This window comes from Taudactylus pleione, unplaced genomic scaffold, assembly GCF_031769625.1.
Source record: "Taudactylus pleione unplaced genomic scaffold, aTauple2 ptg000292l, whole genome shotgun sequence".
NCBI lineage: Eukaryota > Metazoa > Chordata > Amphibia > Anura > Myobatrachidae > Taudactylus > Taudactylus pleione.
The window spans coordinates 3,320,557-3,456,151 of NW_028284694.1; the positions used below are offsets into that span (position 1 = coordinate 3,320,557).

Here is a 135,595-nt window from a genome sequence, read left to right on the forward strand (position 1 = left end):
AGGTGACGTAATTTCGCCAGGCGGAAACTTATCTCCTTATTCAATTCCAAAGACTTTTCACGTAGGCGGGAAGTCAGTGCAATGTAATAGGTGGACAAGTTTCGCTTATGAATAGCAAGTGGAAAAAGTGCATATTTGGGGTTTTGGGGTGCAACTTCGGAAAACCACTCTGCAGCCTTGGGACAGTCCCCAAAAGGATAACTGCATTAAAAAAAAAACCTAAAAAAAATATGAGGGACACCCCAAAATCTGAAAATGGAGGCCAAAAAGTTAAATGTTGGGGTACAAACATAAAAGTAGCAAAATAGACTTCTGGGAGGTCCCCAAGTTTGGGACAGGTATTTTTGGGATTGCAGGACCTTGCAGCAGGTGCGCTTTTCACGTTGTTTAAAACATTACTTTAGGGACTTCAAAATATGCTTGTACCCATTTTCAGGTGCCCCAAATTTGACAGGACTACTTATTTTTACCAAAAAATATTGCTTAATGCTATTCTTCACCACTTGTGCAAAGACGCTGTAACATGAACCTATTGACACAACTTAAGTACCCCAAATATCTTCAGTAGGGCTATTCAAGGGTATCTATATTGATCCCCAATGTTAGTGCATCTTTTGGGGGGTGTCAGGCTGGTTTCCCCGTTTTTGACAGCACTTTCCGCCTGTTAGAGAGTTTCGCTGGGCTCCATTTTCGCGTCCTTTAAAATTGAATAGGGAGAAAAGCGGGGGCGCGCACGAAAAGTGAAAGTCGGACAGGCTAAACTTTTTCCAACTTTTCGCGTGTAATTGAATACGGGCCATAGATTGATTTCAAATAGATAAAACAAAATAATATCAACCCTTAGTAAATACACCCCATCTATAAATATAAGTGCTGATAAGATGAGAACATATGGCAATGGACAGCATTATACACCTATATATTACCAGTGGGTGTTACACAATTCTCTCTCCCATCTGGAAATAAATTATTCCCTGTAAAATAATATGAACAATTATGAGAATGTAACAATTGCTGTTAGAGCAAAACCATTTGTTTTTGTGATATGACCTCGTATTTTTGACAATTTTATTGCCTGTAATATGGAAAAGTCCTATGTGGAGCAAAATCTAATATTTTTATTATATCCACATACACGTTTATTATAGTGCTGTATATCATGTTACATTTCATGGGCTATGATCTCCTCTTGTACACAGCTGTCAAATGAGCGCTAGGGACTAACATGAGTAGAATGTGTGCAAAGATGAATGAACAGGAAAAGAAACAATAAATATTTGCAAATAATGAGTTTATATTCTAGTTTAACAAAATATAAAAACAACATCTTATTTCCAGATACGGTGTTTGGAACATTATCCGACTTTCATTAGGTATAATACCATATTTAGTGTTAGATCAGTTCTCTGCTCAGTGCTGGGCAGGGGGGTTGGAAGGGCAGCTACTGTACATCTTAACTCTTTGTGCAGAATGGGCCTGCTTCCGGGAGTTACGCAATGCCGATATTTACACAGATCCAGTGATTGTAAGCTATTGCGCATGCAGGAATGCCACACAGCGCACGTGCAGCGATTGTATTGCGGTCACGCTCGCACAGATGATTCACTTGCAGGGAGTAACAGGTAGTCAGCGTTTGGCGGAGGTAACGGGGAGTGGCTACGCAAACGCAGGCGTTTTTGGTCTGTTGTAACTCCGTTTCATGGGCGTGCATAAATTAGCCGTTGCGATTTCCTTCGCAGCGTGAGAGATCTCAGCGTGTCAGGAGAGACGCAGTGTTTGAGGCTGGCCAGACTTGACTTACATGCTGTGTGACTGTCTGATCTGCGCTGATGTTACCGATGTTTATGCTGTTGTACGCCGTCGTACGTATAAGAGAAAGCAGCAGTGGGCGTCCCTATGCTCGGCTAAGCTTTGGAAGGAATTAGCATATTTTAGCAACTGCGATCCATAAGCGACTGCAGTTGCGATTGCATTAGTGTAAGTCTTGGAATCAGGCCCAGTGTTTGTAACCATAAACTACACCTCCCATCATTCACTGCAACTTTGCAGGAGTTATAGCAACCCTGAATAGTATCTGCCTCTGCGGAGGTTGTTGGATCAGCTAGAGCTTACACTACGGGCCTGGATCAGAGGTGTATGCAGTCACCTCCACGGCTGCGCCCCTTTTGAAAAAGAAAACTTATCTCCGTATTCAATTGTGGCGACTTTTCGTCGGGCGGAAACTCAACGCAATGAACCCGGCGAAAAAGTTTCGCCTATGAATAGCAGTCGAAAAAAAGTGAATTGCGGTTTTGGGGTGCAAAGGTGGGGAAACCACCCTGCACCCTTAGGACAGGTCCCCAAAGGTAAACTGCATAAAAAAAATCCTAAAAATAATTTAAAGAACACCCCAAAAATTACTTTGAAAAAAGGGGCAAAAAAGTTCAAAGTTGGCGTACAAACTGAAAAACTAGCGAAATAGACTTTGGGGGTGTCTACAAGTATGGGGGAGGTGTTTTTTTATTGCAGGTGCTTGCCGAAGGTGCGTTTTTCACATTTATTAAAACCTCACTTTTGCGATTTTTAATCATGCTTGCACCCATTTTCATGTACCCCAAATTTACTGGGACTAGTTATTGTCTCAAAAAAAAAACCTCCTAAATGCTTCAGCAGGGCTATTCGGGGGCATCTACAATAAACCCCAATGTTAGTGCATCTTTTGGGGGGTGTCAGGCTGATTTCCCCAAATCTGACAGCACTTTTCGCCTGTTTGCGTTTCGCCGGGTGCCGTTTTCTCGTGATTTGTAATTGAATTTGGGGATAAGCGGGGATGCGCGCGATGCTTTTCCACATGAAAAACTAGCGATGACGGCGAAAACCTCTCGACTTTTCGCACCTAATTGAATATGTCCCCTAATGGGGTTAGAAGTGGGATGAGGCAGGGCAGAGAGCACCAATGTTACACTGCAGTGTCTATCAGCAATAGCAGTGAAACTAGACAATTTGGCCATGTTATAAAATTAGAAAATGTATACATTTGGCCTGAACATGTTTAACGGAAGCCATTTGTTTCATCCTTTAAGGTCTTGCAGAGCTACCAAAGCTGCGTTCCGTCCTGGTGCTCCCATGACACCTCCTCCTGAAACAGAGAAAGTCAATGTAATTGTATTATGAGTCACCAATAAACATGCACAGGTTATTATTCCATGAGTCACCAGAGCATTAACTATACAGTATCCTATTTATTATGTACTTCTATTTGTCTGTGCCCTGGTACTTAGGGCCTGATTCTGACCCGCTCGCGAGTGCTGTACACTCGCAAGAGGGTCGATGGTGCCTAAGTACGCATGCGCACGATGGAGGGAGCTCCGTCGTGCGCATGCGCGAGACCCGGCGAGCGACGGGGAATCCATCGCTCGGGGTCTCGCACCAAAGGGGGCGTGCTGTCGCTGGTGAGTGACAGCACGCCCCTTTTGGTGGGCGTGCCGGGGACGTGGCTGCCAGACGGAGGCGTTCCAATGGGAACGCCTACCGTCTGAGTCCGGCCCCACTGACATCAGTAGTGATGTCAGTGGGAGTGATTTTGGCTCTGATAGAGCCAAAATCACTCCAGGGCTTGCGGAGCGAGACCCTACCGCAGGGTCTCGTCGCAAGCCTGATGGTAGCGATGGTCTTGACCATTGCGACCATCATCATGGACGCTCGCTATAGCTGTGGGTGGTAACCCACAGCTATGCGAGCGTCCATGAGGCCGCTCCAATGTTAGGTAGGAGGGCCCTGATTCAGAGTGAGCGAGCGCTCTGGTCAGAGCGTCCGGCTCTGAATCAGGCCCTTAGTGTGTCTGCCTGTCTAAAGGATTCCTGCACATGTGCTGTAAGTGTAGTGTAAGGGGCGCATTTTTTTTTTTTTTTTTGGGGGGGTGGGGGGGGCAGGGACCACAGATATTAAAAATCCCGAGAACAGGACAAGGCAGCAGATGATTGAAGTATCTACTGCAGACCCCATTTCCCATCACAGAAGCAGCCACCGTAGGTTTCTAGGGGGACTATTTAATTGCGGAATTTACCAGGCGGAAGTTGGAGGGGCCAGTCCAGGGCACAAAGCACTGGTTTTATATAACCCGTACATATGCTGCAGCGCTTTACAGATACTATTTATCATCCACATCAGTCTCAGCTCCTATACAAGGGTTAATTTCATCAATAGCCAATTAACTAGTCGGTGTGTCCTTGGAATGTGGAAGAAACCTGGAGTACCCGGAGGAAACCCACGCAGACGCAGGGAGAACATACAAACTCCATGCACAATTTTTATGTTATTTGCACAATACGGGGGTTGATGCAAAAGCGTACGCAGCAGCGTCTACTGACGATCACCCATCCGCGACTTTATGCAAATGCCACTACAAACTCTATGTTGGCCAATTGTGCAAGGACTGAGATGTCACTTAGCGCCCGTGCACACTATAATACCGAATGGTGCGTCCGTAGACACCACCATCCATCGCACAAACGAAACTTGCACCAAGCCTATGGCAGGTGCAGTTTCTCTGTCTGACCACGGCCTCCTGTGCTCGCGGCTGTGCTTGCGGGAACGCTGCTGCTTGTATCGACAGTCACGTCCGCAAAACACTCCCATAACGCGCCCGCTGGACGGACCATTTTTTGCATCCATCTCTGATTCAGTCCCAAAGTGCTATTGCATGGGTCACGTAAAGCGTGTTGTTTCATAATGCTGAAGATTGACACTTCTATAAGTCATTCCTTAAGGACAGATTTTCGTGTGCTCAATATGAAACATAATAATAAGTCTTTAAATACTGCTACAACTCCTTTTGTTGTCTGTGTGAGCTGAAGATTAGCATCAGAGAAACGCACATACATCAAAGCGTAATGCACAAAGATCTTATACAGCTCTGAAGGGAGGTCGTCAATGGCTACAATCTATGCATCAGTTATCATGACAACTCTGTAATTTTTTCCATGGTCACTTTACAGCTATATATAGTATAGAGTTTACTCTGTTCCCAACAGGCTCTAATTTTAGTAAGGGGTTGTTAGGTTGGTGCATTAGACTGATTATTAGAGCTATGCACTTAGTGTAGTCTAAGTTATATTCCATTGTTAGGGCTGCCCACAAGTGTGACAGTATTTACAATGTGGCCATATTGTGACTTTGCAATAAATATACTTTTCCAGTTCTATTGGTATGTGTTGTAACCAAGTACAACTGATTGAGCAATCAATCTTCTCTAGGTAGTGGCATAACTATAGAGGGTGCAGGGGGTGCTATGGGGCCCAGTGGCTTAGGGGGCCCGTCAAACGTCCCCCTGCACCCTCTGTAGCACGGCTGGCCAAGTTGCTGGTGTAACTGGGAACGCTGGTCTCTGAAGCGATCAGAGACTAAGGGGTCTATGTACTAAGCAGTGATGAGTGACAGAGTGAAAAGTGATAAGTCTGTGATAAGTTCCAGCCAATCAGCTCCCAACTGTCATTTTTCAAACACAGCCTGTGAGATGACAGTTGGAAGCTGATTGGCTGGCACTTATCACAGACTTATCACTGCTTAGTACATAGACCCCTAAAGAAGGAAGTGAGGGACCCAGGAGGAAGATGGGCCGGCACGCAGGAGGATGAGGTGAGTGGGGGTCGGTGCTGGGCGACTGCGGGACGGCGAGGTGTCGGGAGCAGTATGTAGTAAGAAGCCCATAGGCTTCTATAGGGTAAGCCAGAAAAACTGGGCAGCCGGGGCTTTTACCGCATTTATTCCTTTAGTACATCCCGGCCTAATACAGTATGTAGTGCAAAATAGAAATACAATTTGCATACTGATTGTGTGGTACTTTATCCCAGTTCACTTTATCTCTATCCAAGGCTTAGTAAATAGACCCCTTAGAACAGTATAGTACTGGTATATAGGAACGCAGAACTCAAATCAGTAATCAGAGTATTATGTAGTCCGAGTACAACTTGCGGCAGCTACAAGTCTGGTACTGCTCTGACGCAAGACCTGGGGGTCTATTCATAAAGCAGTGAAAAGCAGCGATTCATAGAGGGGGTTACCAAAGAGAAGGGTATTCCTTCTCCAGCAGCACCCCCGCTCCATGTATGAATTGCGACACCATACTTTTGTATGGTGAGTACGATTCATGAAGTAACGGAAAGCTCATGAAGGTACAGATCCGCCGTCTGAGGATGGTGTAATCAGTACCACAAGCTGAACAGAGCAGGGAAGTTGCCTTCTTCCCTGCTGTCTGCCCGGCACCCGGCGCTGGCTCTGCCCCCTCTTCCCAGCGTCCTTTGCAGCAAGTCTGACCTGCTGCTCTCAGACGCTGTCGCATGCGCAGTGAGGAGCAGGCATGTCAGTCTCCCGATATGTCTGTCTCCTCACTGTTTTACAGGATTGCGGAGGGGCCGGACACCTCCCGGAGACGCCGTAGAGGTAAGTGTACATGAATGGCTACTAAACATCACTATATTTCGCATTGATGTGATGCGATATATAGTGATATTTTTCAGCAGCCACTTCATGTTCTACATGAATAGACGCCCTGGAACTGAAACCAGAGAGGAACTGGGAAACTGAGAGTCAGGATAGGTAATACAGCTACTGGATACCTCAGTGTACAGACTGTATAGTGCACACTGAACCCTAGCCTGGGAACCAGCACAAGACAATAACACACAGTGCAGGGAAACTAATACAGGGTCAGCACAATAGTATAACCGGATAACCTGGACACCACTAAGCACAGAGTAACACAGCATACTGTAAGTAACTTGCATGCGCTGTCCTAGCGGTATGGTGGAATGAAGACCGCGGCTGTACTCGCCAGCTCTGCACTGAGAAGTGAAGTTGGTATGCAGCGTGGAAGCTGCTGCGATGTTAGGTGACGATACACAGCGGCAGATGGGAGGCAGTATACTTGCTGACAAAGGCGAAGTGGTTGGAGCAGGTCTGTATGTAGCGTGGGAGCTGCGGCACTGGCAGATCACAGAACACAGTGGCAGATGGGAGGCAGTATAATTGCTGAGGCAGAGTGGTTGGAGCAGGTCTGTATGTAGCGTGGGAGCTGCAGCGCTGGCAGATGATGATACTCAGCGTCAGATGATAAATACTGAGAATCCACGTAGTAGCAGATAGAGTCACAGAGGACAACATCACAGGATACAGGAGTAAACATGGAGCATAGAACTATCCTGGGAAGGAACACCTTGTTCAGGCAATGGGTTGCTCACAGGAACTGGTTTAAATAGGAGGCGGTGAATAGCCATTGGTCAGACTGACCAGGTGACAACACAGGTGCATTAATCACAGGGAGGCGTCTCTGGGGTGTCTTGGAAACAGAAATAAATGAATGTTTGATTCTGAAAGAAATGCTAGGACCCGATTTGTGACAGGTAAATTCTTCCACTACAATAGGTGCCAGTCACTACCCTTTCTGTCTTACTATGAGCTGATGCCATTCGGGATCTTGTCAACTACCAGGCCCATTATTGCAACTGTTTAGCTTTTAGCAATCAAAAATCAGAAATCGCAGTAGATATCAGCTTCAGCACCCCGTACGTACATACATTACAATACATTACATACATTACAATACATACTTACTAATAGCAGGTATTCCCCCAAAACAGTTGTTTTCATGATATTACTTGCTAAGCTATTGTGATAAACATGCCCCAAAGCATGCCATGAATGTATGTATTTATGTATGGGGGACCCCAGCATCTGCTGCACATGCCATGAATGTATGTATGGGGGACCCCAGCATCTGCTGCGCTCCCCAATGTTCCATCGCAAAGCAGCCCCCGTCACTTTTAGAGTAAAGTTTATGGTATTATCCTGTATAAACTTATTTGAAATACAATTTTCTCTCGCACACATAAAACAACCTACAGTACTGTTTGGGGCATTATCCGGGTATTTTTCATTTGCAAAGCAGATTGAATACTCACCCTATTTATTTTAAGGAAACTGGGGGTATATTTACTAAAGTGCGGGTTATTATAAGTGGAGATGTTGCCCATAGCAACCAGATTCTAGCTATTATCTTCTATAAAATGCTAGATAAATGATAAGTAGGATCTGATTGGTTGCTATGGGCAACATCTCCGCTTCTAAAAAACCCTCACGTTAGTAAATATACTGAGAAGTGAGAAAACTCTTTAGGTGTCTTGCCTGTCTAATGGTGATTACGCTCCTGATTCAGAGATTGAGGCAGCGGCCTCCGTGTCTGAGTATTGTGCAGCAGTCACGCTAATACTGCTACAAAGACCGCCGCCGTGTATGAGCGTGCGAATGAGTGAGCAAGGACTGAGGCACCCACTATGTGCGTCTATGCACACTGCATTGCGTCAGTAGTGTAAAGATGCAAACATCGGCCTCACCGTACTCTCCGTCTGAGTATGGCGTCCTATGTCAGTGACTGAGCATCGCTGTACGCAAATTATTTCAGTGACACGCCCATGACACATCCATAATACATAATCTGTGTGTGCGCCTTTATTTGCCACCCTCCCAGTTACTGCTCAGTACTACACCCTACATTGCCCTAGCAGTTCTCCGTGCGTGAATTGCTATTGCGCATTTTTAGGCACACCATCGAGACGCATGCGCATTGGTCATTTTATAAGGGGTCTCATGCCTGAAAAATCGGTCAACTACAAGAACAGCAGCATTGAGCGCATCCCTGGATGCCTATATTTACAAAGCAGTGGCTTTTGCAAGCCGACACTTCTCGGCGGTTTGGAGCTGGAACTTTAAAGCGACACTAACATTCAGTGTAAAAGCACACTGGGCACATGTTTGTGCCTCTTTAAATTTTCATGTCCAACCCGCCGAGAAATGGAGGCTGCCAAAAGCCGCCTCTTTGTAAATATAGTCCTACTGTATATGTTTTATTAAAGTATAATGTTATAAAATATACACATTTCTATTTATAATTTCATGGATTTTATGTGACGCACGGTTATATTTAGGTATAAAGAAAATAGACCTCTTCTTATAGGGCTCAATACATCGCTTCATTTTATCACACAACAATGTCTACAGATTCATTTTACTAACTCGTTCAGCTGCATTATTTAATAGATTGATTGACTTCAGTCAACAGTTTCTACTGATCCTTTGTAATTGGCTCATTGGTAAGTTTTTATTCACGGTCTGTGATGCTGACTGGTAGAATGGAAGCGGTTAGTTATATCTACAGGTATTTAGGTAAGGTTTGCATACAAATCCCCTTATTTCATGCAGCTAAATAGCCAATAACAATTATGTAAAGAAACAATAATGGTTACAAATTTTTTAATATGGTGTTATTGTTAACCTGAGTAATAAATAAAGTCTGTGATCAAATTTGTATTCACATCCCAAATGAAAATGAAATAATCTTTATACCAGCCACAGAAGAACACATTCGCTATAACAAATAGAATTTCCTCCAAGTCGACTATATGCAGATTGGCAAAACTGGGGACTAAACTGGACCCAATGGCTGTGCCAAGAATTTGTAAATAATATTCTTTAAGAAAAATCAAAAAGGGTTACAAAGTAAATCAAATTAATTGAACAATAAATTCTAGTTCTCTCTCTGAGGTCCCTCTCTAATTAAATAATTTGTTGCATCAATCCTCAAATCTTGATATACAAAGCCTCAACATCACACATCAGCCAATCAAAGGTGTCCTTCCAAATATATATCAGACCTCAATGTTATAACAAACAGCGGTGGTACACTTAATGTGGGACCTCACTGTATTATTTACAAAAAGAAAGGGCTTAACAGATTTTGGAATCCCACCCTATTTGCCATCTTATTGAATATATTTTCTAACTATATTCAACATTTTAAGGTGGCTTCATCAGTAATATAAATATTGGTGTTGCCCAATAAGCGAACAGCATCTGATTAAATAATCTTTAACATTATGTAAAATACTATACCCTCTCTTATCTGAAGCTTTAACAATTATTGATTGGTCAACTCTTAATTTGTTCCTGGCTTATTGTCAGCGTTGAGTCAAATGAGATTTGTACTGTTTCCTGGAGGAAGGATTAAAACATTAAGCTTCTGAAATCTTCCATGGCAGCCTTATAAAAACTCCCAGTGAAAGTGCTCCTGCGCCATAGGGGATAAAAACCTATTTACTTTTGAATCTATTCAAAGAAGCTTCATGAGTTTTATGTTCTATCCTCTTTTATTCTCTACATCGGTCTCAATATAACAAGAGCACTTCCTGAGCATGAAACGGTTCTCCATGTACTGTATGGTACTGCTCTTCTCCCACAGGGCTCTATTTATCATCATCCTCTGCAGCCAGTAGTAACTTTAGTTTCATATCGATGCTTCTCTACGATCACTGGGGTATATGTGTAGTCATTGTATCCAGTTTCTTGGATCACATCACTGATGGTCACCATCTCATAAGGTCTAGAAGTTGTAATGGGACACATAGAAGCACCATTTCCTTAGCAATGTTCATGTGTTCTGACTTAATTAAAACTTTGGGGTTTATGTATCAAGCAGTGAAAAGCATGGAGACGTGGATCAGTGGACTAGTTGCCCATAGCAACCAATCAGCTCCTAACTATGGGGGGAATTCAATTCAGTGCGATGTTGAATAGCGAGGGAGGGAGCTCCTGAAGCTATTCAATACACCGTGCTGTTTGGGAGGGCTAAGGATTTCTTCTCGCACCCCCCTGTGGATGTGAGGAGAAATCCGATCAAAGTGCCGGGCGCGCTGTTTTTCTGCATAGCACGGCGCTAACAGCCGCATGCCCGGCACTTTGGTCAGAGAATGCCAGTTACCGCGCCTTTACAGTCTTGTTAAGGCACGAGAACCGGCATTCTCCAACCACACAGCGCACTGAATTGAATAGCTCCGGGAGCTCGCTCCCGACACTATTCAATTTGAATTGAATTGAATCGTCCCCTATTATTTTATAGACTGTACTTGATAAATGCCACTTCTAAGCTGTTTGGTTGCTATGTGCAACTTCTCCAGTAGCCAACTTTTCCATGCTTTTCACAGCTTGATACATAAACCCCTTTGTCCCTTGTCTGGACCATTTCCTTTGTTATGAATCCCTGGGTAGATTCACTGTGTAAGAATGGTTTAAGTCAGTGGTTCCCAAACTTTTTCGAATCACGGCACCCTAGAGTAAGTATCAGCATTTTTTCCACAGCACCCCTAGGCCAAAAGTATTTTATTGAGAAATTCTGCTAAATCTAAATGAAGTAAATTGTGGTTGACAGGGCTGTGCTTCTTTTTGTCCACGTATCTATTGATAGGCAAAACCAGTGCTAATGGCTGCCAATCATACTGACTAAAAATTATTTTATTTGGTACTGGACCACCATCGTGAGGCACCCCTGCAAGTGTCCTGAGGCAACCGAAGGGTGCCATGGCACCCAGTTTGGGAACCACTGGTTTAAGTAATCAGAAAAGAGGAACACAAAGGAGCTGAAGAAGACTGGGTAGGAAAGTTGCCTAAAGGCCTGCAGTAGTCAGAAAGGTCTGGTAATGACAAAGTAGGAGATGCGGACCTAAGACTAATTTGTAGCCTTGAGGGCTGAAATGTACTTGGCTGGGATATAGCCTTATGGCCAAGTAGCAGGCTTGAGGGTTGATCTGTACTTGGCTGGGATGTGACCTTGTGGCCAAGTTGCAGCCTTGAGGGCTGATGTGTACTTGGCTGAGGTGGGGCCTTGTGGCTGAGGCAGTCATGAGAGTCTTTTGCTGAGCTGTGGCCTAACGGCTGCGATGTGGCTGAGACAGCTGGGATGAAGTAACAAAGGTCCACTCAGACGCAGCAGTGCGGCTGAGACTGCTGTTAGGTTGATAACTAAAAGTCCACTCAGACGCAGCAGTGTGGCTGAGACTGCTGTGAGGTAAATAACACAAAGTCCACTCATATGCCACAGTATGGCTGATGCTGTAAAGAAACACGCTGAACAGAAGGTACTGGAACACATCATGAGAAAGATCTCCACACACGGAACTGGAAGACACGTGCTGAACGCTATAGCCGGCATCCAAGCAGAGAATCAGCGGAGGTGAAAAAGGAGAGGGATCCAATCAGGACAGGGCAGAGATGACGGAGCAGCCAGGTAGGAGGACCTCACGGAGTAGCAGCCCAGCGTCCTGGTCTCTTAGCAACAGGCCTGAGAGGGCCACCCGGAGCACTGTTGTCAAACAAGATGCAGCGGCGGCTTGTGACACCTTTCCCATCTGTTCACTGTCACGGTCAGGTACTATGACTTTACTAAGGCTTGAGAAATTGAGGGGATCTCCAGGTTCTCTTCCACCTTTCACCCTCCAGAGAGTTTAATGAGACTTCCTTTTAATTGTCTTATGTCTTGTTTTATTTCTTCCCAATCTTCCTTTAGTGCATTTTCTCTGGATCTTGCACCTTCAGCTCCATTTGGTGAATGGTAGTGAAAATTTCCATCTGTTCTCACTTTGAAAAAATCTAAAACTACTCTATAGACGAAACATGTCAACACACAATCACAAGTACCATCTTGTTGTTACATCTATTGAAGACGGATTCAGAGGTAATTCTAATCTATTGAAACAGAGCTTTACGATTTGTCCCGGATGGACATCTGGGTCATGTGCACCTATCATTTAGCGGCGGGCGTTGCCATCAGTACCTGAGAGTTGTTTGATTGCTGAGCCAGATGGACTAAGTAAGCGGATTTGGATCTGAAAGTTTCGAAGTTGCTCACTAAATTCCTAATCCTTGCCTGCAATACTAAGGGTGCGTAACACACGGGACGATCGTCAGCGATAACGATATAGCTGAATGATCCCCCTTTAAAAATTCTGTTGTGCTGGATGAACAATATTTTTCATCCACACACCAAAAACCACCAACGACCCAAGATCAATGATCGCGGACCCCTATGGATAGATAACGATATCATCAAGGTTGGCCTACATGTATGGCCGATGGACGATATCGATATCGACCATGCGGAAACGCGCATTGTTGGTCGTGGGTAAGTTGGGTAACGATTTGAACGATAAAATGATGAACGATATCCTTATCGTTCATATCATTCATTTTTATTGTACCGTGTGTACGCACCATAACAGCCACCTTTGCTTGCTTCTGCATAATAATCTGCTATATGCCCCATGTGAGACTTTCTGCCACAATGTATTGGGGCAGGTCCCCTAAGGACTAGAAGTTCTAGATAATAATGATCCAAATTCCAAAAAAGAATCTCTTCTGGACATTAGGACCACTTGGATTTTGAGAATTGGGAGTTCTGATATTTAATAAGTATGCTGCTACAAATTTATTAATAGTGATCTCTTAATTCTACACGCATATTGCTGCTGCTGCTCATTTGGTTTCTCCCGTGTTCCATACAGTATGCTGTTACATATTAAATGTTTTATAAAGTTTGCTTAGGTCTGTGCAGACTTCCCTAGTTAGTCCCCTCTATAGCACATAACGGCAAGAGAAATACCTTGTGGCTCTTGTGCTGTCAGTAATCCACCTTTCCAAAATAGTAAAAAGCAGGATTATACAGTATGTATAATTTACATTTTCACTATCTCGATACACAGACACACACACAATTGACACCACCTGCCTAATATTGTGTAGGTCCCCCTTGTGCCGCCAAAACAGTTCTGCCTCATTGAGGCATGGACTCCACAAAACCTCTGAAAGTGTCCTGCAGTATCTGGCACTAAGACATTAGCAGCAGATCCTAGATGTCCTGTAAGTTGTGAGTTGGGGCCTCCATGCTCAAGTCTTGTTTCTCCAGCACATCCCACATATGCTCGATCAGATTGCGATCTGTGAAAATTGGAGGCCAAGTCAACACCTTGAATTCTTTGTCGTGTTCCTCAAATCATTCTTGAACAATTTTTGCAGTGTGACGGGGCGCATTATCCTGCTGAAAGAGTCCACTACCGTCAGGGAATACCGTTGCCATGAAGGGGTGTACTTTCTCCACAACAATTTTTAGGTAGGTGGTACGTGTCAAAGTAACATCCACATGAATGTCAGGACCCAATGTTCTCTAGCAGTACATTGCACAGAGCATCACCCTGCCTCTGCCAGCTTGTCTTCTTCCAATAGTGCATCCTGGTGTCATCTCTTCCCCAGATAAACGCCACACACGCACCCAGCCGTCCCCATGATGTAAAAGAAAATGCAATTCATCAGACCAGGCCACCTTCTTCCAATGCTCTATGGTCCAGTTCACGTGCCCATTGTAGGGGCATTTGGTGGTGGACAGGGATCAGAATAGGCACTTTGACCGGCCTGTCGCTATGCAGCCCCATACGTTACTATGTACTGTGTGTTCTGACACCTTTCTATCAAAGCCAGAATTACGTTTTTCGGCACTTTGTGCTACAGTGGAAATTCTGTGGGATAGGACTAGACAGGTTAGCCTTCCCTCCTCATGTGCATCAATGAGCCTTGGATGCCCATGACCCTGTAGCTGATTCACCAGTTGTCCTTCCTTGGACCACTTTTTGTAGGTACTATCCACTGCATACCAGGAACACCCCACAAGACCTGCCGTTTTGGATTGCTCGGACACGTCCAGCCACCACAATTTGGCCCTTGTCAAAGTTGCTCAGATCATTACGCTTGCCCATTTTACCTGTTTCCAAAACACCAACTACAAGAAGTGACTGTTCACTTGCTGCCTAATATATCCCACCATTGGCAGATACCATTGTAACAAGATAATCAATGTTAATCACTTCATATGTCAGTGGATTTAATGTGGTGTGTATTTATACAGTACACACACACATACACCACACAAGGGAAGGGGGCCCCAATGGGTCTTATGCTTACTCTGGTGTCTTCTGATGATGATGACAATGATCACACTAAGGGTCTGTTTCAGACCCGCTCGCAAGCGAGTCGATGGTTGTTCATTGCGCACGCGAGGCGTGCGCATGCCCCGTAGCGAGAGAGAAATTCTCTCACTCCGTGGCTCGCTACAAACTGGGCGGCTGTCGATGTTGATCGACAGCTCGCCCCGTTTTATAGGCAGGGTGGGGGGGTGGCTGGACAAACGGAGGCGTTCCTGAAGGAACACCTGCCGACTGTGGGCGGCCCTACTGACATCACCAGTGATGTCAGTAATGAGCTTCCGGCTCTATACTGGGGTTTGCGGCAGATGAGACCCTACCACAAGGGTCTCGTCGCAAGCCCTATGGTCATGACCATCGCGACCATCATCTGGCCTCCCGCTAAAGCTGTGGGTGGTCACCCACAGCTTAGCGAGTGGCCAGGAGGCCGGGCAAAAAAAACAAACAGCCGCCCTTATTCAGAGCGAGCGCTCGCTTTTTGCGAGCTCCTCTGAATCAGGCCCTAAGTGTACAGATAAGAGGCATTGAGTACAACCCTACATGTGGGTAAATATACACAGTTATTTCAGCGCATGCAATGCAGGATCACATATGGACAATTTCCAACCAACTCTGCATCAGGCCTTAATCTGTAATCACTTTATATTATCCATCGTTAAACCAGCTACATTTCTTTTCTTTTCTTGTACCTCAAAAAATAATTCACCAACGCGTTTCATAGTGATTTATAGGCTTAGCTAATAACTACAAGTTTATGTACTTTGAAGTATCCAGTAACAGTCTATTCATCTGCTCTCTAATTGACTACCAGCAATTTGCTCTCTGACAAACTAACCATTATCTAGCTACAATGGCAATGGCCGTATTTCACTTACTGACACATCGCTTTACTACTGATTTACTGACTAAAATGAAAGACAATATTTCCCTTACTGATAGATTTACACATAAGTGCTTAATAATCTGTTATACATCTCCCTTTCCCCTGTACCTTTGTTTGCTCTGTCATTTATTTTTGTCTTACTGTAATCTTCCTTTACTCTATACTGTATTACTGTACATCTATTCTCCTGGTTCAAATGAGTTTTGTGTTACACAGCTCTCTATACTCTCCCTGTATATTCCCTAGTCACCTCTTATCTACCACACTTTCCATTCAGTGTGTCCAGTCTCTCTTGTGTCCTGGCAGCCATTTCTCTTGCCAGCTTTACCTCTTTCACCATTGTCAGCTGCTCTCTCTGACCCATATGCTCCTCCTCACCTGTCTCCTCAGCCCATTGGCTGCTCTCTTTACCCATATACCCCCTCCTCACCATTCTCCTCAGCCCATTGGCTGCTCTCTCTGACCCATACACCCCCTCCTCACCACTCTCCTCAGCCCATTGGCTGCTCTCTCTGACCCATATGCCTCCTCCTCACCTCTCTCCTCAGCCCAATGGCTGCTCTCTCTGACCCATATGCCCCCTCCTCACCTCTCTCCTCAGCCCAATGGCTGCTCTCTGACCCATATGCTCCTCCTCACCTCTCTCCTCAGCCCATTGGCTGCTCTCTGACCCATATGCTCCTCCTCACCACTCTCGTCAGCCCATTGGCTGCTCTCTCTGACCCATATGCCCCTCCTCACCACTCTCCTCAGCCCATTGCCTGCTCTCTCTGACCCATATGCCCCCTCCTCACCTCTCTCCTCAGCCCATCGGCTGCTTTCTCTCTGACCCATATGCCCCTCCTCACCTCTCTCCTCAGCCCATCGGCTGCTTTCTCTCTGACCCATATGCCCCCTCCTCACCTCTCTCCTCAGGACATTGGCTGTTCTCTCTGACCCATATGCCTCCTCCTCACCTCTCTCCTCAGGAAATTGGTTGCTCTCTCTGACCCATATGCCTCCTCCTCACCTCTCTCCTCAGCCCATTGGTTGCTCTCTCTGACCCATATTCCTTCTCCTCACCTCTCTATTCAGCCCATTGGCTGCTCTCTCTGACCCATATGCCTCCTCCTCTCCTCGGCTGCAACATCACATATCTCATGCCATGAGGTGTAAGCGGAGTACAGTTATATTAGTCAACCTCCCGATCATACATCGGGGAGAAGCGGTATCAGCGCACATAGCGTGCGCTGATACCGCTTCAGGGCTTCTTACATCTCCCCCAAAGTGTGGTGAATGCAGCTAACTTCACTGCAGGTAGAACTATATTTTATAGTGTATAAAATACTTACAAAATTTGGGACTCTACCGTGCAAATAAAAAACGAACTACAAAAAAAGTGCCTGTTTTACGCTCACTGCGGCAGTTTTTCTTTGCTGTGTTTTCTAATTCAAGCATTCGGAAACCCCCCCTCCCTGTACAAATCCTGAGTTTGCTGCTGGTGTCTGTCATAAGATCATAAAAGTGCAACTCTGACATTACTGTAATTCATCTGTTCTTTAATGATAAGTGGAAGTTATAGGACAAATATACAGACAGTACCTCCCAACATGACCCATTCCAGGAGGGACAAAATGCGCTGCTCCTGTACTGCCCTCTTAATATATGATTGCCGTCACCTGTTGTGAACTAATTAACTGATAAAAAAGGTGTTTCACCACAGGTGGCTGCAATACATTACAATGCATTAGGAGGGAAGTCCAGGAGCAGAGTATTGTGTCCCTCCTGGAATAGGTCATGTTGGGAGGACTAAATGGGAAACAGTCGGGAAGCTGGCGGACGCAATGCCAACCACCGGCTTCCCGACTGCTAAATCCCAGCATTGGTTAAATGACAGGCGTCGAAATCTCGACGCCCGTCATTTTACCTACACCGGGAGACCGGCGCCTGACAACGCGATTGAAAGGATGCCACGCACGGATAGCAACGGGGGGGGTTAGGTTTAGTGCTTCCGGGGGGGACTTAGGCTTAGGCACCCCCCCGGGAGGTTCGGGTCAGGCTAGGGGAAGGGGGGGCTAGGGTTAGGCACCCCCCCGGGGGACTTAGGTTTAGGCGGCGGGGGAGGGAGGGTTAGGTTTAGGCACCCCTAAGGGAGGGTTAGGGGGTAGAATAGGTTAGTTTATACTTACCTTCCGATGTTCGGGATTTCCACTTTGTCGGGCTGCTGCGGTAAATCATACCGAACCCGTCTAAATATGTATAGCAAAACATTGATAGAGGTCAAACAGTACATCCCAGGCCACAAACGCTTGGCAGAGGTTATAAAAACTAACATCTCATCTCATCTGATCACCCTGTGGATCTTTTCAAATGTGTCAGTGAGTAATGAATACACCTGTGCACATGTTGTGTGACCTGGAAAATGTGACCAGTTTCTGGTCCTGAGGACCGAGTTTGAGAACCACTGATCTACTGGAATCCTCATACTCCCAAGTACTCGCCATAAACAGCAAACATCTCCATAGGTTTAATGGAATATACAGTACTGTAAACTCTCACTCACAAGCCCAGTTTGTCCTTTTTGCTTTTACTACACGACGATGGAAATTTTATCTGGATCATCAATTATGTATCAGCAGTTTCATTATCTGCCAAAGTGGCCACATCGGGGAAGATCAACCCAAGAGTCAAGTGGCGGAAACATGGATCGATTTGGTCAGATGGTTAGGTGCTTACAATCAGTGTTGAACTGGGGCATAAAGGGCCCACCGGGGGAATGCAGTGGTAGGGGCCCATGCTTAAGGGGTGTGGTCAGACCCCAGAGATGCTTGACTAACCAATAGGGAAATGTGGTTGTAGTTTCTATAGAAAGGAGCCAAGCACCCGTGTTGATCAGTGGTTCTACTCCACCAGGTAACTGACCATATAATTGAGTAACAATGTATGATTTGAGGTCTGGAACCTGACACCTAGAGTAGGGGAGTTGGCCCTCAGGCAGTGGGGCCCACTGGGGATTTCCCCTGTACCCCTGTGGGCCAGTCCATCCCTGCCTACAATGGACCAGACCATGCAGGTTAAGCATCCGGAACACTTCCAGGTCCTCTGCAGCCTGTGGTGGGGTAGGAGTGGTAGTTTATCATCCCAGTAATAATCCTATTGATTTGGCTTTAATCTTCATCAGACATGACAGTCGTTTTGTATCACACGTGCTGCGTTAGTGTGTCGGCATCTCATGGGACATTGCAGTGGTTGTCCCGCTCAATATATTGGGGGCGATTCAATTCAGCGCGATGCTGAATAGCCCCGGGAAGGAGTTCCCAGGGCTATTAAATTCAGCGCACTGTTAAGTCCGACTACAACCACTTAAGTTGCAGAATGCCGGTTACCGCTCCTTAAGCTGGGTGTTTAGTCGCAGTAACCAGCATTCTCCGACTATAGGGCGGGCCGCGAGGCTGTTAGCTCTGCGCTAAGCCAGAAAACAGCATTGCGGATGGCACTTAAGTCGGAGAACTCTGGAGGGTGCGCGCACAAATCCTGTAGTTGGGCTTGACAGTGCGCTGAATTGAATAGCTCCGGAAATGACTTACCGGGGCTGTTCAGCATTGCGCTGAATTGAATCGCCCACATTATGCACTACACGCTCACTACTAAAGCCTAACCCCTGTTTCTGCAGTTATTTTGTACATTGGTATGTGTCTCCTATTCCTCATACAGGCAGCTCTATGTAGTGCTTAATAAATACATTCCTAAGTAATATTGTACCTGGATGTGCTCCACTGCCACACAAATAAAGACCACTTATGGGGGTCCTATAATTGGAGAATTTCGGTATCGGGCGTGCAAAATATAACTGATCCAGAGACATACTTCCATGGAAAATGTTCTGTGAACAAAACAACAGGTAGAAGTTGTAAAAATATAAATTTTGAGGTATTCTACACAACAGTCATATACATGTGAATGTACACATTAAAATGCACCTAACTTTAAAGGTAATTCATAACTTAGGCCCTCATTCAGAGCCGCTCGTTAGCGGCAGTACGCTCGTTCCGAGCGATGTTTGCACATCTGCGCATGCGTACGGTTTTTAGTACGCATGCGCGAACCAGTCAGTGCGGCCGAAAATCGTTGGTACGCAATATAGCGAGTGCCTGCTATTTTGAGTGACAGAATGAGGCGTATGTGGGTGGTAACAGGGGAAGGTGCTTGAAAATGGGGAGTGGAGATCCGAACGCAGGCGTGCTTAAAGGTCAAAACGGGCGTTTTATGGGTGTGCATATTTAAAACAGCAGCGTCAGTGACCACGTCACTGGGTTATTTTATAGCCAGAACTGCTCGCAAATTTGTGGTAGCAAACACCAACCACAAGAATAGCGGGCAGTTCATACGCTGGTCGATGTACTCGATTAATCTAATAAATAGCGGACATGACGTAGAATGCGAGCGGCCAGGGGGCGTTTTTAACAAATAAACGAGCGTATGTTTTGCTCGCTCGTTCAGACTTAGAGGTGTGAACAGACTGCAATGTGCGTACGGATCATTTGAATAGCCACCCCTTGTTTTTAAACGAGCGACCACAAATAGCGAACGGCTCTGAATGAGGGCCTTAGTTTTATTTTGTTTACATTAGAATTTGAATGTGTTCTACCATGATATATACATAAACCAAGCTCAATAGTATCTTATCTTCTATTGTTAATAAATGACACTGGAATTGCACAAATCTGGCCTCACAGTCAGTCACCAGGAAACCCTAAAATGACCACTGAATAAAAGTATCTGACCATCAAATAATATTCTATCCTTTAGTAGGTAAGTCATAAAATAATTGGTACAGTAGAAGCGGATTGGTTACTATGCTCAACTTCTCCACTATTTAGAAAGCTTGGTACATCTCCCCCTAAGCTCATAACTCACAGGTCTGTTTTCTAAAGTCATTGAGGGCTGCACAATAATATTTAGGGGCCACATAAGCAAGTAACAGAACAGACAGCAAGTTACTTTTGTCAAGAATCGTCAGAACATATTGGGGCAGAACTGTACAAGTCTGCCGTAATTGCTCCAGCGTTCAGTGCGCAAAACGAAATGTATGCAGAGCTGTATCGCCGCTATGTGTTTGGTTTCATCACTATCAGCGCGCACCTAAACTAGCCCTATTCCTGGTGCAAAAGATCAGTCTGAAAATAGGTGCAGTTACAGATGCGCACCACACTGCATAAGCTCCCTATTCTGTTGATGCACCCTCTGTACTGCATGCCCCCTCTCTGTACTGCATACAACCCCTCTCTGTACTGCATGCCCCCTCTCTGTACTGCATGCCCCCTCTCTGTACTAAATACACCCTCTCTGTACTGCATGCCCCCTCTCTGTACTGCATGCCCCCTCTCTGTACTGCATGCCCCCTCTGTGTACTGCACGCCCCCTCTGTGTACTGCACGCCCCCTCTCTGTACTGCACGCCCCCTCTCTGTACTGCACGCACCCTCTCTGTACTGCACGCACCCTCTCTGTACTGCAAGCACCCTCTCTGTACTGCATGCACACTACTCTGCATCATCCCCACTAGCCACCGGATTGGTTGAGCGAATGTAGGCCACGACCAATATTTTATTTCACTTCCCTTGCATCCCATAGAGAAAATTGTGAAGATGGTTTACCCAATTAAACAGTAATGTGCGCAATCAGACATTATGGTGATTTCTGGTGAAACATCGTTCAAGCTTGAATATGCCCCTAAGAGCAGGGCCGCAAATAGGGGGGGGCTGGAGGTGCACGTGCACCGGGTGAGCCGCTGTACCCGGTGCCAGTGACCTCCAGCCAGATGCTGCAGAGAGGCTCCAAGCCGGACGTCCGCTGGAAAAATTTATTACCAGCGGGTGCGCGGCTCCTTCTCTGCAGCGACGCGGTGTAGCCGGAGGCTGGAGTTCTCTCCCGAACTCCAGCTTCCGGCTCTCCCCACGGGCACTATGGGGGAGACGTCATGACGTCTCCCCCATAGTTCCAAGGAGCAGCCGGCGGACCGGACGCGACGCTGGATGTAGGAGCAGTGTTCAAGGTAAGTATTTTTTTTTTAATAAGTTGCACTACAGGGGCATGGGCATTATCACAGGGGCATTATTATGGGGGCATTGGCATTACCACACGGGCATTATAATGGGGGCATGGGCATTACCACAAGGGCATTAATATGGGAGCATGGGCTCTACCGGGGCATTACTATGGGGTATTAACATATGGGCATTACTATGAGGGCATTACAATATGGGCACTACTACAGGGGCATTGCTATGGGGCATTACTATGGGGCATTATCATATGGGCACTACTACAGGGGCATTACTATATGGGCACTACTACAAGGGCATTACCTCAGGGGACATTACTATAGGGGCACTGCTGCAGGGGGAATTACCAGGGGGGGCGCCAAATTACTGTCTTGCCCCTGGTGACAAAAATCCTAGTTTCGGCCCTGCTAAGAGTCACTACACTGTGGGTCTGATTCAGAGATGGACGCTGCTGTGATAAGCTTTCCCCTGGTGCAGTAGCCTGCTCCTGAATGAGCAAGCACTGAAGCGCCCACTTCCAGCGTCTTTGCATACTGTAGCACCGCCAGTAACTCTAAACACACCACCATCAGCTCACCGTCACGTGCACCACGACACTTGCAGCAGCCCCGTGGCAGGTGCAGTATTTCCGTCTGAACGAACGTGACCTCTGTGGCTGTGTCTGTACGTCTGAGAACGCAGCCGCAATCACTGACAAGCCTGTGACAGTCCATTAACCCGCCCATGGAACGTATTTCTCTTGCACTCACTTCAGGCTGCCTCCTAGTCACCGACCCCAGGAACGCCCATCATTCTGCCGCCCCCTCTCTGATACTGGGCAGGATGGTTGACGAATCGCATTTTTAATGTGATGGATCCCGCCACTCATCGCAAGCATAACGACCAGGGCCGTATCTAGAGAGGAGGGAGCCCGTGTGCAGTCTCTGACACAGGCCCCCTCCTCTCCGCCCGGTAGCGCACTGAGCTGTGCGCGGCCAGCGCCCGAGTTATAGACTCTGGGCACTAGAGTGTGCCCAGAGTCTATAGTGTATGCACAGGTCACCGGGAAAATGGCTGCGGCAGCCATTTTCCCTGTACTGCCCATGCGCAAACGACAGGAAAATGGCCGCCGCGGCCATTTTCCAGTCGTTTTACAGCGTCGGACCTCCGCGCCGATGTGGGACTCCGGAGAGGTAAGTAATATTATGGGTGCAGGGTGTGCGGTGCGGGGCACCCCTGGACCCAGGGGCCCGTGTTCCCCGCACACCCTGCACCCATTATAGATACGGCCCTGATAACGACGTTTATTAACGCTATATGCTTGAAAATAATCAGAAAGGACAGTTCTCCCGGTAAGAGTAAGGTTATGACCCAGAAGCCTTTCGGCGCATGTGTCGAATGACGCACACGCCGCGGGTGGTACTGGGAGGAATCTGATTTTATTCCTTCAGGGAGAATTGCGAATAGAAGCCCAAAGGCTTCTATTGGTCAACCCCATCTAAAGATGGCGTTGCCCACCGCATCCAAGCCCCGGAATGTATCGCATGTGCGGGTAAACCTCCGAAAACATAATTTTCTGAGGTTTGACCGCAAAACCAGTATTGATGCATCCCGCCCACTGTATCTCCCGAGCGCAATAGAATCTTTGCGAGTACACTCTGTGTAACGCATGCGCCGTGGGGGGTTCAGAAGTTTTTGTTCTTGCGCAGTTGCAAATAATCCCGCACATCGGCATTGTGCTGGAATTCCGTCACCTCTGTATCAGGCCCTGTATGTGGTCTCCGTCTATACTGAAATGCTGTAGAGCCTACAGTACAATAGTTACTCTTCCAAGGCGATAAAATCTTTATACTTGAGTTACAGAGCTAAAGCTGTGCTATACTGTAGTTCGGTCGTCAAAAACACAAATCAGTGTAATAATGACTTTAATTTATTTTAAATTTGAAACAATAAAAAGTAATATGCAACTTGCCATTAAATAATTATGCTGAAGTCTGCACTTTAACGACTATAACAAGTATTTTGCTAATGACTCCTAATTACTTTACAACTCATAACACTGGCAATATATTGTAGTCATGTTCACATAATTGAGAACTGAAGAATTCAGCTTTAATAGAATATCACAGCTCAAGTGTTGCTCAAAAATAAACAGAGGCTACGTTACCCCTCCTGGGAGGCCGAATATCTTTTCCAGATCTGGTGGCGTGAGGACGTCCCTGCCTATCACGGACGCCTTGAAGCCAGGAGCGTATTTTTCTATCCAGTCAAACACTTTAAAAAAAAAAAAAAAGAAGAAAATAATTTTGACACAAGTTGTTTTCTTAGCAGGTTTCATTTGTGAGGGAGAAAAACATACAGATTGGAAAATTGCACGCTGCTCTATGATACTGCACACTGGTCCAAAGCAGCAATTTTACACAATAAAGTGTTATTCATCCAGTCTGAAATTACACATATAGATCAAATGTATTGCTATGCAGCAAGGGAGCGTCGTGCATCTCTCCTCTCACTTCCTTATCACTGCACGGCTAAACATTTGCTCCTTGGATAATATTTCCACTTAGAAGAAAATTGTCCAAATTCAGAATCATTCGCATTTAAATGAACCAAAAGCTTCCGAGCATCACTTTATCGGTCACATGTAAGAGAGGGATATTTACTAAATTAGCATCATACTTATGCACTCTTTCAGTACCTTGCACAGATATTGTAATCCAAGAGGTATCCTTACTGACTAGAATGATCACATTTCAGATATTTCATTACTCACATTGGGGGAGATGTACTAAGCCTTGGAGAGGGATAAAGTACCAACCAATCAGCTCCTAACTGTCACTGTACAGGCTGTGTTTGAAAAATGGCAGTTAGGAGCTGATTGGTTGGTACTCTGGGCCTGATTCAGACCCGTTCGCTAGGCTGCGTTCGCACGTAGCCTGCCGATGTTTGCAATGTGCGCACGTCGTATTATATGTCAAATAACTATAATACGACACTTATATAAAAATTCCTCATTGACAGCTGATCAATAAAATGCAAATAATACAGTAAGACACACATCATTTTGTTGGGGTACTTGGCGAATGCATGTTACTCTGTGCAAGACTTGAACTTGGCGCTTACTTTTTACAAATAAAAAAAATGCAGCAGCGTGCGCAGTAATAAGAGAGAAAGGCGCCAGTTACCATTGTCTGCAAATTTATTCTTTTCCTCTTCGCTCCACAGCTGGCCCTCAGCCAGAGTGTACGGCGTGTACTGGGAGAAGATTGAAATGACATGACAATCAGGCGGTGCGAGAGTGGGGTCCAGCGATGAGGGGATGCACACCTCAATCATGGGCCTGTGAGGAGTACACGCAGCTGTTACATTGTTACACTCTCGTGGAAGCTATCACGCTGCCACCACGTCTTTACAATCACTCTCACTATAAACCAGTTTCCATACCCGCCAGTAATTCATTACCATGCAAGATTCCATCCCAGTGTAATTCAGCAACACATGTACTCAGCTAGCATGTGGAAATGCTGGTGCTCACCTGTATCTGAGGATTGATCAGATTTGGGGGGAGATGTATTAACGACAAAATGCGGTAAAACCCCCGAAAATGCAGTTTTCGGGGGTTTTAGCGCATTCCCCGTATGTATTAAGCAGCAGAATGCAGCTTCGCGTCGCCCTTCAGGTGGCGTTACCCAATAGAAGCCTATGGGCTTCTTTGCGCGACGCTCGGGACTGGGAGGGATCCGATCGGATCCCTCCCATGAGCCCCCGCGGCCCGCGGCCTTCTGCGCATGCGCAGAAGGACTTCTGGGTGTTCAACCCGGAAGTCCCTCTGCCCGGCAGCATCGCAAAGGACAGCTCTCATCGAGAGAGCTGTCCTTTGCAAAATCCTTGGTACATACCGCGGTAATGAACCGCGGTATGTATGCGAAGTCGGGGGGGATGTACCGCAACGGCGATGTCGCCGCTAATACATCTCCCCCATAAAATGAAAAGACATCAAATATGATATAATCGCAGGAAATCGTCCGTGTTGTGCTGAGTTGGTTTATATTGAGCTACATGACATGCAACTGATCACATGTCACTAGTTACAGCCCATTTAATCAGACACTTAGCTAAACTCATTCTCTAACTTGTGACTGGTGAACTAACTAGAGATTGTTCCGTGTTTACATCTGTTTTATATGTATCACAACATACAGTAACTGGACTTATGTGGCTATAAGTATAAAAAAAAAACTCTATAGATTGCAAAACAACCAACAGTCGGCGGACAATGGGCCTGATCAGAGCTGGACGCAGTAGCTACAGACGCTGCAATTTTGTACGCAGCAGTGATGATAAACTATGCTAATGCTGCAGTAGGCGTCTAGTGTATAAAAGGCGCCCACTGCCGACATCGTAGGTCCGAGGGCTGTGTTCAAATACTCAGCATCCGATCACTCTGCGTGACCATCGGTTATCTGAGCAACCTTTCAGGTCACGCAGGACAGCTGGTGTTTTCACGCTGCAAGACGCAAACATTGGCTTTTTGCACGTCTCAAAAATGGGGCCAACATGCTCCCTTTTTTTTTTGCCCCGAGAACGTTGTGTCCGTCGTTGCCCAGTCCACGCCCAAAACAGCCGCAGGAATACAATCGTCCTGTGGGTATGGGGGCACTGAGAGCGATCTCACAGAATGACATCTGTACATGCACCATACAGCAACTGCGCAGATCTCTCACCATCGGAGATGTACATAAGCCTTCGGGTTTGCATACATCCCTGAATAAGGCCCAAAGACATGAAAAAGGTTAGGTAAAAGAAAAATATATTTTGAAATAGAATAATATATAGAGAAAAAGACACCGTTGTTTCCTAGAAGTGAACTAAAACTGTGAACTCGACGTGCCAGGTCCAGTGCCAATCTGCTAGCACCGACTTTGTTTTTTGCATCTGTTTGCTGAAAATTAGTCTTAAGCCGCGTATCCACTACACCAGGGCTCGACAAATCCCAGGGGGCAGGTCGCCATGGCTACCAGATTTTGTTGCCTGGCTACTAGATTTTGCAGTGAGGGAGGAAGCAGATCCTCATCAGCTCCGGCGGAGATTCATGCCTATAGTATTGCGGTGTTCATATCATGCACAGGAGTGTATGTGCTGAGTGTCGCCTGCGGTGACTGCTGTGCCTGTGTCCGTCCCGGCCTGCACTGACTCCATCCTGGTCTGCTCTGATCCCTGCTGCCTGTCCCAGTCTACGCTGATCCTCCTGTACGTCCCGGCTGTCTACTGTCTATTATCTCCAGCTGTATAGAGCTCTCCGGTAGTAGGGTCTACGCGCGGCCAGGGATTGTGGAGCGGCTTCAGAGTGATAGTGGTGTGAGCACGAGGGGAGGGGGGTTTTGCTGTACTTTCTGGCACCATTATTTTATGGGATATGTGGTCCGTTATTACTGGAGGGTGGAGCAGGGGAGCTGTGCAGAGCAGTGAGGGGGCCTCCATTTTACTGTATCCATTCAACTGTGACAAATTTTGTGGACTAGTATAGTGTGTATAACACACAGAGCTGTGCTCCTCACTCACTCCTTTAATTTTTTTGGGGGGACAGTGGTCTGGCTCCTACACTTTCATCCTGGCTCCTAGATTTTAGAAGCCCTGCACTACACAATATAAATGAATGACTGAACGATAACGACATCGTTATCGTTCAGCCGTTCATTAATCGTGCACTGGATACGCCGGCAACGACAAGCGATGCGCGCTCCCGCTAGTCGTTGTCGCCATCCGTCATCGCCTGAACCTACTGTCCTACCTGACGGTTGTGCATGTTCGGGGATGGTGGAGGGTGCCGGCACTGAACGACATATTGTTCATTGTGGGCACATTATCCACTGCCCAGTATAATGAACGATTGACGATAACGATGTTGTTAGATATACAAGTGTCTGATCCCCAACGTGGTGGAAAGACTTTCATTTGCTGAAAAACACTTGCCTGCTAGAATTTTTCCTCCCTTACTTTCCTTATGGCCAGTAACAGCCTTCTATATGGTCCAGCTATCTCAGTTGTCACTTTTTTAGGGTCCAAGATGGTTTCTCCCCTTTTTCATGCACTTCTCCCAGATCGCACTTTGTAAAAAAGTCGAGTAACTTTGCTGCGACTACCGCAAATTAGCATCTCTAATTGGACCTCGCCTTTCTCGGGAGCGCGGCTGCGAGTTTCATGAAACAAACTCGCTTTTCCAACTCGCTCCTGATTGGATTGATCCCTATATGTGGTAAGAGGGAGAAGGAAGTGTTCATGGTCTGACCCCAGGTTTATACATAACATGGGAAATACAGCTCTAACTGCTGTAGACGTGGGGACCGCTGATCCCTAAAAGGAATGTGCCCTCAATAAACACTGACATTTTTTCAAGGGAAAGGTCGTTAATTTTGCTTGTTCTACTTTACATCATCCAGTGTCGGCATATACTGACATTTACCAGATCTCCCAATAATCCCTACATTCACAGCCATGCAAATGCGTGAAAAAATTACCTGGGGTGCGTCGCCAAACACCAAGTCCGCAGAAGAGCACAGAACTGATACTAGAACATTGTGGCTCACCGCTGGGGGCCTATTGGCAAGTGCTAGTAATTTGCGTACAAAGCTCCATAATGGATTTATTCTATAGAACACCTCTATCAAGTTAAATGATTAAATATTGGAACCCAACTCGCTGTAGGACCCTGTCCTTAAATAATCACGTCTATTTCAGCTTTGTGGACTATTTGAACAAAACACCATTTATATATGTAGTAGATATTTTTATGCACATGATACTTATACTGTCACTGCTGTCTCTTTACCGCTGAGAAGGTAAACCCTTGCAGGCATCCTCATAGGCCTCATTCAGCAGGTGCATATCCTCACTGTTCAGGTGGATGGAGCACTGGTGATGGGGTAGCGGCTTGCCGTCGGCTGAGTTTGGTATGGACAAGAAATTCGGTAGGCGATCCACAGCCACTGCAGGGGAGAGCAAAGCTTGAGATCAGGACGCTCTTCGGAATTAGCAAAAGTATGCTTTAAATCAATGAGTCAAATCTATAATTGCTTGAGTGCAGTTGTTACATTATAACTGGATATCAGCTTTGAAAGTCTGTAAAGAGGTTTAGGGGCTGTAAATAAGACATTAGAGTGAACCAATTCTGTATTATTATTAACACACTGATCCTGAAACATTTTCTGAAGAACTTGGAGGCAAAATCGGTGAGTGTGCTCCACTGCCTGCAAATATAATGAGAATAATGTAATACCGAATGTAAAAAAGATATTAGAACCACTCAGGAGCTCCACAAATCTCTATACCAGTGTTCGCAAATACGCGCTATAGCGCGTATTTTACCCGATATCGGGCACTGGGGACTCACTTTTTTAAAGTAGCCGGGTCCCCGGGGACGCGCTGTGCTGTGGCCAATCCCTGACAGCTGGCTGCAGCACAGCGCGTCCCCCTGCAGAGACAGACATAACGCTGTCTGTTAGAGCAGCCAATGAGAGTCAGATAGACTCTCATTGGCTGCTGCTGTGGAAAGCCGTGCTGGGATCAAGTGTCTGATCTCAGCATCGGCACAGCGTCCGTGTCCAGCGCTGGGACAGTGTTTGTTCCCAGCGCCGGGTAAGCCACCGTGGTGGGTACCTGGTGAAGGGACCACCTGGTCCTTTCCACCAGTGGCGGCGAGAGAAACTTGGCTCCGGGCGCGAGCTGGGCGTAGCTCGCTGCCTGGTAGCCAAGTAGTGGCGGTGGTTGTTTGGCACTGGCTGCAAGCTTTTGGCTCGCAGTCCAGCAGCCAATAGGAGGCAGACGCGATGAGCCAATCGCTGCTCGCTGCATCATAGCCCCGCCCACTCGCGGTGTCTTGAATAGACGCCGCTGAGCAGGAACGTTCAGTCCATCGGCGGAGGGGAGCAATGAAGATCTCCCGAAGACAAGAGAAGAGCGGCGAGATCAGGAAGGAAGAGGTGGTGCAAGAGGCCAGAAGAAGGCGTGATCAAGAAGGAAGAGGTGGTGCCACTGGCCAGGATGGGCCAGCGGCAGAAGACTGAAGCTGAGGACCGAAGAGGACTGCGGGAGAGGAAAGCAAAAGAGCTAACAAAGCTCCCCCCGGCAGCCTCTTCCACCGTACCGGTAGGCGGCCTTGGGCCACCGGTAATTTACTCCTTCCTAGACCACCAGGGTTGTCGGGCACTAGGCCCGTGGGATAAATTCAGGCAATAGGCCTGTGGGTCTATAGGCGGGCACAAGACCCGGGCAACATAGGGGGCATTAGGCCCAATTGAAGGTATATGCCCCCAATAGGTGTGTGACTTGGGCATTAGGCCCAGGTCACTAGAGGGCCCACCTCACTAGAGGGCCCACCTATTTGCCCTTTAGTGGCCTGGGCCTAATGCCCAGGTCACTCACACCTATTAGGGGGTCAGATACCTTCATTGGACTGCATAGGTGGTCTGACAGGCATACGGGGCAGGGACTGCTACTGGGGGCACTGCACAGGGGGACTGCTACTGGGGGCACTGCACAGGGGGACTGCTACTGGGGGCACTGCACAGGGGGACTGCTATTGGGGGCAATGCAAAGGGGGACTGCTACTGGGGGCACTGCACAGGGGGACTGCTGCTGGGGGCAATCCACAGGGGGACTGCTGCTGGGGCAATGCACAGGGGGACTGCTGCTGGGGGCAATGCACAGGGGGACTGCTGCTGGGGGCAATGCACAGGAGGGACTACTACTGGGGGCAAAGCATAGGTGGACTAAAGGGCATTAATGTGCGGCATAATGTGTAAAGGGCATTAATGTGCGGTATAATGTGTAAAGACCGGGCATTTATCCTTTGATAAATATGCCTATTACCTAAAGTGGCTAACCATAATATCACTTTAAATCGGGACACGTGAATTAATGAGAAAGGTTCTGTGACTGGCTGACTTCATGCCTAGATTTCACCTGCTTTTAATGAGCCACAGAACCTGTGTAATCCATGAGTGTCCCAGTGTAAAGGGATCATATGGTAAGCCTACTTATTCACTATTGGCTTTGTGAACAGACAAGTCATATTACCTGAAAGATCATGGAGGCATTAAAACATGCATTTCAGGGGCTTGTGGGGATATCTGATGATGTTGGGGTATCAGATCTGCATTTTAGGGGCATGTGGGGAGATCTGAGGCATATGGGGAGCTCTAAAGCATAAATTATGATGGGACTCAGAAATGGTCAGGTAGGACCCCATTTTTATAAAGTGGTGGGTCCCCTGGGACCCACAAATTTTGTCGCTCACCGCAATCACTGTATACAGGTCATGTAACTGTGACGTGACCGTAACATACTAATTATTTTGCTTACCTGGTGGGATCCTCATATTTATTTGTGTTTTGCTTTCAGTTGTGCATTATATCATCCCATAATCAGCCATGTGACACAAGTGACATCACTAGTAGCCAAATATTACAATATACCTTCCAGGCATGACATCATTACCAAATACAGTATGAGAATTTATTTTACAGGTTATTTCACATACTGTACATACTCATGCCGCTTGTGTATCGTACAGTATATATTGGATCTACAGATTATTTATTTACGCACTAAACCTACTAAAGCTAGAATCTTTAACCCCTTCCAACTACCCATCTACTGCACATTCTGTTGCACTGGGTCTTCGTGCTACAATCCCTATATCTACTTTCCCTATGATCAGGCCTCGCCCACCAGACTGGAGTTGGGCTGTCACTGGCAGCTTCTCTTTCCAGTAGTGTACTCTGAGCTGTTCCCCAAACCCATTAAAAAGGAGATTATTAAAAAATGCGAATTATTTTGTGGTAGTCGCAGCTTCCGTGCCCCTTAGCAATCCCACACCCTGCACATTATGTAGTGCCGCCACTGAGTACAGGGAAACCAAAGATGTGTTCTTGTACAAGCTCTGGCAGTGTTATATGGGCAGGGAACAATAGTACCTAGGGGTTAATATATCAAGCAATGAAAGGAATGAAAAAGAGAACCAGTGGATAAGTTGCCCATAGCAACCAATCAGCTTTGAGGTCGTCTTTATCAAGTATATGCTATAAAGCGATAGAAGCTGATTGGTTGCTACAATATGGGCAACTTTTCCACTGGACCCTTTTCACTGCTTCATACATCAACCCCCATAGTTACATTTTAAAAAGGAAAAAAATTGCATTCTACACTGAGAGGGATCCAATCTGATCCCTCCCAGCACCCCCCTGCAGCGCACACAGCATACGACGCATGAGCAGAGGGACTTCTGGATCATAAACCCCGAGGTCCCTCTTTTGCAAAGGACAGTTCTTATCAGGAGAGCTGGTCTTTGCACATTTCTATATTCATATTGCTGTTATTAACGCCGGTATGTACCCGATAAGTGTTGGGATGTATTGCATCAGCAATGCAATGCTTAGTACATCCAGCCTTCTGTAGGATTGCAGTAACCAGTGTTGAAGTAATGAATTGACCAGAAGGGAATGGTGGAATGGGTCATGTTGGAGGGTATGGAAATTTAGTCCGGTCATTGTGGTACAAGATAACCCTAGTCCAATTCCCCATTCCCCCTCTCTGACCATCACCTTCTCTCTATTAATTTATCCCTCTCTCCTTCCCCTCCTAAGGCTACCATTACTAAGCGTAACATTGAGGCTATTGACACTGTTGCTTTTTCCTCCCTGCTGGACTCACTTCTCTCCCTTATCCTTTCTCTCTCTTGTCCTGAACAAGCTTCCCTTACTTCTGCTCTTGCCTCCGTTGCACCGGCAATGACTAATCACCCTCGCAGATCCACACCACAACCCTGGCATTCCAAATGCACCAGATACCTGCAAAAGCGTTCAAGAATTGCCAAGCGTCAGTGGAGGAAATCACACTCTAGGGCAGACTTCCTCCATTTCAGATTTATTCTCTCATCCTTACAGTGCTACCCTGTAACTCTCCAAACAATCATATTTCAAGAACCTCATCTCCTCCCAGTCCTCAAACCCCTCGGCGTCTCTTTGCCACTTTCAACTCCCTCCTCGCCTACCCTCCTTGCTCTCTGCCGTTGACTTTGCCACCTACTTTACATCTAAAATTGACTCCATACTTGAGGACATCATATCCCATCAGACCCTCAGCACTCTTGCCCCTCCTTTCTCTGACCACCCCTCCCTATCTGTCTCACCAACTCTGACATCCTTCTCCCCTGTTTCTGGAGAGGAAGTCATGGTTCTTATCCGGTGCTTCCCTCCTTCCACCTCCCCCCTTATCCCTTCACGTCTGCTGTTACCGGTTTCCTTCTGCCTGTTCCCATCTTGCCCACCTCCTCAATCTCTCCTTGTCTGGCACTTTCCCTTCTGCATTCAAACATGACCTTGTTTCCCCCATTCTTAAAAAAACCTACTCTTGATCCTAACATACTCTCCAACAACTGACCCATCTCTCTCCTCCCTTTTGCTTCCAAACTCCTTGAGCGTATGGTTTACAACTGCCTTACCACCTTTCTTTCCTCCCACTGCCACATTGATTCATTTCAATCTGGTTTCCGTTCTCTCCACTCCACTGAAACTGCCATCACAAAAGTATGCAATGACCTCCTTGCTGCCAAATCAAAGGGCCTCTACTCTCTGCTCATTCTCCTTGACCTCTTTGCTGCATTTTGTCAGGTTTCGGCCTAGGATCGGCCATTATTCACCACAGTGCCGACTTTTCCTGACTTATCGCGCGGTCAGACATCAAGTGCGGCGGCGAGTGATGCGCTAAGGATTATGCCTTAGATGCACTTGGACATCCATGTGCTGCTCTGTGACTTGGTTACCGAGGTTGCTGTCATGGGCACAGCCATGACAGTCTTCATCACCTGACTGACCCTTCGTCATATGGGAGCATGGTTGTTGTCAGCTGACGCTGTCCTCCAATGGACTGCTTCCTTGGGGTTATATTACTGGGCCTGTATAACAATGTCATTACTACTAGTGTTTGCTTGCCGTCACTTTGTTCCAGATTCCCATACTGTTCTACTCTCAAGTCATTTCTAGTCACTCTCCTGTGCCAGCGGTGCATCCGATACCTTGCCCGCATACTCTGTACATCCTTCAAGTACAATTACAGTGTTTCTCCTGTGCCAGCGGTGAGTCTGATATCTTGCCCGCATACTCAGTACAACATCATAGTTCAGAATCCTCTCTAGTGCTTCTTTCAGAAGTACACTCGCTTTAGCCTTATTGGTGTTCTCTCCCTCCATTTCTCACCTGTATCGGATACCTACCAAAGGGCCGCGACTTGCTTGCTGGGTGCAGCTTAAACCCATATCCTGCTTGGAGGGGTCACTGGTAAACACCTCCCAGCTGGTTAGACTCCGCGCCTTTGGTCAGGTCTCGTCAACATCCGATACTAGTGGATGAGGAGGTCGTACATCCCGGCCCCTCAAATCCGTTTTCTTCCTCAACCCCGGACCTCAGCTTTCAGCTCCTCAGTAGGAGATCCTTCTGAGCCAGTCGTAACAGCTTGTACAGGCCAAATGGAAGCTTCAGGTTCCCAGGGTGCAGGTGCGTTGCAAGATCTCGCCTCTCGCATGGATAATCAAGAGGCAGCGCAACATATTGCTCAATATTTACAAGAGCTTTCTGCTCAACTACTTTCCATCCAATCAACCTCGGCCACGTTACTTCCTCCTCCTACCATGTCTGCTCCTTCGAATCCTCCATTCCATCCTCCAGTTCCAGTGACACAGAAGACTCGTCTTCAGTTGGCATCCCCTGAATGCTTTGATGGAAACCCAAGATGTTGCTGCGGTTTCATCAACCAATGTGAGATTCAGTTTGAATGCCTGCCACAGAATTTCCCGACGTCTAGGTCAAAAGTGGCTTAAATTATTTTGCTGCTGAGTAGAACCGCTTTGGATTGGGTCTCCCCATTATGGGAATGAGCAGATCCTCTAGTGTCCAGCTATGAGAACTTTATTTCCTCTTTCAAGAGAATCTTTGACGAGCCGGGCCGCAAAATGTAAAAATGTAACAAGTAACTTGTACCCTCTCTTGAGTAAATCACAAAGAAAATGTTTATGATGCGGATGTTGAACCTGTCGTTATGTCTCCATTTCCCATGCTGTACACATGTTAGATGCTCCATCACAACAAGCACAAGTGGTGGACCCATCTTCATCAGTGATAGTACAGGAAGTGTTAACATCCACTGCACCCGTAGAGGAAGTTGTTAACCACATACATAGCAGTAATAGACTAAATCCCCAGCCAGGTAACAAGGTCAAAAGTAGCAGTGCGGCCAGTCTGCATCCCATCTGGACAATAACTGTTCCGAATGGGAATGCGGATGCGAACGGTGTAGTGCCCACAAGGGAGGTAGCAATGCATTGTCCTTGGACAAGAGCTGAGCTAAATTCCATAATGAATTATTTCCCTGATCCTAAAAAGGAATTAGCCAAATGCCAAAGATTTTTGAAAAATTTGGGTAGTGCTCATGAGCCAACCAATAAAGATTGGCGAGTGGTGTTAAGGGCTTGTCTTCCACACAATACCGAAGTGAAAATGTTTATCACGAATTGCGTATTGGATGGAGATGTTCCCTTAACAGACGAGAGTAATCAAGGTAACATTACCCGCATAACAACTCAATTGTGTGTATATTTTCCAGTAGTAGTTAACTGGAGTAAAATTTTCACCATAAAACAAAAAGAGAATGAATATGCAGAGGATTACTGTAACCGAGCTCTGCAGACTATCACCCAGTACACTGGGATAGAGGAAATTAAAGATATCACTCATCACAGGGGAATGATCATCACTGTACTTATGGATGGTCTAAAAGAGAATCTAAAGACCCAAGTTCAGTCCTCACTACCTGGCTGGAGAGGAGTTTCTGTAGACACACTCATAGAATCCGCTATTGAACATGATAAAAACATCCTCAAAAAGAGAGACCCAGAGCGAGAAGCTAATGGCTGTTAGTATTCAAGCTCTAGGAAGGAATGACTGTAACATCACAGCCACCAGACACACCTGAACCTGCACAGCTACACATCCTCACCAATCCTGCACCACTGCAGACACAACCCTACCCCACTTATCACACACCGCCACAAAACCCATACTATCCACAGCCACCATATTACCCTCAAAATCCTTATCCATACCCACAATCTTTCCCTTCCACTCAACCCACACAGCAACTCTGTCACCCACCCCACTCACGAAGGTGCTTTAACTGCAACCAAGTGGGACATGTAAGTAGGAACTGTAGAGGGGTTAATATGGTAGTAGAGAGACAATTTCCCGTAGTGTCAAATCCAGCTGTCATTCTTATGCAGATCCCTCCAAATGCAACCCATTTCACTGTAATTGATCTCTGTTCTGCTTTCTTCTCTGTACCTCTTCATCCTGACTGTCAGTACCTATTCGCTTTTACATACAGGGGTGTACAATACACATGGGCACGATTGCCCCAGGGTTTCATAGACTGCCCCAGTATCTTCTCCCAGGCCTTACATGACTGTTTACAATCTTTTCAACCTGCCAATGGATCTGTTCTAATACAATATGTGGACGATTTATTGTTATGTTCTGATTCGTTTATGTCATGTTTAAATGATACTAAACTTTTATTGCGAACTGTACGCATGCGCAGATCAGCGAACATCGGCTGCGTACGACCGTGCGGCCGCTTTGACCAACTCTGAATGAAGTCCTTAGTCTCTTCCTCAAAGCCCGATCGTGTCATACACACAGAGCAATCAAAGCAGGCTTTCCTTAATCTTAAGGATAGTCTGACAAGAGCACCTGCATTGGGAATACCTGATTATGAAAAACCTTTTGATTTATATTGTACGGAAGCTGATAGTTGTGCAGCAGGTGTCCTCACACAAAAACATGGTGATGCCAGTAGGCCCGTAGCATACTACAGTGCACAATTGGACACTATGGCAAGATCACTCCCAACATGTTTAAGAAGTGTAGCAGCAACTGCTCTATTGGTCAGTAAGAGTGAGGATGTCGTACTAGGCCATGATATGATTGTTTATACTCCCCATGCTGTATCTGCTTTGCTAAACTCTGCCCAAACCAGACATGTCTCCTCAGCTAGATTCACAAAATGGGAACTAGCCACAATAGCACCTGCAAACATCACCATCAAAAGGTGCAGTACGTTAAATCCAGCTACGTATTTACCATATGTGCAACATGATGCACAAAGGGTGGAGAGAGGTGAGTCGCTGGCGAAAGGTGAATTCTGCAGGTATATTGATGCACATGATTGTATGGAATGTCTGAATCAAACCTTTACTGCAAGACCTAACAAACGGGATACACCTTTAGAAAATGTAGATGTGACATTTTACACGGATGGGAGTTGTCATAGACAAATTGACACTGGAGAGTTACGTACAGGTTATGCTGTGGTAAATGACGAGGACGTTATAGAAGCTGAACCTTTAGGCCCACCACACTCGGCCCAAGTGGCGGAACTGGTGGCACAAAAGAGAGCGTGTGAATTAGCGGAAGGTAAATCTGCTAATATCTACACTGACTCTAGGTTCGCCTTCGGGGTAGTACACAATTTCGGCGCTCTATGGCATCTGAGAAAATTTATGACAACAGCAGGCACACCAATTGCACATTCCAAACATATAAAAGGACTACTGACAGCAATCCAATTGCCTAAAGCAGTGGCGGTAATTAAGTGTAAAGCCCATACATGTGAAGATGATCCGGTGTCACTGGGCGACAACAGGGCAGACGAAGCTGCAAAATGGGCAGCAGAGTTAAAAATGAATGTACCAACTGATGACTTTTCAAACAATTAATTGCTGAAATTAATTGAGATGCAAAATTTGTGTTCCACTCAGGAAAAGGCAGTCTGGAGGTCCAAGGGATGTGGGCAAGAGTCTTTTGGACTCTGGAGAGATGGACAAGGTAAGCCAGTGGCTACCAGGGTGTACTACCCAAGCCTGGCTGAGGCAGCACACGGTCTGACTCATTTGGGAAAGCAAGGTATGTGCAAATTGGTGAGAGCATACTGGTGTGCACCGGGTTTTTCTTCTCAATCGGAGAAGAGAGCAATGTCCTGGCTGACCTGCTTGAAGAAAAACATTGGGAAAACGATCCCTACCGAGCCATCCCACATTCCTCCGACTGACGGACCTTTTCAGGTAATACAAATTGATTTAATCCAATTACCATCTTGCAGGAATCTCAAGTATGTATTAGTGTACACAGATGTGTTTTCTAATTGGGTTGAGGCATACCCAGCTGCCACTAATACTGCTGCGTTTACTGCTAAGAAAATTGTTCAGGAGTTTGTATGCAGATACAGTATCCCTAAAATTATTGAGAGTGATAGGGGTACTCATTTCACAGGTGATGTTTTCCAAAATATGTGTAAGTTGATGGGTATTAATAGTCTACTTCATACACCCCACCGACTGCAAGCCAGTGCCAAGGTGGAGAGGATGAACGGGACTATTAAAAACAAATTAAGTAAAATCATATCGGAAACTGGACTGGGTTGGCCAGAAGCACTACCACTTGTCCTTCATAATATCAGGACAACTCCTAGACCCCCTCTCAATCTATCCCTCTTTGAAATACTGTTTGGTAGACAACCTCATTTGATTATAAGTCCGCAGGAAGATTTGAAAGGTAACAACGAGGTAACTGTAAGGTATCTTATAACAATGAGTAAACAGTTAAAACAGCAACAGCAGAAACTGAAATTGTTGTCACATGATATGCATGAAACAAACTGTCATGATGTTGAACCTGGAGAATTTGTTATGATTAGAAATTTCTTGCGTTCAGGTTGTTTGACTGATCGTTGGGAAGGTCCGTACCAGGTGTTGCTGACGAGTACAACCTCATTGAAGGTGGCGGAGAGAGATACCTGGGTCATTCCACTCACTGTAAGAAGGTCAACCAACCGGTGGAGATACAAGGCGGAGACTAGGAAGATAACATGGACCTGTTGATCGCGAGCTTGTTCCGGGAGGGTTAAAAGGTTGCAGTGAGATATCGGAGCTAAAGAAATTTGTAGATCCTTGTTACGGCAATGGACTGGTCTGCTGTGTTCATTTTTGTATGCTCTTCCAGAGTTTCCATCGTCCTGGTTTGTTCGGAAATTTCTGGTTTCTGTGACGGGAGACCGATACAGGAGATGGGAACTAATGGCAGTATTGATGGAGTGGAGTCGAGAGGAGGAGTGCTATGCCAGTCAAGGGAGTGTCTAACCAATCTTAGTACAGTAATTGTTAAGAGATCTGCTATTCTGGATACTCGGAGACAGTGTGAAGGTCTATCGCCTGAGGATTATTGTATGTGTGAGTTCTGTGGGTCCGTAGTCAACGAGAGATGCATCCAACAGTGCCAACCAAAGTATAACTAGTATTGGGGTGGGTATCCTTTAGAGGATTATCACACCATGGTGGGCAAAATTCACGTGCCCCAAGGACAGCATAATGTAAGATTAGTGCCATTTCCATTAAATGTCTCTGAAATTTTAGAATCACAAAGAGGGCATGCACTGGATGGAAAATTTCTTAAGTCCAAACTACCTCATTTCAAACTCCACCAGTACCAAGTAGATAAATCACTTTTATGTTTAAACATCACCAACTCCAATGAACCAGGAAGTTGGGAGGTGACTGGGAATAACCAGACGATGACCTTCTCACTAAGAGCAGATCGTGAGCCTATGAATTATGAACTGTTACGCACAATTAGGTCAGGTGGAAGACACTTCCGGTATAAATATACACTAAGTTCCACCAAAGAAATGATTGGTAGGGTACCAGAAGGGTATTGTGCCAAGATATTACAACAAGAAACTTGTATGAGTCAAATGGGAGAACCTGAAGTAGGATCTCTTGCTAGGGAAATGTGTGTGACGATAACGATGTTTACCATTCCTTATGTCCTCCCCGATGATGTATATTTTATATGTGGAAGGAAAGCGTATAAGTGGCTCTCTCCGAGTTCTGAAGGTTTGTGTTATCTGGGAAGAGTAGTTCCAGAAGTTATGACCCTTACACATGATGAAATGCTTGGTATTCATAAAGACACACCATCACCATATCTTCACACACAGTATGAATACAGAGTCAAAAGAAATATGATACCTGGTGACGTGCATAAAGCCACACAGTTAATTAGTGAGACAACTGGCTTTCAAGTTTTGGTAGCATTGGATCCCACCAGGATCGCTCGGGGTGCACTAAATTTTAGATATATCCAAGATCTTGCTAAAGTAATAGATAATATCACCGAGATGTATGATGACACATTCAGGTATACAGGTAGGGAGTTGCAAGCTTACAAGAAAGAACTTGTGCAAATAGACTAGTGTTAAATTATTTAACAGCTGTCACTGGAGGGTATTGCGTAACTTTGGCCACCCAATTTGGTGTAAAATGTTGCACTTACATTACAAATGATACCAGCGATCCCAAGGAGGTGATAGACTGGAAGATGGATGAAATTCTGCAGTTAAAATGGGAATTTCGAAAGAACCATAATGCTTCAGTAGCTGAAGTAGAGGAAAAGGTAGAGGAATGGGTTTCTTGGTTGAACCCAGCGAAATGGTTCTCAGGTCTAGGAGAGTGGGTCCAGGAAATGATTGAGAGTATAGGTAAACTCCTGATTCTCATACTGTTTCTCATCATAGTAATTGGCATATGTGTCAGGTGTGTTCCTACTGTGTTGAAATGTGGAAAATGTAAAGATAAGGTGAATCAAAGGAATGAAATTATGATGGTGATCAGTAGTAACCATATGAATACTGAGGTAAATGTAGGACTGCATTACAACCCTGAACTAGAAGGTAACATCATATGATGTATAAGGTTTAGACATGCATGAAATGTGTTATTAAAATGTTATTTTAAAACATCTTAAATAATGTAAGTCCCTATTCCCCCTCAAGATTTCCTTTATAGGATTGGTGCATCCCCACATCCTTCCCATGATCTTCCAAGATCCGCGGTGTCCGTATAAGGGTAGTATTATGTCCCCTCCTAGAGACACATTATTGATGGTTTAAGAACCACCTTGTGCCATCCCATAAATTTACATTAAATAATATGTCATAATGTAAGCCTAAATTAATTTTAAAATCAGAGTATGATAGCATTTTGCTTGCTATCAAAGGGTGGACTGTCGAAGCCAGATAATTGGCTGAGACAGGATCGGTTTAAAATTAAATCTGCACGACGCCATTTTGCGAATGGCAATTAGACGCCATTTTGCGACTGGCCGCCCAGCGCCATTTTAGTGAATCTTGCCCATTACAAGTACATACGGCGATGCTATTATTTAGCGTTGTGCGATTCCCACGCAATAGAAAGAAGTTAAAAGTCCTCATCATATAAATACAGTCACTAAAACATATAAAATGATCAACCCTGCAAACACGTACCATAGTGTACTCCACAAACACGTAGCGTCTTTTCCCAAAACCCCAATACTTACACACTTACATAAAAGGTTCCTTAGCATTACAGTAATATTCAAGGTTTATTCAGTATTATTACTGTTGTGAAATAAATGTAATTCGATATCTAAGGTTTAGTACATGGTAAGTAGACCATGTTTGGTGTTGTACTGGTCCACTGTGTCTTTGCAGATTTCCGGTGTCATCGGTGAGAAGATCGCAACATGTGTCTGCAAACTATGGACTATAGAGAGTTAAACATTAAAATGTACTCTGTAATGTAGCCAGCTTAGATTTATTATGCAGCGGGAAACATGACACAAAGAGCTGGTGGAGGCTGGTTTGTGTCCATACGAATTGACCTATGAACTATAACAGAAGAACCAGGAAAAAGGACCAATGGAATCATGCCAAACTGTTCTATTGTATTGCCTATTCCTGTAAGAGTATATATGTGGGCTCTCTAAACCAGGATGCCAGTCTGCTTGCTTTGCTGCTGACGGAGGTTTCTACTTTGATGCCGGTATCTGGGTCCAGAGCACGTGCATATGTAACAACTGTACCTTGGGTCTGTATGATTTATTTGTGCTAATTGTATTTAGATCACAGCGTGTAACCATCTGTTTTTTATGTTGAATAATAACTTTTTGTGCTTTGGAACCACACTCAAAGTCTGAAAGCATTTATTTCTTGTGCGACTCATAACGCTAAATAGCGACAATTGTTTTAGAGTGTATAGGTAGGTAGGAATCGATAGGTAGGAATGGATAGCTCATTTGCGGACTTATGGAAAAATATTAATTGTTCCTTGAAGAAAGCCTCAAGTAGTTACAAAAAATTTGCTGAGAAAAAATGTCTTGCGGTTGCCTTCTGAGAGTCAGAGATATGATGTGGTTATCATCTAAGAACATTCATTTAAAAGTGCCAAGCATGAAGTTCACCCCACACTTCATTGGTACATACCGCATTCTCAAGGTAATAAATCCTGTGGTGTATAAACTAGAACTTCCACCCCAGCTGAAGATCTCCAATACCTTTCATATCTCTCTGTTACATCCTTTGATTCTTAATTAATTTCAACATTCTTCACCTAAAACGCCTCAAGTGCAAACTCAACAGGATGTCAAGTTTGAGATTGAGAGAATCCTTGATTCTCGACATCAATCTAATTGCCTTTAGTATCTATTGACTGGAAAGGATACGGACCTGAAGAACGAGCATGGATTAAGGCCTCTGACGTCCATGTTCCTAAACTTGTTCAAGCTTTTCAGAAATTATTTATTCATAAGCCTTGTGGGTGTCCGGAGTCCACCCTGATAGGGGGGTACTGTCAGGTTTTGGTTTAGGATCGGCCGTTACTCACCACAGCGCCGACTTCCCCTGACTTCTCGCACAGTCAGGCGTCAGCAAGTGATGCACAGAGGATTATGCCTTAGGGGCACTTGGACATCCATGTGCTGCTCCGTGACTTGGTTACCGAGGTTGCCATCATGGGCGCAGCCATGACAGTCTTCATCACCTGACTGACTCTTCGTCCAATGGTAGCATGATTTTTGTCAGCTGACGCTGTCCTCTAATGGACTGCTACCTTGGGGTATATTACTGGGGTCTGGACAACAGGAAGTTGCCTGTACAATGTCGTTACTACTAGTGTTTGCTTGCCGTCACTTAGTTCCAGGTTCCCTTACTGTTCTACTCTCGAGTCATTTCTAGTCACTCTCCTGCGCCAGTGGTGCTTCTGATACATTGCCCGCGTACTCTGTACATCCTCTGAGTACAACCACAGTGTCACTCTCCTGTGCCAGCTGTGCGTTTGGATACCTTACCTGCATACTCTGTACATCCTCTGAGTACAACCACAGTGTCACTGTCCTATGCCAGCGGTCCATCTGATACCTTGCCCACATACACAGTACAACATCATAGTTCAGAATACTCGCTAGTGCTTCTTTCAGAAGTACACTCGCTTCGGCCTGATCAGTGTTCTCTCCCTCCATTTCCCACCTGTATCGGATACCTGACTAAAGGGCCGTGACTTGCTTGCTTGGAGCAGCTTAAACCCATATCCTGCGTGGAAGGGTCACTGGTGAACACCTCCCAGCAGTTTAGACTCCGCGCCTTTGGTCAGGTCTCGCCAACATCCGATACTTGTGGATGAGGAAGTCGTACATCCAGGCCCCTCACCTCCAATTTCTTCCTCAACCCCGGATCTCAGCTTTCAGCTCCTCAGTAGGAGATCCTCCTGAGCCAGTCGTGACACATTTGACACTGTAGACCACCCTCTCCCCCTGCAAATCCTTCACTCTCTTGGTCTATGAGGTACTGCCCTCTCCTGGCTGTCCTCCTACCTCTCTGATCTTTCCTTCTCTGTCTCGTCTCATGACTTATCTCCCCCCCCCACTTCCACTAACAGTAGGAGCTCCCCAAGGTTCCATTCTTGGACCTCTCCTATTCTCCCTATATATGTCCTCTTTAGGTGAATTCATCAACTCTTTTGACCTCCAATATCATCTCTATGCTGATGATACTAAAATCTACCTTTCCACCCCTGACCTCTCCCCATCTCTCCTCACCCGTATCTCCGACTGTCTCTCTGCTATACCTTCCTGGATGTCCGAGCACTTTCTTAAATTTAACATGTCTAAGACTGAGCTGATCATCTTCCCACCCTCTTCCATAACCTCACTTCCCACAATTTCATTATCTATTGATGGCACAACAATCTCCTCTAGCCCCAAAGTGTGCTGTCTTGGAGTTATCCCTGACTCCTCCTTCTCCTTTAAACCACACATTCAGCACCTCTCGCAGTCCTGCCATTTCCATCTCAAAAATATTTCCAAGACTAGACCCTCCTCACCCAGGATGCTACTAAAACCCTCATCCACTCGCTGGTATTCTCCAGATTGGACTACTGTAAGATTCTCCTAGCTGGCCTCCCAGTCTCCCACCTCTCTCCACTACAATCGGTCCTAATGCTGCTGCTCGGCTCATCTTCCTCTCCAAATGTTCTACATCTGCTTCCTCTCTCCTTCAAGCCCTACACTGGCTCCTCTTTCTCTTCAGATGCCAATTCCAGGTTCTTACACTCGCCTACAAAGCCCTCATCCAATCCTCTCCCACTTACATCTTTGACCTTCTCTCCCTTCACACTCCCGCCCATCCACTTCGCTGAACAAATACATGCCGCCTCTCTTGCCAACTGATTACTTCCTCCCACTCCTGCCTCTAAGATTTTGCCCGTGCTGCTCCCTACCTTAGAACTCTCTCCCTCTACCTATCAGACTCTCCACAAATCTTCAAACGAGCTCTCAAGAACCACTACTTCATCAAGGTCATCCTAACCCACTTCATGCTCTTTCCTCCCTATCTACCCCATCTGTGTCATGCCTCTCTGTCTGCCCCTCCTCTTTAGAATGTAAGCTCTCACGTAATGTATGTAAGCAGGGACCTCTTCCCTCATGTGCGTCTCCTTACACTTTCTTCTACTCCTTACTCCCCACAAGGGCACCTAACACGTGACTGCCAACTCCCGGCTGCTTATTGTGAGTGTTTTAATCGTTATTGCGGCAATGTATATAATCCACGTCCTTGTCCTGCACTGTAACTTACTCGTTTCTTGTTAGTTTATGTAATCTGTAAGGCGCTACGGAACACTTGTGACGCCATATAAATAAAGGATAATAATAATAACAATAATAAAAAGGTTTAGCCCGAGCATATGTGGCCTTACCAGAGCAAACCGTTAAATAAGAAAAATTAAGAAAAGAAAAATCAGAACTAAGCATACTATATGATTTAAGTATAACAGGTACCCTATGAAGATGTTAAAAACACTAAAATAACTCCATTTGGAACATATCAGGCACAGCATCAGAGACAAATGGGACTGAGCTCCGCAGAACTGCTGATCCGTCACTTTCACAGCTCATTCAGTATATAGATGTAAACAATGTAATAATCACTTTTTAATAGTGGAAGGAAGCGCATTCACGTCGAGGAGAATCAGCATATTTTGCCAATGGCTTTATCGCTCAGCATATTTCTCTGTTTCCATACAAACAGAAATAAACCTGCAGAAGATGAAGTTATTGTGGACTGTGGCATTGAATCGTCCCAAACAATGTGTACATCTGGCTGGTCTCCCTTAGGAAGTGGTGTCAGTGATAGTCAGCTTTTCTTTGGAATCTAAGTAGACTGGAGCAACATAAACCTGCACCAAACATTCAGTTGTACCATGATGATAACAGTGCGCAGAAATGTACGTGCGGATTCTGAATGCCCCTCTGTAAAACCACTTTTTAAAATGGTATTTTCAGTTTGGTTATACACAGTGCTGTACAAAGAACATTAATGGCACAGCTTCCCAGCCCTCGACAGCTTACACTCTAGTTTTTGTAAACAAAGGAACTGATCGCAGCATTGAAATCACTGTGCCCTGCAAGTGCCTTATTATATATACGCTTCACAGTCAGCGCACGTCTCCCGCACTATTCTGTGCTGCATGATCAGCTTTCAAAATACAGAAAGTACCGTATGTTCCAATATAATTTTAGCGGGACAGTCCAAATTGGGCTGTGTTCGAGACAAAGCTTATTTTGTCCCTATTTGACATGTGGAAACATTGGGTTGTATGGCAATTTTACATAGCACTTGTCACAAAACTGAATGTTGCGCATCCTACACAAAGCTAGTCATCAATGACAATATATCTCACTACAGTGTCCACCTTGAAATTCCTCAACCATGAAAATAAGTGTCAATGATAATAGACTCTATTTAGTAAACACCAAAACATCTTTTCTCCATCATTTTAGCTAGAGAAAAGGCATTTTCTCTCTTCTTACTAACAATGAAAACCGTGTTGACATCCCCAATGTCACTGAGTTTCCATAGCACTTCTCTTCCTGATGCAGCCCCCAGATGTCGCAATGGGGGGTGGCCATAAACACTGTTTATGAAGAAGAGAAAATTTTCTCTTAACCAAAATGATCTCCAAACGAAAACGCCATATCTAGGCTTCCGTGCCTTAAGCATGGATTGAACCACACTGTCAGAAAAACCTTAGCTCTTATTATCTTGGCTTCAACAGCAATGCCGCTAAAGTCAGCCAAGGTAATCTCTGGTGGCGGAAGGAGCACTGACATAGCAGGCCTGGTGTCTGAAGCACCTTGCCATGCTCAGAATGTCCATGTACACGACCGTCTTGGCCAGTTCAGGTTTTTGCAGATTCTTCTGAGCTCCCTCTCATTTGAGCACCCGTAGAATCATCACTACTAGAAGGAACAGGTAGATAAGATTAAAGTTGCACGGAACCAACATCGCTTCTGTCACAAACTGGATTAGCTACAGTTAAATAAGTTTGGCGCTACCCAGATCAGAGTCACGGAGATAACACACTTCCCCAGGGACCCTCGCAAGGGGATTTGGACTTAGCTGCGTCCAGTATGCAGGTTGAGGCCCTCTGCCTGGTCACCTTGAATGACCACCTGATAAACCAGAATGGGTAGAGAAGAGGAGTCAGACTAGCCATGGGTCAGTGCTAGACATCTCCCGGAGAGGAGTTAATTAAGGTAGGTAAGTATGAGCCAGATGTAGCCAGGAACATATGGGATTAATACAGGTATAGTGCATGTAGTGTAGCACACACTGTATTAGTATAGCCAGTGGTGGCATTGGCCTGTACACATTCAGCGGTGGTGAGACGGGTGTGGTATAAAAAACAGTAAGAAGGCCGACAGTGTCAAGATAGACACCAGATGTTAGACAGGCAATAGGTCTACAGGGACAAAAGGCCGACACAGTAAAGGTCGACGTGGAAGTAGGTTGACAGATTCCAATGGTCGACATGGTCAAAATGTCGACATGAAAATGGTCTACAAACAAATGGTCGATACATTTTTTTTTTATTTTTTTTTAACCCTAATCTTCACCCTAACCCTCCCTTTGCTGCCTAACTGTAACCCTCCCTCCTAATGCCTAACCCTAACCGTCGGGGTAGGTGCCTGACCCTAACTGTCCCTTCTCGTGTCCAACCTTAACCCTCCCTCCTGCTGCCTACCCTAACCATCGGGGTAAGTGCCCAACCCTAACGCTCCAGTAAGTCCATAACCCTAACTCTAAAGAAAAAAACTTGTGTGTCGACCATTTTTATGCTGACCTTTTGACCATGTCAACCATTTGTACCCGTCGACCTTCTTCCACATCGATCTTTACAGTGTCAACCTTTTGTACCTGTCAACCTATTGCCTGTCTAACATCTGGGGCCAAATATAATAGGGTGACAGTTTAGAAAATGTGGGAGTTTAGCAGTAAGCTCTAACACTTTTTTAACTGACCTTATGTAATACAGGGGCCTATTCATCACACCTTAAAAATCGATGGAGGTAATTAGGTTAAGAACTCGCATGGAGTTCTACCTAATTACCAGAGGAATTCATCATTCCTCCTCTCCATCACTATCTATTCCGAACAGCTGTCATTTTTGCGATGACAGCTTTTCGGGAAATAGATACTTTTCCCTCTCTACTCTAAGTCACCACACCTGTAATCAGTGTTGCGCATGCGCTGTTACATTCAGAAACCCAGTGCATGCGCAGCACTACCTACAGCGCCAGTAACTTTGTGTGCCCCCCCCCCTACACTTACCTGCCCGCTGCAGCGCCTCTGCCGGCTCTGTCCTGCTGGTCTGACACGTGGTCTCCCAGCAGACCACAGTACAGTTTAGATTTTTTTTAAACCCCTTTTTTTTTTTTTTTTTTCCTAAGCTTTATTGTGTTCTGCTTGGAGAACACACTGTGCGAGCAACCACCAGAGCCAGAGGAGGGAAAAGAGCGCCGGAGGGAGCTGTGGGGGACCTGTCCAGCTGACCGCAGGTAAGTCTCACCTGCTATTCACCACCTCACAGTGGCGGATAGTGCCTCCATCAAATTCCGAAAATACTTAATTTTCGGAATTTGATGATTACCATAATTTCCATATCCCCATACTAATGTACTAATGTATGGGGAGTGTGGAAATTAATGCAGGGGGACTTAGCACAGGAGATAACACTGATATCTCCTAGCTAAGTGTCATCATCAGGGCCGGATTAAAGGGGGGCGACAGGGGCGATCGTCCCTGGGCTCCCACACCTGAAGCGCCCCCACACCCAGCCATCGTGGTTAAAGTGAACCGGAGGAGACGGAACCAGTTCTGGCTTCTCCGGACACCTAACCCCGGCGCCGCAGGGAGGCACCATTGACCAGGCGCCCGCTGAGATTGTAGATTGTAACCAGCGGGCGCCCGGCTCCCTCCCTGCAGCGGCAGCCAGAGCCGGAGGCTAGAGCTCACGCAGTGCACTATGGGAGAGACGTCATGACTCTCCCATAGTGCAGAGGAGCAGTGGGCGGACCAGAAGGCAGCGGGAGCCGGGCTTAAGGTAAATATGACTTTTTTTAACTTTTTAGCGCAAGCGGCTTTTCTACTGAGGGCATTGCTCAGGGGGGGGACATTACTACAGGGGGAATTACTGGGGGGGGGGGCATTACTACTGAGGGCATTACTCTGGAAGGGGCATTACTACAGGGGGCATTACAACTAGGGGCATTACTATTGGGGGGCACCATTTCTGGGGGCATTACTATTGGGGACTACTTGAAGGTAGGGCATTACTATTAGGGGCACTAATACAGAGGCATTTATACAGAGGGTACTACTACTGGTGCCACTACCACAGGGGGCATGACTACTGGGGGCACGACTACTGGGGGCACAACTACAGGGGGCACAACTACAGGGGTATTACTACCGAAGGCATGTATACAGGGAACATTACTATTGGGGACATTACTACTGGGGGCATTGCTTAGGGGGCACTGCATAAGGAGCAACACTCCTGGGGGCACTACTACTGGGTGCACTGCATAAAGGGCACCACTACTGTGGGCTCTGCCTACGAGGCACTACCACAGTGGGCACTGACACTACTGGGGTCCCCATTGTGCATAACCCCAGTTCATCACATTTAATAGGGGCCCCCACATGTTTGTTGCCCAGGGGCCCCCACAGACCTTAATCCAGCCCTGATCATCATGAATACTAAAATAACGTTATTTAAGGAAAATGTCCTTAAAAACGTTATTTTAGTGTTGATGAATAGGCCCCAGAGTCTGAAAACAGGTAAACTCAAAAAGACTCACAATTTAAAACTCTCATCCAGATGTTTTCCCATTTTGAAGTAAAACTCGACCAATGTTAGAGGTTACTGCTAAACTCTCACATTTTCTAAACTCTCACCCTATTACATTTAGCCCCTGATGTCTATCTAGCCACTGTCTATCTAATTACTGTCTATCTATAGTCCGGATACCGTTGAGACACAGTGGATTGTAACTGGTCCGTGTCCTAAACACAGTCTCCGCTTATAGAGACACTGAGGGGCACGTCCTCTGTAATGAAGGACAGAGACCGCACATGGGCAATAGTGCACTTTGGTCAGGGTCAGAGGTCGCATCTGTGACGCTCCTCCGGCTCTAGGAGACGGCGTACCGGAGTGACCCGGCAACTGCAGACAGAGGGAGAGACAGCGCAAAGCACCCTCCTCTCTCAACACCTTTACGCATCAGGGGTGATTTACCTATTACGGGTTGTTTTTTTGTACCATAAAAAAGCGAATGATGCCCAATTACAAAACAAAATATTGCCTTCGTTATTTTATTATTAAGTGGACTATGCAACAAAGACACATTATCCCCACGCCTTAGATTAGATTGTTAGCTAGAGTGTAAATATATTTTCTTTCATTTAGCTAAGTGGCATAATTGAGTCTCAGAAAACCTACCATTTATCTTCGTAACTGGGGACTTGGCGTCAAACTGTGAGATCATTGTTAGGAAATCCTCTGGTAACTGCTCCTAGGGGGGGAAAAAACATGGCAAATAATAGTCACCATGCAATAACAAAAAACACAGAGACAGAATTATATGGGTTGTCATTATAAGTGTTAATAACTGGATATAGGCACAATCCAACCAGTGTGGCAAATACACAGCGCCAGTCAGGTCTGTCCGCCATCTTGGAGAAAGTGTCTGTGACAGATAATGTTCTCATTATAAATTACATGGAGCCTCTAACATCATTATCAGAATGGCCGGAGCAATTTGCACAACACAGAAGCTGTATATGGAGATCCCTGGGGAGAAATCTGCTACGAGCATGATACAATTCTGCCCCTATATTATTACGTTAAATAAAGTGACACTTAAGAAACAATAATTCACTTCACTGCTTTAGAGTAGACTGGAGTAATAAACACAAAGCCCATGCAAGACGAGGACTTTAAATTCATGCCTTATTGCTAACTGAAAGTCTTTTCTGAGTTTAGTGTGAGCTATTTTTCTCTGTTATCTTTGTAATTCTCTAAAAAGAAGAATCATTTATTTAACATCCTTCGGTGACTTTTACATGTATTTTTGTGATTGCTCTTAGTAGCTCTTTTTATTTTTATACAATGCAGTTTGTTTTGTGGGTTTGTTTTAATATTTTCTATCAGACGCTGCCTAACAGACCCGGGGCAACTTGCATTAGTTTTTTTGTATGCATACACATCTTTTTCAGTTGAAGAAAACATGACCTGCTTCTGTGTATGATTAGTGGGCCACAATGGGGGGGGTGTGGAACGGCTGTGTAGATGCGGGCACACAGTGTGCAGAAACGGGCAAAGTCCGGTAATGGCATGGCGTGTGCATGTGGTCGCAAACTGGGACTAAAAATGACCAAGGAACAGATGCGATCGCATTTCTCGAGGGAACCTGATTTACGGGTTCCAAAGCCCTGGTGTAAGTTGGCCATTGATAATAATGATGGCAAATATGGTGGATGCAGCCTGCGTCTGATTGGACAAAAACATCTAATCTCAAGCACACCATTCATGCAAATACATTAGAACTGCAGCGATACGGTTTCTACAGTCAAAATACAAAGCACTGGACACTTGTTTTAGACAAATATATTATTGAGCATACTCTGGGGTTTATCAAGCAGTGAAAAGTGTGGAGAAGTGGACCAGTGGAGAAGTTGCCCATAGCACCCAATCAGTTAACCTATTATTTTACAGACTTTGAGCCTCATTTACTAACGAGTTTTATCACCAAAACGAGTGATAAATGTCACTGTGTATGACAATGGTGCTCCAGCCAATCAGCTCCCAACTGTAAACTGTTAGAAAAATGCCAGTTAGGAGCTGATTGGCTGGAGCACCATTTATCATACACAGTGACATTTATCACTCGTTTTGGTGATAAAACTCATTAGTAAATGGGGGACTACTACTGAGGGCACTACATAGGGGGGGATTACTGCTGGGGGCACTGCTACTGTATGCACTGCACTGGTGGGACCCAGTGGCGTAAGTTCATCCCAGACGCCCGGAGGCAAGTTATAATTTGGTGACCCCCTCCGTCAGAGCCGCTGACACTGTAATGTAGCAATTTGCATGTATAACTAGATGCTATATATCACCGTGGTAACCTGCAATGCTTTATAACTAGATGCTATATGTCACCGTGGTAACCTGCAATGCTGTATAACTAGATGCTACGTGACGGTAACATAGTTACAGCTCTAAGTGGGGTGAATATGTCGTGGACATTCAAGAAGGTGCCCCTTCAGAGCTGGAGCCCAGCGGCAGGCGCCTCCATTGTCTCCCATAGTTCTGCCCCTGGTGGGACCACTACTGGGGGCACTGCATAGGGAGGGCTGCTACTGGGGTCACTATATAAGAGACACTGCATAGGTGGGGGACTACTACTGGGGGCACAGTATAAGGGGCACTGCATAGGGGGGGACCACTACTGGGGGCACTGCATAGGGGGGACCACTACTGGGGGCACTGCATAGGGAGGCCAATACTGGGAGCACTGCATAGGGAGGGCTGCTACTGGGGGCATTACTACTGGGGCCCTGCTGGGTGGGAGACTAATACTAGGAGCACTGCATTGGGGGGACCACTACTGGGGCACTGCATAGGGAGGGTTACTACTGGGGTCACTATATAAGGGACACTGCATAGGTGGGGGACTACTACTGGTGGCACTGCATAGGGGGGACCACTACTGGTGGCACTGCGTAGGGGGGACCACTACTGGTGGCACTGTATAAGGGCTTGTGTATCTATTAGGGGGGCGTAAGGCTGAAGAAATGCCTAGGATGCCAAGAAACCTTGCACCGGCCCTGCTTGGACCCAGAGCATGCGCAGAAATGGCTGCATTGAACTGTACGTCACCCGCTATATGAGCACAATCCCTTCCATTTCCCATGTGTGCACCTTTTGGTCTAACGTTAATCCTTTTATTTATTGCAGATTTTGTCCCTGGATGAATGGATTCGCCATGGTAACTGAATGTTGCAGGCTTGTAGCTATAAAACGCTCTTACTGTAATAGGAACGGCACCGACTACACAATGTGCCAATTATGATCTACAGATAGAGAAGCCCCCATAAGACAGTAACCCCACAATCCCGTGAGACACAGGCACATGCTCTGTGCAACTCAGACAGTAAAAGGAAGTAACCGCTCACACACGCGCTGTCTTACCTTTGGAACCAATTTTAAAAATGTATGGTGAGGAGACGTATTGGACAGGACCAGCTTGCTGTGTACTTCCGTTCCATCCTGTAGCACTACGCCGTTAGCATGTCCACTGCCGTCCACTAGGATATTTTCTACTGTCTGTAAGCAAATAGCAGATATTTCATACAATTACATAAAAAAAAAAAGTTTGAGTCTTCTCCGCCATGTTGCTTTGATAAAATTGTCAGTAACTTTGGAGGAGGAATTGCAGGTACAGGACTTTATCCTAGGGGAGATGTTAGTGGGTACAGGGCTGTGGTCTGGGGGAGATGTTAGTGGGTACAGGACTGTGGTCTGGGGGAGATGTTAGTGGGTACAGGACTGTGGTCTGGGGGAGATGTTAGTGGGTACAGGGCTGTGGTCTGGGGAATATGTTAATGGGTACAGGGCTGTGTTCTGGGGAATATGTTAGTGGGTACAGGACTGTGATCTGGAGGAGATGTTAGTGGTACAGGACTGTGGTCTGGGGGAGATGTTAGTGGTACAGGACTGTGGTCTGGGGGAGATGTTAGTGGGTACAAGGAGTGTTCTAGGGGAGATGTCAGTGGGTACAAGGAGTGTTCTGTGGGATATGTTAGTGGGCAAATGGCTCTGTTCTGTGGGAGATGGCTCCTACTGTCCTTAATAATACACTATATAGACGAAAGTGATTGGACACTGACATCAAATAGATCAACACGTGCAGTGATTACTGCAGACACCCTTCTTGGCAAACTGTCCACAATTTCCTGGACAACAGCAGGCGGTATGTTTTGCCATTCCTCCTTATGTACAGTGACCAACTGTGACACTGAAGAAGGTAGAGTCAGCCTAGAATGGACCCGTCACACCAATAAATGACAGAGGTTCTCAATGGGGTTAAGATCTGAGCTGGCCAGTCCATCCAGGTTACCGAATTTTCAGTATAACAGTCCAGTGTCGCCCTGGAAACATGACAGGTGGCATTGTCATCCTGATAATAACATAAGTTGTTTCCAAGTGCATGGGCCTCCCTACCAAGTGTTCTTGTCAAAACCGCCACATTAGTGGCCATTTGGAACTCGTGTGCAGTGGTATGCATTTTGCCTATGCTGGGGTGTCCAATCACTTCTGTCTACATAGTGTAGTAGGTGTTGGCAGTAACCATGATGAATGTGGTGTAGGGATGTCAAAGACAGCTAATCTGTGGCCTACATATAGGGGAATGCAAGATTGAGTGTGATTACTTCAGCCAAGCATACGATAACATCCTAAATCAGGTGTGCTCAGGTGAGGTGCGTTTATCACCTTTTAATGGACATCTGTGGCAAATAGATAGAAAATAGAGATTTTTGTCATTTCTGACAGATTATTTCTCTGACCCATTCCACAGAACACTTCTATGAAAGCTGCAGTGTCACATACAGTACATACAGATGGGCAGGCTCTTCATACAGACAGGCACAACGGGGGTGCTTCATTTCAGAGGTGGATGCATATCCGGCGATTTGCGAACAATATGCACTATCGGCAGACCATTAGACGCACCATTGGGCAATGTACTTGCCTATGGCAGGCACAAAATGTCCGAGGGATCATGGCTGCCGCTGTCAGTGGAACTGCATCTTTACTGCAGGGCCGTAACTAGGGTGGTGCGACCTGTGCCATGGCAAGGGGCACCGCAGGGCAGGGGGCGCTGTTTGGGCCGGTCAATTTTCCTGTTTATTATCATTCTCACTTGTAGCTTCCTCTACTTTTTTTCCCCAGCATCTCCTGGCCTCCCCCATCTCTTCCCCATGAGGCCATGGCCCTATTTTAGGTGCACTATATTATATGCCTATTTGAAAAATGGGAAGGGGGGGGGGCGCCAATGCTCTTTCTGGCACAGGGCACCGAAAAGTCTAATTACGGCTCTGCGTTACTGGCCTCCATCTCTGAATCACCTCCAATATGTGATTAACGACTCTGGAAAAGAAGATCACACAGGCGTTCTGTGCCCCACACGTACTGCGCGCACTGTACCTTCTCTGTGTAAATCTCAGCCCCCAGTTCCGCAGCAGCTCTGGCGATAGCATTGGAGACCATCCCCATTCCTCCTTCTACATAACCCCATGAGCCTTTCTTTCCTTCCAGTTCCCCCATGACGTGGTGCAGCAGCACGTACCTGCAAGAGAGGAGACTCACAGTCCCTGCAATCCACTTACTGACTCATCCACGTGCATCTGTAAGAGCTCTCCTACCATTTATAGTACTGACGTGTAGTAATACTACACCAATAACTCTTTTGTGTATTCTCCAGCCTGGCTATATATACACTGTAAAATGAAGCAGCAAGAGGTAAAGGTTGTACGGGTTTAATGAAATGTTCAGCGAACGTAGAGCACTCACCCACTTCCCGGAGTGGCTGGACTCGTCATCGCCCCGATGACTGCATCTGTGGCCAGGGTGCATTTCAAGGGTTCTGACTCAAACCACTGATCCAGAATCTGCATAATAATAATAATATACAGAAATATTCCAACACAATAATCACATACTTGGGGGAGATGTACTAAGCCAGGGGTCTTCAACCTTGGCCCTCCAGCTGTTGTGAAACTACACATCCCAGCATGCACTGCTACCTTTTTGACATAACAACATGCTAAAACTATGGCAGTGCATGCTGGGATCTGTAGTTCCACAGCAGCTGGAGGGCTAAGGTTGAAGACCTCTGTACTAAGCCTTGAAAAGTGATCAAGTGAAGAGAGATAAAGTACCAACCAAGCTCCTGTCATTTTTCAATACACAGTTTGTAAAGTGACAGTTAGGAGCTGATTGGTTGATACTTTATCACTCTCCATGGTTTAGTACATTTCCCCTTCAGTAAGCTTAGCACAGGTACTCAGGTCAGTTCCTCAGCAGAAACATCTGCAGTGGCAGAGGATGGCTGATGGTAGTGATACTATTGTGGAAGCCCAGCACAGTATATTATCTGTATTGTGCCGGATAAACTCTAGTTTACTCTCCCGGGAGCCCAGGAGCAGACATTATGGGGGAGTAGGTGGGTACTGCCATAATGAATTTTACAGTTATTTCCCAATACTATGAATGGACATGCACCTTGCAATGAGCTAAGCAGTACCAATACACACACTTGCACATATAATAAAGCACATTGAGGGGTATATTTACTAAAGTGCGGGTTTTTACAAGTGGAGATGTTGCCCATAGCAACCAATCAGATTCTAGCTATTATTTTCTAGAAGGTGCTAGATAAATAATATGTAGAATCTGATTGGTTGCTATGGGCAACATCTCCACTTCTAAAACCTCTCACTTTAGTAAATATACCCTTCAGAGTCTATAGAGTTTGTGGTTGATTAAAGGTCCTTTAAGTTTCTGGTTTACAAACTTTGCAGTAATGTTACTTACCTTAGATATTGGGGCAGTAAGTACTTCATAATATTTGGGAAATTGGGTCCCTAGTGTAACGCCTAGCATGTGAAAAACAAAAAAAAGTGTCAAGGTCACCAATAAACCTCTGTATCATTTAATATGTTACCTCTCAAGAGATTTCTAAGAATATTGATTTACAACTTTAGCCACTAGGTACAGTAGTGTGATATAACACCAAACATTATTTTCCATTTGTCCCTAACTGAGAAGCAAGAACAACTCTGGGACTCAAATACAAGTACACACCTGCTTTAAGTAACGGTCGGAGTGTTTTAAGTGACTTCAGCCTACGCCCTAGTGGCCCCTGAGCTAAGGCCGCTGTGTCTACTGGGGGTGCATCCAGGAGGGGGTCTATCGCTGACACCAGCAGATTCATAAAATGTTCATATTTTGGATATGCCTATGGAGGAGGAAAAAATATTTAATGAAATGGAAACGAAAAACCAGCAATGTATTAACATTATAAACAAAATGACACAAATAATATCAACAGTAGAAGAATAACAATACATTATAGGGGGGAATTGAGAACTGTTACTATTTGTAATAAGCATAGTCCCTGCCTGAGACCTGTTACTATTTGTAATAAGCATAGTCCCTATCTGAGAACTGTTACTATTTGTAATAAGCATAGTCCCTATCTGAGAAATGTTAGTATTTATAATAAGCATAGTCCCTGCCTGAGAAATGTTACTATTTGTAATAAGCATAGTCCCTGCCTGAGAACTGTTACTATTTATAATAAGCATAGTCCCTGCCTGAGAACTGTTACTATTTGTAATAAGCATAGTCCCTGCCTGAGAACTGTTACTATTTGTAATAAGCATAGTCCCTGCCTGAGAAATGTTACTATTTGTAATAAGCATAGTCCCTGCCTGAGAACTGTTACTATTTATAATAAGCATAGTCCCTGCCTGAGAACTGTTACTATTTGTAATAAGCATAGTCCCTCCCTGAGAACTGTTACCATTTGTAATAAGCATAGTCCCTGCCTGAGAACTGTTACCATTTGTAATAAGCATAGTCCCTGCCTGAGAACTGTTACTATTTGTAATAAGCATAGTCCCTGCCTGAGACCTGTTACTATTTGTAATAAGCATAGTCCCTGCCTGAGAATTGTTACCATTTATAATAAGCATAGTCCCTGCCTGAGAAATGTTACTATTTGTAATAAGCATAGTCCATGCCTGAGAACTGTTATTATTTGTAATAAGCATAGTCCCTATCTGAGAACTGTTACTATTTGTAATAAGCATTGTCCCTATCTGAGAACTGTTACTATTTGTAATAAGCATTGTCCCTGCCCGAGAGCTGTTACTAATTGTAATAAGCATAGTCCCTGCCTAAGAACTGTTACTATTTGTAATAAGCATTGTCCCTATCTGAGAACTGTTACTATTTGTAATAAGCATAGTCCCTATCTGAGAACTGTTACTATTTGTAATAAGCATTGTCCCTATCTGAGAACTGTTACTATTTGTAATAAGCATTGTCCCTATCTGAGAACTGTTACTATTTGTAATAAGCATTGTCCCTGCCTAAGAACTGTTACTATTTGTAATAAGCATAGTCCCTGCCTGAGAACTGTTACTATTTGTAATAAGCATTGTCCCTGCCGAGAGCTGTTACTAATTGTAATAAGCATAGTCCCTGCCTGAGAACTGTTACTATTTGTAATAAGCATAGTCCCTGCCTGAGAACTGTTACTATTTGTAATAAGCATAGTCCCTGCCTGAGACCTGTTACTATTTGTAATAAGCATAGTCCCTGCCTGAGAATTGTTACCATTTATAATAAGCATAGTCCCTGCCTAAGAACTGTTATTATTTGTAATAAGCATAGTCCCTGCCTAAGAACTGTTACTATTTGTAATAAGCATAGTCCCTGCCTGAGAACTGTTACTATTTGTAATAAGCATTGTCCCTGCCCGAGAGCTGTTACTAATTGTAATAAGCATAGTCCCTGCCTGAGAACTGTTACTATTTGTAATAAGCATAGTCCCTGAATGAGAACTGTCACTATTTGTAATAAGCATAGTCCCTGCCTGAGAACTGTTACCAGTTATAATAAGATAGCCCCTGCCTGAGAACTGTTATTATTAGTAATAAACATGACAATGTGGGCAGGATGCATCCCGCCACCAACCACAAGCATAGTGGCATTTAGTAACGCTGTATGCTTGTACAATTGTGAGGAAAATTGCAAAGGACAGGTCTCCCGATAAGAGCGGTCCTTTGTTATATAAGGACTTCTGGGTTTATGACCCCATCTGCATGTCCATCATTTGCGTAAGCAGCGGGAACCTGGGATCCAATTGGATCCCTCTTGTGGGAAAGTTCTGAAAAGAAGCCCATAGGCTTCTATTAGGCAGCACCATCTATAGATGGCGTTTCCTATCGGCTCCAAGCTCCGTAAAGCTTCGCTTTTCAGAGCTTGGTCCATAAGGGGAATGCGGTCAGACCTCCGAAAATGGCATTTTGGGAATTTTGACCACATATTTGGTGTTGATGCATCCCACCCCCTGTCTGAAAACTATTATTACTAGATGTGGGCTTTCTGACACATTAACAAAAAAATATACATATTTTAAAATAATTTTATTTAAAGAATAAAGTGGTTTTGAAGATTATTATCTGTCATCGCCATCCTTAGATATACTGGTGAGAACAGACCAGGTACTGCAGATGTGCAAGCACATAAATAAATAAGCTATGAAGGTACGGGTGAGCTATCCCCAATGTCTTAGCCACCACTACAGCGGCCTGATGTTCCTCACTCCTGTGTCCAGCTTCCAATGTTCCCTGTACTTCAGCCTGTCCCTGTCTGTTGTGCCTCATTGCCAGTCACTAGGATCCACTAACTGCTATTACCGAGTAATAATATCTCAGTGCCGTTTGTGTTGTGACAAGCACCGGAGCAGGGCAATTCTCTGTGCTGTGATGACCCCGCCCTCCCCCAACATGTGACGTCATGATGTCACCCTGAGGGGACAGGACCACCGGCACTGGGAACAAGAGCACTGCCTGGAGTGTTCTTAGGATGCTCCGGGTGGCTTTACAGACTGCCATTTCAGGCACCTTGCACGCCAAATGCAGGTGCAGTGGGGCAATGACGGTGCCACCCCCTGTGTGTCACAACCAGGGCCGTAACTATGGGCATGCGAGCGGCCCTGCACCACAGCTCGCATGCCCGTAGTTACGGCCCTGGTTGTGACACACACAGACTTATGAAATGGCTGCAAGACAGAAAGATCATGTCAAATTCAAAGTGGGAAATGGACCCGATCTGAGTGCCGGTAAGTCCTTGCCAGCAGTTTCCTGATATTGGAACGAGGCTGGACGCAGGTGGTACTTGCTCAAGGATGATGCGGAGGACAGAGATCTCAGGGACAAGAGGCTCCGGAGTCGCTGAGGTATGGGACCGGTGCTGACTGAAAATGCTGGTGGAGGAGGCTCTGCAACGTAGCACAGTTAGCGGCAGAATACCGGAACTGAGAAGAGCAGAGCACTGGTGGTGGCACTATGAACTGGAGCTGGCAGCAAACGATTTCACCAACTGAGCACTCCACCTGACACACTGGAGGTAAACGAGACAAAGGAGCACAGAGAACTAGCACACAGACTAGCTGTGTAAGACAAGTGATTCCCAACCTCGGTCCTCAAGGCACAATAACAGTCCTGGTTTTGGTGATATCCATGCTTAAGCACAGATGGTTAAATCAAAATAACTAAGGTACTAATTAAGTCACCTGTGCTCAACTATGGCTATCCTTAAAACCTGGACTGTTAGTGTGCCTTGAGGACCGTGGTTGGGAACCCCTGGTGTAAGATGTTGCACTAGCAACCTGAGAACTCCCAGGAAACCCTTAAGTACCCAAGGCTGGAGCTGGACTAGCAGTCAGAGCCCACTGCAAATCACTCAGACTGGATTGGCTCCTTCCTGACATGTGACCAAATCCAAGATGGCGGCGCCCAGCACCCAGCAGCGCTAGTACAGACTTCCAACTACAGCAGCTCCAAGATACCAGATAATCAGCGCCTGCCTCACAGGGACCTGTCTGCACACCGCGCTAACCGCCAGCAGCCTGCACCCATGCCAAAGCACCCAGACAGGTAAGTCCCGGACCCCCCCGCGGACCTCCAGAGTGGCCTACGACAGATCAGTGGAACCTTTAAGCAGTGTATTAGACGCTGACCTTAATTATTATTTATGAATTATTTATTTACCAGTTATTTATATAGCGCACACATATTCCACATCACTTTACATAGGATATTTGGCCATTCACATCAGTCCCTGCCCAGTGGAGCTTACAATCAATATTCTCTACCACATATTCACATACAGTATACATACACTAAGATTATATTGTTGTTGGGAGCCAATTAGCCTACCAGTATATTTTTGAATTGTGGGAGGAAACCGGAGCACCCGGGAGAAACTCAAGCAAGCACAGGGAGCATATACAAACTCCACACAGTTAGGCCATGATGGGAAACTAACCCATGACCTCAGTGCTGTGAGGCAATAATACCAACCATTACATCATCCATGCTGCGTAATGAATGCTATACTCCGTTAATAGGTCATTACCAATCACCATGCATTTTACAGTACAGTATTTCCAAGACACAGCACTAGCAGCAGCACGTACCTGTGCATCTTTCTCAGAAAACTGGGATATCTGTCTCTGGTTCTCGCCCATATCTGCCCCTAGGAGGAGAGACCTCGGGGGCCGTCCATTCCCGCTTTCTAGTAGTGGAGTAAATGAATGGGGATCTCGAAAATAAATTTTCAACCCATGTCTCTAAAATACAGAATGGACAGTAAATAAACATGATATACAGAACAAGACTCATTGGCTGACAATTCTAGCAGAATATTCTCCCACTCAATAGTTTTTCTGTGTTGCCCCAGTAATTTTTTTGTTATTAAGAGGTTTTTATGTGTAATATTTAGAATGTTGCCCTGTTGTTGGCTGGGGAGTGCTGCCTGTCTTCTTGTTACATTACATACTGTATAGAATTTAATTATAAATATAGAATGAAACAAAATATCTCTTGTGCTCCTGTAGGTGCAGCTATGTTCGCAGGTAGCAATCATCAACTTTAGACTTTGGATCAACTTACATAGGTTGTGGACTTTGGACCTGATTCAGACCCATTCGCTAGTTGCGGCTGCTCGCTCCCAGCGTATGGAAGTTAAGTTACGTCAAGGCAGCCGCTCGCACGGCAAGGCATAAGCATGCCCACTATGTCTGGGCGTGCGGTCACTTTGTGTTTATAGATGCCTACCAGCCTGTCTTTAGCCACCCACTTGCGTACGTCATCTCCAGGAAGTATATTCAACCATCGGTACATAGGGTTCCATCGAATCTGACCGCAGCGCTGGCGGTTGACTGTACCCTACCACAAGCACTGTGAGCACTTCAGTGTAAAAATCAACCAGGTGACGTGTACTATGACGCTGCCTGTTAATTATGCACGCCTCTGAAACGGCGTTGAAACACTCAGGCACGCCTGCGTCCGCAACTCCACGCCCCCGTTACTACTGGCCTGCCCCTGTTACCACCCACAAACAGCCTCTCCTGTCACTCATTCCACTGGGCTGTCTTTGCAGGGCGAGCGAGAAATTTCCGATCGCTCGTACCAGTTTGCGCACGCGCACTGCGAACTACACGCATGTGCACATTTGTGAACATCGTCTGCAATGAGCGGCCGCTTGCCAGCGACTGGCTCTGAATGAGCTCCTTTGTTTTTTCATGTGCATTTATTGAAAGGACAATGCTTGGTAGACATTTAAGTGTTTAGTATCCCTGACATGAAATGAATACGTCACGAGGTAAAATACCATTATATTCCTGTCCACTGTAACACAGCAATATCTTCACTGTATTTGCCTTTTTTTGGTTAGTTTTGCACTGGAAGCGCTTGTTCCTGTGTTTTTTGTTCTTAATTATAAATATACTCCCCACTCTCCCCGGGAGTTTAACTAGTACCAGTTCTCAGCTTGGCTACCACTAATATGGGGGAACAAAGAGAATGTGGACCTCCCAACAAAAGCACCAATCAACGCCAAGCTATGCCAGACTGGGTTGGTGGCGGCGCTGTGACAAGGAGAACTGCAGTGTTGTGATCACCGGGATGCGCTAACCCTCCCCCTCTCCCTACTCTTATTCTCCTTCTTTGGTGCCTAACCCTAACCTCCCCCCAGTGCCTGAACCTAACTTCCCCCTCCCCACACCCTAACCCTAACCCTCCCCCTTTATTGCCTAACCCTAACCCTCCCCCGAGGTGCCTAACCCTAACCCCGCACCCTGGCATTGGCATGTGCTCTGCATTGTATATTGATCACCGGCTTTTGCTCTGCATTGTATAGTGATCGCCGGCATTTCCTCTGCATTGTATATTGATCACCGGTATGTGCTCTGCATTGCATAGTGATCATCAACATGTGCTCTGCAGTGTATAGTAATCACTGGCATGTGCTCTGCATTGTATATTGATCACCGGCTTGTGCTCTGCATTGTATAATGATCGCCGGCATTTCCTCTGCATTGTATATTGATCACCAGCATGTGCTCTCCATTGTATAGTGACCACTGGCATGTGCTCTGCATTGTATAATGATCGCCAGCATTTCCTCTGCATTGTATATTGATCACCGGCATGTGCTCTGCATTGTATAGTGATCATCAACATGTGCTCTGCAGTGTATAGTAATCATTGGCATGTGCTCTGCATTGTATAGTGATCACTGGCATGTGCTCTGCATTGTATAATGATCACCAGCATGTGCTCTCCATTGTATAGTGACCACTGGCATGTGCTCTGCATGTATAATGATCACCGGCATGTGCTCTGCATTGTATATTGATCACCGGCATGTGCTCTGCATTGTATATTGAACATCGGCATGTGCTCTGCATTATATAGTGATCATCTGCATGTGCTCTGCATTGTGTAGTGATCACCAGCATGTGCTCTGTATTGTGTAGTGATCACCGGCATGTGCTCTGCATTGTATAGTGATCACCGGCATGTGCTCTGCATTGTATAGTGATCACCGGCATGTGCTCTGCATTGTATATTAAACATCGGCATGTGCTCTGCATTATATAGTGATCATCTGCATGTGCTCTGCATTGTGTAGTGATCACCGGCATGTGCTCTGTATTGTGTAGTGATCACCGGCATGTGCTCTGCATTGTATAGTGATCACCGGCATGTGCTCTGCATTGTATAGTGATCACCGGCATGTGCTCTGCTTTGTATAGTGTTCACAAGAATAGGACAGGCATTGTATAGTGATCACAAGAATATGACAGGCATTGTATAGTGATCACAAGAATATGACAGGCATTGTATAGTGATCACAAGAATAGGACAGGCGTTGTATAGTGATCACAAGAATAGGACAGGCATTGTATAGTGATCACAAGAATAGGACAGACATTGTATAGTGATCACAAGAATAGGACAGGCATTGTATAGTGATCACAAGAATAGGACAGGTATTGTATAGTGATCACAAGAGTGAAAAACTGCATTGATCACCAGCATCATATTTCAATAATAAGTAATATTGTAGCCTCTTATATACTTAGATTGTGTGGTCTTTATTACAGTAAATCATGGCTGCGGAAGTGGCAGAATAATTCATCATTGTCACGGGTGAGCAATTCTGTTGAATGATTGAATGTCAAAAAAATGTTTTCAATAAATTAATTTATTTAATGAATTTCATAAATTCGAAGTCTTAATCCGTTTGCACAGTAATAAGGGACAGGCCTGGCTGTGGGATCTAGTCATTAAACATATCTAAATTATTTAAATTGCAAGTTAGAATAGGCTGACCTGAGAGCATTCAGTGCCTGACATTTGCTACGAATAACACATTGCAAAGAAAATTAGGAATAATCAGCAAAAAAAGTTATTTGGTATTGCATTACGCAGCTCTGTTGCAGGGAGCCAGATCTCGGAAAACAGAATTATTCTATTATTTGAATTTAGTTAAATAAATGGATTTAATTCATGACAGCAACCCAATTAGAACCGTTAGCGGTCATTGAATTATAAATCCGTGCCATGCATGCTCAACTGGCAACAGCTAAAGACTTACTGGTTCCCACCAATGCTGTGACACAAAAGCATTACATTCACCTTAAGTTCCAGGTCTTTATAAATCTGCGGTCTCAGAAGACTGAGCAGGTAGGATGCTCGGGAGAACTTAAAACCTATTTAGATAAATACAAATTTTATTCAAAGATTATGGAAACAAAATATAGTTCATTAATATAATACTTGTAACAATAGAGGGTGGTTCAATAAGTAAGGTAACAAGACCTCTCACACGTGTAATGTTCTCTATTTCATTCTAACTTCCCGCCAGGCCGGAGCAGGTAGGCCACTGCTTCCCCTCACGGCAATTAGACTGCGCCTCATATCAGTCATACTTTCCCTACATCAGTTGTAAGATAGCAGGGAGGTAGGTGATCAGATTTTTGTGTCTAAAAGGAATGGGTATAATATATACCGAATATATTCAAATACAGATGCCGGAAGCTTGAACTGTGAAGATCCCGACAGGGGAGGTAAGTACCCTAGCCCTCCCCCTCTCCCTACCCTAACCCTCTCATAGTGGTGCCTTACCCTAACCTTCCTCCGGTGGTGCCTAACCCTAACCCCCCCCCGCACCCTAACCCTCCTTCGGGGTGCCTAATCCTAACCCTCTCCCCATCCCCAGGTAACTACCATACTCACCGGCGTCCGGACGTTCGGGATTACAGCGTATCCTTTCGGGATAGCGGTGTCGGCATTTTGCGGGCGGTCGGGATTCCGGCGTCAGTATATCAACGGCCAAAATCCCGTCCGCCGGTATTTTAACTACATTCCGTATAAAAGGCACATCAGCTGAAATTCATCATCAACTAGCCGAAGTGATAACGTCATGTCAAGGAAACGGGTTTGGTGCACTGTCTTTGATAACGGCAGGACAGACATTCAAGGTGAGCAGCGATCTGGACGGACAGCACGTCCACCACAGATGACAATTGGTGACGCATTTGAAGGTCTGATACAGGAGGACAGACGCATTCCAGTTAGTGATATTGCAACATCTCAGTGGGTGCTGTGCACAACACCGTTCATGAGCAACTGGGGTACAGGAAAAAGTGTTCAAGCTGGGTACCAAAGCCACTCAAAACAAACATAGACACTGATTTCTTCTTTGCCAGATAGATGCCTTGGTGTACCATTAGAACAAATGCTTAGACAAGTATGGGAACTATGTGGAAAAATTATCTTAAAGCTGGGTACGCATCTAACAGATATATCTGCAGATGATGGTTGTTCATACACACTGAACAACCATCATCTGGCCGCAGGTCCCGCTGGCTGGGGGTTGTGTACACACAGCACGATGTACCACGCTGCCATTCTGAGGAGCAAAAGGTTGCAACTTCCTGCCTGCTAAGGTGAATAGAGAATCCCAAGGTGACGTCACCAGCAATGCCCTATGTTGCGTCGGCTCAAGGGGGTGTCACTTGCCCTAGGTGGTGGCGGATCCAGAGGTGGGCCTGCAGCGCAGTCCAAAATTCAAATAGCAAAGCCACACCAACTGCCAGTGGATCCTGGCCGGAGATGTTTGACAGCGCTTAGAAGGGCAGTTGGTGTGGATCCCCCTATTTGAATTTTGGACAGCGCTGCAGCCCCACCTCTGGAGCCACCACCACCTAGGGCAAGTGTTGCCAAACTAGTCCTTGAGAGCCCCTAAAATTACACGTTTTCCAGACCACCGCTCTGGTGCACAGGTGTAGTCATTACTAACTGTCACATTTTAAAACATGTGGTGTATTCATTTATAATACCCCTTTCACACCACTATCCCGTGTCGCACCTGGGAGTTTGTGAATGGGTCCATCCCGGGTGAGACCCCTTTCAGACTGGCGGCCATCATGTGCTGAGCTGGCGCTTGGAGATGAGATCAGGTCTCAGGTTGTATCGACCCGGGTTACCCGTTCACACTGCACTGTGAGCGGTGTTGAACCTGTGTTCAACCCTGCTCTTTACTCTGGTTGAAATTCCGGGTCGCACAACCAGGGTTATTTCAACCTGGCCCTTTCACACTGCGCAGTAACCCAGGCTGCTGCCCGATCACGTGCAATAACCCGGGTTATTGCTGGCAGTGTGAAAGGGGTATTTCTGACGCATTCTACAGATCCACAGGTGGTCTGCAAAACATGAACTGTTAGGGGTCCTTGAGGACTAGTTTGGCCACCCCTGACTTAAGGCATTCTGGATACAGCTGCCCCTTGTGTTTTCTGTTTTTCTGTCCCATAGGTAGACATGGCAACATTATGCTGGTTATTATGAAGCTCATACATTGATGTGCGTGAACCTGCAGTTGGACTGCTGTAGTCTTCTTTGTTTGGTCACAGCGAGTGGAAGATCTTCGTACGTTTCCTCATGGCGGATGAGGAAGATGTGTCTGTGAGGTTACGTCAGAGATGTGTGATTGAATTTTGTGTTAAACTTGGAAAAAGTGGAAATGAAACCCATGAAATGTTCCGGCAGCATACGGTGGAGAAACAATTAGCCGTGCTGCAGTATTTCGGTGGTGGAAGCGCTTCAAAGAGGGTAATATGCGAGTAACTGACGAAGTGCGTTCTGGGAGACCATCCACCGCGGTTACAGATGTCAGCATTGCCAAAGCTGCGGAGATGTTGCAAAATGACAGAAGGGTAACTTTACGCACACTTTCGGCTACACTTGGCATCTCATTCCAACGGGTTCAACATATTGTGACAAAGGAACTGAAAATGCATCGCGTGTGTGCCAGGCGGGTACCCAGAAATCTCACAGAAGAGCAGATGTGACGCCGAGTTGAATCATACAATTACACTTTTCGATTGTCGGAGAGGATAACCGATTTCGTGACATTGATTGTGATGTGTGAGGGATCGTGGATTTGTCATTACTGTCCGGAATCAAAACAACAGACCAGTGTATGGAAACACGCTAATTCTCCTCCGCCAAAAAATTCTGTGTGATTCCTTCAGCGTGTAAAGCCATGCTTCTGCTGTTCTTTGATGTGCACGGTATGATCTCCGTGGACAGACAATTAATGGTGACTACTATGCAAACATCCTGAAAACCCATTTGCGTGGAGCCATGAGGAGGAAAAGACCACATTTGCTGAAGAAACAGTGGTATTTGCTCCCAGACAATGCCCGACCACATGTTGCTGCTGTTGCATTGGCAGTATAGGCTGAAATTAATGGGACAGCACTTAAACACCCTCCATATAGCCCGGGCTTAGCGCCCTGTGATTTCTGGGCATTCCCAACCCTGAAACAACAGCTGCACGGAAAGACGTTCTCAACAGATGATGAATAGAAAAATGCCGCAGCTGCAACACTAACAGTGATGTCACAGAACACTCTACTGTACGTCTGCGAATCGTTGTTAAAATGCTGCAAATAATGTCCTGAATGTGAAGGATGCTACTTTGAAAAGGTAAATGATTCAGATCCTGTGGAGTCATCTGATTCTGAACAAAAAATCAGTCTCATCACTTTTCAATCAGCCCTCGTATATTAGTTTAATATTGAAATTTCGGAATCAATCCCGGCAGCGGCAGCACAATAGAGGAGGAAATCCAGATCGTCCCAAGGTAAGTATAAACTAATAAACTAACCTAATTTTACCCCCAAACCTCCCTTAGTGGTGCCTAACCCTAACCTCCCCCCTGTGCCTAACCCTAATCCCCCCTCTAAGTGCCTAAACCTACCCCCCCTTCCCCACCCCCCGGGGGGGTGCCTAACCCTAAGTCCCCCCAGGGGTGCCTAACCCTAACCTTCCCTCCCCCTATCCTAACCCTAACCTCCCGGGGGGGGGGGTGCCTATCCCTAAGTCCCTCCCCGGGAGCTGTAAACCTAAAATTTGTTTGTCTCATTGAACTCTAAAAGCAGCATCATGGATTAGGTAAGGAAAAGACTGTCTGGGGCTTCCAATCGCAGTCTCAATAAATAATGAAACATTTGTTAACAGAAAAAAAACTTCAAAAACAAATTCAAAACAATTAATTGAATATAATCAGCAATGGGAAACATGGATGTTTTTTTTTTCCAATAATAATAAAGCATTTATCCCTCTACAGTATATGGACTCTGATATTGCCATCCTGAGAGGAGGACAGCCAGTGGTACATGGGGAACTATTGCAGCAATAGACACCATCGGTGATACCTGACGGAAGCCATCACCAGCTGTAGGAGCCTATGTCCATCCATTTGCACCAGATTTAGGGCTCTTCTCCCGTTGATAAATAGACCCCTTAAACTTCAACATGTTTGTAGTGGCTGAAAATGGGACATGCTCGAACCCATACATTTTATACATAATACAACTGCAAGGTGCAAACACAACCTTCAACCTTTGAGCGCCAAGTAACTAGCCATCAGAAACCCACGTAAAACACAGAGAAGCGCAGAGAAGGGGGACAGGTACTAATTACCCAGGCCCGGGCTTATTAGAAAGGACCGGCCTGGGCCCAGGTAGGCTGCTAAGGGGGACACTGTCCCTCTGTGCCAGAAAATAGACGAAAATGGTAATTCTGACAACCTACTATAATCATAGCCCCGCACCCTACTATCATTGTAACCCCGCACCCTACTATCATTGTAGCCCCGCACCCTACTATCATTGTAGCCCCGCACCCTTCTGTCATTGTATCCCCGCACCCTACTATCATCGTAGCCACGCAACCTACTATCATCGTAGCCCCGCACCCTGCTGTCATTGTATCCCCGCACCCTGCTGTCATTGTATCCCCGCACCCTGCTGTCATTGTATCCCCGCACCCTGCTGTCATGGTATCCCTGCACCCTACTATCATCGTAGCCCCGCACCCTACTATCATCGTAGCCCCGCACCCTACTATCATTGTAGCCCCGCACCCTACTATCATCGTAGCCCCGCACCCTGCTGTCATCGTAGCCCCGCACCCTGCTGTCATCGTAGCCCCGCACCCTGCTGTCATCGTAGCCCCGCACCCTGCTGTCATCGTAGTCCCGCACCCTACTATCATCGTAGCCCCGCACCCTACTATCATCGTAGCCCCGCACCCTGTCATCGTAGTCCCGAACCCTACTATCATCGTAGCCCCGCACCCTACTATCATCGTAGCCCCGCACCCTGCTATCATCGTAGCCCCGCACCCTGCTATCATCGTAGCCCCGCACCCTACTATCATCGTAGCCCCGCACCCTACTAACATCGTAGCCCCGCACCCTACTATCATCGTAGCCCCGCACCCTGCTGTCATCGTAGTCCCGCACCCTACTATCATCGTAGCCCCGCACCCTACTATCATCGTAGCCCCGCACCCTGCTATCATCGTAGCCCCGCACCCTGCTATCATCGTAGCCCCGCACCCTGCTGTCATCGTAGTCCCGCACCCTACTATCATCGTAGCCCCGCACCCTACTATCATTGTAGCCCCGCACCCTGCAGTAAAATGTCACGAATTGCATCTTTGAACATCGCACATTTGACATAGTTGCTAACATGCTGCAAATCATGGCTTTGAACCACAGTGACACAATTGCAGCATCACACCCCCCGTCAGACATGGTTCCCCCTTCCGGCACTCTCCCAGTGGGGGCTCAAATATACAAGAGATCCACCTGAAAAAGGCGTCTACTGGGCATGACTCAGAATAGGACAACTCTACATGTCACTTCCATGACACTCACATGAGATGGTCTCTTCATGCGTCCTCCCAGTTGTCACCCAGCTAACACCCAGAAACGCCCATTTCATGTACTAAGAGAAACCGGCAAGATGCGTCCAACTCACAATTGCACAGACGTACGCAGATGCGTCTGTTCTCCAACACGCTAGATGTTGCCGCATACGGAGCTACAATATGTACGAAAGCAGCAATCTCTTATATAAAGGATCAATAACACAACATAACAGCTCTCTCTGGTACAGTGCTATAGGCAATAACATAAAATGAACGGATCGACATTGTCATTGAACAGTTAGAGCACAAAATTCAACCAGACATATTTATATCTCATGTATGTCGACTAATGGGTTTGTTTTTTGTCTCTCTCTATTTTTCCTTATCACTCCGGCAAGTGGTATCTGATGCTGCTGCAACTGCTGTGATAATGAATCCGTAATGGGTGGTAGGTAATGACAGACAATTAGTGGGTGAATAGATAAGTTCACGGACAGAAACATTTACAGTAGTCTGTCGGTAGATAAGTGTCTAATCTATTTAGCATAATTGGTACATTTTTAAGAAGAAAACAGATGGATGTTTTTGTTTTCTTATCTAGACGCAAGTATCAGAATGCTGTATGAATGTAGTCTGCCGGGTGGCACATTGTTACCACACATGTTCATAGTGAGGAAACACAAACTAATATAGATTGGAATCTGGAACCCACCTGGAATAATCTCCTCGGTAACCGCTGCTCCTCCAATCACATGTCGCCTCTCAAGAACCACCGCGTTCACCCCAGATTTCTGTAGATAAGCTGCCTGCAAACTCACAGACAGAACAAGTTTATTGTGATAGCACCAACATACATTTGCATCACTAAAAGGTAACTTGCACGAGGGAATATCATTTAATTATTAAATGTTTAAGTTTGGCATACACGATTAATTAAAGCCAGTATATGACAATGATTTGCAATAAAGGCTGTATATTATTAAGCTGAATATTAATCAGTGCATGAAATAACTGATGTGCTTACACTCTGTATTACTGATCTGCAATGGGTTGCCATGTTTGGCACATACTTGTCTCTTCTAGGGATGGCCATCAACCATAATTTCTAATTCCCGATGCCACTGATGTGAACCCTGTCCCCTGTGGCCTGCTAAGCCCCACCCCCAAAGTTGATTGGCCTGCCATGCCCCCCAGCAGAAGTGGTCATCGAGGGATGCAAACTATCGATGGTTTACTTTACCATGGATGGTTTTGTGCCATTGGCCCTCATTCAGAGCCGCTCGTTAGCGGCAGTACGCTCGTTCCGAGCGATGTTTGCACATCTGCGCATGCGTACGCTTTTTAGTACGCATGCGCGAACCAGTCAGTGCGGCCGAAAATCGTTTGTACGCTATATAGCGAGTGCCTGCTATTTTGAGTGACAGAATGAGGCGTATGTGGGTGGTAACAGGGGAAGGTGCTTGAAAATGGGGAGTGGAGATCCGAACGCAGGCGTGCTTAAAGGTCAAAACGGGCGTTTTATGGGTGTGTATATTTAAAACAGCAGCGTCATTGACCACGTCACTGGGTTATTTTAGAGCCAGAACTGCTCGCAAATTTGTGGTAGCAAACACCAACCACAAGAATAGCGAGCAGTTCATACGCTGGTCGATGTACTCGATTAATCTAATAAATAGCGGACATGACGTAGGATGCGTGCGGCCAGGGGGGCGTTTTTAACAAATAAACGAGCGTATGTTTTGCTCGTTCGTTCAGACTTAGAGGTGTGAACAGACTGCAATGTGCGTACGGATCATTTGCATAGCCACCCCTTGTTTTTAAACGAACGACCGCAAATAGCGAACGGCTCTGAATGAGGGCCATTGTCGGTAATAACTGATGGAACCATTGATGGTGAACATTGATGGGCAGCCCGCCCATACCGAGACATGACCAGTGAGGACAAATTAAGCTAACTGACATGCTATGCTTTGGAATTTAAGATTTAAGACCTATGTGATGAAAGAGAGGAATTGCTCAGTCATACACCCGGAGTGGTGGGTACCATACATTTAACCTCAATGTTTCACATATGAATATTCTCATTTTGGGATTTAGCTGTTGTTTCATGAATGCAATAAAATGTTACTCATGATTTGCATAATGGGCACAAAGAGATGTAGACAGACATAATTCTCTTTTTGTTCAATTTTAATACACCAGTATTGCGAGTACAGCCAAACCGGATTTACAGTGTATTAACACATGAAGCAAAAACTAATGTAAAGTATTTCAAATAAACTAGTATAAAGGCTTTCTAATATCAGTCACCACTCAGAGGAGAGGCTTAGTTGTCTGTCCTGTTATTCAAGTCCAACCCACCACATCCCACTGTACGCCTGACTAAGTTGATCTTGTCCCCATGGGTGGGTGTGAAGGTAAAGTGGAATCGCCCTTTTTCTCATTCCCAGCATCACATCAACAGCGTTGGGGCCTCAAACTCCTTACAAAAATTGTGATCTTCCTCCATATGATCTCTAACACTCACAGCTCTATCACTGAGTTCTTGTTCTCAGTCCTAGACTCTCATCTCTCTCTCTTTCTCTCTCTCTCTCTCTCTCTCGCTCTCTCTCTGTGAGCCCATGCTGCCACAAGCCTGAGCAGGCAATGGGCTTTTTCTGGTTGGTGACATGCTGGGCCATCACTGAGGCAGCCTGCTAAAGCAGTAGATGCTACCTGGGGTGCTGATGCAGATCTAGGGAACTTATGTGCTCTGCTAAGGACCGCGGTAGGTAGCGCATCACTGAACGAGGTACATTTTGTTGCTGTTTATCTTATAATCTACTTACTAGAGTAAATCATTGTCACCAGTATGTATGTAGGCCACAGAATTCAGGCGCTGCAATTCAAATTTGGGTGCAATTCTATTGACCGCATTTCAACTAAGTAGCTGTTATTTATTAAAACATGTAGAAACTCATCATGTCTAAAGTTAGCAACACTTGTATAAGGTTATAACTTATAAGTAGCATTACATTTGTGTCAGATTCTTAGCTCATGTAATTTCTGTCTTCGGTTATTTCTGAGAACTATTTTATTATATTAGTTATGTTTTAACAATATCCTGATCTACTAGCAGAAATAATTTTGAGGATTTTGGTTAGAGAGCACCAGTGCTACAGTACACGCGGCATTGGGGCAGGGGGAGGTGCTGGGCAGGGGACGGGGCATTGGGGCAGGGAGAGGTGCCGCGCAGGAGATGTGGCATTGGGGCGGGGAAGACTGTTGGGCAGGGGATGTGGCATTGGGGCAGGGGGAGGTGCCGGGCAGGGGATGGGGCATTGGGGCAGGGGAGAGTGCTGGGCAGAGGATGTGGCATTAGGGCAGTGGGAGGTGCCGGGCAGGGGACGTGGCATTTGGACAGGGAAGAGTGCTGGGCAGGGGATGGGGCATTGGGGCAGGGGGAGGTGCCGGGCAGGGGATGCGGCATTGGGGCAGAGGAGAGTGCCGGGCAGGAGATGCAGCATTGGGGCAGGCGGAGGTGCCGGGCAGGGTTTAAATTCATTATGAGATCAGGATTTTAAACATTTTATTATTGCGAAGGCCCCCACCCGGCTACTTCTTGATGCCACCCGGCTGGAAAACTTTTCTGGGGAGAACACTGACAGATGTTTACTGGCATGTTACATGCATCATTGTCATCAATGAAAATAATACTTAAGGTGATCACTTTCCTTGTTTCTCAAAAACACTATTTTATTGACCTTATTTAACACAGGTAGTTGTACACTTTATCACTGCTGATGTGTCTATACTTTCTCTGCATCACTAATAAAAGTAGCATTTTTTCCAGCAATCTGCAGCACATGGGATTTTCTTTTATATTACTTTACACATAAAACAAAACGGTTGTCTTCAGTTACAGTATATGCTGTTTTCTGACATGTTACATGCATCATGTTTATTAATGAAAAAGAATGCTATGGCTACCACTTTCCTAGCTTCACATGAACACTGCAGTTTCCTTTGATCATTTACTGTATTATTGTATTGTCTGTTTTTTATTTGTACACTTTATTACTGCTGCTTTGTCTACAAATAGCATATTTTATAGCATTCAGGCCATGTTGCGATTTCCATACTGTATTATCCAAATGTCTTTTTGCAAAGAAATGGATATGAAAATAAATTGTTTAAAAGCAATTTTATTGTCAATTTGATTTATTATTACTCCTAAATATATTATTGGGTTAACATATTATATAACATTCATTTTAATTTTTTTTGTGGCATTTAAGCTAATATTAAGTATTAGTCTAATCACAATTGTCTTTTTATATATCCAAACTTATAAAACATGTTTCCATTTGTTATTCTTATATTTGGTAATAGGCTAAATAGAAATAAACAAATGTAAACAGTTATAAGGTATAGGATATTGTGGACCTGTACCTCCTCTAGCAGTATACATCTACCATCAGGGCCGTCATCATGGGGGGACTGCCGGGTCTCCTGTCCCGGAGAGAAAGGGGGCCCGGGTGGCACTGGCAACGGCGAGGAAGAGTACATAGGCATTTGCACTACTATGGAGCCTCGTGGAACGGCAGCCAATCAGGAGAAGAACGATTTTTGACTGCATTAAAATGGATGGAATCGTCCAAAACTGACTGCAAGCACATCAGATGTCAGATATCGTTATCTAACCATCGGGAACGCGCATCGTTCAAACATGTCAGATTTTCCTTCAAATATGAACGACTTTTGAAATCGTTATCGTTCAGATCTGAAGAAAAATCTGACGGTGTGTATGCACCATTATGGTGCCCTAGGTAATTTTTTTCTGGATCCGCCCCTGTGGATAGGTAATGTAGAAGACTTAACCAATCTTGTAACATGGGAATGTACTGCTGGGGGAGATTCCCATCTTGTACAATGAGCTGCAGGAAAAGGGTAATATTTGGTCAGGTGCTTTTGGGGTTGAAACCTCTTACTAGGTGTCTGCCAAGCTGCTGCCATGTGTTCAGCTAGATGATCAGAGAGAGGAAACTCTGCCAAAGCCACTTATTGTCGTTTAAATAGTGGGTGCTTTGATTTAGGAGGAAAGATCTGACAGCACGCACCAAGGCAGGTATATCAAGTTTTGACTGAAATTCTTCCTCCCCTGTGTGAGAGTCAGTGTTAGAAAGCTCAGCTTCATCTGCCTCGTCAGACGATACCTCAGTATCTGACAGATGCATAGGGCTCTATTTATTAACATTATTTTGACTAAAATAAAGTGAAAAAGGGTGTTTTCACACCCTTTTCACATTATTTTAGTATCACTTACAGTTATTACAGGGCAATTGGAGTAGAATTCATAAAATTCTACTCCAACCCCTAATTATCACTTATTTTTAGTAAAGCAGATCGCATTTCCCATAACTGTAATGGGAAATGTGATCCGACAAAGTTACTAAAAATAAATTGTGAAAAAATAGCAGGGAAAGCCCTGTGATAACGCTACCTGTAGGTGGCATTATCCATGGGGGTCTCCCCCGGTTACCGGACTCCTACTCTGCTCTAACGGGGAGAGCAGAGCCGGGAGCCCGGCCCCAGTGATCAGCTGTGTGGTCTAAACAGACCGCAAGCTGATTACTGCAAAAAAAAAAAAATAATAATAATAAATAAAAAAAATTTACTTACCTGACTCCAGGGACCGGTGATCGGAGCTCTGGTGATGACTCCCCTCCGGTCAGCTGGTCTCCCATAGTGCACTGCTGCCCGGTCATCAGGTGATCGGGTCCCAGTGCAGTATGGGAGATCACCTGACCGGAGGCATGGAGGACATTACCGGAGGCCCGGATCATGCAGGTAAGTGTCGCGGGGGGGAGGAGGGGGGGCCGCGATCGCGGGGGGGCAGGGCTTAGCGCCGGGGGGTAGCAGCGGTGGCCGGTTGGCATATGCGCGGGCACTTTGTCACGGTATTTTTTGCGAAAATACCGTGATAAGGCTCCGAAGGGGATTCACAGGGACAGAGCTTTCTCGCAAGCTCTGTCCCTGCAAGGGATTTGTAGGTAAATCCCTGTGATATTGCCTGAATTCGAAATGCGAATTCAGTCGTTAATATCACACTACAATCTGCATTCAATATGCGTATTGTAGTAAATAGAGCCCTTAGACTGTGAGGATAACACAGGAAGCTTAGTAGTTTTACTAGGCAGGAGCTTCTCGCCTTGCAAAATATTTTGAAAAGCTGTAGCGGTAGTAGCAGATACTGAACTGAGGTGCAGCAGTCTGATTGTTACTCTTGCCCTTGCTGAACATAGCTGCAGAGTAAACTAACACATAATATGGCACTGAGCAATATGCAACCACAAGGCATGCAACAGTATTCACCATACATATATGTGTATGCAGTATAGTGATCCTGCCTGTGCTTACAGAAGCTGTAGGAGAGCACAGCAAAAGGTATTGGCAACCCAACAGTATGTGACAGTCTTCACAAATGATACATCAATGTGAAGCACATTAAGCCTCAATACACCAGTATACCAGGGTTATAGAGAGAGAGAAAAAAGGGATAGACATAAATTGTACAGATTAGGAAGTACCATACAGAGAGATAGCGCTAGCATAAGTCACATACAATGTAGGAAATATAATACTGCAAATTTGGCACTACAATCAACTACCCAGACTGTGAGGTCAGTGACTTAACGTCTAGTAGGCTATAGCGCTACATAACCTGTCTCCTGGGAGAGGTATGAACAGGGGGGAGGGGGCAGACCCAGCGTTTCCCCAGAGAGAGCTGTGGCTGAACCTTGGAGAAGATGGCCACCGGAGTGCTCTGAGGGGGCCGGGGGTGGAGGAGGAGAGCAGCTCAGAGTGGGTAGACCTCGTCGCAGCATCAGACCTCCAGAGGACAGTGTAAAAAAAAATGAAAATAAAAGTAAATCATAAAATAAAACCTTTGGGATGCATAAGGCAGCCCAACTGTCAGAACGGTGATCCGACTCCTGACGGACACCAAGCAAACTGATTTGCCTCAAACTTGGGGAATAGGGGGGAAGGACTGGAGCATTCTGGGAGCTCAAAAGCTTAACTCTTTGGTGTCCGGTCCTTAACCACCACCTACACCCCAAGGTATCCCTGTTGTGGATCCCTATGCAGTGGCGTAACTAGGGCAGGGCGAGCGGGGTGGGTGCCCTGGGCGCCGTGGGACCGGCAGCGCGGGGGGCGCAGCCGGTCATGGTACCGGCCAGCCCTAGTTAGCCAGTGTAGCGCAGACCGCAGTGTGGGCCTGATTCAGACCCGCTCGCAAGCGGGTCGATGTTGGGCCAGTGCGCATGCGCGAGACCCGGATAGCGACAGGCAAGCCGTCGCTATGGGTCTCGCTAAAAAGGGGGCGTGCTGTCGATGGTGAGTGACAGCATGCCCCCTTTGGTGGGCGTGCCGGGGGCGTGGTAGTAGTACCACTGACATCACAAGTGATATCAGTGGGAGTGCTCTCGGCTCTTAAAGAGCCAAAAGCACTCCAGGGCTTGCGGTAGACGAGACCCTACCACAAGGGTCTCGTCGCAAGCCCGATGGTCGCGATGGTCTTGACCATCGCGACCATCTTTTTGGCCGCTCGCTATAGCTGTGGGTGGTCACCCACAGCTATGCGAGCAGCCAGGAGGCCGCTCTAAAATTCAGAGGGACGGCCCTGATTCAGAGCGAGCGCTCTGTCAGAGTGTCCGGCTCTGAATCAGGGCCTGTGTGCGGTCAGCGCTACACATGTACACAGGACCGGCGCTAGGCTTCCAGTGCCGGTCCTGTGCTGCACAGCTGAGCCCGTTCACTCCCGCTGAGCGCTTGCCCAATAGCGCCAGGAGGAAGGTGGCAGGCGGGCGGGCTCAGACTGTGCTAACACACACATCGCCGCCAGCACGGCAGCGATGTGTGTGTTATTCAGCAGCCAATGAGAGTCAGACAGACTCTCATTGACTGCTGCGCGCCCACTGCAAGAGCCGGCTCCCTTTTGGCTCCTGCAGGGGGTAATGGGAGAGACGTCATGATGTCTCTCCCATAATGCATAGCGCGTCAGCCCGGGAGGACCGATGTGCGGGGGTGGGAGCGGTGTCCTGAGCAGGAGCGTGGATTCAGGTAAGTGTATTTTTTTATAAATTTTTTTGTAACTTGTGTGTCTGCACTACGGGGGGGGGGGCTACTACTACTGGGGACACTATCACTTGGGGGGGCTACTACTACTGGGAACACTATCACTTGGGGGTGCTACTACTACTGGGGACACTATCACTTGGGGGGGCTACTACTACTGGGAACACTATCACTTGGGGGTGCTACTACTACTGGGGACACTATCACTTGGGGGGGCTACTACTACTGGGAACACTATCACTTGGGGGTGCTACTACTACTGGGGACACTATCACTTGGGGGACTACTACTACTGGGGACACTATCACTTGGGGGGGCTACTACTACTGGGGACACTATCACTTGGGGGGGCTGCTACTACTGGGGACACTATTACTGGGGGTGCTGCTACTACTGGGGACACTATCACTTGGGGGGGGCTACTACTACTGGGGACACCATTACTGAGGGGGTTACTACTACTGGGGACACTATCACTTGGGGAGGCTACTACTACTGGGGGCACTATTATTGGGAGGGGCTGCTACTACTGGGGACACTATTACTGGGGGGGCTACTACAACTGGGGACACCATTACTGGGGGGGCTACTACTACTGGGGACACTATCACTTGGGGGGTCTACTACTACTGGGGACACTATCACTTGGGGGGGCTGCTACTACTGGGGACACCATTACTGGGGGGGGCTACTACTACTGGGGACACTATTATTGGGAGGGGCTGCTACTACTGGGGACACTATTACTGGGGGGGGCTGCTACTACTGGGGACACTTACTGGGAGGGGCTGCTACTACTGGGGACACTATTTCTGGGGGTCTACTACTACAGGGGTCACTATTATTGGGGGGCTACTACTACTAGGGACACTATTACTGGGTGGGAGCTACAACTGGGGGCACCATTACTGGGGGAGGAGCTACTACTGGGGTCACCATTACTGGGGGGAGCTACTACTGGGGGCACTGCATCAGGAGGGGGAACGTCTACTGCGGGGGGGGACTACTACTGGTGGCACTATTTAAGGGGCTTACTACTAGGGGACCACTACTGGGGGCACTAAATAGGGAGGAACACTACAGGGGCCCCTGTATAGGGGGCACTGGATAGGGGGGATCACTGCTGGGGGCCTGCAAAAGGGGGACCACTACTGGGGGCACTGCATGGGGTGGCTACTGTTGAGGGCACTATATAAGGGGCTTACTACTAGGGGACCACTGGGGGCACTAGAGCTACAACTGGGGGCACCATTACTGGGGGGAGGAGCTACTACTGGGGGCACCATTACTGGGGGGAGCTACTACTGGGGGCACTGCATCAGGAGGGGGAACGTCTACTGCGGGGGGGACTACTACTGGTGGCACTATTTAAGGGGCTTACTACTAGGGGACCACTACTGGGGGCACTAAATAGGGAGGACCACTACAGGGGGCACTGTATAAGGGGCACTGTATGTGGGGGGGAATCACTGCTGGGGGCCTGCATAAGGGGGGACCACTACTGGAGGCACTGAATACGGGGAACTAATGAGGGGCTGTATAAGGGGGACCACTACTGGGGGTACTGTATAAGAGGGACCACTATGGGCCTGCATAAGAGGGACCACAACTGGGGACATTGCATACTGGGGGTACTGTATAAGGGGCACTACTGTGGTTAAGGTGCATATGGAAAGTAATGTGATGATAAAGGGGTGTGTCATGTTGACACGCCCCATTTTTAGGTAACCATGCCCATTTTTCACCGCGCGCACATTTTTACATTTGCCCTGGGCTCCAAATACCCTAGTTACGCCACTGTCCCTATGGACCCTGAAGAAGAAATGACAGTTAGAAGCTGATTGGTTTGTACTTTATCTCTTTCCACTGCATCTCTCTTCAAGGTTTGATACATCTCCCCCCAAAGTATGACGATAACTATCAGTGCAACTGCATCAGGCCTGTGTAATCCATAACAACTGTAACTATAAATATATTTGGGGCATCACACCTTTACAGATCATTGCTCCCCAGAAATTGGGCCAGACATAGGATCATGCTTGTATTGACATTGTATGGAAACAGTGTGCACCAGATTTGCTATGCTCTGTGCACAGGGCCATATCTAGAGGCTGTGCCGCCACTGTTGCTGCCCTGGTGGCACCTGTATTTGGCTTGCAGGGTACCTGGAACAGCACTCTGCAGCCTGGACAGCCGCGCGCAGAGTGCATCCTTACGACACTCTAAACACTCGTAATGGTAATGGTAATGGTCCCGCTTCTGTATAGAGATCAGCGTGTATCAGGTGTGATATTTATTTATTATTTATTTATTACCAGTTATTTATATAGCGCACACATATTCCGCAGCGCTTTACAGAGAATATTTGGCCATTCACGTCAGTCCCTGCCCCAGTGGAGCTTACAATCTATATTCCCTATCACATGCTCACACACATACACACTAGGGTTAATTTTTTTTGCTGGGAGCCAATTAACCTACCAGTATATTTTTGGAGTGTGGGAGGAAACCAGAGAACCCGAAGGAAACCCAAGCAAACACAGGGAGAATATACAAACTCACAACCTCAGTGCTGTGAGGCAGTAACGCTAACCATTACACCGTCTGTGCTGCCCACACAGTATAGCCCCCTCATGCACAATATATTAAGGGCCTCATTTACTAAGGAGTGTTATCACCAAAACGAGTGATAAATGTCACTGTGATTGGCTGGAGCACCATTTATCATACACAGTGACATTTATCACTTGTTTTGGTGATAAAACTCCTTAGTAAATGGGGGCCTAAGAGCCTTGCATGTATCATGTGTGTGATATGTGTATAGAGACAATAGGGAAAGTTACAGGGTGAATAGAGTGGTATGGGCAGATTGGAGGAGGGGGTATCTTGCCTAGGCATAGCCGTAGCAGGACGAAAATGCACTGCCAGTATCCGGACTCTCCTGGTGGGTCTGTGATGGCTCCACAGGATGCAGGGTGCCCTACAGGCCTAATAGAGACACCAAGGGGCAGCGATGGTGCCAATGCCTCAGCCTTGCGCTCTGGGTGGCAGAACCGCTTGGACAATCCTCCCTATTGCCCTGTTCCTAGAGCCCAATGTCTCTGATATGACATTTAGATATATTAGTTGGGAACATGCTGCATTTGCGCCATTTCTGCAGAGTCAGTGTGGTGCAAAGTTCATGGTTTATGACTTATGGCTCTCTGACAGTGCCAGCACCTTTGGATTAATGAATATTCCTTACATAAGTGTTTTAGGGGCCTATTCATCATACCTAAACTTTCGCTGGAGGTAATTAGGTTCAGAGCTCACATGGAGTTCTACCTAATTACCGGAGGAATTCATCATTCCTCCTCTCCATAAGTATCTATTACGAAAAGCTGTCATTTTTGCAATGACAGCTTTTCGGGAAATAGACAGCTTTCCCTCTCTACACTACCTTACCGCAGCTGAAAACAGTGCTGCGCATGCGGCGTTACATCTGTAAAACCAGCGCATGCGCAGCACTGTTTACAGCTGCGGTAATTCTATGTCCCCCCCTCTGCTCACCTGTCCCCCCCCCGCCCACCTCCCCTCCATCCAGCACTTACCTGCCCGTGCAGCAGCCTCCGGCTCGGCCTGCTGTTATGTCACATGGTCTCCCAGCAGAACACAGTACTATTTAGAAAAAAAACTATTTTTTTTTTTCTAAATTTTATTGTGTTTTGCTGGGAGAACACAATGTCAGCATAGCAGACGGAGCCTGAGAAGAGACCAGAGCACCGGAGGGAGACGCCGGGGGACCTGTCCAGCTGATAGCAGGTAAGTGTCACCTGCTATTCGCCACCTGACAGTGGTGGATAGTAACACTATCAAATTCCGAAAATACATAATTTCCATATCCTCATACTAATGTATAATGTATGGGGAGTGTGGAAATTAACGCAGGCGGACTTAGCAAGGAGATATCAGTGATATCTCCTTTGCTAAGTGTGTTCATGAATACTAAAATAACGTTAATTAAGGAAAATGTCCTTAAAAACTTTATTTTAGTGTTGATGAATAGGCCCCTTAGTCAGCAAATGGCCTCACACATTCCCTATGGTCATTGGTCGCCTTATGATACAGAATTAGCGAATTCTCCAATCACATAATAACAATGAATACAAGGAATTTAAGAAGTGAAACTCACCGCTATGAGGCCGTTGTGTCCTGTAAGAGAGGAAAGGATAAATTGAAATATAGGATACATATAAGCAGATAAATCTCTATAAGATACGTATTGTTTTAGGATTAGTTAATGCTGTGATTAATAGATTACATCCATGTATTTGTCCCAATGGAGCTGATTCTGAGTTGAGAGCAATTAAAACAAAACTTTTGGCCTGATCCTTACCGATCGCAACTGCGATTACGCACGCAGTCGGCCGATTGTTGTGTACTGCACATGCATTGCAGTGTCCATGCAGACCCTTCGCAGAGTGATTGATAGGAAGTGACCGTTTGGGGGTGGACGGTGAAATGCAGGCGTGCCAGTGCATTTGAACGCCATTACTGGGGCGTGCATAAATTAGCCACTGCAATGCCATACGCAGCTTGGGCTGTCACTGCGTGCGATGAGGTCAGCAATTCCTGAGTGAGGTCAGACCTTGTGTAAGTGTGTGTGAGGCTGTGATGGTGCTCGATGTTACCAATGGTTTCGCAGACTTACAAAGTATTACGGATGTGTGTAAGGGAAGGGGGCGTCCTTAGGTTAGGCTGCGACGGCATAGCGATAGCAATCATAGGCATATTTTCACAGTGGGACTGCGCGCGTAATCGCAGCTGCGATCGCAATAGCAATCCGTACTGAATCAGGCCCTTTGCCCCTTGGTAATACCATGCTGCACTGCAGGTGGGGGAGATGCACAATGTGCAGAGAGAGTTAAATTTGGGAGGTGAGTGTCCAAACTCAAATCTAAATTGCAGTGTAATAACAATGCGGTCCGGCATTTGTGGGCTACATGCAAAAGCCGCCTCTATTTACCCTGCATGTAAAAACAATAAATGCATTTGCACCTTTTGCATTGCAGCATTGGGCCTGATTCAGAGTAGTCCACAAATCCGATGGTTTGCGCTCTACTCTGATTGTGAGAGTCCTGCACGTGTGCCTGCAGTTCCCCCAAGCTGGAGCCTGATTGACATGCTGTGGCATTTGGGGGTAAAGAGGGGGTGGCAACTGGGACCGTTCTACAAAACAGGGGCATATTGCCCTGTTTTTGTAGGCATGGCCAGGGTCTGCGTCTTCCGATGCATACTTCCAGGCCTCAGCTACAGAGCTGCGAGGGGCATTCTGAGTAACCTCAGGGTAACGCAGATTGCCGGTTGTCTTAGGACGCAGCACTCAGATCTGTGATGCAATTAGGAGGCGTCTTTTTACACCAGACACCTCCTGCTGCATTAGCCTATCAGTTGTACGGTATTGCCCAGCCGCTACCCCTGCGTTACCCTGTGGTTGTGAATTACCGTACAACCAGTGCTCGAAGTGTGCCGGTATACAACGGTATGACATACCGGCACTTCGTTCTAGCACTGAAACATTTTTTTTTACAGTATCAGCTTCTCAGACTGTAGAGCTGAGGCGGAGGTGTGGCTTGAGCGTTACGCAGGGAGAGCTGTTGCCTGCTCCGGAGCCCTGCTGTGCCACCCGCCCACCCCTAGTAATGTTGAAATGTGGAACCCTACTGTGCCGCCTGCCTGCGCAATGCTGATGCAACGGAGCCCCGCTGGAATACCTTCTTACCCCCTGTAATGACTTGCGGAGCCCTGCTGTGCTGCCCGCATCAATCCTGACGCTCCGGAGCCCTGCTGTGCCATCCAGCGACCCCTGCCCCAGCAAAGCTGACTTGTGGAGCCCTGCTGGGTCCACTGATGCTGGTGCCGGCTGCCGCTGCGCCTGTCACACTATGACAGGCAGCGGCAGCCTGCTACAGAGAGAAGTGCGTCTGACCCTAGGAGAGGCTCTGTAAAGGCCCACCCCCTGCTGTTCCCCCTCCTTCCTCCCCTCACTGCTCCTCCGCTGCGCTGTACCAGTGCCTGGAAGGGCCTAGCCCTTGACGTCAGGCACTGGTCAGGAACATATTGCCGGGACTCCGGACATCGGCGGAACTCGCACTGCAGAGTGCCCATGCCGTGCTGTGTGTCCGTGTTTGAGGGCAGCCAGACAGCGGGACTCCAAGTGCGGCCAGCACCTGGTGGCTGTAGGCTGTAATGTGCTCCCAGTAAGGTGGTAAGTCTGCCTTGTAAGGGGGGAGGGCGGTGGGTTCTAAGTGTACCCGGCAATGAAAACATGGGGGTGCTATGTGTGTCCAGATTGGGGCAGGGGTTAAGTGTACCCAGGGGCCCTGTCACCCCTGTCCCCACTCATTGTCCTATCCTGTCACCACTAACCTGGCCCTGTCACTGCTCTCTCCCCACTGTTCTGTCCTAGCCCTCACCTCTATCCTAGCCCATCTTCCTGTCACCTCTGTCCTGGCCCTGTCCCTTCTATCCTCTCCCTGTCACCTCTGTCCTGGCCCTGTCACCTCTGCCCTGGCCCTTCTATCCTCTCCCTGTCACCTCTGTCCTGGCCCTGTCCCTTCTATCCTCTCCCTGTCACCTCTGTCCTGGCCCTGTCACTTCTATCCTCTCCCTGTCACCTCTGTCCTGGCCCTGTCACTTCTATTCTCTCCCTGTCACCTCTGTCCTGGCCTGTCACTTCTACCCTCTCCCTGTCACCTCTGTCCTGGCCCTGTCCCTTCTATCCTCTCCCTGTCACCTCTGTCCTGGCCCTGTCCCTTCTATCCTCTCCCTGTCACCTCTGTCCTGGCCCTGTCCCTTCTATCCTCTCCCTGTCACCTCTGTCCTGGCCCTGTCACTTCTATCCTCTCCCTGTCACCTCTGTCCTGGCCCTGTCACTTCTATTCTCTCCCTGTCACCTCTGTCCTGGCCTGTCACTTCTACCCTCTCCCTGTCACCTCTGTCCTGGCCCTGTCACTTCTATCCTCTCCCTGTCACCTCTGTCCTGGCCCTGTCACTTCTATCTATGCTGCATGCGCGCAGCATCCATTCAGGATCCGGGGTCCCGGCACCCGTGGGCCACTTCGGGATGCTGAAATTGGGATGCTGGGGAAGGGTGTGCCCTCTATGGGTGGTGCCCGTGTTCGACCGCTCAGATCTTGCCCACAGCTAATGGGCGCCTGATGGAGCAGCAATTGCATTGCTTCGTCAGGCACCCATTAGCTTTGACGCCACACAGAAGTATTGAATTCCCCCTAGGTGTTTTATTTATTTCCTTTAGTGGCCTATGTGTATCTTTTTTCCTATGCATGCCAATATGTTTGGTTTTTTTTTTATACAAAGCAAATGTGTTTTTTTTTTTTAACTTCTGTGGGGACAATGGGTCTCATTCAGACCCGGTCGTTGGATGCAAGCGGTCGCTCTAATTGAGGGCGGCCGCTTGCATCTTGAAGTGCGGCCTCCTGGTCGATAGCTAAGCTGTGGGTTACCAGGGTGATGGTCGCGATGGCCAGGACCATCGCGACCATCGGGGCTTGCGACGAGACCCTAAGGTTGGGTCTCGGCACTCGCAAGCCCCATGGAGCTTCCTGCTCTGATCGAGCAGGAAGCTCCCCACTGACATCACTGCTGATGTCAGTTGGGCCGCCCCCAAACGGCAAGCGTTCCGTCGGAGCCGGACGTGCGCATGCCCAGTGGGCAAACATCGCTGAGCGCTTGCAACCGAATGAGGACCAATGTGTGTGGCTAAAGTGACAGGGCAGGAAGCTGGTGGGGATACAGGGGGCAGGAGGTGACACGGGGCACGAGTCTGGTTGAACCTCTGTTGTATGATGATGACATCGGTTATAACTTATATTCCTACACAAACAGGCATCTTCCGGACCATGTGATCTACTGACTGAAGACACCTTCTACCCAGGGTGGATCAGTTTCTTCAGAGGTTCCCCGTTGCAGAGAAACCACCACATAGGTAAGGCGTATTTGTAATGGAATGTACAGGAATGCTCCCAGAGTGACATGAAACGGCCAGTGTGTCATGCTGACACTCCCCTTGTGACGCATGACCAAGCACATTTTTCCTGCGCGCCTTCGGCGCACGCTCATATTTTTACTACATGCACCGGTGCCAACACTTCTAAAAATTCCATACCCCCACTTCAAAATTCCCACTTCGACCACTGCGTACAACCCTGAATCAGGCCTATGGTCTGTCTGGGTTACCTGCTCCTTTTTTTCCCCTTTGCTCCCAACATTGAATCAGCCCCAATATGTTCTGTACAATGCTCACTAGTGAATATGTCTAGAAAATGGTACTATGCGTATTCATGGCATCACTCTGCATATACAATGGTTTCCGTGAATTGGATCAGGGCATGCTTGCAGACTTCTGGTCTGCGCCATTTCAGATAGGGACAACCAGGTTGGCAAGGGGGGGTGTGGTGAGGCAGAGGTGGGCGGTGCAGGGGCGTGACTGACATTGTAAAGCAGGGGTCGGGCCATGATGAAGTAAGTCAACGTGAATCACATCATCGGTCATCCAGAGTGAAGTGGGCGGCCATGGACAGTCTCCGGAATATTTGACTGCTCTTGACTACTGTTCAAGTCGTTTGGGAAAGTCACACGAGATTAGGGAACCACCCAGATGTTCCAGGAGAGTTGGCAGATATGATAAAAAACTTAATTATACTCACACTCACCTTCTCTAGCAGGTTCCTCTCCAGGGGTTCCCTGGAGAGGATGGACCAGGTGGTTTGGATGGGGGAAGAGGCACCGCGATGACGTGATCATGGCCCTGCTCCCTTGTTTTACAGTGATTCACGGCTTTTAGTATCCAGGGGCAGGGTTACTATGGCACAATTTATAGCCAATTGCATCATCATGCCTCATTACCTCACTCACTTTTGCAGATAAGCACTGGGGATCACCAGATTATGGGAGAATTGCCCACTTTTCCAGGACCCGGGAGACTCTCCCTCTAATTCGGGCATCTACTGGAGGTTCTGGGAGAGTGGGAAAGTATGATCCTGCTATTTTCCACATCAGTATAGGCATAATTATAATTTACAGGTCGTGTGAAGTAGTAGAGATGGCCTTCGACCATCAATGGATTGCCAATGGTTTTACCATTGATGACTTAGCTCTGCCCCAGATGTGCCTCACAAACCCCCACCCCCTTCCCTGGTTGGCCCATGAGTCCCATCTCCAGCAGCTGCTCTGATAGTTATCAGTGGTGTAAACCATCAATGGTTTCCGGACAATGGTGTCCTGGCATTGATGTAAACCACCGATGGCGCCATCGACGGCAGACCCACCAATCGCCATCTTTATGAAGCAGCGTGTTGAAGTTTCAAAAATATCCTGTTTGGATTGAATGATTCATATACAATACAGAGTCAGTGATGTCACAGCAGCTCAAAATACTGCATTCTCAGCTTCTTGATTACATCAGATCCAATGAAGATACTATCCTAATGATGTGGGAGGAGCTACAACTATCTGAATAGTATTGGGGAAGACCTATAGATGGTGTTGTCTACTGAGTACAAGCTCCAGGAAGTTTCATATTGTACATATGGGGAATGCAGTCAAAACTCAGAAACCTGAGTTTTGGCAGCATTTTGACATAAGTATATCCCTCCCTGTGTGTGACAGTATGTATGTGTGAAATTGTGTGACTGTATGTATGTGTGACAGTATATATATATATATATATATATATATATATATATATATATATATATATGTGTGTGTGTAACTATGTATGTATGCATGCATATCCCCCACAACCATGATGATTTTGGTGGGACAGTCCTGTTTTTTTTTTTGTACTGTCCCAGTTGTGGGCTGGAGGGAAGGTAGGGAAGGAATGCTTTCACCTGCTGTGCCAGTGAGGCATACATGCCGACTATCTGGCTGCCCCTTCCGGGCGGGAGCAGCCAGGTCGGCATTACTGGGGGGGCGTGGCCAGCAGACGGGGCGGGGCCGGCAAGATGAGAAGTTTTTGTGGGCGGGGCGGGGCCACACGAGCACGTCATTTTGGCCCCGCCCCCGCTACACACTGCCGATATTACAGTGTGAAGCGGGGGGTGGTGCCAAAATGACGCAAATCGCGTCACCGCCCCCCTTCACTGTCGGGAGACTTGCGGTGGGACAGGAGGGGTCAGCGGGGGGACAGAAGTGGTCAGCGGTAGCCGGGAGACTTGCCTGCCATGCCGGGAGGTCGGGAGCGGCACCCGATTTTCGGGAGGCTCCCGACCAAATCGGGAGGGTAGGCAAGTATGCAGTGAGGCAGGGGGCAGCACAGCAGCTGGGGATGCAATGTACATGCCCCCAGAATGCAGTTAAATGGTTGGCGAGACATGAGGCCATGCCCCCTGTTCATGTGCATGACAAAGGCTTACACACGATGGGGGTGATTCAGCAAGGATTCTTGCGAGGCCAGGAAGCTGCATCTGTCGACGCAGTCCCCGGCCTTGCCACTCCCAGAATACAGGGCAATCACGCCTCCGTTTCCACGAATGCTGGCCGATCCTACCCCTTAAATGCCAGGACCCATTCTGCACACTCCAGAATGGGTCCTGCGCGCGCAGATTCCCGGTAATTGGAAATCTTCGATCAGCAGTGCAATGCTGAATCAGGCCCTATGACCCGATTCTCAAGTCCCAAATGTTGGTCTTCAGGACCCCCAAGTTCTAAGTGCCCCGGGCCCCCAAAGCCTTAAACCAGCTCTGTATCAGACAAATTACATTTTCAGCTTTAAATGATTCTCAAAAACACTATCTAGCAAATTGCTAGGAAACCTATTAACTATTCATCATGTCTGCTGGAATCTCCAAATATGGCTGCTATGACCTGTAAATCCTTAGTACTGTAGGCCACTAAGTAATCACAGTTGATGTATTACCCAGATACACCTGGCACCTGCTGGAAGGACAGTCTCTATTTTAGGCATAAATGTCCCGAGTCTGAGCGGCCACTGGTCCGTATGGGCACTGCAGCCAGACCTGGAACCATATGCTAATGCTGCTATACATACAGTAGGATCGTCCACAGTTTTTCCATCGTCATTAGTATCGGCTCTTACGCTTACCGCAAACTGGGTGCAAGAGATCTGACCGAAGCCGTCGTCCATTCGTCATATGCCCAACTCAAAGCAGGATGGAACTCTGGCTCCATGCCCATTGTAACGGTCCAGTTGTCACCCATTATCGCCAATGTCACAGAGAAAGGACGTAGTTAAGTCAGACTCACAGAATCACACATATATGCAAACATGTCCGTATATATTCGCTACTGCACATGCGCCATTTGCTAAGATACGGTATTTGCGGCTGCATATGTGGATATGGAGCTGGCTGTGGCACAGAATCAGTCCCATATTGGACAGAAACACTATTACAGGGGTCAGGGAACTTTTTTACCTTAATATATATTTAGATACGCCGACGTTAACCCCTTGATTTGAAAGGAAGGAAATCATATAGTAGTGCCCCCATAGTTATGCCCCCATATAATGCCCCTGTAGAAGTGCCCCCATAGTTATGCCCCTGTAGTAGTGCCACTTGTACAAACACTTACCTTAATCCCCGCTCCTGCATCTGCCGTCGTCCTGTCCGCCCGGCTGCTCCTCAGAACTATGGGAGAGACGTCATGATGTCTCTCCCATAGTGCGCATGGAGAGAGGCGGAAGCTGGAGTTCAGAAGAGAACTGCAGCCTCCGGCTAACGCGGCGCTGCAGGGAAGGAGCCGGGCGCCCGCTGGTAATAACATCTCAGCGGGCACTTAGAGCCTCCCTGCGGGACAGCCGGGCATGCATATGAATCATTCTATATTATAGAGTGATTCATATGCATGCCCGGCTATCCGTCCATTACCCCCAGGAATTTCATTTTTACCCCATGTGGGGTAATTTACACCTGTTCCGACCACTGCTCTATTAGGACTGCATCTCTTTTGAGTGTAATGTACCAATCTCTTTAGAACAGGGGAGGAACTAGCGACGGTGTAGCTGGTGCATTGCCCCGGGGGCCTGGGGCGATGAAGGGGCCCGCAGCCAGCAGTATTATAATGAATCATACTGACTCGCATCAACTCCTACCTGTCATTTTTCAAACACATCCTGTAAAGTGACGGTTAGAAGTCTTTATATCTCTCGACTTTATACCTCTCCAAGGCTTAGTACATCTGAGCTGAGCAGTCACCAGTGTGGAGGCTTTCCGGCCGGTGGAGGAGCCCCCTCCCCTCTCGGCTCCTCCCCTTATTTCTCCCCAACCCCGGCCTGGCTCCTCCTCTCTAAGGTAATCCTTGCCGCTCGGGAGCTGACATCACGATTTCTCAGGGAGGAGAAATCGTGAGCCCTCTCCATACACTGAAGTTACCTGATGTGCGTAGGCCCAGGTTACAGGTAAGTAAACGCATACTTACCTACTTTGTGATAATACTTTCTGGGAGCAACCCAGTTCGGGGGCGGGGCCAGGCTGATGACACAATTAGGCCTAGCCCCTTTTTCCCGGCAAAGACCACAATTCACGGGTCCGAAACGGGGGCGCGCTAAATGACGCAAATTTTGTCTTTATCCCCGCCCCCTCATCGCGGACCCGCAAATTCCCCATTAAATCGTCCCATCCTGCCCGCTTCACTAGGAAGTGGGCAGGATGTGGGAGATCTGCCTACACTTCCGGGGGCGCGGGGGTTACCCGAAAAATCGTGAGCCTCCCACGACTCCCAGGAGTGTAGGCAAGTACGTATTTTCCTTCCTCTAAATATAATCTCATTATCAGCTTGTCCCTGTGGTGTGTCTATCTGACCAGTGTCCCTGTAGGTTGGTATATGTATGTGCAAACTCTCCTAGTGAAATACTGTAAAGCAGGGGTCTTCAACCTTGGCCCTCCAGCTGCAGTGGAACTACACATCCCAGCATGTACTGCCATAGTTTTAGCATGCTGCTATATCAAAAAGTTGGCAGTGCATGCTGGGATGTGTAGTTCCACAGCAGCTGGAGGCCAAGGTTGAAGTGTAAAGGGTATTTGTTGTTTGACTTTCCTTATGACCGTAGAAGCACCAGCAGATGCCAAAGTAATTGTTGCACTTGGACCCACGGCTCTCTAGTTCTGCCAGAACTAGCTCCTAAAATTGTCTGTTATAATGCCATCCCACCTTATTAGTATTTATTGTAACTTGTACACTTCGCGTATGTGTCTGTTAACTTATAATGCCATCCCACCTTATTAGTATTTATTGTAACTTGTACACTTCGCGTATGTGTCTGTTAACTTATAATGCCATCCCACCTTATTAGTATTTATTGTGACTTGTACACTTTGCATATGTCTGTTATAATGCCATCCCACCTTATTAGTATTTATTGTAAGTTGCACACTTTGCGTATGTGTCTGTTATAATGCCATCCCACCTTATTAGTATTTATTGTAACTTGTACACTTTGCGTATGTGTCTGTTATAATGCCATCCCACCTTATTAGTATTTATTGTAACTTGTACTCTTTGCGTATGTGTCTGTTATAATGCCATCCCACCTTATTAGTATTTATTGTAAGTTGTACACTTTGCATATGTCTGTTATAATGCCATCCCACCTTATTAGTATTTATTGTAAGTTGTACACTTTGCATATGTCTGTTATAATGCCATCCACCTTATTAGTATTTATTGTAAGTTGCACACTTTGCGTATGTGTCTGTTATAATGCCATCCCACCTTATTAGTATTTATTGTAACTTGTACACTTTGTGTATGTCTGTTATAATGCCATCCCACCTTATTAGTATTTATTGTAACTTGTACACTTTGCGTATGTGTCTGTTATAATGCCATCCCACCTTATTAGTATTTATTGTAACTTGAACTCTTTGCGTATGTGTCTGTTATAATGCCATCCCACCTTATTAGTATTTATTGTAAGTTGTACACTTTGCATATGTCTGTTATAATGCCATCCCACCTTATTAGTATTTATTGTAAGTTGTACACTTTGTGTATGTGTCTGTTATAATGCCATCCCACCTTATTAGTATTTATTGTAAGTTGCACACTTTGCGTATGTCTGTTATAATGCCATCCCACCTTATTAGTATTTATTGTAACTTGTACACTTTGCGTATGTGTCTGTTATAATGCCATCCCACCTTATTAGTATTTATTGTAAGTTGTACACTTTGCATATGTCTGTTATAATGCCATCCCACCTTATTAGTATTTATTGTAAGTTGTACACTTTGCGTATGTCTGTTATAATACCATCCCACCTTATTAGTATTTATTGTAACTTGTACACTTTGCGTATGTGTCTGTTATAATGCCATCCCACCTTATTAGTATTTATTGTAAGTTGTACACTTTGCATATGTCTGTTATAATGCCATCCCACCTTATTAGTATTTATTGTAAGTTGCACACTTTGCGTATGTGTCTGTTATAATGCCATCCCACCTTATTAGTATTTATTGTAACTTGTACACTTTGTGTATGTCTGTTATAATGCCATCCCACCTTATTAGTATTTATTGTAACTTGTACACTTTGCGTATGTGTCTGTTATAATGCCATCCCACCTTATTAGTATTTATTGTAACTTGTACTCTTTGCGTATGTGTCTGTTATAATGCCATCCCACCTTATTAGTATTTATTGTAAGTTGTACACTTTGCATATGTCTGTTATAATGCCATCCCACCTTATTAGTATTTATTGTAAGTTGTACACTTTGTGTATGTGTCTGTTATAATGCCATCCCACCTTATTAGTATTTATTGTAAGTTGCACACTTTGCGTATGTCTGTTATAATGCCATCCCACCTTATTAGTATTTATTGTAACTTGTACACTTTGCGTATGTGTCTGTTATAATGCCATCCCACCTTATTAGTATTTATTGTAAGTTGTACACTTTGCATATGTCTGTTATAATGCCATCCCACCTTATTAGTATTTATTGTAAGTTGTACACTTTGCGTATGTCTGTTATAATACCATCCCACCTTATTAGTATTTATTGTAACTTGTACACTTTGCGTATGTGTCTGTTATAATGCCATCCCACCTTATTAGTATTTATTGTAAGTTGTACACTTTGCATATGTCTGTTATAATGCCATCCCACCTTATTAGTATTTATTGTAAGTTGCACACTTTGCGTATGTGTCTGTTATAATGCCATCCCACCTTATTAGTATTTATTGTAACTTGTACACTTTGTGTATGTCTGTTATAATGCCATCCCACCTTATTAGTATTTATTGTAACTTGTACACTTTGCGTATGTGTCTGTTATAATGCCATCCCACCTTATTAGTATTTATTGTAACTTGTACTCTTTGCGTATGTGTCTGTTATAATGCCATCCCACCTTATTAGTATTTATTGTAAGTTGTACACTTTGCATATGTCTGTTATAATGCCATCCCACCTTATTAGTATTTATTGTAAGTTGTACACTTTGTGTATGTGTCTGTTATAATGCCATCCCACCTTATTAGTATTTATTGTAAGTTGCACACTTTGCGTATGTCTGTTATAATGCCATCCCACCTTATTAGTATTTATTGTAAGTTGCACACTTTGCGTATGTCTGTTATAATGCCATCCCACCTTATTAGTATTTATTGTAACTTGTACACTTTGCGTATGTGTCTGTTATAATGCCATCCCACCTTATTAGTATTTATTGTAAGTTGTACACTTTGCATATGTCTGTTATAATGCCATCCCACCTTATTAGTATTTATTGTAAGTTGTACACTTTGCGTATGTCTGTTATAATACCATCCCACCTTATTAGTATTTATTGTAACTTGTACACTTTGCGTATGTGTCTGTTATAATGCCATCCCACCTTATTAGTATTTATTGTAAGTTGTACACTTTGCATATGTCTGTTATAATGCCATCCCACCTTATTAGTATTTATTGTAAGTTGTACACTTTGTGTATGTGTCTGTTATAATGCCATCCCACCTTATTAGTATTTATTGTAAGTTGCACACTTTGCGTATGTCTGTTATAATACCATCCCACCTTATTAGTATTTATTGTAAGTTGCACACTTTGCATATGTCTGTTATAATGCCATCCCACCTTATTAGTATTTATTGTAAGTTGTACACTTTGCGTATGTCTGTTATAATGCCATCCCACCTTATTAGTATTTATTGTAAGTTGTACACTTTGCATGTGTCTGTTATAATGCCATCCCACCTTATTAGTATTTATTGTAAGTTGTACACTTTGCGTATGTGTCTGTTATAATGCCATCCCACCTTATTAGTATTTATTGTAAGTTGTACACTTTGCGTATGTCTGTTATAATGCCATCCCACCTTATTAGTATTTATTGTAAGTTGTACACTTTGCGTATGTCTGTTATAATGCCATCCCACCTTATTAGTATTTATTGTAAGTTGTACACTTTGCGTATGTCTGTTATAATGCCATCCCACCTTATTAGTATTTATTGTAACTTGTACACTTTGCGTTTGTGTCTGTTATAATGCCATCCCACCTTATTAGTATTTATTGTAAGTTGTACACTTTGCGTATGTGTCTGTTATAATGCCATCCCACCTTATTAGTATTTATTGTAAGTTGTACACTTTGCGTATGTGTCTGTTATAATGCCATCCCACCTTATTAGTATTTATTGTAAGTTGTACACTTTGCGCATGTGTCTGTTATAATGCCATCCCACCTTATTAGTATTTATTGTAAGTTGTACACTTTGCGTATGTGTCTGTTATAATGCCATCCCACCTTATTAGTATTTATTGTAAGTTGTACACTTTGCGTATGTCTGTTATAATGCCATCCCACCTTATTAGTATTTATTGTAAGTTGTACACTTTGCGTATGTCTGTTATAATGCCATCCCACCTTATTAGTATTTATTGTAACTTGTACACTTTGCGTTTGTGTCTGTTATAATGCCATCCCACCTTATTAGTATTTATTGTAAGTTGTACACTTTGCGTATGTGTCTGTTATAATGCCATCCCACCTTATTAGTATTTATTGTAAGTTGTACACTTTGCGTATGTGTCTGTTATAATGCCATCCCACCTTATTAGTATTTATTGTAAGTTGTACACTTTGCGTAGGTGTCTGTTAATATTTTAAAATTGAAATAGTGTAATTTAATAAAAATGTAAATGAAGGTCTAATGTGTCCTTTTTCAGCCCATTATTCCCAGAGCATCAGCAACATCAAAAATGGCAGATTTCACTACTGTTCAGGACTCACAGGATCCTCCTATATTTACTGTGGTGCAATTGTACAGCTGCACAAACAGCATTCCAGCAACTGCTGACTTGCCAGGCTAGTGCGAGCATTACAGTTTGCCCTTGGGCACCCATGTGATAAGCAGTACACAATGGCACAATGTGTGTCTGCTGGCTGCCTGCCATGTACTATTAGGCTGCCTGGATAGCAGCTAAGCAATGCAAGTCAACATTGTCATTCAAATAGCATATGTCCCACAGGCAGTTCCTGCCATGAAGCCTTTGCTGCGAGCATGTTTTCAGATCTTGCACTTTATGCGAATGGAGTGATGCCCCCTCCCTGGATTGAAAGCCATTTAATAATCAGTTGCTTGTATGGGACAGTTAATAAGCAGATGGCGTTATATTTGTGGGCCCACGTGCTGCAATACCATCCATTCCCATTAGAGTCTGCGGACGATGGGATATAAAGGTATGTCTTTGTATACACCTTCCTCCATTAGTGCCTCCTGGGGGGTATTCACATAGATGCACTGAAATGCACCAAAAATTGAAAAAAAAAATTATGCACAACACATGCTAAACACATGTAATAGTGAATGTGTACAGCCTCATTTAGTGCAATGACTTTTATTTTCACATCCACTAACATGCACCTTAGTTGTGTCAGTAACGCACCTGACACGCAACACGCTGGTGTGCGTAACCTTAGAATGAAGCTACAAGGTGATTTTTCCAATTCAGTCAATGAAGAAATTATGAGTTTGAATCTGAAACACAATATAGTTGCTCCCAGAGAAACCATGTTTTTGCCGATCATCATATTTGCCGCAGATTAAAGCTCACGCCGCACTACCATAAAAAAACAAGTTGGGAGAAAATTCAGGTCTCTAGATACCAAGAAATAGAAAATTAAAAACCAATAAATTGTTGATGAAAAAAAAAAAAAAATCAAATACCATTAAAACATTAGCGGTGGAAGGCGGGCGCCTGTGGTGTGCGTCCCTGCTCCCACCACACACGCCAATCTGAGGGCATGCCATAGATGGTTATTATACAGATACAACGTAATGTTATGTAGCACAAAAACTTGAAATCTAGGAACGGCTAATTACTAAACCGTCAAGAGCACGATCTGCATTATGAAAACATCCAGTCACCCACTCCCCAGTGCACGTGGCACCTAGTTGTATGCATATAAACCATTTATGGGGTAGATCTTTTCTTAACGTCTCTGCAAGCAAGAGTTAATATTGCAAAACTCCCTGCTGTATAGGCATGTCTGCTGTGTAGCAGTATAGCCAGCAGCTATCACACTGGAATCTAGTGCAATCCTACTACAGGCAAATTTACCTCCTCCAATGATCACAGCATCATATTTCAGTTTCAGCTGTCCTGCTGCTTTGGAATAAGTTCTGCTGAGGCACCGGATGGGTTTCATACATTGCAAGCCCACTGCAGGCATCTTCAGGCAAAAAGGATATAATTCTGCAATAACCTCTGTGTTCCAGTTGCCGTGACTGAGAGTTGGACTTTGAGGTTCGTTTTGCTATTAACCTGAAGTTTACTGCATTCTATCTATACTCTTGTGCTCAAACAGCAATGCAAGAGTGTGTGCAGAAAGCACAAACCAGCGTGTGATCCTTACGTCAGCAGGACTCAGAATAGTAGGCTGGCCTGCAAAGAAATATGGCTGAGAATTTGTGCTATGTTCTTGGAGAGTTGGAAAAAAAAGTTTGCATTGAATAAAGAAAAGCACTATTGTAAGTGCCTAATCCTGTGGAAAAACAGAATTTCAATTGCCACACGGGTCTAGTTCCAAGGCTACGGGATGCTGCAGAAAACGATTGTTGTTATACTAAATTATATACCATGTATAAGGTGATAGTACATTCATTTGTAGTCAGCAAATTAGGTGTTTGTGTTTTGTGGTTTTAAATGTGGGAAATATATAAAAAAACACACATCAATGACGTTATTATTGGCTCTGGGCCTGATGCACAGATGTACGCTCACCCAATGGATAGCGCACATCTCCGATTGATAGGGGACAGCGCATGCGCAGGATGGGATCGGTATGATTTACTGCCGGACGCGGTTCAAATCCCGACGATGGAAGACCGGCACCAGTGAAGATCCCGACTGCGCTAAAGGTAAGTACTAACTAATCTAACCTCCCTCCCTAGTGCCCAAACCCCCTCTAGGTGCCTAACCCTAAGGCCCCCTTCCCCGCTGCCTAAACCTAACTCTCCCGGGGGGGGGGTGTGTGTCTAACCTCCCCCCAGGGGTGCCTAACCCCCCCCTTCCCCTAGCCTAATCCTAAATCCCCCCCCGGGAGCCCCTAACCTAACCCTCTCCCCCCCCCCATTTAGACCATCGGCTTCCCGACTGCATACATGTGCATCCCTCCATCTGCGAGTCCGCTGCAGTGACTCCCAGCTGCAGCCTGATTGACAGGGTGAGGCGTTAGAGAGGAGGAGCCGTATGCATGTATGTGACCTAGACATGCTAGCGCCCAATTACACCCATGCATATGCAACTGGAGAAATGACCAGTTGAATATGAATACTACAGACTTAGTTGAATATGACTCAGCTCTGTAGCATGTGCAATGTGAAAACACACAAGATACATCCGTACATCTTACTTCTATTCAACTGCTGGAATCGGTAAATCTAGTGTTTCAAGGCTGAATGCAACAGCAAAATGAGATCTGTGTAAACAAAAGGGAAAATTAAAAATGAGCGGGAACCTTTAGCAACACCCCGAACTAACAAACTATTGATTAGAAAAGTATTATTTGTCCAGATAAAGCAAGCAAGGACTCGCACAAAGACTTAGCAGTTGCTGGTGTACGGACTGCTTGGCAACAGTGCAGCTCAGTCTTCTGCAATTGGGAGGAACTGCAAGAAAACCAATCAAAAAGCAACTCATTACAACTAAATTAAGAAAACTAGAGTAAAACAACTTATCGTAGCTAAGGTTGGTCATATCAGTTAATAATTATAATAATAATTCTATTGTATTTTATTTTTTCAAAAAAAAAACAAAATACAATCTTAGTCTCAATTAATTTTCCCAAATCTGTACATTTAGGAGTATTAAATAAAAAAAAAGGAATCCAAGCATAGTAATTAACCAGAGTCACATTAATGTTATTAACATGCTACTAGTATGATTTACGATATGTGAGGATTGCCTATATGTGTAGAAATTGTGGATGCAGGATTAGACTCTGTTAGTTTGAGAACCTGAGCCCTTGGTCATCGGGACCCCAAACAGTGCATGTTTTCGAGGTCTCCTTACTCAAGTGAAAAACTTAGCTCCACCTGTGGATCTTTTAAAATGCATCAGTGAGTAATGACTACACCTGTGCACCTGCTGGGTGACCAGGAAAATGTGACCTCTGTGGGGTCTTGAGGACAGAGTTTGAGAACCTCTGTGTTAGCAATTAGCATAGTCTTGGACTAGAACCAGGTTTATGATTAGGACTTAGGCTTGAATTAGGACTTTAGTTAGGTATAGGGTTAAAACACACTTGCCGACCCTTCCAGAATGATCAGAAGACTCCTGAATTTTGGGTGGCTCTACTGGCTGTCCGGAAGAGTGAGCAAGTCTCCTGGAGGTCGCCTGCTGCTTACCCATTGCCACCAACTTCTTGAGCGAAGTAGGTGGACGGGTGAGGGTGTTGATGCGTTTCGTGATGAATTGTGTCATCATGGCCCCGTTCCCCACAATGGTGGTAATTGCAGCATTGAATAGTGGGGCCACATTGACGTGTTCGCACCATCATGCACACTTGGCCGCTCCACATACCTCACATCGCTGTCCTGGCAGCCAGCAGTTCAGCAACTATGGGTTACAGCTTGAGGAAAGTTCTGATGTAGGAATTGTGCTACAGTACTAGGCTAAAGGGGTCTCTTTAAAAAACAAAACCCTTTTGCCATTTCCTAATTACCCATTTGGCAATGTCAGGATCCTATGACGCCAGGGGATAGATACTGGGGTGATTTTAAGGCTTCCCATTACTAGTAAATCTAATGATGGCGCCTGGTCTTGTGGGCCATAAAATATGTCCTTTATGCAGCTAAAAATGTTCCTGCATAGAATTAAAAGTGGCAGAACCTATGGATGTTGCTATAGGTGTCAGCAGTGTGCAATGGAGGTCAGTCCACACGTAAATAATGTAACTATGCTAAGTGGTTAATTAACTGGCGGGGTAACACAGGATTACACTGTATGCAGAGAACACTTGTAGCTGATGCAGCCAGGAACATCAGGGTTAATGCACGGTAGTGGGGCACACACATATATAGTAAGTGGCTCACAGCTACCGGCAGTGGTGGTATAGCTGGGCATGCAGTGTCTTTAGTGCAACAAACAGTCTCCACTATGGAGACTCACTGGGGCAGAGGAGAAAGACGCATGGAGATGCTGTGCATTCACAGTAGTGCATTTGGTCTGGCATACAGAAGAGAAAAGGTGGCAGGGCAGAGATGAGTGGTCCCAGGAGAGAGGAGGGACAGAAGGAGGGCAAAGATGAGTGGTCCCAGGAGAGACAGGAGGGCAGAGATGAGTGGTCCGAGGAGAGAGGAGGAGGGACAGAAGGAGGGCAGAGATGAGTGGTCCCAGGACAGAGGAGGAGGAACAGAAGGAGGGCAGAGATGAGTGGTCCCAGGAGAGAGGAGGAGGGACAGAGATGAGTGGTCCCAGGAGAGAGGAGGGACAGAAGAAGGGCAGAGATGAGTGGTCCCAGGAGAGAGGAGGAGGGACAGAAGGTCCCAGGTAAGACAGGAAAGGTGTTAAGATGCAGAGAGAGAGAAGACAAGAATCCAGGGTAGAGAGGGGGCAAAAGGAGGGCAGAGAGTGAGACTAAGGGTTCCCAGGAGTTAGATGGGAGGGGACAAGATGGCTGAGCAGAGAGGAGGGGTTCCAGGAGAGAAAGGAGAGGAGACAAGGTGCTGAGGAAGAGTGGAGGGGTCCCAGGAGAGATAGAGTAGAGGGGACAAAGGAGTTGGAAAATCTCAAAAGCCTATTGTTAATAATTGAAAATGAACATAAAGATCTGTATATAATTCTAATAAGGATACTGGATTACAACCTATCTATACCTTCTAAACCCTGCCTATAAACCTCTAAAATTGACGCTATTTGCGTACGCAGTCATACAGTAAAATAAAAACTTTAGACCTTGAACATGTGTTCCAAAGCACAAAGTATTATTCAAGTAAAGTACAGTCAGTTACACGCTGTGATCTAAGTACAATTTAGCGCAAAGAATTGTACAGGCCCAAGATACAGTCATACATACGCAAGCGCTCTGGGCCCAGATTCTGGCATCAGCAAGAGACCTCCGTCAATCAGCAGAATAGATTAGAAACCCAGGGTCAGAACACACATTTATACCACCCCAGAAATAGACAACACAATAGAGGAGTTTGTTGCTGATCCCATTGGTTCCCAGTGCGGGTGCATATGTTACAGGGCATTTAACAGGTTGGTTCAAATGGACACAGAACAGCCTCTAACAGCTTGTTGCCTCCTCTATTTCCCCTGCATGCAAATCTTGGCTGTTGGTTTCACAAAATACATTTTGGTTCTTTAGGTCTTTACGGTCCATAAGCTGCGAACGCATGTTCCGATCTTCACACCGATGGTACCAGAAAGCTGTGGATAAAGTGCGGATCAGTAGAATATCAAACACGGCTTACTTATCACGTATTAAATCTTAGATACCAAAATAGTCTTTATTTCACAGCATTTGTAATAAATGAATAAAACTTGGATCTTTTACTTTATAGCTATGGAACCTTTTGTGTGAGTGTGCATTATGTAAGTATTAGGGATATGGGAAAAGACGCTAGTTAGGTTTATCTGATTTGGGGCAGATGTGCACGCATGCAGCTAATAAACAGCGTTCGCATGCAGGTTATTGTGCATTCGCTACTGAGCGTCATGTTAGCAGCGCAACTGTGCGTAATGTGCGGTGTTTATGCATGAGATTCTATCTATGATGGACTTAACATATATATATATATATATATATATATTAGGGGTGAGCGGGTTCGGATTTCTGAAATCCGAACCCCCCCGAGCCCCCCTGATCCGAGGCAGATCCGAGTCAGGCTCGACTTTTCCCGCCTGACTCGGATCTGAAATCGAGGCAAAACGTCATCATCCCGCCTTCCGGGTCTCGCGGGTTTTGGATCCTATATAAGGTACCCGCGTCGGCGCCATTTTCTCACTCGGCTGTGGACAGTGAAGAGGGAGGGTGGGAGTTAGGGCTGGCTGGGCTGTGTAGTGTAGTGTAGAGTAGTGTTGTGCTGTGCTGCTGTTGTTGTCCATAGGGGCTGTGTCCACTACTTCAAAGTCCATAGGGGCTGGCTGTGTTGTGCTGTGCTGCTGTTGTTAATAGGGGCTGTGTCCACTACTTCAAAGTCCATAGGGGCTGGCTGGACTGTGTTGTACAGTCAGTTCTCCATAGGGGCTGTGTCCACTCCAAAGTCCTGTGCAGTGTCCCAGTCCTAAAGGGGTGCTGTAGTGTTGTCCAGGGGGTGCTCTGTCCATCAGGGGTGCTCCCCCCAAGTGCTAAAAAAAATAATATTTTTCTGTGTTTGTGAATTGTGTGCGCAGTAGCCGCACGTGCATCAACAAAGTAGTGCCAAGCGTGCGCCTGTGTCATAAGTAAAGGGCCGACTGGTTTGACCGTTAAAGGGTGCTGTAACCCCCAAAGTACACTCCAAACCAAATAACAAAATATTTTCTGTGTTTGTGAATTGTGTGCGCAGTAGCCGCATGTGCATCAACAAAGGAGCAGCGCCAAGCGTGCGCCTGTGTCCCATAAGTAAAGAGCCGGCTGGCTCATTTCTTAAAGGGTGGTGTAACCCACAAAGTGCACTACTCTCCAGCAAAAATAAAAAAATATTTTCTGTGTTTAGCTGCACGTATATATCAAATCGATATAACATAAATGGAGGACCAAACTTTCTCCGATAAAAATAAAATAGAGAAAGATCAAGAACCACTTCCTCCTAGTGCTGAAGCTGCTGCCACTAGTCATGACATAGACGATGACATGCCATCAACTTCGTCTGCCAAGGCCGATGCCCAATGTCATAGTAGAGGGCACATACAATCCCAAATGACAAAGTTCAGGAAAATGACCTTGAAAAAAACATTTAAATCATCTGAAGAGAAACGTAAACTTGCCAATATGCCATTTACGACACGGAGTGGCAAGGAACGGCTAAGGTCGATCCCTATGTTCATGACTAGTGGTTCAGCTTCACATGACGATGGAAGCCCTCCTCCCACTAAAAAAAATCAAGAGAGTTAAGCTGGCAAAAGCACAGCGAAGAACTGTGCTTTCTAAGAAGATATCACAAATCCCCAAGGAGAGTCCAAGTGTGGTGGTGGTTGCGATGCCTGACCTTCCCAGCACTGGACGGGAAGAGGTGGCTCTTTCCACCATTTGCACGCCCCCTGCAAGTGCTGAAAGGAGCACCCACAGTCCACTTGCTGATATGCAAATTGAAGATGTCACTGTTGAAGTACAACAGAATGAGGATACTGGTGTAGCTGGCGCTGAGGAGGAAGTTGGCGAGGAGGATTCTGATGGTGATGTGGTTTGTTTAAATCAGGCTCCGGGGGAGACAGTTGTTGTCCGTGGGATGAAAAAGCCCATCACGGTCATGCCTGGGCAGAAGACCAAACATTCCACCTCTTTGGTCCGCCAATATTTCTATCCAAATCCGGACAACAACTGTCTTGCCATATGTACCATATGTAAAGGTGGAATAAGTAGGGGTAGGGACGTTAACCACCTAGGAACATCCTCCCTTATACGGCACCTGCAGCGTGTTCATAATAAGTAACTGTCAAGTTCAGAAACTTTGGCTAAGACCGTAAGCAGTCCAGGGACACCTAAATCCCGTTGTCCTGTTGTATCCAAGCGCCTGCAAACCACACCATCAACTCCCTCCTCGTCAATTTCCTCCTTAGTCAGGATCGGAAGTAGTCCTGCAGGCCATGTCACTGGCATGACTGACTCTCCTATCCGGGATTCCTCCGGAGGATCCTGCATTGCTACGCCTCCTGCTGCCGCTGTTGCTGCTGCTGGGAGTCATTCATCATCCCAGAGAGGAAGTAGGAACACCACTACTTTTACTAAACAATTGACCCTCCAACAGTCCTTAGCGAGGAGGATGAAGTACGACAGCAGTCATCCTGAAGCAAAACGTATAACTGAGGCCTTGACAGCTATGTTGGTGTTAGACGTGCGTCCGGTATCCGCCATTAGTGCAGTGGGATTTAGACAATTGATGGAGGTAGTGTGTCCCCGGTTCCAAATCCCGTCTAGATTCCACTTCACTAGGCAGGCGATACCGAGACTGTACAAAAACGTCAGAAAAAGTGTCCTCAGTGTCCTGAAAAATGCCGTTGTACCCAATGTCCACTTAACCACGGACATGTGGACAAGTGGAACAGGGCAGACTAAGGACTATATGACTGTGACAACCCACTGGGTAGATGTATCACCTTACGCAGCAACAGCAGCAGCGTCACCAGTAGCAGCATCTCAGAAACGCCAGCTCGTTCCAAGGCAGGCTACGCTGTGTATCACCGGTTTCAGCAAGAGGCACACCGCCGACAACCTCTTAGAGAAACTGAGGGAAATCATCGCCCAGTGGCTTACCCCACTTAGACTCTCTTGGGGATTTGTGATATCTGACAACGCCACCAATATTGTGCGGGCATTACATCTGGGCAAATTCCAGCACGTCCCATGTTTTGCTCACACAATAAACTTGGTGGTGCAGAATTTTCTGAAAAGCGACAGGGGCGTGCAGGAGACGCTTTGGGTGGCCCGAAAAATTTCTGCCCACTTTCGCCATTCAGCGACTGCATGCCGAAGACTGGAGCGCCAGCAAACACTCTTGAACCTGCCCCGCCATCACCTGAAGCAAGAGGTTGTGACGCGGTGGAACTCAACCCTCTATATGCTTCAGAGGATGGAAGAGCAGCAAAAGGCCATACAAGCCTATACATCCACCTATGACATAGGCAAAGGAGGGGGTATGCACCTGACTCAAGCCCAGTGGAGAATGATTTCCGTGTTGTGCAAGGTTCTCCAGCCCTTCGAACTTGCCACACGTGAAGTCAGTTCAGATACTGCCAGCTTGAGTCAGGTCATTCCCCTCATCAGGCTTTTGCAGAAGCAGCTGGAGAAAGTGAAGGAGGAGCTAAGACGGAGCAATTCCGCTCGGCATGTGGGACTTGTGGATGAAGCCCTTCATTCGCTTTGCCAGGATTCCAGGGTGGTCAATCTGTTGAAATCAGACCACTACATTTTGGCCACCGTGCTCGATCTTAGGTTTAAAGCCTATGTGGTGTCTCTCTTTCCGGCCGACACAAGCCTGCAGAGGTGCAAAGACCTGCTGGTGAACACACTGTCAGCTGAAGCGGAACGTGACACGTCAACAGCTCCTTCTTCATTTTCTCCCGCAACTGGGGCTGCCAGGAAAAAACTTAGCTATCCTAAGCAACCCGCTGGCGGTGATGCAGGGCAGGCAGGACCAAGTTTGGAAATCTGGTCCGGACTGAAGGACCTGGCAACAATTTCTGACATGTCTACTGTCACTGCATATGATACTGTCACCATTGACAGATTGGTGGAGGATTACATCGGTGACAGCATCCAAGTAGGCATGTCAGACAGTCCATACCTGAACTGGCAGGAAAAAGAGGCAATTTGGAGGCCCCTGTACAAACTGGCTCTATTTTACCTGAGTTGCCCCCCCCTCCAGTGTGTACTCCGAAAGAGTGTTTAGTGCAGCCGGGAACCTTGTCAGCGAAAGGCGTAGGAGGTTGCTTCCACAGAATGTGGAGAAGATGATGTTCATCAAAATGAATTATCAGCTCTTCCAGGGAGACCAGCCTCCAGAACTTACAGAGGGACCTGTGGTGGTGGATTCCAGTGGGGACGAGTTAATACTCTGTGAGGATGAGGATGTACACAACACTGAAGAGGGTGAGGAATCGGTGGATGAGGAGGATGAGGATGACATCTTGCCTCCGTAGAGACAGTTTGTGCAGGGACACATTAATTGCCAGCTTGTTTTGTGGGGGCCCAAACGAACCAATCATTTCAGCCACAGTCGTGTGGCAGACCCTGGCGCTGAAATGTTTGGTTTGTTAAAGTGTGCATGTCCTGTTTATACAACATAAGGGTGGGTGGGAGGGCCCAAGGACAATTCCATCTTGCACCTCTTTTTTTTCTTTGCATTATGTACAGTTTGGGACCTAGTTTTTCAAACTGCCATCCTGTCTGCCACTGCAGTATCACGCCTAGATGGGTCACGTGTTTGTGCCGCCCACTCGTGTCGCTTAACATAGTCATCCAGCTACCTCGGTGCAACCTTTTGGACATAAAAACACTATTGTGAGGTGTTCAGAATAGACTGGAAATGAGTGGAAATTAAGGTTATTGAGGTTAATAATAGCATAGGAGCAGAAAAACCTACAAATTCTGTGATTTTAGCTGTTTTTATGCTTTTTTTCAAAAAAATACAGATCCAAAACACAAAACCCAGAACACGGAAGGATGGTTTTGGCAAAACCAATCCAGATCCAAAACACGAAGAAAGATCCAGATCCAAAACACGAAAAGTGGCCGGTGCACACCCCTAATATATATATATATATATATATTATTATTATCCTTTATTTATATGGCGCCACAAGTGTTCCGCAGCGCCTTACATAGTACATAGTACATAGAACTAATAAGTGAACAAGAAACAAGTAACTTACAGTACATTACAGTGCAGGACAAGGACACAACTTATATACATTGCTGAAATAGTGATTAAAGCACTCACAATAAGCTGCCAGGAGTTGGCGGTCCCGTGTTAGGTGCCCTAATGGGGAGTAGAGAGTAGAAGAAAATGTAAAGAGAAGCACATGAGGGAAAAGGTCCCTGCTCATGAGAGCTTACATTCTATATATATATATATATATACATACACACACACACACACACACACACACACACACACACACACACACACACACACACACACGTGTATACAGTCAGGTCCATAAATATTGGGACATTGACAGAATTTTCATATTTGGTCCTCTATTCACCACCAGAATGGCTTTGAAATGAAACAAACAAGATGTGCTTTAACTGCAGACTTTCAGATTTAATTTGAGGGTAATTACATCCAAATCAGGTGAACGGTGTAGGAATTACAACGGTTTCTATATGTGCCTCCCACTTTTTAAGGGGCCAAAAGTAATGGGACAAACTAAACAATCCTAAATCTAACATTCACTTTTTAATACTTTGTTGCAAATCCTTTGCAGGCAATTACAGCCTGAAGTCTGGAACTCATAGACATCACCAGACGCTGGGTTTCATCCCTGGTGATGCTCTGCCAGGCCTCTACTGCAAATGTCTTCAGTTCCTGCTTGTTCTTGGGGCATTTTCCCTTCAGTTTTGTCTTCATCAAGTGAAATGCATGCTCAATTGGATTCAGGTCAGGGGATTGACTTGGCCATTGCATAACATTCCACTTTTTAGCCTTAAAAAACTCTTTGGTTGCTTTTGCAGTATGCTTCGGGTCATTGTCCATCTGCACTGTGAAGCACTGTCCAATGAGTTCTGAAGCAATTGACTGAATAGGAGCATATAATATTGCCCGAAACACTTCAGAATTCATTCTGCTGATTTTGTCAGCAGTCACATCATCAATAAATACAAGGGAACCAGTTCCATTGGCAGCCATACATCCCCACACCATGACACTACCACCACCATGCTTCACTGATGAGGTGGTATGTTTTGGATCATGAGCAGTTCCTTTCCTTCTCTTCTCTTCCCATCACTCTGGTACAAGTTGACCTGTTTTTGTGGCTCACCAATGGGTTGCATCTTGTGGTGAACCCTCTATATTCACTCTTGTGAAGTCTTCTCTTGATTGTTGACTTTGACACATATACATCTACCTCCTGGAGAGTGTTCTTGATTTGGCCAACGGTTTTTCTTCACCAGGGAAATAATTCTTTTGTCACCCACCACAGTTGTTTTCCGTGGTCTTCGGGTCTTTTGGTGTTTCTGAGCTCTCCGGTGCGTTCTTTCTTTTTAAGAATGTTCCAAACAGTTGATTTGGCCACACCTAATGTTTTTGCAAACTCTCTGATGGGTTTGTTTTCATTTTTCAGCCTAATGATGGCTTGCTTCACTGATAGTGACAGCTCTTTGGATCTCATATTGAGAGTTGACAGCAACTGATTCCAAATGCAAATGTCGCACCTAGAATCAACTCCAGACCTTTTACCTGCTTAATTGATAATTAAATAACGAGGGAATAGCCCACACCTGTCCATGAAATAGCTTTTGAGTTGATAGTCCCATTACTTTTGGCCCCTTAAAAAGTGGGAGGCACATATTGAAACTGTTGTAATTCCTACACCGTTCACCCGATTTGGATGTAATTACCCTCAAATTAAATCTGAAAGTCTGCAGTTAAAGCACATCTTGTTTGTTTCATTTCAAAACCATTGTGGTAGTGAATAGAGGCCAAAATCTGAAAATTCTGTCAATGTCCCAATATTTATGGACCTGACTGTATATATACTTCCAGAGGCAGTGCGGTGTGCGACTGGTTGCTGAGTACGGAAGATGTCCAGCTAAGTTTACAGACCCAACAGATCACACGTGAAACTTTGATGTATCTGAGCAGATTTTATTAAATAATGGGATTTTGGTACCTACCGGTAAATCCTTTTATCTGATTCCACAGGGGACACTGGAGGTGCTTACGCTGGGGTATAGAGGCGTGGATAACTGGAGCCGGCACTTTAAATAATTTAGAAGTGTGAAGCTCCTCCCCCTCTATGCCCCATCAGCCCTCAGTTTAGAATATGAAGACCGAGAGGAGATGGAGAACAAGCGGAGTAAGAAAAGGAGAGAAGAACACAATAACTGTATCATACAACATACAGAACAAGCCGAACAGGCAGGCAAAGAGCACAGAGGTGGGCGTCCAGTGTCCCCTGTGGAATCAGAGAAAAGGATTTACCGGTAGTTACCAAAATCCCATTTTCTCTTTCATCCACTAGGGGACACTGGAGGTGCTTATGCTGGGGACATCCCAAAGTTTTTTCCCCACGGGCGGGAGCGCTCTGAGGTGCCTGCAGAACTAGGCGGCCAAACCGGGATGCCGAAGAAGGAAACATATCCACTTTGTAAAACTTGACAAAAGTGTGAACTGAAGACCAAGAGGCCGCACGGCACAATTGTGACGAGGAGGCTCCTCTACTGGCAGCCCATGACGCACCCACAGAATGTGTGGAATGAGCCGAAATGGATGAAGGAGGCAGACGGTTGGCACTAACATAAGCCAGATGAATAGTCAGCCGAAGCCAACGTGCCAAAGTCTGCGTAGACGATGGACAACCCCTCCGAACAGCATCATAGAGAACAAAAAAACAACTCAAATTAAGGAGGGACGCTGTCCTGGCAACATAGGTGCGGAAAGCCGTAACCACATCCAAGGCAGAAGAACCACCAGAGTCCTCCACCAACGACGGTACCACAATAGGCTGATAGATATGAAAAGCCGACACAATATTGGGAGGGAAAGCGGCTACCGTCCGGAGTTCCGCCCTATCAGCATGAAACACAAGGTAAGGTGCTTATCAGACATAGCCCCCCATTCTGAAACCCTACGAGTCGAAGCAAGAGCCAGGAGGAGGACAGTCTTCCAAGACAGGTACTTAAGATCAACCTCCTCCAAAGGTTCAAACATGGGCGACTGAAGAAACAGAAGCACTAAGATTAGATCCCAGGGAGCTATTGGAGGTACGAAAGGGTGCTGCGCGCGCAAGACCCCTTACAGAATGTCAGCATCTCAGGAAAGAAGGCCAATTTCCTTTGAAAGGAAAATGGAAAGGTCAGAGACTTGCACCTTTAAAGGTTCCTAGACGAAGGTCAGAATCCAGACCTGTCTAAAGGAAAAGCAGAAACCGTGGATAAACGAAAAGTCCTAGACAGAAGACCCCGACCGGAACACCATGAGATATAAGCACGCCAGAAGCGATGATCATGCGCAGCCGAAACTGGCTTCCTGGCACGTATCATGGTGGGCATAACCGCGTCTGGGATGCTACTGCGTCTTAGGATATTGGTTTAAAGAGCCACCCCGTTAAACGCAGTTGCGCTAAGTTGGGGTGTATGAAAACAAAACCTGCTGTAGAGGATCCGGGCGCATAGGAAAGGACCACGGATCTTCTGTCAATAGGGACCGAAGGTCTGAGAATCAACTTCTCCGAGGCCAGTTGTGAGCCACGAGAATTACAGAGGCTGTCTCTTGTTTATTCCCCTTTTTAGAAGACAAGGAAGACGCGGAATCGGAGGAAAAAGATAAACAAAGTCGTAGATCCACTGACTTACCAGAGCGGCTACTGCTTCCGCCTGCGGATCTCGAGTTCTTGACACGTATACTGGGAGCTGACAATTCAGTCGTGACGCCACGAGGTTCACCTGAGGACATCCCCATCGACGTATCAACGCGCTTATCACGTCTGGATGAAGCTTCCATTCTGGACATCCTGTCGACTTAGGTAATCTGCTTCCCAGTTGTCCACACCCGGGATGAATACCGCCGACTGGATTACTTACTGGTTCTCGGCCCACCGGAAGATCTCAGTTACTTCTCGCAGAGCAATGCGACTCAGGCCGTTGATGAAAACGACTGCCGTCATGCTGTTGGACTGAACTCTTACCGGATGAGCCCTTTAGAAACTCTGTTGCCTCTATCAGAGCATTGTTCGCTCTGTGTTCCAACGCCTTTATGGCCCACTTCCGTTCTAGAGGGGACCCTTTGAACCTGAAAGTGGTAATCGAGGACTACTGCTCTCCATTCTCGGAGGCTGGCATCCGTGGTTACGATGATCCAGTTTCACACTCCGAATCTGCGGCCCGCTAAAAGATTGGTGGATTGCGTCCACCAGAGAAGGCCACTCTGGTAACCGGGCTCAGACGGAACTGTCGTTGTAGAAGCAGATGAGACCCTGACCCCTGGAGTGAAACCAGCCGAACTGTAGTGCCTCGAAAGCAGCTACCATCTTTCCTAAGAGACACAGACAAAGAAGCATTGACACCTTCTTTGGTCTGAGGACCAGCTGGACTAACCTCTGTGCTTGATCTGATAGAAGAGATACTGAAGCAACAGATCGTCCAAATAATGGATTATGTTCAATAATAAAGTTAATAAAGTTTGTTGAATATGCAGGGAGCCGAGGTTATGATCTTTCAGTATGGCAAAATGCAGAAAAGCTTGGTGTGGTTCCCATGGGAAAATGGAGATAAGTATCCCTGATATCCAGGGATAATAGGAACTCCCCTGGTTCCAAGCTCGCAACAACGGACTGCAGAGATTCCATTTTGAAACGATACATCTTTAGATACAGGTTTAAGGACTTGAGGTTCAAGATGGCCATGACCGCACCCTCCGGTCTGGGCACTACAAACAGGCTTGAGTATAACCCCATACCTCGCTGATACTCCGGAACCGGAACTAACACAGATGACACTACTAGAGACCTGATAGCCTCCTGTAGAACTTGAAATTCTTGCAAGTGGGCTCCCACCGCAGGAGACCCCAGGTGGGACGGAAAACCGTCATGCCACCTGTTTCTCAGCTGGTTTAGACTCTGGTCTACGTGCAACCGTGTGTGGACGACCTCTATCTCCTCTCGGTTGTGTAGGAGCACCTCTGGCTCTACCATGAAAGAAATTAGAGGCTCAAAAGGAATGAAACGAAGGTCCAGTATAAGTCTTCTGGGAACTGGAGCAGTAGACGGGAGGAAAGAGAACTTACCGCCCCGTGGCTTGGGATATCCACTTTTCCAATTCCGGGCCAAAAAGCATGTCACCGTGAATGGTAAACCCTCAACCGCACGCTTGGACTCTGTGTCCGCCTGCCAAGCGCGCAACCACAGAGCTCTGCGTGCGAGCACTAATCTGACTAATATCCTTTGAAGCTTCTCCCAAGTAAACTGCAGACTCACGGATGTGTTCTGCTAATAGACGTAATTCTGCTCTGGAAGTACCCGAGTCCAAACCTGAAATCAGCTGGTCAGCCCAGCAAACCACAGCCTTGTTAACCCCAGCGGTAACAAGGTTAGGACTAAGTTGAGCTCCCGTTGCGGTATATATAGATCTTAGGACCTCATTCAGAGCTGGACGCTATTTGCGCTCACTCAATCAGAAAAAAGGGGTGGCTATTCAATTGAACCGTTCACTCTTTGCGGTCTGTTCAAGTCTCTAGGTCTGAACGAGCGAACAAAACGTGCTGTCATTTTTTGGAAAACTACGCCCCCTGGCCACTCGCATCCTATGTCATGTCAGCTATTTATTAGATTAATCGAGTACATCGACCAGCGTATGAACTGCTCGCTATTCTTGTGGTTGGTTTTTCCTACCGCAATCTTGCGAGCAGTTCGGACTATAAAATAACCCAGTGACGTGGTCAATGACGCTGCTCTATTAATTATGCACACCCTTAAAACGCCCATTTTGACCTTTAAGCACGCCTGCGTTCAGATCTCCACTCCCCGTTTTCAAGCACCTTCCCCTGTTACCACCCACATACGCCTCCTCCTGTCCCTCAAAATAGCAGGCATTCGCTATTTAGCGAACAAACGATTTTCGGCCGCACTGACTGGCTCGCGCATGCGTATTACGATCCGTATGCATGGGCAGTTGGGCAAACATCGCTCGGAACGAACGAGCGGCCGCTTACGAGCGGCTCTGAATCAGGCCCTTAGTGTTGTCTCCAACTTACGATCCGAAGTGTCCTTTAGAACAGTAGCTCCCGGCACCGAAAGTGCTGTTTTCTTAGTGAGACAGGAAACAGACATCTACAGGAGGAGGAGTTTCCCACTTCTCCATCATGGATGATGGAAAAGGGAAGCTAGACGGAAAACTACGCCCAGATGCAGAACAGGTGCTTTACCCTCTGCACCATCTTTGGATACACATTAAATAGTCAGTGGACATGGGATCTGAACCTAGGTCTTGAAATTTGGAATTGTTTTTTTCTTGTAAAACTTCCTCCAATTCACCCTCTACGGTATCCTCTGTGGCGAGGAAGTCTTCGTCCGACTCTTCTGACTGGAGAACAGTCATTAGAGTACGCTTTTGAGACGGGCTTTGGTAGGAAGTGGAGCACCGCTGTACCCCTCATCTGAACCAGGGTGTCTAGAGACTTGGTTAAGTCAGCTACCCAGGGAGGTTGAGACCTGCGCGCCTCCGATGTTAAATTTGACATAACTACTACCATGTCAGTGACCCATGGCAGAGCAGGAGAGGTAGTAATCGCCATCTGTGAATCCGTTGTTATACAAGCATCACATAACGTGGACCCAGTGGCATGGTCTGTTTGTTGTTACACTTGGAATAGACAAACAGCCTTTGAGAGGCCTTGGTTCTGTTGGACCTGGTACACACAGTCACTCAGAGAAACACAGCATAAAACAGAAAAGACACAGACATATAAAAACAAGAAGGCTGTGGGACACAGAGGAGGAGAAACCCCCCTCCCACAGATCAGATTCCCCTGCACTTACACCCCAGTTACTTACAGCCTCTTTACCAGGGATGTAATCAGGGGATGTTGTCCTGCAGCACAGGAATGGCAGCAGAGGAATCCAGCCTTCTGTGTCTTACACTGCAATCTCCTATATAGAGATGCAGTATGAGCTGCTGTGTAATGAAGAGCGGCAGCCCTGCTGTATACAGCCGCTTGCTGCATAGAGAGAGACCCGTGCTGCCTTTAAGCTCCGCCCCCCTTCTTTATGCCCTAAAGGGCTTTACAAGATGGCTTCTGTGGCCATTAACCTCCCCCAGGCGTGCCACACCGCGTGTACAGCGGACCGCTTTTTCCGCCTCTCTGCCCCGCGTGTAACAGCGGGGAGAGGGAGAGCCGGGAGGAAAGAGGGAGAGCAGGAGCCTGTCAGCTGCCCCGCGTGTAACAGCAGGGAGAGCCCAGCGGGTAGGAGGGAGAGCAGGCGCCTCGTCGCGCCTGTAGCGCACATATCCCCTGCCCCGCGCTACTGAACAGCGGGGAGAGGGAGAGCCGGGCGGGAGAGCAGGCGCCTGGTCGCGCCTGTAGCGCACTTATCCCCTGCCCCGCGCTACTGAACAGCGGGGAGAGGGAGAGCCGGGCGGGAGAGCAGGCGCCTGGTCGCGCCTGTAGCGCACTTATCCCCTGCCCTGCGCTACTGAACAGTGGGGAGAGGGAGAGCCGGGCGGGAGGAGGGAGAGCAGGCGCCTGGTCGCGCTTGTAGCGCACTTATCCCCTGCCCTGCGCTACGGAAACAGCGGGGAGAGGGATAGCTGGGCGGGAGGAGGGAGAGCAGGCGCCTGGTCGCGCTTGTAGCGCACTTATCCCCTGCCCTGCGCTACTGAAACAGCGGGGAGAGGGATAGCCGGGCGAGAGGAGGGAGAGCAGGTAGCGCACTTTATCAGCTGCCCCTCATCAGGCTGAGCCGGGTGCCGCGCTTACCAGCGGGAGGTGGGACAGGGAGAGCATAGTGCTCTGCATTAGCTGCCCAGCATTCTAATTATGTAAAACCGCTGGGCAGCGGCGGGGCTGGGAGCCGGGGGATGCGCAGGTGTTACTCACTGCGTGGTCCCCGATGGAGTCTCTCTGCAGCTTCAGCACTTCTCTTCTTCCATGTTGAGAATGTGCTGTGGCGGTAAGGAGCTGTCAGTGCTTTTCATATAAGCGCTGTGCACTCCTTCCTACCTTCTATAAGGACAGGGCTCTCGGTACCCGGACCCCACCTTTAGAGAGGTGGCGAAGGGTACCTAATATAGTGTAAAAAGTGTACAAAATAAATAAACCTAAATAAAAGAAAATAATAAACATATATGTGCTGCTGGATCACAGCAGATTGTGACCAGCTCCATGAGGCACATTTTCTAAACTGAGGGCTGATGGGGCATAGAGGGGGAGGAGCTTCACAGTTATCCACGCCTCTATACCCCAGCGTAAGCACCTCCAGTGTCCCCTAGTGGATGAAAGAGAAATAGTTTTTTTTTACTATTCTCACGTTTGCGCTTTCCCTCTGTGATTGCATTCTAGTCTGTGTATACCTTCCTCAAGCATAAGGAGTACTGGGATTAAGCAGCAATACATCTTAAGAGAAAAGAAAGAAAAAGTCTGGATTTTACAGGACACCATTGCGCAGTGTGGACATTTGTACTGATTATATATATACATATATACACACACACATAACTCATTCCTTATTTACAGTTTCAAAATGCAATGCAAATGTGTTACCCCCAGCTGTGAAGCTGGAGCCATTCTGTCTGGTAGTGAGACTAAAACCTGTTTAGGATTCAGAAAAATTCAATTGTGTAGATCAATGTCTGGGTTATATTACAATTGCCACAACTATACTTGTCTATATACAGGGATTCCCAATTTGTATGTAAAACACTCACAGTATTCTGGTGTATTGTCTATTCTATTTACTTTTCTCAGGAGGCTGTTTTTCTAGTTGTTTTTGGTAGATTATTAAAAACATTGCCATCTGTACTTAGCTTTTGAGTTGTAACTTAAAATGGCGTCTTGCAGATTCTTATTTTTAAGATGGAGTCTAGCTGCCATTCGCAAGATGGCGTTGCGCACACTAATTTTTACGCTGATTCGGTGTCAGCCACTAATCCAGCTTCGACAGTCCACTCTTTGATAGCGAACAACATTCTATCACACTCTGATTTTAAATTAATTTAGGCATACATTTATATATATTACTTAATGTTATTAGGGGATGGCACAAGGTGGTTCTTAAGCCATCAATAATGTGTCTCTAGGAGGGGACATAAAACTACCATTATACGCACACCGCGGACCTTGGAGATCATGTGAAAGATGTGGGGATGCACCAGTCCTATAAAAGAAGTTTTGATGGGGAATTAGGGACTTACATTATTTGAGGTGTTTTTAAAATAACATTTTGATAATACGGTTTTCTTTTAGCTCAGGTTTCTCACTGTCACCTTTTTAATACTCCCGGCACAAGCTCGCAATCGACAGTTCCACTTTAACGGCCTCGTCTCCACCTTGTATCTCCACCGTTTGGTTAACCTCCCTGTAGTGAGTGGAATGGACCCACGTATCTTCCTCGGCCACCCTTTGAGGATGTGGTACTTTGTCAACAACGTCAGATACGGACCTTTCCACCGATCAGTCAGGCAACCTGAACATAAGAAATTATTGGATCATAACGGATTCTCCAGGTTTAACTTCATGAGAGTTTGCTTCAGGCATGTTAGTTAATAACATTTTCAATTTCAGTTGTTCTTACTCATCTTCGTGAGACACTGCACAGTAACCTCATTATCATATTTTCACATGAGGCTGCCTGTTAAACAGTATCTCAAAGGGGGACAGGTAGACAGATGGTCTGGGATGATCTTGATATTAATACCCATCACCTTACACAGGTTATAGAAGACATTACTTGTGAAATGAGTATTCCTCCTATATTCAATTATTCTAGGGATACTGTATTTGAACACAAATTCCTGCAATTTAAAATTCTGTTATCAATATCTACTGCTCTAAATATTGCCTGGGCCCCTGGGTTGGACAGTATTCCGAGTATTTGACCTTAGCCTGGCATGGCTGCCGTTTGTCCTTAGCGACCTTGTGTCCTGTGTGTGAGAGATAAAGCACAACAGTTTAATGTAATTTAAACATGACCTAAATACAACAATAAATCATCCACATTTTACATTAGAACAGATCCATTGGCAGGTTGAAAAGATTGTAAACAGTCATATAAGGCCTGGGAGAAGATACTGGGGTTGTCTATGAACCCATGGGACACTCGTGTCCATGTGTAGTGTACACCTCCCCCTGGGTGGGAAAAGAAAAATACTGACAGTCAGGGTGTTAGGGCACAGGGAAAAAGCAGAACAGAGATTGGGTATCAGTTACATCAATTACCATTACCAGTTTTTCCCTAGTACTTCCCGTCAACCTGTCTATCTGCAGACCACAAGTATGACCCAACTCCTAGCGTTGGCTCCCACTCTCCAATAAAGCATTAAGGGACTCAATTGGAGCTGGTGCCTGTTGGACATTTGCTGGTCTCTGTGCATATCCCTTATGGGGATATCCAGGTACTCCCTGATTTGGGGGTCCTACCCTCTTTGCCGTGCAGCTCTTACTTATGTGTCCTGGCTGGATGCAATTAAAACACTTCCGTGGGAAGGATTGTTGTGTGGGTTGAGCAGGAGAGAAAGGTGGTGGGTATGGGTAAGGATATTGAGGAAAAGGATATTGTGGGAGGTATGGAGCTTGTGGGTAGTATGGGACATAAGTGGGATAAGGCTGTTTGCTGTGGTGTAGGATTAGTGAAGGCATATAACTGTTCAGGTGCAGGTGTGTCTGCTGGCTGTGATGTTACAGTCATTCCTTCCAGAGCTTGAATACTGACAGCTATTAGTTTCTCGCTCTGTGTCTCTCTCTTCTTTGAGATGTTTTTATCATGTTCTATGACGGATTCTATGAGGGTATCTATTGTGACTCCCCTCCAGCCAGGCTGTGAGGTCTGAACCCGGGTTTTTAGGTTCTCTTTAAGGCCATCCATGAGTATGGTGACAATCATTCCCCTGTGGTGAATGCCATCTTTAATATCCTCTAACCCAGTGTACTGGGTGATAGCCTGCAGAGCCCGGTCGCAATAATCTTCTGCAGATTCACTCTCCTTTTGCTTTATGGTGAAAATTTTGTTCCAGTTAACTACTACCGGAAAATATATACCCAATTGAGTTATAATACGGGAAATGTTACCTTGGTTTACTTGGTCTATTAAGGGAACGTCCATCCAATATACAATCCGTGATAAATTTTGTCACATCAATATTGCGTGGTAGACAGGCCCTTAACACCACCCGCCAATCTTTATTGGTGGGCTAATGAGAACTACCCAAATTTCTCAAAAATCTTTGACATTTGGCTAATTCCTTTTTGGGACCAGGAAATCATTTATGATGGAATTTAGCTCTGCTCTTGTCCAAGGACAACGCATTACCACATCCCTTGTAGGTACAACTCCGTTCGCGTCCGCATTCCCATTCGGAACAGTGATTGTCCGAATGGGATGCAGACCGGCCGCAGTGCTACCTTTGACCTTATTACCTGGCTGGGGGTTTAATCTGTTGCTGCAACGTATAGTATTAACAACTTCCTCCAGAGGAGGAGTTTAACACTTCCCGTGCTGTTAGAGATGGGACTGTGGTGGCACCACTTGCGCTTGTCGTGGTGCCGCATCTAACATGTGTACAGCATGGGAAACGGCAGACATAACAATAGGCTCATCATCCACATCATAAACATTTTCTTTATGGTTACTTAAGAGAGTGTACAAGTTACTTGTTACATTTTTATGAGTTTTCTTCATGACTGTATCTGCACCTCCATCCACATAAGGTGGCGGTGGTGCGCGTGAACTACTGGCAATACCTTCCGCAATGCTACCTTGCCACACGTGCGCGCCATTTTGCAGCTCGCACGCATTGCAATCCAGCGCCGCAGGTGTATTTGCTGGCAATGCGCTCGCAACGCTAGTTTGTGTCGCTTGCACATTTTTAAGCCACGCATCCCCTTCATGCTGCCACAATTTTAAACATTCATAATATTTTACTTTTTTCTCTTGAGAACGCATCAGACTGATGTGATCCCGGACATTATCTAGTACATCTTTATCAAAACTACCAATTCTGGGAAACGGTCTAAAACTCTTCATCGTTATTTTAAACCATACATCACAATACCTTATTGCATAAGTACCGTACTTAGTATGCATAATACGATGGGCCGATCCAAGCGGCGCCTCCATTAGCAGCACATCATTGTCTAACATCTCTATTGTTTGCGTGGCTACCATCTTGGGACAACTCCTACGTTTTTCAATAAAAATTTAAACTGGTGAAAGACAATTAAGATACTTTCACTTACCTGCGAACGCCTTAGAAAAAGGGTGTATCCGCAAACCCTATGGAGGACTTCTAGACACTTCCACTCACCTACAGAAGTAAAGGCCGCTTCTACTCAGCAATCCCTTTTAGACTACCTTTCAACTGCTAGGGGGCAGCAAAGTACCCTTTGTGTTCCAGTTGATTTCGTCCACCCTCCCACCAGCTCACAAACATAATCTAACCAAAATTATGCGGTTCAATTATAGTGTTCAAATAAGCCTAACAGATCACACACATTGATTACTGAACACTATAATCACGCTGGGAGCCGAACCCTAACAAAAATAACAAACCATACACCTGCTTTGTGTAAAGTAAACGGTAAGCTGCTACCGAGTCACTAGATCAACTCCTGCGCCTAGCACTTAAGGGTCCTACGATACCCTTAACATTTAGGTCCCGTGTTACACCCTAAACAAATACTCACTGATACACACTTTTTTCCAGCGCAGAAAAATACACGTCAACCCAGATATTAGCAACAATTGATAATGTAAACTCATTGGCTTTGTTTAAACACGTGGCAGCACAACCGGAAATGCGTATACGCTACTGTGCGACTAGTCGCATCCACAATGATGCGACCACCACACAACTGTATGACGTACCCTTAGCTGCATACGCAAAAGTGCGTCCCTATTGCGCGAAAAAATGTGACTTAGCCGTGTGCGCAATACTGTGACACCCCTTTAAACGCAAAATACTATCAACAAAGGAAAACAAACTTCTTCCTCTCTTGTCCCTGGATTCTAGTCAGCGTCTCTTGGTCACACGATAACAGGTAGCGATCTCTCAGCATCGAATGGTTGCAGGTACGGCTGCTTGTGGCCACTATCCACCCTTTGCTGAGATATAGATATCCGTATATATATTGTGTGATTAGGTACGTGACTTCACTATAAGCCCCCAGCTAAGGATACTGGATTTCAACCTCTATATGCACCTACCTATAACTTCTAAACCCTGCCTATAATCCTCTAAAATTGACGCTATTTGCGTACGCAGTCATACAGTGAAATAAAGACTTTAGACCTTGAACATGTGTTTCCAAACCACAAAGTATTTTTCAAGTAAAGTACAGTCAGTTACACGCTGTGATCTAAGTACAATTTAGCGCAAAGAATTATACAGACCCAAGATACAGTCATACATACGCTAGCGCTCTGGGCCCAGATTCCGGCATCAGCTAGAGACCTCTGTCAATCAGCAATCAGCAGAATAGACTAGAAACCCAGGGTCAGAGCACACATATTTATACCCCCCCAGAAATAGACAACACAATAGAGGAGTTTGTTGCTGATCCCATTGGTTCCCAGTGCAGGGGCATTTAACAGGTTGGTTCAAATGGACACAGAACAGCCTCCAACAGCTGGTTGCCATCGTTTTCCCACCTCATGCAAATCTAGACTGTTGGTTTTACAAAGTACATTTTGGTTCTTTATGTCTTTACGGTCCATAAGTTGCGAACGCATGTTCCGATCTTTACACCGATGGTACCGGAAAGCTGTGGATAAAGTGCGGATCAGTATAATATCAAACACGGCTTACTTATCACGTATTAAACCTTAGATACCAAAATAGTCTTTATTTCACAGCATTTGTAATAAATGAATAAACTTGGATCTTTTACTTTATAGCTATGGAACCTTTTGTTTAAGTGTGCATTATGTAAGTATTAGGGATATGGGAAAAGATGCTAGTTAGCTTTATCCGATTTGGGGCAGATGTGCACGCATGCAGCTAATAAACAGCGTTCGCATGCAGGTTATTGTGCATTCACTACTGAGCGTCATGTTAGCAGCGCAACTGTGCGTAATGTGCGGTGTTTATGCATGAGATTCTATCTATGATGGACTTAACATATATATATATATTGTGATAGGATCACTGGTAAAGTGGTCTGTGGCAGGTACATTTGTCCCAGATTCCTGTCTTTTGTGTTTTATACCCCCAGGAGAAAGTCTGCAGTGTAGCAGGCTTGAGTTTCGGCTTTTTGAAAAGCCGGTTTGGGACCTGGGGGTTGTGGGTGAGAGGAGAGGGAGGGCTCCACCCACGGCCACTCCAGGTTTTGGTTCTCGCAGCCTGGTAACAGGATTGTTAGTTTTCCACCTGAGAGTGGCCAATATAAGCCTAGTTTGTTTAGGGCTGATTGTCTCACCTGGGAGAGCAGGCAGGGAGTTTGCTCAGAGACACTTGGAAACCTAACCATGAGTGTTGTGCTGTGCTTTTGTTGCTGGCGAGGGCATTAGGCCCTGCCAGGTTCTGGTAGTGAGGGAACTACCTGTGAAGTTAGTGCCCCGACAGGGCTAGGATTTATATTTATGTTTTCTTTAGGTTTCTGACATTGTACAATAAAGACTGGCGCCGACCAGCTTGTACTTGCATCCAGACTGGTGTGCTGCTTCCCTGCTGCTGTGTGTGTGTGTGTAAGGAAGGAGTCCTCTACCCAGGAGAGGGACCCCCTAACCTAACTGTGTCACAATATGGTGGAGAATGCGGGCAACCACACACACTAAAGTTGCAGCAAGAGGAAAACTTTCCATTTAAAAATTAAAGGGACAGACACCCAATTTGTGAGTGTGGAAATAACACTGTGTCCTTGGAGTCCCATAGAGGAGGCATCAGCCAATGCTCAGAGAGGCAAGGTTCAGCTTCCAACCTACACCCCAGGACAAAATGGAGGACATTATTAAGGCCTTGCTCCAAGCTACAGCAGCTCAGCAGGAATCTACCAGGGCTCAGCAGAAAGCTACCAGGGCTCAGCAGGAGACTAACAAACTTCAGCAAGAATCCGCCAGGCAACAACAGGTCGCCATTGAGGAAACCCGCCAGGCCTTAGCGGAAAACAGCCAGGCCATAAGAGAGGTGGTACAGCACCTGGTCGCCCGGCCCAGAGATGTTAATACTGGTCCTCCCACCACCACTCACTCCATACGAGCCAGTCACTTCCTCCAAAAGATGACTTCGGGCGATGATGTGGAGGCCTATCTCGCCGCATTTTAAAGAACGGCCGAAAGGGAGAGTTGGCCCAAGGAGCAGTGGGCAAGTCTGGTGGCACCTTGTCTGGGGAGCCACAAAAAGCATATTTCGACTTATGCCTGGCTGATGCCAAGGACTATAAAAAACTAAAACAGGAGATCCTAACTCGCTTGGGAGTCACCACCTTTGTTTGTGCCCAACGGGTCCACCGCTGGGAGTTCCATAAGGACAAGCCTCCACGTTCACAGATGCATGACCTCGTCCATCTGTCCTCAAAATGGCTACAGCCCGAGACGCTGACGGGACCACAGATCGTGGAAAGGGTCGTGATGGACCGGTACCTGCGATCATTACCTGTGACTCTGCGCAAGTGGGTGAGCCATGCAGACCCTAAGTCCGCGGACCAGTTGGTCGAGCTGGTGGAGAGGTACGTGGAGGCTGAGGAGCTGATGAGTATGCCCCACCGAGCCCCGATGGCGCACCGGCGAACTCCCACAGACACTGGTAAGACTGTTCCAGGGGAGAAGGGTGCTGGGCGGTGGAATGTACCTAAGACTGAGGGTGTAGAACCTGGAGACAGGCCTGCCAGGCCGGGAAGGTTCTTGCCCCGTAAACGACTAGACATTAATATGACTCAGTGTTTCCGATGTGGTGGCTTCGGCCATATTGCCGCTAATTGTGCACTTACAACTGAACCTATGCAATGTGATACTGCTCATGTCTACTGCAGGGGGTCTTTCTTTGCACAGATAGCTTGTACGGCTGACCGGCAGGCTGAGACTGATAAGCACATGTGTGTACTCACTGTAGATGGCAACCGAGTAGAGGCACTGTTAGACTCTGGTAGCTTGGTGACACTTATAAAAGCTGAGCTGGTGAACCCCTTGAGGCATACAGGGAAAACTGTTGGTGTGACCTGCATACATGGGGATACTCGATATTATGTTACGGCCGAGGTGAACATCGAGACACCATGTGGCTCTGCTATAGTTTCTGTGGGTTTGGTGCATGGTCTGGTGTACGATGCAATATTGGGGAGAGACTTTGCTCACTTCTGGAAGTTGTGGGAAAGCCGTTTTGTTCCAGAGGTGAACAACCCCGATCCATTTGAGAAGGTTGTCGATGTAGTGGAGGAGGGAGTTTCTTCTGAGTCAGAGTTATTCCCTTTTTCTACTATGGTTGGCGAACTAGAGAATGTGGAACGTGACGGTGGCCCGCCAACTGTTGTGCCTCCCATTGAGGTGGGAAGTGTTGTTGGGCCAGGTGATCGTCTGCCTGATTTAGAGGTCAGAAGAGAGGTCTTTGCCGTCGAGCAGTTGAATGACCCTACTTTGGTAAAAGCCAGGGAGAATGTAAAAGTAGTTGATGGTAAACCCGTAGACCCTGATAGTCCTTTGTCCTATCCCCACATGGCAATGTGTCAGGATTTGTTATATCAGGTGACTAAGAAGGGGGAAGATGTTGTGGAACTAATAGTTCCCAAAGCCTACAGAAGAACAGTGTTGGATCTGGCCCATGGTCATATAACGGCAGGTCATCTAGGGGTAGAGAAAACCACTGAGCGAATAATGCAGAAGTTTTTCTGGCCCGGGCTTCATAAAGAGGTATCTGACTTTTGCACATCCTGCCCTGAGTGTCAGTATCATGCTCCCAGGCCACATTTTAAGGGTCCACTAGTTCCATTGCCTATCATAGAGGTGCCGTTTGAAAGAATAGCAATGGATTTGGTTAGACCCTTAATGAAGTCTGCCAGGGGACACCAGTATATTCTGGTCATAATGGATTACGCTACCAGGTACCCGGAAGCGATCCCGTTGCGCAATACGTCAACCAAGACCATTGCCAGAGAGCTAGTTCATGTCTTTAGCAGGCTGGGTATACCTAAGGAGATACTAACTGACCAGGGTACACCGTTTATGTCCAAAGTCATGAAAGAGTTATGCCGCCTGTTCAAAATCGAACAGTTAAGAACTTCGGTTTATCAACCCCAAACCGATGGGCTGGTCGAGAGGTTTAACAAGACGTTAAAACACATGCTTAGGAAAGTGGTCGACAAGGATGGTAGGGATTGGGACTACTTATTGCCGTATTTATTGCTGGCCATAAGAGAAGTTCCCCAGTCCTCCACCGGGTTTTCACCCTTCGACTTGTTGTATGGGAGACACCCAAGGGGGTTACTAGACATTGCCAAAGAGACATGGGAGGGGCAGTCTAGTCTTTACAAAACGGTGATTGAGTATGTTTTTCAAATGCAGTAGAGAATTGCTGCGGTAGTGCCGAAAGTGAGAGAGCACCTGGAACAGGCTCAACAGGCACAGCAGAGGGTATACAACCGCAATGCTCGGTTACGCAGCTTTGCTCCTGGGGACAGAGTGTTAGTATTGGTTCCCACTGTGGAAAATAAACTTTTGGCTAAATAGCAAGGGCCCTTTGAAATCTTAGAAAGTGTGGGGCAGGTCAATTACAAAGTTTACCAGCCGGGGAAAAGAAAGCCGGAACAGATATACCATATAAATCTGTTAAAGCCCTGGAAAGATAGAACGGTACTGTCGGCCGTCCGAGACCCTCCAGTAAGTCCAGGGCCCTTAGTTCCCGAAGTGACAGTGGCAAAAACCCTGTCGGCAATTCAACAACGAGAGGTCAAGGAGTTTCTGATTAGAAATAGGGTGCTGTTCTCTGACGTACCTGGGAAAACCTTGGTCATTAAACATGACATCATCGCTGACCCAGGGGTTAAAGTTAATCTAAAGCCCTATAGGTTACCAGAAGCACAAAGAGAATAGGTGTCGAAAGAAATTAAAAATATGCTAGAGTTAGGGGTTATTGAAGAATCACATAGTGAATGGTCAAGTCCCATTGTGTTGATTCCAAAGCCCGACGGGAGTGTGCGTTTCTGCAATGACTTCCGAAAGTTGAACAGTGTTTCAAAATTCGATGCCTACCCGATGCCAAGAGTGGATGAACTGATTGAGAGACTAGGGACGGCAAGGTATTTAACCACTCTTGACCTAACCAAAGGGTATTGGCAAGTACCGTTAACCGAGAGCGCCAAACAAAAGACAGCTTTTTCAGCGCCAGAGGGCTTGTTTCAGTACAAGATGTTGCCCTTCGGGCTACATGGGGCACCTGCTACCTTCCAAAGAATGATGGACAGGATTCTAAGGCCCCATAGACAGTATGCGGCTGCTTATCTGGATGACATGGTCGTTCATAGTCCTGATTGGCAGTCTCACTTACCCAGGGTGCAAGCAGTGTTGGACTCCATCTATAAGGCAGGTTTGACAGCCAACCCAAAAAAGTGTTGTCTAGGCATGGAGGAAGTAAAATATCTGGGATACACCATTGGCAAAGGCCTGATAAAGCCTTAGTTCAATAAAGTTGATGCCATACAAAACTGGCCACGGCCTCTGAATAAGAAGCAGGTGAGAGCCTTCTTGGGAATTACGGGGTACTACAGGAGGTTTATACCCAACTTTGCCACCATGGCAGTCCCACTGACTGACCTGACCAAAGGCAAACAAAAAGTCATGGTAGAATGGAGTCCTGAGGCAGAGAAAGCTTTTCAGGAGTTGAAAGTAGCGTTGTGTTCCCAACCAGTCCTGATGACTCCTAATTTTGAAAGGGAAATCATAGTACAAACCGATGCATCTGAAGTAGGTATAGGAGCGGTCCTGTCCCAGAACAAGGAGGGTGAGGAACACCCTATTTTCTATCTTAGCAGAAAGTTGAATGTACATGAGAGAAACTATGCCACAGTGGAGAAGGAGGCGTTGGCCATAAAGTGGGCGTTAGAGGCTCTCAGGTACTACTTGGTCGGAAGAAAGTTCAAATTGATCACTGACCATGCCCCTCTGAAGTGGATGTCTGAAAATAAGGACAGTAATGCGAGAATTACAAGATGGTTCTTGGCGTTACAAACTTTTAAATTTTCAGTGGAACACAGGCCAGGAAGCCAGCTGGCCAATGCTGACGCGTTGTCACGCGTTCATTGTTTGGGGGCTTCAGTTGTTCCGCCCCACAGGTCGAAACAAAGGGGGGGGGGATATGTGATAGGATCACTGGTAAAGTGGTCTGTGGCAGGTACATTTGTCCCAGATTCCTGTCTTTTGTGTTTTAAACCCCCAGGAGAAAGTCTGCAGTGTAGCAGGCTTGAGTTTCGGCTTTTTGAAAAGCCGGTTTGGGACCTGGGGGTTGTGGGTGAGAGGAGAGGGAGGGCTCCACCCACGGCCACTCCAGGTTTTGGTTCTCGCAGCCTGGTAACAGGATTGTTAGTTTTCCACCTGAGAGTGGCCAATATAAGCCTAGTTTGTTTAGGGCTGATTGTCTCACCTGGGAGAGCAGGCAGGGAGTTTGCTCAGAGACACTTGGAAACCTAACCGTGAGTGTTGTGCTGTGCTTTTGTTGCTGGCAAGGGCATTAGGCCCTGCCAGGTTCTGGTAGTGAGGGAACTACCTGTGAAGTTAGTGCCCAGACAGGGCTAGGATTTATATTTATTTTCTTTATGTTTCTGACATTGTACAATAAAGACTGGCGCCGACCAGCTTGTACTTGCATCCAGACTGGTGTTCTGCTTCCCTGCTGCCTTGTGTTTGTGTGTGTGTAAGGAAGCAGTCCTCTACCCAGGAGAGGGACCCCCTAACCTAACTGTGTCGCAATATATATATATATATATATATATATATACACACACACACACATACATATATATATATATATATATATACACACACATACATACATACATAGTCAGGTGCATAAATATTGGGACATTGACAGAATTTTCATATTTTGGCCTCTATTCACCACCACAATGGCTTTGAAATGAAACAAACAAGATGTGCTTTAACTGCAGACTTTCAGATTTAATTTGAGGGTAATTACATCCAAATCAGGTGAACGGTGTAGGAATTACAACGGTTTCTATATGTGCCTCCCACTTTTTAAGGGGCCAAAAGTAATGGGACAAACTAAACAATCCTAAATCTAACTTTCACTTTTTAATACTTTGTTGTAAATCCTTTACAGGCAATTACAGCCTGAAGTCTGGAACGCATAGACATCACCAGACGCTGGGTTTCATCCCTGGTGATGCTCTGCCAGGCCTCTACTGCAAATGTCTTCAGTTCCTGCTTGTTCTTGGGGCATTTTCCCTTCAGTTTTGTCTTCATCAAGTAAAATGCATGCTCAATCGGATTCAGGTCAGGGGATTGACTTGGCCATTGCATAACATTCCACTTTTTAGCCTTAAAAAACTCTTTGGTTGCTTTTGCAGTATGCTTCGGGTCATTGTCCATCTGCACTGTGAAGCGCCGTCCAATGAGTTCTGAAGCATTTGACTGAATATGAGCATATAATATTGCCCAAAACAATTCAGAATTAATTCTGCAGCTTTTGTCAGCAGTCACATCATCAATAATACAAGGGAACCAGTTCCATTGGCAGCCATACATGCCCACGCCATGACACTACCACCACCATGCTTCACTGATGAGGTGGTATGTTTTGGATCATGAGCAGTTCCATTCCTTCTCCATACTCTTCTCTTCAAATCACTCTGGTACAAGTTGATCTTTGTCTCATCTGTCCATAGGATGTTGTTCCAGAACTGTAATGACTTTTTTAGATGTTGTTTGGCAAACTCTTATCTGGCCTTCCCATTTTTGTGGCTCACCAATGGTTTACATCTTGTGGTGAACCCTCTATATTCACTCTTGTGAAGTCTTTTCTTGATTGTTGACTTTGACACATATACACCTACCTCGTGGAGAGTGTTCTTGATTTGGCCAACTGTTGTGAAGGGGTTTTTCTTCACCAGGAAAATAATTCTTCTGTCATCCACCATAGTTGTTTTCCGTGGTCTTCCGGGTCTTTTGGTGTTGCTGAGCTGTCCGGTGCATTCTTTCTTTTTAAGAATATTCCAAACAGTTGATTTGGCCACACCTAATGTTTTTGCTCTCTCTCTGATGGGTTTGTTTTGATTTTTCAGCCTAATGATGGTTTGCTTCACTGATAGTGACAGCTCTTTGGATCTCATATTGAGAGTCGACAGCAACTGATTCCAAATGCAAATGTCACACCTAGAATCAACTCCAGACCTTTTACCTGCTTAATTGATAATGAAATAATGAGGGAATAGCCCACACCTGTCCATGAAATAGTTTTTGAGTTGATAGTCCCATTACTTTTGGCCCCTTAAAAAGTGGGAGGCACATATAGAAACCATTGTAATTCCTACATCGTTCATTCACCTGATTTGGATGTAATTACCCTCAAATTAAATCTGAAAGTCTGCAGTTAAAGCACATCTTGTTTGTTTCATTTCAAAGCCATTGTGGTGGTGAATAGAGGTCAAAATATGGAAATTCTGTCAATGTCCCAATATTTATGCACCTGACTGTATATATATACATAACTATGCATACATACACACATAACTCATTCCTTACTTACAGTTTCAAACTGCAATGCAAATGTGTTACCCCCAGCTGTGAAGCTGGGGCCATTCTGTCTGGGAGTGAGACTAAAACCTGTTTAGGATTCAGACAAATTCAATTGTGTAGATCAATGTCTGAGTTATATTACAATTGCCACAACTATACTTGTCTATATACAGGGACTCCCAATTTGTATGTAAAACACTAACAGTATTCTGGTGTATTGTCCATTCTATTTACTTTTCTCAGGAGGCTGTTTTTCTAGTTGTTTTTGGTAGATTATCAAAAACATTGCCATCTGTACTTAGCTCATGAGTTGCAAAATGGCGTCTTGCAGATTCTTAATTTTAAGATGGAGTCTAGCTGCCATTCGCAAGATGGCGTCGCGCACGCTAATTTTTACGCTGATTCCATCTCAGCCACTAATCCAGCTTCGACACTAATCCGCAAAGTTAATACTACGATATATTGTAACTTTAGAGATCTGCTTAAAAACAAATATATGTAAATAAGTATTGGCCCAAATAATCAATATTTTACAGTGAGGTGTCATGAATACAATACATGTACTTACATTTATGCTCTGTTAAGGTAAAATTATTGGCTAGAGAGATTTATGGCCTTCATAAGAATTTCTCGGTATTCGTGTATAAAGACTGCACCTGCCCAGGTGGGACCTCTCCCCCACATTAGCATATGCACCGCCTCTCAGAGTGTCCTAACAGGTAAGGATGGAGGAGCATGTTAACCCCTTTGATGCTGTAGTGCAAAATCAATAAAAACTGCCATCTATTGTAACCCTGTATACTAAATATGTCTCAGCGGCGTGTGGGAACACTTCTGTGGATTTGTGGCAAATGGTCATCCATTAATGGGATTACTTTTTGTATAAGGAAAGGAAGACAGATCGATAATTGTTCACAAGAATCCAGAATGGTCAGAGGCATCTGGGCTCCATACACAGTTGAGCAGATAAATGTAATAAGGTCCAGGCAGAGGGGAGGACAAGCCAATGTCTGCAAACTCCAGTGTTGCAGGGAGCAGCAGTACCTGGAGCAAAGGCAGGAGCACAATATTGTGTCATGGAAGGAACTAGTGAGTGGTCAGGCTAGAACGTGCTAGAATGTCCGGGAAGAAGTGAGGCAGAGCTTAGACTTCTGTTTCTCAAACCCAGTCGTCATGTCCAGGTAGTGAGGATTGTCCATCCATGCATGAGCACAGTTTGATTTACCCAAACAGAAATGGAGAACCAGCCAGCGCTCACCAGAATGTGACAAAGAAACTGAAAATATTGTAACAGTATTAAATTTGTGCAATACAAGGTTAGTGTATTTGATTTACCCACCTATGCTAAAATAGGGATATCCCTAATGGGTGTACTGTGACAAAGATTATAAGTAAGTAGAATAGCAGAGCAGCAGTTCCCAGGGGCGGGCGTCCTGTGTTCAAATCCTGACATGGAGAGTGCCGTTCATGGCAAATGATAAATACCACTTCTAGTTCATTCAAGTGTCTTTTAACCATATTTATTACATATTCTTCTCCCTCTAACTCTGTATTTATCAACCTTAAGGGCAGAATTTACGAAGCAGCGGCTTCTGAAAGCCGCTGCTTCCTGGCAGGTTGCAGGTGCATATTTAAAACGGCACCCGGAGTCACTGTAATGCCCGGCGTGCTTTACACCGACTCAGAGTGCCATTTAAAATATTCACCTGCAATGCGTCGGGAAGCAGCGGCTTTCAGAAGCCGCTGCTTCGTAAATTCTGTCTTTATAGAGTGTTCCCACTATATAATTGGTCTTGTAAGTTTAATAAAACAGGTAAACCATACAGCTGGGGCCCTCCAGGTGCTGGGTAACTACACATCCCAGCAGGCCATCTTGCATGCTTAAGTAGCAAAACTGGAAAGGCATGCTGGGATTTGTAGTTCCACAGCAGCTGAAAGGCCACCTGTTAACTACTCCTGCCATACATCTCTTAGGGAACACTAAGACTCTCATATCCTTGTTTCTCTATTGTCCTATCATTAGAAACTTTGCATCTTTATATAGTCGTTTATATTTTTTAGGAAATTTACAAACCTGCACCAGTTGTCTTCTTGGCACTAGATTCCCTTCATCTAGGTTCTTAGCTACTAAATGATAATATCTAGGATTCTCGGTAACAAACATTTTTTTGTTCGGAGAGGTTCTCTGCCCACCCTTGAGATAAATCATGTCAGTCCTTAATAAACTTGTTATTGGATTATTGGCTGCTATGGCGGATGCTGGGTCGGAGCTTAAATGCATATACGTACGAGCAGGGCGCACTTGCCTCTTTTTTCCTTAATATTATTTTATTATTGTTTTTGTTCCCAATTGTAAAGCGCAAAAGAATCAGGAAGGCTCATAATTAAAACAAACGTGTGCTATTTTTATAGGAAAAGAAAATAAACAGTTCCGTATAGAATGTATTCAGTATCTGACAACCAGGGGCCCAGTCGGGATTCGACCCAACACCTCTGCACCTCTAGGCCAAGTGACCTCATGATCTGGTATTATTGTAGAGCTACAATTGCCTGATGTGACCACGGCACCTTTCGTTCAAAAAGGTTCAGTGCCATCAGGAACACGAGAAACACCATACTGTATATGTACTTAGAATAGGCCTGGTCAATCTCTCCTGGCTGAAATAAAATAACTGACTTCTCGTGTATCTGGTACTGAAAAGCCATTGCTTGTAAGGCTGTGTAAGCATCCAGCTACTCTTAACGATCGTTTAACCACATTATAATAGTAAATGAAAGTAAGACCATCTTAATTAAAAAAAGAAGCGTAAAACAAATTTTCCTGTTAAGATCGGAAGGCCTGATTCAGAGATGTGCGCTATACCGCCAACTTAGCGATTATCGGTAACTGTGCACGTGTCTAAGTCGCACTGCACATCTGTCAAGGTCCATTACCGTAGTCGCTCGCCTCGACTTTTTACTTGTAGTGTGATTGACAGTCAGGGAGCGTTTGGGGGCGGCAACGGGGAGAGACGGCATACAACGCAGGCGTATCGTGACCGTTTCGGCGGCTTGTCTCATCCCGTGAAAATGTCTCCGGCGTCTAAGTTCCCGCAGAATGTCTGCCAACTTGGTCCGAAAAATTGTGTACCAATGACGGCGTGGTCAATCTGGAGCCACCAGAATGACCGGCCGAGCCACTGATCGAATCCGCTGTATTACCTCTGGTAACATAACCAGAGGAGGAAAGATTATCCTAGGTGGAACACCCAAGGTGCTGTCATGACATCCACCAGAGATGCCTGAGGATCCCGGGACCGAGATCCATACCTTGGATGCTTCTTGTTGAGACGATAAGCCATTAGATCTATGTCTGGAGATCCCTATCTGGCAACTATTACCACAAACACCTCCTGGTGTAATCCCCATTCTCCTGGATGCACACTGTGGCGACTTAAGAAGTCCGTCTCCCAGTTGTCCACCCCTGGAATGTAAATTGCCAAAATAGCTGGAACCCAATTTTCTACCCAATGAAGGATGTGAGAAACCTCCATCATTGCTTGCCAGCTCCGTGTGCCAACCAGCTTGTTTATATAAGCAACTGCCGTGGCATTGTCTGACTGGATTCACACTGGTAGGCTCCTTAGATGGCATTGAATCTGAACCAATCATTATCAAATTGCCCTAATTCCAGTATATTGATGGAAAGAGGCTTCTTGGACAGACCAAAGACCCTGTAGGTGCCTGTCTAGAACCACCACCACCCCCAGCCTGTTAAGATGGCATCTGTGGTGACAATGGTCCAATTTATCACTGACAATTGGCAATCCCTGTTCAGATTTGCATCCAGTAGCCACCAAATAAGTGACTGATTGATCTATAGAGATAATCTGAATAACTGCCTGTTTAATCGAGGGTCTGGCTTCACCAATCAATGAAGCAATTGGTTTTTGTTGCAATAGGGCTATTGAGGATGCCCTTAGTCCAGATAAGCCAACACATTTATCCCCCCACTCCTGAGTAGGGAGATCATGTGTGCCATAACCTTTGTACAATCTCTGGGAGCGGTAGCCAAACCAAATGGCAGAGCCTGAAACTGAAAATGCAGATGCCCTACTACAAACCGCAGAAGATGTTGATGACCCTTCCATATAGGAATATGGAGGTAGGCATCGTTGATATCTATGGAGGCCAGTAATTCCTCTTCCTCCATGACTCTATTTTGAATTTTTCTAAATGAAGATAAGCATTTAACCCCCTGAGGTTGAGAATGGGACGAAACGGCCCATCTGGCTTGTCTACCAAGCAAAGACTGGAGTAGAACCCCAGACCTTGCTGTAGTACCGGAACAATTACTCCGGAATTGGAAAGTGCAAAAATTACCTGTACAAGAGCCGCATTTCTGCAACCATCCACAGGGAGAGCAGCTGAAAATAATCTTTTTGGAGCAGGACCCTCCAAATCTAAAATGTAACCCCTGGTTACAAGTTGACTTACCCAAAAATTCAGATTGAATTGAATCAAAATTTCTGGGAATTTGAGTAAGCAGCCTCCCACCAGTGGACAGGTTCCAGTCCCGTCACAGTCATGTGGATTGACCTGCTGGCTTAGCAGCAGGGCGACGGTGCCGGGGACAGCACGTCCCCTGAAGGTCCCTCTCCCAGGACCCCTAAGGCACACCTCGGAAGGCCTGAAAGCCTCCCCTGCCTTGAGTCTGAAAGGAACAATACCTAGGGGATTTTGTTTTTTGGTGATGTTATGGTACGAAAAAGACTTTTTTCCTCCTGTAACCTGAAATAATTTTGAAACAAATAAAGAACCTCCTACAAAAGGCAATGCCCCTAAAGCATGCCTGGATTCTAAGTAAGCCATAGCGAATGCCAGGCGGAAATGGGCAAAGCCGAAATATGAGACTGTACCTGAATAGTATATATTAAAGCATCACTTATATAGGTTAGAGCTCACAAAATCTGATCAGTTAAAGAGTTAGCTTCAGACACATCCCCTGATTGAAAACCAGTAATCATCTGGTTCATCTGGGGAATGATAGCCTTGATCACCCAGGCGCTGGCCAGAATTTAGCGCAGCGAAGCTCCTGACAAAGTGAATATAGATTTAAGTACAGCCTCCTTCTTCCTATCCATATAATCTTTAGGAGTTACAGACTATGGGCCTGATTCAGAGCCGTTCGCTATTTGTGGTCGTTCGTTCAAAAACAAGGGGTGGCTATTCAAATGATCCGTTCGCACATTGCAGTCTGTTCACACCTCTAAGTCTGAACGAGCGAGCAAAACATACGCTCGTTTATTTGTTAAAAACGCCCCCTGGCCGCTGGCACCATACGTCATGTCCGCTATTTATTAGATTAATCGAGTACATCGTACAGCGTATGAACTGCTCGCTATTCTTGTGGTTGGTTTTTTCAACCGCTATTTTGCGAGCAGTTCTGAGTTAAAAAAAACCAAGTGACGTGGTCAATGACGCTGCTATATTAATTATGCACACCCTTAAAACGCCCGTTTTGACCTTTAAGCACGCCTGCGTTCGAATTCCACTCCCCCGTTTACAAGCACCTTCCCCTGTTACCACCCACATACGCCTCATTCTGTCACTCAAAATAGCAGGCACTCGCTATATAGCGTTCAAACGATTTTCGGCCGCACTGACTGGTTCGCGCATGCGTACTAAAAACCGTACGCATGCGCAGAAGTGCGAACATCGCTCGGAACGAGCGTACGGCCGCTAGCGAGCGGCTCTGAATGAGGGCCTATAACTTTATTCTTGACCAACCTATCCATAAGAGCATCCACTGCGAGTGGAATTTCCCAAAGCCTGGTATCCTCTTCCGAAAAAGGATAAAGACACTTAAATTTTTTTGGAATATTAAATTTGGAATTAGGTTTTAACCAGGCTTCTTTTAATATTTCCTCAAAATGTGAAAATTATGGGAACACAGATACATGTTTATTCTTACGTTTAAAGAAAGAAACCGAACTAGTTACTGGAATAGCTGTCTTCAGTAGATGCAAAGTCTCTCTGACCGCATCTATCAACATGAATCAGAATGGGAGTCACCCTACCAGTTTGAGGTGTCTTCCCGTCATAATCCAATTCCCCTTCTTTCTGGGAAGAGGTAGCGGAAGCCTCTTCTCCAGGAAAATCCACAGAGGAATGGCCTGAACGTCTCTTAGCGGCTGTGGACCCTGCGGACGTTTCCATTTTATTTAGGGACGTTGCCATCTGAGCAAGACATCATCGCAAATCCTGGGCCCATCTGGGCTCTACTGAAGGTTCAGACAAAGGAGGAGCTTGAGCACAGGATCTCATATAATTTGCCTGAGAGTGATGTTATTCACCTGTGGCCTCAACCATAAACCTGGCCCAATCTGGCATCACCGGCTCCCGATAATGAATCCCCCTAGAAGTATTTTATACAAGTATAAAAAAAGTGACTGATCCCCGTTTTGTTTTTATGGAACCCTTGTCTGGCTTATCCATACTAAGAGAAAGACAAGTCTAACCAATACAGATAGCTTCCTAAATTCCTCTGGAAAAGGTGTAGCACTGATTTAAATAGAATAAACCGAAAGGAAGGGCTAATTAAAACTCTAATTCACCCATCTGTTAAATGCAAAAAAAAAAAAAAAAAAAGCAAAACAAATCTTAGTATCCTGTATGTTACTGCCTAAATTACTGAGAAACAGTGTAGTAAAAGGTGCTTATGAATATACATCACAATACTATAATAAGCCCAACAAAAATCACCAGGTTAATACCCCAAGTAATAATCCCAGTTAACTGCTTATTTGTTAGTACACAGCCATCCCCCTGTATCTGTTGTAAGACTCCTCCAAGCAGAACTCCAGCTGCTCTCATCAGCTGTTTTGCGCATGGCTCTGAAGCTGCGTGAGCTGCTGCAAATGAAATACCTGGGGGAGGCATGGCCGGACACGCTGTCGGCGTCCTGCTTCACTCAGGACACCTGATGTTAACCTAGCCTCCGGTGTTTCCGGAGACTACAGTGTTACCGGCACCCCGAATGATGACGTCACTAACGGCCGCCCGCAAGTGCAGCGGCGCCACGTCCTGGGACCGTTCAAGCCTCTCTCCCCCCAAAGGCAGCAGCATGAACCGTCGGGGTCCTGAAAGCGGTGGGTGCGGCAGAAGCCCGTGGGGAGGTGCGAGATAAGCCGGCCCCACAGTGCAGTCATGTGATAATAACATACCTGTCCGCTCTGCTGAAAAGTAGCGTGCCGGGAAGCAGTACATAGAGGCAACATGGTCATTTACATATAACATGTATAAAGCTCACCTTCTCTTTGCCAGCGGCCCCCTCAGATGTGTGTCTGGCATGGAGAGAGACCCAGGGACTATGTAGTTTGATGACTCTCCCAGGGGCCGTCTTTAGGGAGGGATACGCGGTTCACAGAAAACTGTATTCTACCTAACTCCCACTCTGCTAGTGCTTGTCGCCTGTTGCCAGGAACTAAGGGCCTGATTCAGAGCCTAACGCTCTGACCAGAGCGCTCGCTCTGAATCAGTGCCCTCCTCCATGAAAATGGAGTGGCCACCCACAGCATATGCGAGCGTCCATGATGATGGTCGCGATGGTCTGGACCATCACGATCATTGGGCTTGCGACGGAGACCCTGCGGTAGGATCTTGCTGCCGCAAGCCCTGGAGTGATTTTGGCTCTATCAGAGCCAAAATCACTCCCACTGACATCACTAGTGATGTCAGTGGGGCCGGCTTCAGACGGTAGGCGTTCCCATGGGAACGCCTCCGTCTGGCAGGCACGCCCCCGGCACACCCACCAAAGGGGGCGTGCTGTCAA

At 46.0% G+C, this 135,595-nt stretch overlaps 1 protein-coding gene across 2 annotated transcripts; it reads right to left on the reverse strand.

Annotated features, from left to right (window-relative positions):
* Nucleotides 1-1,333: 1,333 nt before the first annotated feature.
* On the reverse strand, nucleotides 1,334-96,915 carry PYROXD2 (pyridine nucleotide-disulphide oxidoreductase domain 2). Of its 2 annotated transcripts, none has more exons than XM_088482759.1 (16): nucleotides 96,646-96,915; nucleotides 82,218-82,237; nucleotides 70,641-70,734; nucleotides 64,343-64,416; nucleotides 60,835-60,987; nucleotides 56,427-56,580; nucleotides 56,157-56,218; nucleotides 55,134-55,231; nucleotides 54,768-54,909; nucleotides 52,752-52,886; nucleotides 49,998-50,070; nucleotides 28,569-28,725; nucleotides 24,925-25,079; nucleotides 23,907-24,013; nucleotides 19,459-19,579; nucleotides 1,334-3,118 (listed from the first exon to the last, which is right to left on the reverse strand). In XM_088482759.1, exons 1-16 carry the CDS (start codon nucleotides 96,755-96,757, stop codon nucleotides 3,051-3,053), a joined length of 1,725 nt encoding a protein of 574 aa, XP_088338885.1. In that variant the 5' UTR covers nucleotides 96,758-96,915; the 3' UTR covers nucleotides 1,334-3,050. The 2 variants fall into 2 exon arrangements, with proteins under 2 accessions (XP_088338885.1, XP_088338887.1); XM_088482761.1 differs by lacking the exon at nucleotides 96,646-96,915 and adding an exon at nucleotides 89,154-89,238.
* Between the last annotated feature and the right edge of the window lie 38,680 nt (nucleotides 96,916-135,595).

What these genes read in the sequence shown, in the direction of transcription:
- PYROXD2 (XM_088482759.1), bottom strand. Translation starts at nt 96,757, where the DNA reads ATGCCTGCAGTGGGCTTGCAATGTATGAAACCCATCCGGTGCCTCAGC. An exon ending in CCGACCGTTACTTAAAGCAG is followed by an intron (nt 56,219 to 56,426) that starts GTGTGTACTTGT and finishes TTCACATGCTAG; the next exon opens with GCGTTACACTAGGGACCCAA. An exon ending in TATTCGGCCTCCCAGGAGGG is followed by an intron (nt 19,580 to 23,906) that starts GTAACGTAGCCT and finishes TTTTGTTCACAG; the next exon opens with AACATTTTCCATGGAAGTAT.